We start from the raw sequence: 144,179 nt of genomic DNA on the forward strand, positions 1-144,179 counted from the left end.
AATCCACAACAATTTGTCCAGATACTCCTGGATGAAAACAAAACTATCTGGTGATTTGTAGCTATCTCAATCCCAGATCTTGCTACAGCCTCTGTGTGTGTTTGTGTTTTCTGGATATTCTCTATGGACTTTAAGGTTTTGAATGCATTTTAGCAGGACCCTTTTTGTTTTCTGCTGGCAAACGCTAATTGGTTCCACCTGGACTCAAATCCTCCACACATTCGAGTTTTCTAGGAAGAAAGCTTCAGAAACCTGAGAAAACATGATATTTCTTTCTGTAAACATGACATTGGATACATTTGCCGAACAGGAAGATTGTGCTTTCCTCCAAAACCATTATCACGGTGATTTTTGGTTAAATTTTACCCGAAATCCACAACAATTTGTCCAGATACTCCTGGATGAAAACCAAACTATCTGGTGATTTGTAGCTATCTCAATCCCAGATCTTGCTACAGCCTCTGTGTGTGTTTGTGTTCTCTGGATATTCTCTATGGACTTTAAGGTTTTGAATGCATTTTAGCAGGACCCTTTTTGTTTTCTGCTGGCAAACGCTAATTGGTTCCACCTGGACTCAAATACTCCACACATTCGAGTTTTCTAGGAAGAAACCTTCAGAAACCTGAGAAAACATGATATTTCTTTGTGTAAACATGACATTGGATGCATTTCCCGAACAGGAAGATTGTGCTTTTCTCCAAAACCACTTTCACGGTGATTTTTGGTTAAATTTCACCCGAAATCCACAACAATTTGTCCAGATACTCCTGGATGAAAACAAAACTATCTGGTGATTTGTAGCTATCTCAATCCCACATCTTGCTACAGCCTCTGTGTGTGTTTGTGTTTTCTGGATATTCTCTATGGACTTTAAGTTTTTGAGTGCATTTTAGCAGGACCCTTTTTGTTTTCTGCTGGCAAACGCTAATTGGTTCCACCTGGACTCAAATCCTCCACACATTCGAGTTTTCTAGGAAGAAAGCTTCAGAAACCTGAGAAAACATGATATTTCTTTGTGTAAACATGACATTGGATACATTTGCCGAACAAGAAGATTGTGCTTTCCTCCAAAACCATTATCACGGTGATTTTTGCTTAAATTTCACCCGAAATCCACAACAATTTGTCCCGATACTCCTGGATGAAAACAAAACTATCTGGTGATTTGTAGCTATCTCAATCCCAGACCTTGCTACAGCCTCTGTGTGTGTTTGTGTTTTCTGGATATTCTCTATGGACTTTAAGGTTTTGAATGCATTTTAGCAGGACCCTTTTTGTTTTCTGCTGGCAAACGCTAATTGGTTCCACCTGGACTCAAATCCTCCACACATTCGAGTTTTCTAGGAAGAAAGCTTCAGAAACCTGAGAAAACATGATATTTCTTTGTGTAAACATGACATTGGATACATTTGCCGAACAGGAAGATTGTGCTTTTCTCCAAAACCACTTTCACGGTGATTTTTGGTTAAATTTCACCCGAAATCCACAACAATTTGTCCAGATACTCCTGGATGAAAACAAAACTATCTGGTGATTTGTAGCTATCTCAATCCCAGATCTTCCTACAGCCTCTGTGTGTGTTTGTGTTTTCTGGATATTCTCTATGGACTTTAAGGTTTTGAATGCATTTTAGCAGGACCCTTTTTGTTTTCTGCTGGCAAACGCTAATTGGTTCCACCTGGACTCAAATCCTACACACATGCGAGTTTTCTAGGAAGAAAGCTTCAGAAACCTGAGAAAACATGATATTTCTTTCTGTAAACATGACATTGGATGCATTTCCCGAACAGGAAGATTGTGCTTTTCTCCAAAACCACTTTCACGGTGATTTTTGGTTAAATTTCACCCGAAATCCACAACAATTTGTCCCGATACTCCTGGATGAAAACCAAACTATCTGGTGATTTGTAGCTATCTCAATCCCAGATCTTGCTACAGCCTCTGTGTGTGTTTGTGTTTTCTGGATATTCTCTATGGACTTTAAGGTTTTGAGTGCATTTTAGCAGGACCCTTTTTGTTTTCTGCTGGCAAACGCTAATTGGTTCCACCTGGACTCAAATCCTCCACACATTCGAGTTTTCTAGGAAGAAAGCTTCAGAAACCTGAGAAAACATGATATTTCTTTGTGTAAACATGACATTGGATACATTTGCCGAACAGGAAGATTGTGCTTTTCTCCAAAACCACTTTCACGGTGATTTTTGCTTAAATTTCACCCGAAATCCACAACAATTTGTCCAGATACTCCTGGATGAAAACAAAACTATCTGGTGATTTGTAGCTATCTCAATCACAGATCTTGCTACAGCCTCTGTGTGTGTTTGTGTTTTCTGGATATTCTCTATGGACATTAAGGTTTTGAATGCATTTTAGCAGGACCCTTTTTGTTTTCTGCTGGCAAACGCTAATTGGTTCCACCTGGACTCAAATCCTCCACACATGCGAGTTTTCTAGGAAGAAAGCTTCAGAAACCTGAGAAAACATGATATTTCTTTCTGTAAACATGACATTGGATGCATTTCCCGAACAGGAAGATTATGCTTTTCTCCAAAACCACTTTCACGGTGATTTCTGGTTAAATTTCACCCGAAATCCACAACAATTTGTCCAGATACTCCTGGATGAAAACAAAACTATCTGGTGATTTGTAAGTATCTCAATCCCAGATCTTGCTACAGCCTCTGTGTGTGTTTGTGTTCTCTGGATATTCTCTATGGACTTTAAGGTTTTGAATGCATTTTAGCAGGACCCTTTTTGTTTTCTGCTGGCAAACGCTAATTGGTTCCACCTGGACTCAAATCCTCCACACATGCGAGTTTTCTAGGAAGAAAGCTTCAGAAACCTGAGAAAACATGATATTTCTTTCTGTAAACATGACATTGGATACATTTGCCGAACAGGAAGATTGTGCTTTTCTCCAAAACCACTTTCACGGTGATTTTTGGTTAAATTTCACCCGAAATCCACAACAATTTGTCCAGATACTCCTGGATGAAAACCAAACTATCTGGTGATTTGTAGCTATCTCAATCCCAGATCTTGCTACAGCCTCTGTGTGTGTTTGTGTTCTCTGGATATTCTCTATGGACTTTAAGGTTTTGAATGCATTTTAGCAGGACCCTTTTTGTTTTCTGCTGGCAAACGCTAATTGGTTCCACCTGGACTCAAATCCTCCACACATGCGAGTTTTCTAGGAAGAAAGCTTCAGAAACCTGAGAAAACATGATATTTCTTTCTGTAAACATGACATTGGATACATTTGCCGAACAGGAAGATTGTGCTTTTCTCCAAAACCTCTTTCACGGTGATTTTTGGTTAAATTTCACCCGAAATCCACAACAATTTGTCCAGATACTCCTGGATGAAAACAAAACTATCTGGTGATTTTTAAGTATCTCAATCCCAAATCTTGCTACAGCCTCTGTGTGTGTTTGTGTTTTCTGGATATTCTCTATGGACTTTAAGGTTTTGAATGCATTTTAGCAGGACCCTTTTTGTTTTCTGCTGGCAAACTCTAATTGGTTCCACCTGGAGTCAAATACTCCACACATTCGAGTTTTCTAGGAAGAAAGCTTCAGAAACCTGAGAAAACATGATATTTCTTTCTGTAAACATGACATTGGATACATTTGCCGAACAGGAAGATTGTGATTTCCTCCAAAACCATTATCACGGTGATTTTTGGTTAAATTTCACCCGAAATCCACAACAATTTGTCCCGATACTCCTGGATGAAAACAAAACTATCTGGTGATTTGTAGCTATCTCAATCCCAGATCTTCCTACAGCCTCTGTGTGTGTTTGTGTTTTCTGGATATTCTCTATGGACTTTAAGGTTTTGAATGCATTTTAGCAGGACCCTTTTTGTTTTCTGCTGGCAAACGCTAATTGGTTCCACCTGGAGTCAAATCCTCCACACATTCGAGTTTTCTAGGAAGAAAGCTTCAGAAACCTGAGAAAACATGATATTTCTTTGTGTAAACATGACATTGGATACATTTGCCGAACAGGAAGATTGTGCTTTCCTCCAAAACCATTATCACGGTGATTTTTGGTTAAATTTCACCCGAAATCCACAACAATTTGTCCAGATACTCCTATGAAAACCAAACTATCTGGTGATTTGTAGCTATCTCAATCACAGATCTTGCTACAGCCTCTGTGTGTGTTTGTGTTCTCTGAATATTCTCTATGGACTTTAAGGTTTTGAATGCATTTTAGCAGGACCCTTTTTGTTTTCTGCTGGCAAACGCTAATTGGTTCCACCTGGACTCAAATCCTCCACACATTCGAGTTTTCTAGGAAGAAAGCTTCAGAAACCTGAGAAAACATGATATTTCTTTCTGTAAACATGACATTGGATGCATTTCCCGAACAGGAAGATTATGCTTTTCTCCAAAACCACTTTCACGGTGATTTTTGGTTAAATTTCACCCGAAATCCACAACAATTTGTCCAGATACTCCTGGATGAAAACCATACTATCTGGTGATTTTTAAGTATCTCAATCCCAGATCTTGCTACAGCCTCTGTGTGTGTATGTGTTTTCTGGATATTCTCTATGGACTTTAAGGTTTTGAATGCATTTTAGCAGGACCCTTTTTGTTTTCTCCTGGCAAACGCTAATTGGTTCCACCTGGAGTCAAATACTCCACACATTCGAGTTTTCTAGGAAGAAAGCTTCAGAAACCTGAGAAAACATGATATTTCTTTCTGTAAACATGACATTGGATACATTTGCCGAACAGGAAGATTGTGCTTTCCTCCAAAACCATTATCACGGTGATTTTTGGTTAAATTTCACCCGAAATCCACAACAATTTGTCCCGATACTCCTGGATGAAAACAAAACTATCTGGTGATTTGTAGCTATCTCAATCCCAGATCTTGCTACAGCCTCTGTGTGTGTTTGTGTTCTCTGGATATTCTCTATGGACTTTAAGGTTTTGAATGCATTTTAGCAGGACCCTTTTTGTTTTCTGCTGGCAAACGCTAATTGGTTCCACCTGGAGTCAAATCCTCCACACATTCGAGTTTTCTAGGAAGAAAGCTTCAGAAACCTGAGAAAACATGATATTTCTTTGTGTAAACATGACATTGGATACATTTGCCGAACAGGAAGATTGTGCTTTTCTCCAAAACCACTTTCACGGTGATTTTTGGTTAAATTTCACCCGAAATCCACAACAATTTGTCCCGATACTCCTGGATGAAAACCAAACTATCTGGTGATTTGTAGCTATCTCAATCCCAGATCTTGCTACAGCCTCTCTGTGTGTTTGTGTTTTCTGGATATTCTCTATGGACTTTAAGGTTTTGAATGCATTTTAGCAGGACCCTTTTTGTTTTCTGCTGGCAAACGCTAATTGGTTCCACCTGGACTCAAATCCTCCACACATTCGAGTTTTCTAGGAAGAAAGCTTCAGAAACCTGAGAAAACATGATATTTCTTTCTGTAAACATGACATTGGATACATTTGCCGAACAGGAAGATTGTGCTTTTCTCCAAAACCACTTTCACGGTGATTTTTGGTTAAATTTCACCCGAAATCCACAACAATTTGTCCAGATACTCCTGGATGAAAACAAAACTATCTGGTGATTTGTAGCTATCTCAATCCCAGATCTTGCTACAACCTCTGTGTGTGTTTGTGTTTTCTGGATATTCTCTATGGACTTTAAGGTTTTGAATGCATTTTAGCAGGACCCTTTTTGTTTTCTGCTGGCAAACGCTAATTGGTTACACCTGGACTCAAATCCTCCACACATTCGAGTTTTCTAGGAAGAAAGCTTCAGAAACCTGAGAAAACATGATATTTCTTTCTGTAAACATGACATTGGATACATTTGCCGAACAGGAAGATTGTGCTTTTCTCCAAAACCACTTTCACGGTGATTTTTGGTTAAATTTCACCCGAAATCCACAACAATTTGTCCAGATACTCCTGGATGAAAACAAAACTATCTGGTGATTTGTAAGTATCTCAATCCCAAATCTTGCTACAGCCTCTGTGTGTGTTTGTGTTTTCTGGATATTCTCTATGGACTTTAAGGTTTTGAATGCATTTTAGCAGGACCCTTTTTGTTTTCTGCTGGCAAACGCTAATTGGTTCCACCTGGACTCAAATACTCCACACATTCGAGTTTTCTAGGAAGAAAGCTTCAGAAACCTGAGAAAACATGATATTTCTTTCTGTAAACATGACATTGGATGCATTTCCCGAACAGGAAGATTGTGCTTTTCTCCAAAACCACTTTCACGGTGATTTCTGGTTAAATTTCACCCGAAATCCACAACAATTTGTCCAGATCCTCCTGGATGAAAACCAAACTATCTGGTGATTTGTAGCTATCTCAATCCCAGATCTTGCTACAGCCTCTGTGTGTGTTTGTGTTTTCTGGATATTCTCTATGGACTTTAAGGTTTTGAATGCATTTTAGCAGGACCCTTTTTGTTTTCTGCTGGCAAACGCTAATTGGTTCCACCTGGACTCAAATCCTCCACACATTCGAGTTTTCTAGGAAGAAAGCTTCAGAAACCTGAGAAAACATGATATTTCTTTCTGTAAACATGACATTGGATGCATTTCCCGAACAGGAAGATTGTGCTTTTCTCCAAAACCACTTTCACGGTGATTTTTGGTTAAATTTCACCCGAAATCCACAACAATTTGTCCAGATACTCCTGGATGAAAACAAAACTATCTGGTGATTTGTCGCTATCTCAATCCCAGATCTTGCTACAGCCTCTGTGTGTGTTTGTGTTCTCTGGATATTCTCTATGGACTTTAAGGTTTTGAATGCATTTTAGCAGGACCCTTTTTGTTTTCTGCTGGCAAACGCTAATTGGTTCCACCTGGACTCAAATCCTCCACACATGCGAGTTTTCTAGGAAGAAAGCTTCAGAAACCTGTGAAAACATGATATTTCTTTGTGTAAACATGACATTGCATGCATTTGCCGAACAGGAAGATTGTGCTTTTCTCCAAAACCACTTTCAGGGTGATTTTTGCTTAAATTTCACCCGAAATCCACAACAATTTGTCCAGATACTCCTGGATGAAAACCAAACTATCTGGTGATTTGTAGCTATCTCAATCCCAGATCTTGCTACAGCCTCTGTGTGTGTTTGTGTTTTCTGGATATTCTCTATGGACTTTAAGGTTTTGAATGCATTTTAGCAGGACCCTTTTTGTTTTCTGCTGGCAAACGCTAATTGGTTCCACCTGGACTCAAATCCTCCACACATGCGAGTTTTCTAGGAAGAAAGCTTCAGAAACCTGAGAAAACATGATATTTCTTTCTGTAAACATGACATTGGATGCATTTCCCGAACAGGAAGATTATGCTTTTCTCCAAAACCACTTTCCCGGTGATTTTTGGTTAAATTTCACCCGAAATCCACAACAATTTGTCCAGATACTCCTGGATGAAAACAAAACTATCTGGTGATTTTTAAGTATCTCAATCCCAAATCTTGCTACAGCCTCTGTGTGTGTTTGTGTTTTCTGGATATTCTCTATGGACTTTAAGGTTTTGAATGCATTTTAGCAGGACCCTTTTTGTTTTCTGCTGGCAAACGCTAATTGGTTCCACCTGGAGTCAAATACTCCACACATTCGAGTTTTCTAGGAAGAAAGCTTCAGAAACCTGAGAAAACATGATATTTCTTTCTGTAAACATAACATTGGATACATTTGCCGAACAGGAAGATTGTGATTTCCTCCAAAACCATTATCACGGTGATTTTTGGTTAAATTTCACCCTAAATCCACAACAATTTGTCCCGATACTCCTGGATGAAAACAAAACTATCTGGTGATTTGTAGCTATCTCAATCCCAGATCTTCCTACAGCCTCTGTGTGTGTTTGTGTTTTCTGGATATTCTCTATGGACTTTAAGGTTTTGAATGCATTTTAGCAGGACCCTTTTTGTTTTCTGCTGGCAAACGCTAATTGGTTCCACCTGGAGTCAAATCCTCCACACATTCGAGTTTTCTAGGAAGAAAGCTTCAGAAACCTGAGAAAACATGATATTTCTTTCTGTAAACATGACATTGGATACATTTGCCGAACAGGAAGATTGTGCTTTTCTCCAAAACCACTTTCACGGTGATTTTTGCTTAAATTTCACCCGAAATCCACAACAATTTGTCCAGATACTCCTGGATGAAAACCAAACTATCTGGTGATTTGTAGCTATCTCAATCACAGATCTTGCTACAGCCTCTGTGTGTGTTTGTGTTCTCTGAATATTCTCTATGGACTTTAAGGTTTTGAATGCATTTTAGCAGGACCCTTTTTGTTTTCTGCTGGCAAACGCTAATTGGTTCCACCTGGACTCAAATCCTCCACACATTCGAGTTTTCTAGGAAGAAAGCTTCAGAAACCTGAGAAAACATGATATTTCTTTCTGTAAACATGACATTGGATGCATTTCCCGAACAGGAAGTTTATGCTTTTCTCCAAAACCACTTTCACGGTGATTTTTGGTTAAATTTCACCCGAAATCCACAACAATTTGTCCAGATACTCCTGGATGAAAACCATACTATCTGGTGATTTTTAAGTATCTCAATCCCAGATCTTGCTACAGCCTCTGTGTGTGTTTGTGTTTTCTGGATATTCTCTATGGACTTTAAGGTTTTGAATGCATTTTAGCAGGACCCTTTTTGTTTTCTGCTGGCAAACGCTAATTGGTTCCACCTGGAGTCAAATCCTCCACACATTCGAGTTTTCTAGGAAGAAAGCTTCAGAAACCTGAGAAAACATGATATTTCTTTCTGTAAACATGACATTGGATACATTTGCCGAACAGGAAGATTGTGCTTTCCTCCAAAACCATTATGACGGTGATTTTTGGTTAAATTTCACCCGAAATCCACAACAATTTGTCCAGATACTCCTGGATGAAAACAAAACTATCTGGTGATTTGTAGCTATCTCAATCCCAGATCTTGCTACAGCCTCTGTGTGTGTTTGTGTTTTCTGGATATTCTCTATGGACTTTAAGGTTTTGAATGCATTTTAGCAGGACCCTTTTTGTTTTCTGCTGGCAAACGCTAATTGGTTCCACCTGGAGTCAAATCCTCCACACATGCGAGTTTTCTAGGAAGAAAGCTTCAGAAACCTGAGAAAACATGATATTTCTTTGTGTAAACATGACATTGGATACATTTGCCGAACAGGAAGATTGTGCTTTTCTCCAAAACCACTTTCACGGTGATTTTTGGTTAAATTTCACCCGAAATCCACAACAATTTGTCCAGATACTCCTGGATGAATACCAAACTATCTGGTGATTTGTAGCTATCTCAATCCCAGATCTTGCTACAGCCTCTGTGTGTGTTTGTGTTTTCTGGATATTCTCTATGGACTTTAAGGTTTTGAATGCATTTTAGCAGGACCCTTTTTGTTTTCTGCTGGCAAACGCTAATTGGTTCCACCTGGACTCAAATCCTCCACACATGCGAGTTTTCTAGGAAGAAAGCTTCAGAAACCTGAGAAAACATGATATTTCTTTCTGTAAACATGACATTGGATACATTTGCCGAACAGGAAGATTGTGCTTTTCTCCAAAACCACTTTCACGGTGATTTTTGGTTAAATTTCACCCGAAATCCACAACAATTTGTCCAGATACTCCTGGATGAAAACAAAACTATCTGGTGATTTGTAGCTATCTCAATCCCAGATCTTGCTACAACCTCTGTGTGTGTTTGTGTTTTCTGGATATTCTCTATGGACTTTAAGGTTTTGAATGCATTTTAGCAGGACCCTTTTTGTTTTCTGCTGGCAAACGCTAATTGGTTCCACCTGGACTCAAATCCTCCACACATTCGAGTTTTCTAGGAAGAAAGCTTCAGAAACCTGAGAAAACATGATATTTCTTTCTGTAAACATGACATTGGATACATTTGCCGAACAGGAAGATTGTGCTTTTCTCCAAAACCACTTTCACGGTGATTTTTGGTTAAATTTCACCCGAAATCCACAACAATTTGTCCAGATACTCCTGGATGAAAACAAAACTATCTGGTGATTTGTAAGTATCTCAATCCCAAATCTTGCTACAGCCTCTGTGTGTGTTTGTGTTTTCTGGATATTCTCTATGGACTTTAAGGTTTTGAATGCATTTTAGCAGGACCCTTTTTGTTTTCTGCTGGCAAACGCTAATTGGTTCCACCTGGAGTCAAATCCTCCACACATTCGAGTTTTCTAGGAAGAAAGCTTCAGAAACCTGAGAAAACATGATATTTCTTTCTGTAAACATGACATTGGATGCATTTCCCGAACAGGAAGATTGTGCTTTTCTCCAAAACCACTTTCACGGTGATTTCTGGTTAAATTTCACCCGAAATCCACAACAATTTGTCCAGATCCTCCTGGATGAAAACCAAACTATCTGGTGATTTGTAGCTATCTCAATCCCAGATCTTGCTACAGCCTCTGTGTGTGTTTGTGTTTTCTGGATATTCTCTATGGACATTAAGGTTTTGAATGCATTTTAGCAGGACCCTTTTTGTTTTCTGCTGGCAAACGCTAATTGGTTCCACCTGGACTCAAATCCTCCACACATTCGAGTTTTCTAGGAAGAAAGCTTCAGAAACCTGAGAAAACATGATATTTCTTTGTGTAAACATGACATTGGATACATTTGCCGAACAGGAAGATTGTGCTTTCCTCCAAAACCTTTATCACGGTGATTTTTGGTTAAATTTCACCCGAAATCCACAACAATTTGTCCAGATACTCCTGGATGAATACCAAACTATCTGGTGATTTGTAGCTATCTCAATCCCAGATCTTCCTACAGCCTCTGTGTGTGTTTGTGTTTTCTGGATATTCTCTATGGACTTTAAGGTTTTGAATGCATTTTAGCAGGACCCTTTTTGTTTTCTGCTGGCAAACGCTAATTGGTTCCACCTGGACTCAAATCCTCCACACATTCGAGTTTTCTAGGAAGAAAGCTTCAGAAACCTGAGAAAACATGATATTTCTTTCTGTAAACATGACATTGGATACATTTGCCGAACAGGAAGATTGTGCTTTTCTCCAAAACCACTTTCACGGTGATTTTTGCTTAAATTTCACCCGAAATCCACAACAATTTGTCCAGATCCTCCTGGATGAAAACCAAACTATCTGGTGATTTGTAGCTATCTCAATCCCAGATCTTGCTACAGCCTCTGTGTGTGTTTGTGTTTTCTGGATATTCTCTATGGACTTTAAGGTTTTGAATGCATTTTAGCAGGACCCTTTTTGTTTTCTGCTGGCAAACGCTAATTGGTTCCACCTGGAGTCAAATCCTCCACACATTCGAGTTTTCTAGGAAGAAAGCTTCAGAAACCTGAGAAAACATGATATTTCTTTCTGTAAACATGACATTGGATACATTTGCCGAACAGGAAGATTGTGCTTTTCTCCAAAACCACTTTCACGGTGATTTTTGCTTAAATTTCACCCGAAATCCACAACAATTTGTCCAGATCCTCCTGGATGAAAACCAAACTATCTGGTGATTTGTCGCTATCTCAATCCCAGATCTTGCTACAGCCTCTGTGTGTGTTTGTGTTTTCTGGATATTCTCTATGGACATTAAGGTTTTGAATGCATTTTAGCAGGACCCTTTTTGTTTTCTGCTGGCAAACGCTAATTGGTTCCACCTGGAGTCAAATCCTCCACACATGCGAGTTTTCTAGGAAGAAAGCTTCAGAAACCTGAGAAAACATGATATTTCTTTCTGTAAACATGACATTGGATGCATTTCCCGAACAGGAAGATTGTGCTTTTCTCCAAAACCACTTTCACGGTGATTTTTGGTTAAATTTCACCCGAAATCCACAACAATTTGTCCAGATACTCCTGGATGAAAACAAAACTATCTGGTGATTTGTAGCTATCTCAATCCCAGATCTTGCTACAGCCTCTGTGTGTGTTTGTGTTTTCTGGATATTCTCTATGGACATTAAGGTTTTGAATGCATTTTAGCAGGACCCTTTTTGTTTTCTGCTGGCAAACGCTAATTGGTTCCACCTGGACTCAAATCCTCCACACATTCGAGTTTTCTAGAAAGAAAGCTTCAGAAACCTGAGAAAACATGATATTTCTTTCTGTAAACATGACATTGGATACATTTGCCGAACAGGAAGATTGTGCTTTCCTCCAAAACCTTTATCACGGTGATTTTTGGTTAAATTTCACCCGAAATCCACAACAATTTGTCCAGATACTCCTGGATGAATACCAAACTATCTGGTGATTTGTAGCTATCTCAATCCCAGATCTTCCTACAGCCTCTGTGTGTGTTTGTGTTTTCTGGATATTCTCTATGGACTTTAAGGTTTTGAATGCATTTTAGCAGGACCCTTTTTGTTTTCTGCTGGCAAACGCTAATTGGTTCCACCTGGACTCAAATCCTCCACACATTCGAGTTTTCTAGGAAGAAAGCTTCAGAAACCTGAGAAAACATGATATTTCTTTCTGTAAACATGACATTGGATACATTTGCCGAACAGGAAGATTGTGCTTTTCTCCAAAACCACTTTCACGGTGATTTTTGGTTAAATTTCACCCGAAATCCACAACAATTTGTCCAGATCCTCCTGGATGAAAACCAAACTATCTGGTGATTTGTAGCTATCTCAATCCCAGATCTTGCTACAGCCTCTGTGTGTGTTTGTGTTTTCTGGATATTCTCTATGGACTTTAAGGTTTTGAATGCATTTTAGCAGGACCCTTTTTGTTTTCTGCTGGCAAACGCTAATTGGTTCCACCTGGACTCAAATCCTCCACACATTCGAGTTTTCTAGGAAGAAAGCTTCAGAAACCTGAGAAAACATGATATTTCTTTCTGTAAACATGACATTGGATACATTTGCCGAACAGGAAGATTGTGCTTTTCTCCAAAACCACTTTCACGGTGATTTTTGCTTAAATTTCACCCGAAATCCACAACAATTTGTCCAGATACTCCTGGATGAAAACCAAACTATCTGGTGATTTGTCGCTATCTCAATCCCAGATCTTGCTACAGCCTCTGTGTGTGTTTGTGTTTTCTGGATATTCTCTATGGACTTTAAGGTTTTGAATGCATTTTAGCAGGACCCTTTTTGTTTTCTGCTGGCAAACGCTAATTGGTTCCACCTGGAGTCAAATCCTCCACACATGCGAGTTTTCTAGGAAGAAAGCTTCAGAAACCTGAGAAAACATGATATTTCATTCTGTAAACATGACATTGGATGCATTTCCCGAACAGGAAGATTGTGCTTTTCTCCAAAACCACTTTCACGGTGATTTTTGGTTAAATTTCACCCGAAATCCACAACAATTTGTCCAGATACTCCTGGATGAAAACAAAACTATCTGGTGATTTGTAGCTATCTCAATCCCAGATCTTGCTACAGCTTCTGTGTGTTTTTGTGTTTTCTGGATATTCTCTATGGACTTTAAGGTTTTGAATGCATTTTAGCAGGACCCTTTTTGTTTTCTGCTGGCAAACGCTAATTGGTTCCACCTGGACTCAAATCCTCCACACATTCGAGTTTTCTAGGAAGAAAGCTTCAGAAACCTGAGAAAACATGATATTTCTTTGTGTAAACATGACATTGGATACATTTGCCGAACAGGAAGATTGTGCTTTCCTCCAAAACCATTATCACGGTGATTTTTGGTTAAATTTCACCCGAAATCCACAACAATTTGTCCCGATACTCCTGGATGAAAACCAAACTATCTGGTGATTTGTAGCTATCTCAATCCCAGATCTTGCTACAGCCTCTGTGTGTGTTTGTGTTCTCTGGATATTCTCTATGGACTTTAAGGTTTTGAATGCATTTTAGCAGGACCCTTTTTGTTTTCTGCTGGCAAACGCTAATTGGTTCCACCTGGATTCAAATCCTCCACACATTCGAGCTTTCTAGGAAGAAAGCTTCAGAAACCTGAGAAAACATGATATTTCTTTCTGTAAACATGACATTGGATACATTTGCCGAACAGGAAGATTGTGCTTTTCTCCAAAACCTCTTTCACGGTGATTTTTGGTTAAATTTCACCCGAAATCCACAACAATTTGTCCAGATACTCCTGGATGAAAACCAAACTACCTGGTGATTTGTAGCTATCTCAATCACAGATCTTGCTACAGCCTCTGTGTGTGTTTGTGTTTTCTGGATATTCTCTATGGACTTTAAGGTTTTGAATGCATTTTAGCAGGACCCTTTTTGTTTTCTGCTGGCAAACGCTAATTGGTTCCACCTGGAGTCAAATCCTCCACACATGCGAGTTTTCTAGGAAGAAAGCTTCAGAAACCTGAGAAAACATGATATTTCTTTCTGTAAACATGACATTGGATGCATTTCCCTAACAGGAAGATTGTGCTTTTCTCCAAAACCACTTTCACGGTGATTTTTGGTTAAATTTCACCCGAAATCCACAATTTGTCCAGATACTCCTGGATGAAAACCAAACTATCTGGTGATTTGTAGCTATCTCAATCCCAGATCTTGCTACAGCTTCTGTGTGTGTTTGTGTTTTCTGGATATTCTCTATGGACTTTAAGGTTTTGAATGCATTTTAGCAGGACCCTTTTTGTTTTCTGCTGGCAAACGCTAATTCGTTCCACCTGGAGTCAAATCCTCCACACATTCGAGTTTTCTAGGAAGAAAGCTTCAGAAACCTGAGAAAACATGATATTTCTTTCTGTAAACATGACATTGGATGCATTTCCCGAACAGGAAGATTATGCTTTTCTCCAAAACCACTTTCACGGTGATTTTTGGTTAAATTTCACCCGAAATCCACAACAATTTGTCCAGATACTCCTGGATGAAAACCAAACTATCTGGTGATTTGTAGCTATCTCAATCCCAGATCTTGCTACAGCCTCTCTGTGTGTTTGTGTTTTCTGGATATTCTCTATGGACTTTAAGGTTTTGAATGCATTTTAGCAGGACCCTTTTTGTTTTCTGCTGGCAAACGCTAATTGGTTCCACCTGGAGTCAAATCCTCCACACATGCGAGTTTTCTAGGAAGAAAGCTTCAGAAACCTGAGAAAACATGATATTTCTTTCTGTAAACATGACATTGGATGCATTTGCCGAACAGGAAGATTGTGCTTTTCTCCAAAACCACTTTCACGGTGATTTTTGGTTAAATTTCACCCGAAATCCACAACAATTTGTCCAGATACTCCTGGATGAAAACAAAACTATCTGGTGATTTGTAGCTATCTCAATCCTAGATCTTGCTACAGCCTCTGTGTGTTTTCTGGATATTCTCTATGGACTTTAAGGTTTTGAATGCATTTTAGCAGGACCCTTTTTGTTTTCTGCTGGCAAACGCTAATTGGTTCCACCTGGAGTCAAATCCTCCACACATGCGAGTTTTCTAGAAAGAAAGCTTCAGAAACCTGAGAAAACATGATATTTCTTTCTGTAAACATGACATTGGATACATTTGCCGAACAGGAAGATTGTGCTTTCCTCCAAAACCTTTATCACGGTGATTTTTGGTTAAATTTCACCCGAAATCCACAACAATTTGTCCAGATACTCCTGGATGAATACCAAACTATCTGGTGATTTGTAGCTATCTCAATCCCAGATCTTCCTACAGCCTCTGTGTGTGTTTGTGTTTTCTGGATATTCTCTATGGACTTTAAGGTTTTGAATGCATTTTAGCAGGACCCTTTTTGTTTTCTGCTGGCAAAAGCTAATTGGTTCCACCTGGACTCAAATCCTCCACACATTCGAGTTTTCTAGGAAGAAAGCTTCAGAAACCTGAGAAAACATGATATTTCTTTCTGTAAACATGACATTGGATGCATTTCCCGAACAGGAAGATTGTGCTTTTCTCCAAAACCACTTTCACGGTGATTTTTGGTTAAATTTCACCCGAAATCCACAACAATTTGTCCAGATACTCCTGGATGAAAACCAAACTATCTGGTGATTTGTCGCTATCTCAATCCCAGATCTTGCTACAGCCTCTGTGTGTGTTTGTGTTTTCTGGATATTCTCTATGGACATTAAGGTTTTGAATGCATTTTAGCAGGACCCTTTTTGTTTTCTGCTGGCAAACGCTAATTGGTTCCACCTGGAGTCAAATCCTCCACACATGCGAGTTTTCTAGGAAGAAAGCTTCAGAAACCTGAGAAAACATGATATTTCTTTCTGTAAACATGACATTGGATGCATTTCCCGAACAGGAAGATTGTGCTTTTCTCCAAAACCACTTTCACGGTGATTTTTGGTTAAATTTCACCCGAAATCCACAACAATTTGTCCAGATACTCCTGGATGAAAACAAAACTATCTGGTGATTTGTAGCTATCTCAATCCCAGATCTTCCTACAGCTTCTGTGTGTTTTTGTGTTTTCTGGATATTCTCTATGGACTTTAAGGTTTTGAATGCATTTTAGCAGGACCCTTTTTGTTTTCTGCTGGCAAACGCTAATTGGTTCCACCTGGACTCAAATCCTCCACACATTCGAGTTTTCTAGGAAGAAAGCTTCAGAAACCTGAGAAAACATGATATTTCTTTGTGTAAACATGACATTGGATACATTTGCCGAACAGGAAGATTGTGCTTTCCTCCAAAACCATTATCACGGTGATTTTTGGTTAAATTTCACCCGAAATCCACAACAATTTGTCCCGATACTCCTGGATGAAAACCAAACTATCTGGTGATTTGTAGCTATCTCAATCACAGATCTTGCTACAGCCTCTGTGTGTGTTTGTGTTCTCTGGATATTCTCTATGGACTTTAAGGTTTTGAATGCATTTTAGCAGGACCCTGTTTTCTGCTGGCAAACGCTAATTGGTTCCACCTGGATTCAAATCCTCCACACATTCGAGCTTTCTAGGAAGAAAGCTTCAGAAACCTGAGAAAACATGATATTTCTTTCTGTAAACATGACATTGGATACATTTGCCGAACAGGAAGATTGTGCTTTTCTCCAAAATCTCTTTCACGGTGATTTTTGGTTAAATTTCACCCGAAATCCACAACAATTTGTCCAGATACTCCTGGATGAAAACCAAACTACCTGGTGATTTGTAGCTATCTCAATCACAGATCTTGCTACAGCCTCTGTGTGTGTTTGTGTTTTCTGGATATTCTCTATGGACTTTAAGGTTTTGAATGCATTTTAGCAGGACCCTTTTTGTTTTCTGCTGGCAAACGCTAATTGGTTCCACCTGGAGTCAAATCCTCCACACATGCGAGTTTTCTAGGAAGAAAGCTTCAGAAACCTGAGAAAACATGATATTTCTTTCTGTAAACATGACATTGGATACATTTGCCGAACAGGAAGATTGTGCTTTTCTCCAAAACCTCTTTCACGGTGATTTTTGGTTAAATTTCACCCGAAATCCACAACAATTTGTCCAGATACTCCTGGATGAAAACCAAACTACCTGGTGATTTGTAGCTATCTCAATCACAGATCTTGCTACAGCCTCTGTGTGTGTTTGTGTTTTCTGGATATTCTCTATGGACTTTAAGGTTTTGAATGCATTTTAGCAGGACCCTTTTTGTTTTCTGCTGGCAAACGCTAATTGGTTCCACCTGGAGTCAAATCCTCCACACATGCGAGTTTTCTAGGAAGAAAGCTTCAGAAACCTGAGAAAACATGATATTTCTTTCTGTAAACATGACATTGGATGCATTTCCCTAACAGGAAGATTGTGCTTTTCTCCAAAACCACTTTCACGGTGATTTTTGGTTAAATTTCACCCGAAATCCACAATTTGTCCAGATACTCCTGGATGAAAACCAAACTATCTGGTGATTTGTAGCTATCTCAATCCCGGATCTTGCTACAGCTTCTGTGTGTGTTTGTGTTTTCTGGATATTCTCTATGGACTTTAAGGTTTTGAATGCATTTTAGCAGGACCCTTTTTGTTTTCTGCTGGCAAACGCTAATTGGTTCCACCTGGACTCAAATCCTCCACACATTCGAGTTTTCTAGGAAGAAAGCTTCAGAAACCTGAGAAAACATGATATTTCTTTCTGTAAACATGACATTGGATGCATTTCCCGAACAGGAAGATTATGCTTTTCTCCAAAACCACTTTCACGGTGATTTTTGGTTAAATTTCACCCGAAATCCACAACAATTTGTCCAGATACTCCTGGATGAAAACCATACTATCTGGTGATTTTTAAGTATCTCAATCCCAGATCTTGCTACAGCCTCTGTGTGTGTTTGTGTTTTCTGGATATTCTCTATGGACTTTAAGGTTTTGAATGCATTTTAGCAGGACCCTTTTTGTTTTCTGCTGGCAAACGCTAATTGGTTCCACCTGGACTCAAATCCTCCACACATTCGAGTTTTCTAGGAAGAAAGCTTCAGAAACCTGAGAAAACATGATATTTCTTTGTGTAAACATGACATTGGATACATTTGCCGAACAGGAAGATTGTGCTTTCCTCCAAAACCATTATCACGGTGATTTTTGGTTAAATTTCACCCGAAATCCACAACAATTTGTCCCGATACTCCTGGATGAAAACCAAACTATCTGGTGATTTGTAGCTATCTCAATCACAGATCTTGCTACAGCCTCTGTGTGTGTTTGTGTTCTCTGGATATTCTCTATGGACTTTAAGGTTTTGAATGCATTTTAGCAGGACCCTGTTTTCTGCTGGCAAACGCTAATTGGTTCCACCTGGACTCAAATCCTCCACACATTCGAGCTTTCTAGGAAGAAAGCTTCAGAAACCTGAGAAAACATGATATTTCTTTCTGTAAACATGACATTGGATACATTTGCCGAACAGGAAGATTGTGCTTTTCTCCAAAACCTCTTTCACGGTGATTTTTGGTTAAATTTCACCCGAAATCCACAACAATTTGTCCAGATACTCCTGGATGAAAACCAAACTACCTGGTGATTTGTAGCTATCTCAATCACAGATCTTGCTACAGCCTCTGTGTGTGTTTGTGTTTTCTGGATATTCTCTATGGACTTTAAGGTTTTGAATGCATTTTAGCAGGACCCTTTTTGTTTTCTGCTGGCAAACGCTAATTGGTTCCACCTGGAGTCAAATCCTCCACACATGCGAGTTTTCTAGGAAGAAAGCTTCAGAAACCTGAGAAAACATGATATTTCTTTCTGTAAACATGACATTGGATGCATTTCCCTAACAGGAAGATTGTGCTTTTCTCCAAAACCACTTTCACGGTGATTTTTGGTTAAATTTCACCCGAAATCCACAATTTGTCCAGATACTCCTGGATGAAAACCAAACTATCTGGTGATTTGTAGCTATCTCAATCCCGGATCTTGCTACAGCTTCTGTGTGTGTTTGTGTTTTCTGGATATTCTCTATGGACTTTAAGGTTTTGAATGCATTTTAGCAGGACCCTTTTTGTTTTCTGCTGGCAAACGCTAATTGGTTCCACCTGGACTCAAATCCTCCACACATTCGAGTTTTCTAGGAAGAAAGCTTCAGAAACCTGAGAAAACATGATATTTCTTTCTGTAAACATGACATTGGATACATTTCCCGAACAGGAAGATTATGCTTTTCTCCAAAACCACTTTCACGGTGATTTTTGCTTAAATTTCACCCGAAATCCACAACAATTTGTCCAGATACTCCTGGATGAAAACCATACTATCTGGTGATTTTTAAGTATCTCAATCCCAGATCTTGCTACAGCCTCTGTGTGTGTTTGTGTTTTCTGGATATTCTCTATGGACTTTAAGGTTTTGAATGCATTTTAGCAGGACCCTTTTTGTTTTCTGCTGGCAAACGCTAATTGGTTCCACCTGGACTCAAATCCTCCACACATTCGAGTTTTCTAGGAAGAAAGCTTCAGAAACCTGAGAAAACATGATATTTCTTTGTGTAAACATGACATTGGATACATTTGCCGAACAGGAAGATTGTGCTTTCCTCCAAAACCATTATCACGGTGATTTTTGGTTAAATTTCACCCGAAATCCACAACAATTTGTCCCGATACTCCTGGATGAAAACCAAACTATCTGGTGATTTGTAGCTATCTCAATCACAGATCTTGCTACAGCCTCTGTGTGTGTTTGTGTTCTCTGGATATTCTCTATGGACTTTAAGGTTTTGAATGCATTTTAGCAGGACCCTGTTTTCTGCTGGCAAACGCTAATTGGTTCCACCTGGACTCAAATCCTCCACACATTCGAGCTTTCTAGGAAGAAAGCTTCAGAAACCTGAGAAAACATGATATTTCTTTCTGTAAACATGACATTGGATACATTTGCCGAACAGGAAGATTGTGCTTTTCTCCAAAACCTCTTTCACGGTGATTTTTGGTTAAATTTCACCCGAAATCCACAACAATTTGTCCAGATACTCCTGGATGAAAACCAAACTACCTGGTGATTTGTAGCTATCTCAATCACAGATCTTGCTGCAGCCTCTGTGTGTGTTTGTGTTTTCTGGATATTCTCTATGGACTTTAAGGTTTTGAATGCATTTTAGCAGGACCCTTTTTGTTTTCTGCTGGCAAACGCTAATTGGTTCCACCTGGAGTCAAATCCTCCACACATGCGAGTTTTCTAGGAAGAAAGCTTCAGAAACCTGAGAAAACATGATATTTCTTTCTGTAAACATGACATTGGATGCATTTCCCTAACAGGAAGATTGTGCTTTTCTCCAAAACCACTTTCACGGTGATTTTTGGTTAAATTTCACCCGAAATCCACAATTTGTCCAGATACTCCTGGATGAAAACCAAACTATCTGGTGATTTGTAGCTATCTCAATCCCAGATCTTGCTACAGCTTCTGTGTGTGTTTGTGTTTTCTGGATATTCTATATGGACTTTAAGGTTTTGAATGCATTTTAGCAGGACCCTTTTTGTTTTCTGCTGGCAAACGCTAATTGGTTCCACCTGGAGTCAAATACTCCACACATTCGAGTTTTCTAGGAAGAAAGCTTCAGAAACCTGAGAAAACATGATATTTCTTTCTGTAAACATGACATTGGATACATTTGCCGAACAGGAAGATTGTGCTTTCCTCCAAAACCATTATCACGGTGATTTTTGGTTAAATTTCACCCGAAATCCACAACAATTTGTCCAGATACTCCTGGATGAAAACAAAACTATCTGGTGATTTGTAGCTATCTCAATCCCAGATCTTCCTACAGCCTCTGTGTGTGTTTGTGTTCTCTGGATATTCTCTATGGACTTTAAGGTTTTGAATGCATTTTAGCAGGACCCTTTTTGTTTTCTGCTGGCAAACGCTAATTGGTTCCACCTGGACTCAAATCCTCCACACATTCGAGTTTTCTAGGAAGAAAGCTTCAGAAACCTGAGAAAACATGATGTTTCTTTGTGTAAACATGACATTGGATACATTTGCCGAACAGGAAGATTGTGCTTTTCTCCAAAACCACTTTCACGGTGATTTTTGGTTAAATTTCACCCGAAATCCACAACAATTTGTCCAGATACTCCTGGATGAAAACCAAACTATCTGGTGATTTGTAGCTATCTCAATCCCAGATCTTGCTACAGCCTCTCTGTGTGTTTGTGTTTTCTGGATATTCTCTATGGACTTTAAGGTTTTGAATGCATTTTAGCAGGACCCTTTTTGTTTTCTGCTGGCAAACGCTAATTGGTTCCACCTGGAGTCAAATCCTCCACACATGCGAGTTTTCTAGGAAGAAAGCTTCAGAAACCTGAGAAAACATGATATTTCTTTCTGTAAACATGACATTGGATGCATTTGCCGAACAGGAAGATTGTGCTTTTCTCCAAAACCACTTTCACGGTGATTTTTGGTTAAATTTCACCCGAAATCCACAACAATTTGTCCAGATACTCCTGGATGAAAACAAAACTATCTGGTGATTTGTAGCTATCTCAATCCTAGATCTTGCTACAGCCTCTGTGTGTGTTTGTGTTTTCTGGATATTCTCTATGGACTTTAAGGTTTTGAATGCATTTTAGCAGGACCCTTTTTGTTTTCTGCTGGCAAACGCTAATTGGTTCCACCTGGACTCAAATACTCCACACATTCGAGTTTTCTAGGAAGAAAGCTTCAGAAACCTGAGAAAACATGATATTTCTTTGTGTAAACATGACATTGGATACATTTGCCGAACAGGAAGATTGTGCTTTCCTCCAAAACCATTATCACGGTGATTTTTGGTTAAATTTCACCCGAAATCCACAACAATTTGTCCCGATACTCCTGGATGAAAACCAAACTATCTGGTGATTTGTAGCTATCTCAATCACAGATCTTGCTACAGCCTCTGTGTGTGTTTGTGTTCTCTGGATATTCTCTATGGACTTTAAGGTTTTGAATGCATTTTAGCAGGACCCTGTTTTCTGCTGGCAAACGCTAATTGGTTCCACCTGGACTCAAATCCTCCACACATTCGAGCTTTCTAGGAAGAAAGCTTCAGAAACCTGAGAAAACATGATATTTCTTTCTGTAAACATGACATTGGATACATTTGCCGAACAGGAAGATTGTGCTTTTCTCCAAAACCTCTTTCACGGTGATTTTTGGTTAAATTTCACCCGAAATCCACAACAATTTGTCCAGATACTCCTGGATGAAAACCAAACTACCTGGTGATTTGTAGCTATCTCAATCACAGATCTTGCTACAGCCTCTGTGTGTGTTTGTGTTTTCTGGATATTCTCTATGGACTTTAAGGTTTTGAATGCATTTTAGCAGGACCCTTTTTGTTTTCTGCTGGCAAACGCTAATTGGTTCCACCTGGAGTCAAATCCTCCACACATTCGAGTTTTCTAGGAAGAAAGCTTCAGAAACCTGAGAAAACATGATATTTCTTTCTGTAAACATGACATTGGATGCATTTCCCTAACAGGAAGATTGTGCTTTTCTCCAAAACCACTTTCACGGTGATTTTTGGTTAAATTTCACCCGAAATCCACAATTTGTCCAGATACTCCTGGATGAAAACCAAACTATCTGGTGATTTGTAGCTATCTCAATCCCAGATCTTGCTACAGCTTCTGTGTGTGTTTGTGTTTTCTGGATATTCTCTATGGACTTTAAGGTTTTGAATGCATTTTAGCAGGACCCTTTTTGTTTTCTGCTGGCAAACGCTAATTGGTTCCACCTGGACTCAAATCCTCCACACATTCGAGTTTTCTAGGAAGAAAGCTTCAGAAACCTGAGAAAACATGATATTTCTTTCTGTAAACATGACATTGGATGCATTTCCCGAACAGGAAGATTATGCTTTTCTCCAAAACCACTTTCACGGTGATTTTTGGTTAAATTTCACCCGAAATCCACAACAATTTGTCCAGATACTCCTGGATGAAAACCATACTATCTGGTGATTTTTAAGTATCTCAATCCCAGATCTTGCTACAGCCTCTCTGTGTGTTTGTGTTTTCTGGATATTCTCTATGGACTTTAAGGTTTTGAATGCATTTTAGCAGGACCCTTTTTGTTTTCTGCTGGCAAACGCTAATTGGTTCCACCTGGAGTCAAATACTCCACACATTCGAGTTTTCTAGGAAGAAAGCTTCAGAAACCTGAGAAAACATGATATTTCTTTCTGTAAACATGACATTGGATACATTTGCCGAACAGGAAGATTGTGCTTTCCTCCAAAACCATTATCACGGTGATTTTTGGTTAAATTTCACCCGAAATCCACAACAATTTGTCCCGATACTCCTGGATGAAAACAAAACTATCTGGTGATTTGTAGCTATCTCAATCCCAGATCTTGCTACAGCCTCTGTGTGTGTTTGTGTTCTCTGGATATTCTCTATGGACTTTAAGGTTTTGAATGCATTTTAGCAGGACCCTTTTTGTTTTCTGCTGGCAAACGCTAATTGGTTCCACCTGGAGTCAAATCCTCCACACATTCGAGTTTTCTAGGAAGAAAGCTTCAGAAACCTGAGAAAACATGATATTTCTTTGTGTAAACATGACATTGGATACATTTGCCGAACAGGAAGATTGTGCTTTTCTCCAAAACCACTTTCACGGTGATTTTTGGTTAAATTTCACCCGAAATCCACAACAATTTGTCCAGATACTCCTGGATGAAAACCAAACTATCTGGTGATTTGTAGCTATCTCAATCCCAGATCTTGCTACAGCCTCTGTGTGTGTTTGTGTTTTCTGGATATTCTCTATGGACTTTAAGGTTTTGAATGCATTTTAGCAGGACCCTTTTTGTTTTCTGCTGGCAAACGCTAATTGGTTCCACCTGGAGTCAAATCCTCCACACATGCGAGTTTTCTAGGAAGAAAGCTTCAGAAACCTGAGAAAACATGATATTTCTTTCTGTAAACATGACATTGGATGCATTTGCCGAACAGGAAGATTGTGCTTTTCTCCAAAACCACTTTCACGGTGATTTTTGGTTAAATTTCACCCGAAATCCACAACAATTTGTCCAGATACTCCTGGATGAAAACAAAACTATCTGGTGATTTGTAGCTATCTCAATCCTAGATCTTGCTACAGCCTCTGTGTGTGTTTGTGTTTTCTGGATATTCTCTATGGACTTTAAGGTTTTGAATGCATTTTAGCAGGACCCTTTTTGTTTTCTGCTGGCAAACGCTAATTGGTTCCACCTGGACTCAAATACTCCACACATTCGAGTTTTCTAGGAAGAAAGCTTCAGAAACCTGAGAAAACATGATATTTCTTTGTGTAAACATGACATTGGATACATTTGCCGAACAGGAAGATTGTGCTTTCCTCCAAAACCATTATCACGGTGATTTTTGGTTAAATTTCACCCGAAATCCACAACAATTTGTCCCGATACTCCTGGATGAAAACCAAACTATCTGGTGATTTGTAGCTATCTCAATCACAGATCTTGCTACAGCCTCTGTGTGTGTTTGTGTTCTCTGGATATTCTCTATGGACTTTAAGGTTTTGAATGCATTTTAGCAGGACCCTGTTTTCTGCTGGCAAACGCTAATTGGTTCCACCTGGACTCAAATCCTCCACACATTCGAGCTTTCTAGGAAGAAAGCTTCAGAAACCTGAGAAAACATGATATTTCTTTCTGTAAACATGACATTGGATACATTTGCCGAACAGGAAGATTGTGCTTTTCTCCAAAACCTCTTTCACGGTGATTTTTGGTTAAATTTCACCCGAAATCCACAACAATTTGTCCAGATACTCCTGGATGAAAACCAAACTACCTGGTGATTTGTAGCTATCTCAATCACAGATCTTGCTACAGCCTCTGTGTGTGTTTGTGTTTTCTGGATATTCTCTATGGACTTTAAGGTTTTGAATGCATTTTAGCAGGACCCTTTTTGTTTTCTGCTGGCAAACGCTAATTGGTTCCACCTGGAGTCAAATCCTCCACACATTCGAGTTTTCTAGGAAGAAAGCTTCAGAAACCTGAGAAAACATGATATTTCTTTCTGTAAACATGACATTGGATGCATTTCCCTAACAGGAAGATTGTGCTTTTCTCCAAAACCACTTTCACGGTGATTTTTGGTTAAATTTCACCCGAAATCCACAATTTGTCCAGATACTCCTGGATGAAAACCAAACTATCTGGTGATTTGTAGCTATCTCAATCCCAGATCTTGCTACAGCTTCTGTGTGTGTTTGTGTTTTCTGGATATTCTCTATGGACTTTAAGGTTTTGAATGCATTTTAGCAGGACCCTTTTTGTTTTCTGCTGGCAAACGCTAATTGGTTCCACCTGGACTCAAATCCTCCACACATTCGAGTTTTCTAGGAAGAAAGCTTCAGAAACCTGAGAAAACATGATATTTCTTTCTGTAAACATGACATTGGATGCATTTCCCGAACAGGAAGATTATGCTTTTCTCCAAAACCACTTTCACGGTGATTTTTGGTTAAATTTCACCCGAAATCCACAACAATTTGTCCAGATACTCCTGGATGAAAACCATACTATCTGGTGATTTTTAAGTATCTCAATCCCAGATCTTGCTACAGCCTCTGTGTGTGTTTGTGTTTTCTGGATATTCTCTATGGACTTTAAGGTTTCGAATGCATTTTAGCAGGACCCTTTTTGTTTTCTGCTGGCAAACGCTAATTGGTTCCACCTGGAGTCAAATACTCCACACATTCGAGTTTTCTAGGAAGAAAGCTTCAGAAACCTGAGAAAACATGATATTTCTTTCTGTAAACATGACATTGGATACATTTGCCGAACAGGAAGATTGTGCTTTCCTCCAAAACCATTATCACGGTGATTTTTGGTTAAATTTCACCCGAAATCCACAACAATTTGTCCCGATACTCCTGGATGAAAACAAAACTATCTGGTGATTTGTAGCTATCTCAATCCCAGATCTTGCTACAGCCTCTGTGTGTGTTTGTGTTCTCTGGATATTCTCTATGGACTTTAAGGTTTTGAATGCATTTTAGCAGGACCCTTTTTGTTTTCTGCTGGCAAACGCTAATTGGTTCCACCTGGAGTCAAATCCTCCACACATTCGAGTTTTCTAGGAAGAAAGCTTCAGAAACCTGAGAAAACATGATATTTCTTTCTGTAAACATGACATTGGATACATTTGCCGAACAGGAAGATTGTGCTTTTCTCCAAAACCACTTTCACGGTGATTTTTGGTTAAATTTCACCCGAAATCCACAACAATTTGTCCAGATACTCCTGGATGAAAACCAAACTATCTGGTGATTTGTAGCTATCTCAATCCCAGATCTTGCTACAGCCTCTCTGTGTGTTTGTGTTTTCTGGATATTCTCTATGGACTTTAAGGTTTTGAATGCATTTTAGCAGGACCCTTTTTGTTTTCTGCTGGCAAACGCTAATTGGTTCCACCTGGAGTCAAATCCTCCACACATGCGAGTTTTCTAGGAAGAAAGCTTCAGAAACCTGAGAAAACATGATATTTCTTTCTGTAAACATGACATTGGATGCATTTGCCGAACAGGAAGATTGTGCTTTTCTCCAAAACCACTTTCACGGTGATTTTTGGTTAAATTTCACCCGAAATCCACAACAATTTGTCCAGATACTCCTGGATGAAAACAAAACTATCTGGTGATTTGTAGCTATCTCAATCCTAGATCTTGCTACAGCCTCTGTGTGTGTTTGTGTTTTCTGGATATTCTCTATGGACTTTAAGGTTTTGAATGCATTTTAGCAGGACCCTTTTTGTTTTCTGCTGGCAAACGCTAATTGGTTCCACCTGGACTCAAATCCTCCACACATTCGAGTTTTCTAGAAAGAAAGCTTCAGAAACCTGAGAAAACATGATATTTCTTTCTGTAAACATGACATTGGATACATTTGCCGAACAGGAAGATTGTGCTTTCCTCCAAAACCTTTATCACGGTGATTTTTGGTTAAATTTCACCCGAAATCCACAACAATTTGTCCAGATACTCCTGGATGAATACCAAACTATCTGGTGATTTGTAGCTATCTCAATCCCAGATCTTCCTACAGCCTCTGTGTGTGTTTGTGTTTTCTGGATATTCTCTATGGACTTTAAGGTTTTGAATGCATTTTAGCAGGACCCTTTTTGTTTTCTGCTGGCAAACGCTAATTGGTTCCACCTGGACTCAAATCCTCCACACATTCGAGTTTTCTAGGAAGAAAGCTTCAGAAACCTGAGAAAACATGATATTTCTTTCTGTAAACATGACATTGGATACATTTGCCGAACAGGAAGATTGTGCTTTTCTCCAAAACCACTTTCACGGTGATTTTTGCTTAAATTTCACCCGAAATCCATAACAATTTGTCCAGATCCTCCTGGATGAAAACCAAACTATCTGGTGATTTGTAGCTATCTCAATCCCAGATCTTGCTACAGCCTCTGTGTGTGTTTGTGTTTTCTGGATATTCTCTATGGACTTTAAGGTTTTGAATGCATTTTAGCAGGACCCTTTTTGTTTTCTGCTGGCAAACGCTAATTGGTTCCACCTGGACTCAAATCCTCCACACATTCGAGTTTTCTAGGAAGAAAGCTTCAGAAACCTGAGAAAACATGATATTTCTTTCTGTAAACATGACATTGGATGCATTTCCCGAACAGGAAGATTGTGCTTTTCTCCAAAACCACTTTCACGGTGATTTTTGCTTAAATTTCACCCGAAATCCACAACAATTTGTCCAGATCCTCCTGGATGAAAACCAAACTATCTGGTGATTTGTAGCTATCTCAATCCCAGATCTTGCTACAGCCTCTGTGTGTGTTTGTGTTTTCTGGATATTCTCTATGGACTTTAAGGTTTTGAATGCATTTTAGCAGGACCCTTTTTGTTTTCTGCTGGCAAACGCTAATTGGTTCCACCTGGACTCAAATCCTCCACACATTCGAGTTTTCTAGGAAGAAAGCTTCAGAAACCTGAGAAAACATGATATTTCTTTGTGTAAACATGACATTGGATACATTTGCCGAACAGGAAGATTGTGCTTTCCTCCAAAACCATTATCACGGTGATTTTTGGTTAAATTTCACCCGAAATCCACAACAATTTGTCCCGATACTCCTGGATGAAAACCAAACTATCTGGTGATTTGTGGCTATCTCAATCACAGATCTTGCTACAGCCTCTGTGTGTGTTTGTGTTCTCTGGATATTCTCTATGGACTTTAAGGTTTTGAATGCATTTTAGCAGGACCCTGTTTTCTGCTGGCAAACGCTAATTGGTTCCACCTGGACTCAAATCCTCCACACATTCGAGCTTTCTAGGAAGAAAGCTTCAGAAACCTGAGAAAACATGATATTTCTTTCTGTAAACATGACATTGGATACATTTGCCGAACAGGAAGATTGTGCTTTTCTCCAAAACCACTTTCACGGTGATTTCTGGTTAAATTTCACCCGAAATCCACAACAATTTGTCCAGATACTCCTGGATGAAAACCAAACTACCTGGTGATTTGTAGCTATCTCAATCACAGATCTTGCTACAGCCTCTGTGTGTGTTTGTGTTTTCTGGATATTCTCTATGGACTTTAAGGTTTTGAATGCATTTTAGCAGGACCCTTTTTGTTTTCTGCTGGCAAACGCTAATTGGTTCCACCTGGAGTCAAATCCTCCACGCATGCGAGTTTTCTAGGAAGAAAGCTTCAGAAACCTGAGAAAACATGATATTTCTTTCTGTAAACATGACATTGGATGCATTTCCCTAACAGGAAGATTGTGCTTTTCTCCAAAACCACTTTCACGGTGATTTTTGGTTAAATTTCATCCGAAATCCACAATTTGTCCAGATACTCCTGGATGAAAACCAAACTATCTGGTGATTTGTAGCTATCTCAATCCCAGATCTTGCTACAGCTTCTGTGTGTGTTTGTGTTTTCTGGATATTCTCTATGGACTTTAAGGTTTTGAATGCATTTTAGCAGGACCCTTTTTGTTTTCTGCTGGCAAACGCTAATTGGTTCCACCTGGACTCAAATCCTCCACACATTCGAGTTTTCTAGGAAGAAAGCTTCAGAAACCTGAGAAAACATGATATTTCTTTCTGTAAACATGACATTGGATGCATTTCCCGAACAGGAAGATTATGCTTTTCTCCAAAACCACTTTCACGGTGATTTTTGGTTAAATTTCACCCGAAATCCACAACAATTTGTCCAGATACTCCTGGATGAAAACCATACTATCTGGTGATTTTTAAGTATCTCAATCCCAGATCTTGCTACAGCCTCTGTGTGTGTTTGTGTTTTCTGGATATTCTCTATGGACTTTAAGGTTTTGAATGCATTTTAGCAGGACCCTTTTTGTTTTCTGCTGGCAAACGCTAATTGGTTCCACCTGGAGTCAAATACTCCACACATTCGAGTTTTCTAGGAAGAAAGCTTCAGAAACCTGAGAAAACATGATATTTCTTTCTGTAAACATGACATTGGATACATTTGCCGAACAGGAAGATTGTGCTTTCCTCCAAAACCATTATGACGGTGATTTTTGGTTAAATTTCACCCGAAATCCACAACAATTTGTCCCGATACTCCTGGATGAAAACAAAACTATCTGGTGATTTGTAGCTATCTCAATCCCAGATCTTGCTACAGCCTCTGTGTGTGTTTGTGTTCTCTGGATATTCTCTATGGACTTTAAGGTTTTGAATGCATTTTAGCAGGACCCTTTTTGTTTTCTGCTGGCAAACGCTAATTGGTTCCACCTGGAGTCAAATCCTCCACACATTCGAGTTTTCTAGGAAGAAAGCTTCAGAAACCTGAGAAAACATGATATTTCTTTCTGTAAACATGACATTGGATACATTTGCCGAACAGGAAGATTGTGCTTTTCTCCAAAACCTCTTTCACGGTGATTTTTGGTTAAATTTCACCCGAAATCCACAACAATTTGTCCAGATACTCCTGGATGAAAACCAAACTATCTGGTGATTTGTAGCTATCTCAATCCCAGATCTTGCTACAGCCTCTCTGTGTGTTTGTGTTTTCTGGATATTCTCTATGGACTTTAAGGTTTTGAATGCATTTTAGCAGGACCCTTTTTGTTTTCTGCTGGCAAACGCTAATTGGTTCCACCTGGACTCAAATCCTCCACACATTCGAGTTTTCTAGGAAGAAAGCTTCAGAAACCTGAGAAAACATGATATTTCTTTCTGTAAACATGACATTGGATACATTTGCCGAACAGGAAGATTGTGCTTTTCTCCAAAACCACTTTCACGGTGATTTTTGGTTAAATTTCACCCGAAATCCACAACAATTTGTCCAGATACTCCTGGATGAAAACAAAACTATCTGGTGATTTGTAGCTATCTCAATCCCAGATCTTGCTACAACCTCTGTGTGTGTTTGTGTTTTCTGGATATTCTCTATGGACTTTAAGGTTTTGAATGCATTTTAGCAGGACCCTTTTTGTTTTCTGCTGGCAAACGCTAATTGGTTCCACCTGGACTCAAATCCTCCACACATTCGAGTTTTCTAGGAAGAAAGCTTCAGAAACCTGAGAAAACATGATATTTCTTTCTGTAAACATGACATTGGATACATTTGCCGAACAGGAAGATTGTGCTTTTCTCCAAAACCACTTTCACGGTGATTTTTGGTTAAATTTCACCCGAAATCCACAACAATTTGTCCAGATCCTCCTGGATGAAAACCAAACTATCTGGTGATTTGTAGCTATCTCAATCCCAGATCTTGCTACAGCCTCTGTGTGTGTTTGTGTTTTCTGGATATTCTCTATGGACTTTAAGGTTTTGAATGCATTTTAGCAGGACCCTTTTTGTTTTCTGCTGGCAAACGCTAATTGGTTCCACCTGGACTCAAATCCTCCACACATTCGAGTTTTCTAGGAAGAAAGCTTCAGAAACCTGAGAAAACATGGTATTTCTTTCTGTAAACATGACATTGGATACATTTGCCGAACAGGAAGATTGTGCTTTTCTCCAAAACCACTTTCACGGTGATTTTTGGTTAAATTTCACCCGAAATCCACAACAATTTGTCCAGATACTCCTGGATGAAAACCAAACTATCTGGTGATTTGTCGCTATCTCAATCCCAGATCTTGCTACAGCCTCTGTGTGTGTTTGTGTTTTCTGGATATTCTCTATGGACATTAAGGTTTTGAATGCATTTTAGCAGGACCCTTTTTGTTTTCTGCTGGCAAACGCTAATTGGTTCCACCTGGAGTCAAATCCTCCACACATGCGAGTTTTCTAGGAAGAAAGCTTCAGAAACCTGAGAAAACATGATATTTCTTTCTGTAAACATGACATTGGATGCATTTCCCGAACAGGAAGATTGTGCTTTTCTCCAAAACCACTTTCACGGTGATTTTTGGTTAAATTTCACCCGAAATCCACAACAATTTGTCCAGATACTCCTGGATGAAAACAAAACTATCTGGTGATTTGTAGCTATCTCAATCCCAGATCTTGCTACAGCTTCTGTGTGTGTTTGTGTTTTCTGGATATTCTCTATGGACTTTAAGGTTTTGAATGCATTTTAGCAGGACCCTTTTTGTTTTCTGCTGGCAAACGCTAATTGGTTCCACCTGGACTCAAATCCTCCACACATTCGAGTTTTCTAGGAAGAAAGCTTCAGAAACCTGAGAAAACATGATATTTCTTTCTGTAAACATGACATTGGATGCATTTCCCGAACAGGAAGATTGTGCTTTCCTCCAAAACCATTATCACGGTGATTTTTGGTTAAATTTCACCCGAAATCCACAATTTGTCCAGATACTCCTGGATGAAAACCAAACTATCTGGTGATTTGTAGCTATCTCAATCCCAGATCTTGCTACAGCTTCTGTGTGTGTTTGTGTTTTCTGGATATTCTCTATGGACTTTAAGGTTTTGAATGCATTTTAGCAGGACCCTTTTTGTTTTCTGCTGGCAAACGCTAATTGGTTCCACCTGGACTCAAATCCTCCACACATTCGAGTTTTCTAGGAAGAAAGCTTCAGAAACCTGAGAAAACATGATATTTCTTTCTGTAAACATGACATTGGATGCATTTCCCGAACAGGAAGATTATGCTTTTCTCCAAAACCACTTTCACGGTGATTTTTGTTTAAATTTCACCCGAAATCCACAACAATTTGTCCAGATACTCCTGGATGAAAACCATACTATCTGGTGATTTTTAAGTATCTCAATCCCAGATCTTGCTACAGCCTCTGTGTGTGTTTGTGTTTTCTGGATATTCTCTATGGACTTTAAGGTTTTGAATGCATTTTAGCAGGACTCTTTTTGTTTTCTGCTGGCAAACGCTAATTGGTTCCACCTGGAGTCAAATACTCCACACATTCGAGTTTTCTAGGAAGAAAGCTTCAGAAACCTGAGAAAACATGATATTTCTTTCTGTAAACATGACATTGGATACATTTGCCGAACAGGAAGATTGTGCTTTCCTCCAAAACCATTATGACGGTGATTTTTGGTTAAATTTCACCCGAAATCCACAACAATTTGTCCCGATACTCCTGGATGAAAACAAAACTATCTGGTGATTTGTAGCTATCTCAATCCCAGATCTTGCTACAGCCTCTGTGTGTGTTTGTGTTCTCTGGATATTCTCTATGGACTTTAAGGTTTTGAATGCATTTTAGCAGGACCCTTTTTGTTTTCTGCTGGCAAACGCTAATTGGTTCCACCTGGAGTCAAATACTCCACACATTCGAGTTTTCTAGGAAGAAAGCTTCAGAAACCTGAGAAAACATGATATTTCTTTCTGTAAACATGACATTGGATACATTTGCCGAACAGGAAGATTGTGCTTTTCTCCAAAACCACTTTCACGGTGATTTTTGCTTAAATTTCACCCGAAATCCACAACAATTTGTCCAGATCCTCCTGGATGAAAACCAAACTATCTGGTGATTTGTAGCTATCTCAATCCCAGATCTTGCTACAGCCTCTGTGTGTGTTTGTGTTTTCTGGATATTCTCTATGGACTTTAAGGTTTTGAATGCATTTTAGCAGGACCCTTTTTGTTTTCTGCTGGCAAACGCTAATTGGTTCCACCTGGACTCAAATCCTCCACACATTCGAGTTTTCTAGGAAGAAAGCTTCAGAAACCTGAGAAAACATGATATTTCTTTCTGTAAACATGACATTGGATACATTTGCCGAACAGGAAGATTGTGCTTTTCTCCAAAACCACTTTCACGGTGATTTTTGCTTAAATTTCACCCGAAATCCACAACAATTTGTCCAGATACTCCTGGATGAAAACCAAACTATCTGGTGATTTGTCGCTATCTCAATCCCAGATCTTGCTACAGCCTCTGTGTGTGTTTGTGTTTTCTGGATATTCTCTATGGACATTAAGGTTTTGAATGCATTTTAGCAGGACCCTTTTTGTTTTCTGCTGGCAAACGCTAATTGGTTCCACCTGGAGTCAAATCCTCCACACATTCGAGTTTTCTAGGAAGAAAGCTTCAGAAACCTGAGAAAACATGATATTTCTTTCTGTAAACATGACATTGGATGCATTTCCCGAACAGGAAGATTGTGCTTTTCTCCAAAACCACTTTCACGGTGATTTTTGCTTAAATTTCACCCGAAATCCACAACAATTTGTCCAGATACTCCTGGATGAAAACAAAACTATCTGGTGATTTGTAGCTATCTCAATCCCAGATCTTGCTACAGCTTCTGTGTGTGTTTGTGTTTTCTGGATATTCTCTATGGACTTTAAGGTTTTGAATGCATTTTAGCAGGACCCTTTTTGTTTTCTGCTGGCAAACGCTAATTGGTTCCACCTGGACTCAAATCCTCCACACATTCGAGTTTTCTAGGAAGAAAGCTTCAGAAACCTGAGAAAACATGATATTTCTTTGTGTAAACATGACATTGGATACATTTGCCGAACAGGAAGATTGTGCTTTCCTCCAAAACCATTATCACGGTGATTTTTGGTTAAATTTCACCCGAAATCCACAACAATTTGTCCCGATACTCCTGGATGAAAACCAAACTATCTGGTGATTTGTAGCTATCTCAATCACAGATCTTGCTACAGCCTCTGTGTGTGTTTGTGTTCTCTGGATATTCTCTATGGACTTTAAGGTTTTGAATGCATTTTAGCAGGACCCTGTTTTCTGCTGGCAAACGCTAATTGGTTCCACCTGGACTCAAATCCTCCACACATTCGAGTTTTCTAGGAAGAAAGCTTCAGAAACCTGAGAAAACATGATATTTCTTTCTGTAAACATGACATTGGATACATTTGCCGAACAGGAAGATTGTGCTTTTCTCCAAAAACTCTTTCACGGTGATTTTTGGTTAAATTTCACCCGAAATCCACAACAATTTGTCCAGATACTCCTGGATGAAAACCAAACTACCTGGTGATTTGTAGCTATCTCAATCACAGATCTTGCTACAGCCTCTGTGTGTGTTTGTGTTTTCTGGATATTCTCTATGGACTTTAAGGTTTTGAATGCATTTTAGCAGGACCCTTTTTGTTTTCTGCTGGCAAACGCTAATTGGTTCCACCTGGAGTCAAATCCTCCACACATGCGAGTTTTCTAGGAAGAAAGCTTCAGAAACCTGAGAAAACATGATATTTCTTTCTGTAAACATGACATTGGATGCATTTCCCTAACAGGAAGATTGTGCTTTTCTCCAAAACCACTTTCACGGTGATTTTTGGTTAAATTTCACCCGAAATCCACAATTTGTCCAGATACTCCTGGATGAAAACCAAACTATCTGGTGATTTGTAGCTATCTCAATCCCAGATCTTGCTACAGCTTCTGTGTGTGTTTGTGTTTTCTGGATATTCTCTATGGACTTTAAGGTTTTGAATGCATTTTAGCAGGACCCTTTTTGTTTTCTGCTGGCAAACGCTAATTGGTTCCACCTGGAGTCAAATCCTCCACACTTTCGAGTTTTCTAGGAAGAAAGCTTCAGAAACCTGAGAAAACATGATATTTCTTTGTGTAAACATGACATTGGATACATTTGCCGAACAGGAAGATTGTGCTTTTCTCCAAAACCACTTTCACGGTGATTTTTGGTTAAATTTCACCCGAAATCCACAACAATTTGTCCAGATACTCCTGGATGAAAACCAAACTATCTGGTGATTTGTAGCTATCTCAATCCCAGATCTTGCTACAGCCTCTGTGTGTGTTTGTGTTTTCTGGATATTCTCTATGGACTTTAAGGTTTTGAATGCATTTTAGCAGGACCCTTTTTGTTTTCTGCTGGCAAACGCTAATTGGTTCCACCTGGAGCCAAATCCTCCACACATTCGAGTTTTCTAGGAAGAAAGCTTCAGAAACCTGAGAAAACATGATATTTCTTTCTGTAAACATGACATTGGATACATTTGCCGAACAGGAAGATTGTGCTTTTCTCCAAAACCACTTTCACGGTGATTTTTGCTTAAATTTCACCCGAAATCCACAACAATTTGTCCAGATACTCCTGGATGAAAGCAAAACTATCTGGTGATTTGTAGCTATCTCAATCCCAGATCTTGCTACAGCCTCTGTGTGTGTTTGTGTTTTCTGGATATTCTCTATGGACTTTAAGGTTTTGAATGCATTTTAGCAGGACCCTTTTTGTTTTCTGCTGGCAAACGCTAATTGGTTCCACCTGGACTCAAATCCTCCACACATTCGAGTTTTCTAGGAAGAAAGCTTCAGAAACCTGAGAAAACATGATATTTCTTTCTGTAAACATGACATTGGATACATTTGCCGAACAGGAAGATTGTGCTTTTCTCCAAAACCACTTTCACGGTGATTTTTGGTTAAATTTCACCCGAAATCCACAACAATTTGTCCAGATACTCCTGGATGAAAACAAAACTATCTGGTGATTTGTAGCTATCTCAATCCCAGATCTTGCTACAGCCTCTGTGTGTGTTTGTGTTTTCTGGATATTCTCTATGGACTTTAAGGTTTTGAATGCATTTTAGCAGGACCCTTTTTGTTTTCTGATGGCAAACGCTAATTGGTTCCACCTGGACTCAAATCCTCCACACATTCGAGTTTTCTAGGAAGAAAGCTTCAGAAACCTGAGAAAACATGATATTTCTTTGTGTAAACATGACATTGGATACATTTGCCGAACAGGAAGATTGTGCTTTTCTCCATAACCACTTTCACGGTGATTTCTGGTTAAATTTCACCCGAAATCCACAACAATTTGTCCAGATACTCCTGGATGAAAACCAAACTATCTGGTGATTTGTAGCTATCTCAATCCCAGATCTTGCTACAGCCTCTGTGTGTGTTTGTGTTTTCTGGATATTCTCTATGGACTTTAAGGTTTTGAATGCATTTTAGCAGGACCCTTTTTGTTTTCTGCTGGCAAACGCTAATTGGTTCCACCTGGACTCAAATCCTCCACACATGCGAGTTTTCTAGGAAGAAAGCTTCAGAAACCTGAGAAAACATGATATTTCTTTCTGTAAACATGACATTGGATGCATTTCCCGAACAGGAAGATTGTGCTTTTCTCCAAAACCACTTTCACGGTGATTTCTGGTTAAATTTCACCCGAAATCCACAACAATTTGTCCAGATACTCCTGGATGAAAACAAAACTATCTGGTGATTTGTAGCTATCTCAATCCCAGATCTTGCTACAGCCTCTGTGTGTGTTTGTGTTTTCTGGATATTCTCTATGGACTTTAAGGTTTTGAATGCATTTTAGCAGGACCCTTTTTGTTTTCTGCTGGCAAACGCTAATTGGTTCCACCTGGACTCAAATACTCCACACATTCGAGTTTTCTAGGAAGAAAGCTTCAGAAACCTGAGAAAACATGATATTTCTTTGTGTAAACATGACATTGGATACATTTGCCGAACAGGAAGATTGTGCTTTCCTCCAAAACCATTATCACGGTGATTTTTGGTTAAATTTCACCCGAAATCCACAACAATTTGTCCAGATACTCCTGGATGAAAACCAAACTATCTGGTGATTTGTAGCTATCTCAATCCCAGATCTTGCTACAGCCTCTGTGTGTGTTTGTGTTCTCTGGATATTCTCTATGGACTTTAAGGTTTTGAATGCATTTTAGCAGGACCCTTTTTGTTTTCTGCTGGCAAACGCTAATTGGTTCCACCTGGACTCAAATCCTCCACACATTCGAGTTTTCTAGGAAGAAAGCTTCAGAAACCTGAGAAAACATGATATTTCTTTCTGTAAACATGACATTGGATACATTTGCCGAACAGGAAGATTGTGCTTTTCTCCAAAACCACTTTCACGGTGATTTTTGGTTAAATTTCACCCGAAATCCACAACAATTTGTCCAGATACTCCTGGATGAAAACCAAACTGGTGATTTGTAGCTATCTCAATCCCAGATCTTGGTAGAGCCTCTGTGTGTGTTTGTGTTTTCTGGATATTCTCTATGGACTTTAAGGTTTTGAATGCATTTTAGCAGGACCCTTTTTGTTTTCTGCTGGTAAACGCTAATTGGTTCCACCTGGACTCAAATCCTCCACACATTCGAGTTTTCTAGGAAGAAAGCTTCAGAAACCTGAGAAAACATGATATTTCTTTCTGTAAACATGACATTGGATGCATTTCCCGAACAGGAAGATTATGCTTTTCTCCAAAACCACTTTCACGGTGATTTTTGGTTAAATTTCACCCGAAATCCACAACAATTTGTCCCGATACTCCTGGATGAAAACCAAACTATCTGGTGATTTGTAGCTATCTCAATCACAGATCTTGCTACAGCCTCTGTGTGTGTTTGTGTTCTCTGGATATTCTCTATGGACTTTAAGGTTTTGAATGCATTTTAGCAGGACCCTTTTTGTTTTCTGCTGGCAAACGCTAATTGGTTCCACCTGGACTCAAATCCTCCACACATTCGAGTTTTCTAGGAAGAAAGCTTCAGAAACCTGAGAAAACATGATATTTCTTTCTGTAAACATGACATTGGATACATTTGCCGAACAGGAAGATTGTGCTTTTCTCCAAAACCACTTTCACGGTGATTTTTGGTTAAATTTCACCCGAAATCCACAACAATTTGTCCAGATCCTCCTGGATGAAAACCAAACTGGTGATTTGTAGCTATCTCAATCCCAGATCTTGCTACAGCCTCTGTGTGTGTTTGTGTTTTCTGGATATTCTCTATGGACTTTAAGGTTTTGAATGCATTTTAGCAGGACCCTTTTTGTTTTCTGCTGGCAAACGCTAATTGGTTCCACCTGGACTCAAATCCTCCACACATGCGAGTTTTCTAGGAAGAAAGCTTCAGAAACCTGAGAAAACATGATATTTCTTTCTGTAAACATGACATTGGATACATTTGCCAAACAGGAAGATTGTGCTTTTCTCCAAAACCACTTTCACGGTGATTTTTGGTTAAATTTCACCCGAAATCCACAACAATTTGTCCAGATACTCCTGGATGAAAACCAAACTATCTGGTGATTTGTAGCTATCTCAATCCCAGATCTTGCTACAGCCTCTGTGTGTGTTTGTGTTTTCTGGATATTCTCTATGGACATTAAGGTTTTGAATGCATTTTAGCAGGACCCTTTTTGTTTTCTGCTGGCAAACGCTAATTGGTTCCACCTGGACTCAAATCCTCCACACATGCGAGTTTTCTAGGAAGAAAGCTTCAGAAACCTGAGAAAACATGATATTTCTTTCTGTAAACATGACATTGGATGCATTTCCCGAACAGGAAGATTGTGCTTTTCTCCAAAACCACTTTCACGGTGATTTTTGGTTAAATTTCACACGAAATCCACAACAATTTGTCCAGATACTCCTGGATGAAAACCAAACTATCTGGTGATTTGTAGCTATCTCAATCACAGATCTTGCTACAGCCTCTGTGTGTGTTTGTGTTCTCTGGATATTCTCTATGGACTTTAAGGTTTTGAATGCATTTTAGCAGGACCCTTTTTGTTTTCTGCTGGCAAACGCTAATTGGTTCCACCTGGACTCAAATCCTCCACACATTCGAGTTTTCTAGGAAGAAAGCTTCAGAAACCTGAGAAAACATGATATTTCTTTCTGTAAACATGACATTGGATACATTTGCCGAACAGGAAGATTGTGCTTTTCTCCAAAACCACTTTCACGGTGATTTTTGGTTAAATTTCACCCGAAATCCACAACAATTTGTCCAGATCCTCCTGGATGAAAACCAAACTGGTGATTTGTAGCTATCTCAATCCCAGATCTTGCTACAGCCTCTGTGTGTGTTTGTGTTTTCTGGATATTCTCTATGGACTTTAAGGTTTTGAATGCATTTTAGCAGGACCCTTTTTGTTTTCTGCTGGCAAACGCTAATTGGTTCCACCTGGACTCAAATCCTCCACACATTCGAGTTTTCTAGGAAGAAAGCTTCAGAAACCTGAGAAAACATGATATTTCTTTCTGTAAACATGACATTGGATACATTTGCCAAACAGGAAGATTGTGCTTTTCTCCAAAACCACTTTCACGGTGATTTTTGGTTAAATTTCACCCGAAATCCACAACAATTTGTCCAGATACTCCTGGATGAAAACCAAACTATCTGGTGATTTGTAGCTATCTCAATCCCAGATCTTGCTACAGCCTCTGTGTGTGTTTGTGTTTTCTGGATATTCTCTATGGACATTAAGGTTTTGAATGCATTTTAGCAGGACCCTTTTTGTTTTCTGCTGGCAAACGCTAATTGGTTCCACCTGGACTCAAATCCTCCACACATGCGAGTTTTCTAGGAAGAAAGCTTCAGAAACCTGAGAAAACATGATATTTCTTTCTGTAAACATGACATTGGATGCATTTCCCGAACAGGAAGATTGTGCTTTTCTCCAAAACCACTTTCACGGTGATTTTTGGTTAAATTTCACCCGAAATCCACAACAATTTGTCCAGATACTCCTGGATGAAAACCAAACTATCTGGTGATTTGTAGCTATCTCAATCCCAGATCTTCCTACAGCCTCTGTGTGTGTTTGTGTTTTCTGGATATTCTCTATGGACTTTAAGGTTTTGAATGCATTTTAGCAGGACCCTTTTTGATTTCTGCTGGCAAACGCTAATTGGTTCCACCTGGAGTCAAATACTCCACACATTCGAGTTTTCTAGGAAGAAAGCTTCAGAAACCTGAGAAAACATGATATTTCTTTGTGTAAACATGACATTGGATACATTTGCCGAACAGGAAGATTGTGCTTTCCTCCAAAACCATTATCACGGTGATTTTTGGTTAAATTTCACCCGAAATCCACAACAATTTGTCCAGATACTCCTGGATGAAAACCAAACTATCTGGTGATTTGTAGCTATCTCAATCACAGATCTTGCTACAGCCTCTGTGTGTGTTTGTGTTTTCTGGATATTCTCTATGGACTTTAAGGTTTTGAATGCATTTTAGCAGGACCCTTTTTGTTTTCTGCTGGCAAACGCTAATTGGTTCCACCTGGACTCAAATCCTCCACACATTCGAGTTTTCTAGGAAGAAAGCTTCAGAAACCTGAGAAAACATGATATTTCTTTCTGTAAACATGACATTGGATACATTTGCCGAACAGGAAGATTGTGCTTTTCTCCAAAACCACTTTCACGGTGATTTTTGGTTAAATTTCACCCGAAATCCACAACAATTTGTCCCGATACTCCTGGATGAAAACCAAACTATCTGGTGATTTGTAGCTATCTCAATCACAGATCTTGCTACAGCCTCTGTGTGTGTTTGTGTTCTCTGGATATTCTCTATGGACTTTAAGGTTTTGAATGCATTTTAGCAGGACCCTTTTTGTTTTCTGCTGGCAAACGCTAATTGGTTCCACCTGGACTCAAATCCTCCACACATTCGAGTTTTCTAGGAAGAAAGCTTCAGAAACCTGAGAAAACATGATATTTCTTTGTGTAAACATGACATTGGATACATTTGCCGAACAGGAAGATTGTGCTTTTCTCCAAAACCACTTTCACGGTGATTTTTGGTTAAATTTCACCCGAAATCCACAACAATTTGTCCAGATCCTCCTGGATGAAAACCAAACTGGTGATTTGTAGCTATCTCAATCCCAGATCTTGCTACAGCCTCTGTGTGTGTTTGTGTTTTCTGGATATTCTCTATGGACTTTAAGGTTTTGAATGCATTTTAGCAGGACCCTTTTTGTTTTCTGCTGGCAAACGCTAATTGGTTCCACCTGGACTCAAATCCTCCACACATTCGAGTTTTCTAGGAAGAAAGCTTCAGAAACCTGAGAAAACATGATATTTCTTTCTGTAAACATGACATTGGATACATTTGCCAAACAGGAAGATTGTGCTTTTCTCCAAAACCACTTTCACGGTGATTTTTGGTTAAATTTCACCCGAAATCCACAACAATTTGTCCAGATACTCCTGGATGAAAACCAAACTATCTGGTGATTTGTAGCTATCTCAATCCCAGATCTTGCTACAGCCTCTGTGTGTGTTTGTGTTTTCTGGATATTCTCTATGGACATTAAGGTTTTGAATGCATTTTAGCAGGACCCTTTTTGTTTTCTGCTGGCAAACGCTAATTGGTTCCACCTGGACTCAAATCCTCCACACATGCTAGTTTTCTAGGAAGAAAGCTTCAGAAACCTGAGAAAACATGATATTTCTTTCTGTAAACATGACATTGGATGCATTTCCCGAACAGGAAGATTGTGCTTTTCTCCAAAACCACTTTCACGGTGATTTTTGGTTAAATTTCACCCGAAATCCACAACAATTTGTCCAGATACTCCTGGATGAAAACCAAACTATCTGGTGATTTGTAGCTATCTCAATCCCAGATCTTGCTACAGCCTCTCTGTGTGTTTGTGTTCTCTGGATATTCTCTATGGACTTTAAGGTTTTGAATGCATTTTAGCAGGACCCTTTTTGTTTTCTGCTGGCAAACGCTAATTGGTTCCACCTGGACTCAAATCCTCCACACATTCGAGTTTTCTAGGAAGAAAGCTTCAGAAACCTGAGAAAACATGATATTTCTTTCTGTAAACATGACATTGGATACATTTGCCGAACAGGAAGATTGTGCTTTTCTCCAAAACCACTTTCACGGTGATTTTTGGTTAAATTTCACCCGAAATCCACAACAATTTGTCCAGATACTCCTGGATGAAAACCAAACTATCTGGTGATTTGTAGCTATCTCAATCCCAGATCTTGCTACAGCCTCTGTGTGTGTTTGTGTTCTCTGGATATTCTCTATGGACTTTAAGGTTTTGAATGCATTTTAGCAGGACCCTTTTTGTTTTCTGCTGGCAAACGCTAATTGGTTCCACCTGGACTCAAATCCTCCACACATTCGAGTTTTCTAGGAAGAAAGCTTCAGAAACCTGAGAAAACATGATATTTCTTTCTGTAAACATGACATTGGATACATTTGCCGAACAGGAAGATTGTGCTTTTCTCCAAAACCACTTTCACAGTGATTTTTGGTTAAATTTCACCCGAAATCCACAACAATTTGTCCAGATCCTCCTGGATGAAAACCAAACTGGTGATTTGTAGCTATCTCAATCCCAGATCTTGCTACAGCCTCTGTGTGTGTTTGTGTTTTCTGGATATTCTCTATGGACTTTAAGGTTTTGAATGCATTTTAGCAGGACCCTTTTTGTTTTCTGCTGGCAAACGCTAATTGGTTCCACCTGGACTCAAATCCTCCACACATTCGAGTTTTCTAGGAAGAAAGCTTCAGAAACCTGAGAAAACATGATATTTCTTTCTGTAAACATGACATTGGATACATTTGCCAAACAGGAAGATTGTGCTTTTCTCCAAAACCACTTTCCCGGTGATTTTTGGTTAAATTTCACCCGAAATCCACAACAATTTGTCCAGATACTCCTGGATGAAAACCAAACTATCTGGTGATTTGTAGCTATCTCAATCCCAGATCTTGCTACAGCCTCTGTGTGTGTTTGTGTTTTCTGGATATTCTCTATGGACATTAAGGTTTTGAATGCATTTTAGCAGGACCCTTTTTGTTTTCTGCTGGCAAACGCTAATTGGTTCCACCTGGACTCAAATCCTCCACACATGCGAGTTTTCTAGGAAGAAAGCTTCAGAAACCTGAGAAAACATGATATTTCTTTCTGTAAACATGACATTGGATGCATTTCCCGAACAGGAAGATTGTGCTTTTCTCCAAAACCACTTTCACGGTGATTTTTGCTTAAATTTCACCCGAAATCCACAACAATTTGTCCAGATACTCCTGGATGAAAACCAAACTATCTGGTGATTTGTAGCTATCTCAATCCCAGATCTTGCTACAGCCTCTGTGTGTGTTTGTGTTCTCTGGATATTCTCTATGGACTTTAAGGTTTTGAATGCATTTTAGCAGGACCCTTTTTGTTTTCTGCTGGCAAACGCTAATTGGTTCCACCTGGACTCAAATCCTCCACACATTCGAGTTTTCTAGGAAGAAAGCTTCAGAAACCTGAGAAAACATGATATTTCTTTCTGTAAACATGACATTGGATACATTTGCCGAACAGGAAGATTGTGCTTTTCTCCAAAACCACTTTCACGGTGATTTTTGGTTAAATTTCACCCGAAATCCACAACAATTTGTCCAGATACTCCTGGATGAAAACCAAACTATCTGGTGATTTGTAGCTATCTCAATCCCAGATCTTGCTACAGCCTCTGTGTGTGTTTGTGTTTTCTGGATATTCTCTATGGACATTAAGGTTTTGAATGCATTTTAGCAGGACCCTTTTTGTTTTCTGCTGGCAAACGCTAATTGGTTCCACCTGGAGCCAAATCCTCCACACATGCGAGTTTTCTAGGAAGAAAGCTTCAGAAACCTGAGAAAACATGATATTTCTTTCTGTAAACATGACATTGGATACATTTGCCGAACAGGAAGATTGTGCTTTTCTCCAAAACCACTTTCACGGTGATTTCTGGTTAAATTTCACCCGAAATCCACAACAATTTGTCCAGATACTCCTGGATGAAAACCAAACTATCTGGTGATTTGTAGCTATCTCAATCCCAGATCTTGCTACAGCCTCTGTGTGTGTTTGTGTTTTCTGGATATTCTCTATGGACTTTAAGGTTTTGAATGCATTTTAGCAGGACCCTTTTTGTTTTCTGCTGGCAAACGCTAATTGGTTCCACCTGGACTCAAATCCTCCACACATTCGAGTTTTCTAGGAAGAAAGCTTCAGAAACCTGAGAAAACATGATATTTCTTTCTGTAAACATGACATTGGATACATTTGCCGAACAGGAAGATTGTGCTTTTCTCCAAAACCACTTTCCCGGTGATTTTTGGTTAAATTTCACCCGAAATCCACAACAATTTGTCCAGATACTCCTGGATGAAAACCAAACTATCTGGTGATTTGTAGCTATCTCAATCCCAGATCTTGCTACAGCCTCTGTGTGTGTTTGTGTTTTCTGGATATTCTCTATGGACTTTAAGGTTTTGAATGCATTTTAGCAGGACCCTTTTTGTTTTCTGCTGGCAAACGCTAATTGGTTCCACCTGGACTCAAATCCTCCACACATGCGAGTTTTCTAGGAAGAAAGCTTCAGAAACCTGAGAAAACATGATATTTCTTTCTGTAAACATGACATTGGATGCATTTGCCGAACAGGAAGATTGTGCTTTTCTCCAAAACCACTTTCACGGTGATTTTTGGTTAAATTTCACCCGAAATCCACAACAATTTGTCCAGATACTCCTGGATGAAAACCAAACTATCTGGTGATTTGTAGCTATCTCAATCCCAGATCTTGCTACAGCCTCTGTGTGTGTTTGTGTTTTCTGGATATTCTCTATGGACTTTAAGGTTTTGAATGCATTTTAGCAGGACCCTTTTTGTTTTCTGCTGGCAAACGCTAATTGGTTCCACCTGGACTCAAATCCTCCACACATTCGAGTTTTCTAGGAAGAAAGCTTCAGAAACCTGAGAAAACATGATATTTCTTTCTGTAAACATGACATTGGATGCATTTCCCGAACAGGAAGATTGTGCTTTTCTCCAAAACCACTTTCACGGTGATTTTTGGTTAAATTTCACCCGAAATCCACAACAATTTGTCCAGATACTCCTGGATGAAAACAAAACTATCTGGTGATTTGTAGCTATCTCAATCCCAGATCTTGCTACAGCCTCTGTGTGTGTTTGTGTTCTCTGGATATTCTCTATGGACTTTAAGGTTTTGAATGCATTTTAGCAGGACCCTTTTTGTTTTCTGCTGGCAAACGCTAATTGGTTCCACCTGGATTCAAATACTCCACACATTCGAGTTTTCTAGGAAGAAAGCTTCAGAAACCTGAGAAAACATGATATTTCTTTCTGTAAACATGACATTGGATGCATTTCCCGAACAGGAAGATTGTGCTTTTCTCCAAAACCACTTTCACGGTGATTTCTGGTTAAATTTCACCCGAAATCCACAACAATTTGTCCAGATACTCCTGGATGAAAACCAAACTATCTGGTGATTTGTAGCTATCTCAATCCCAGATCTTGCTACAGCCTCTGTGTGTGTTTGTGTTTTCTGGATATTCTCTATGGACTTTAAGGTTTTGAATGCATTTTAGCAGGACCCTTTTTGTTTTCTGCTGGCAAACGCTAATTGGTTCCACCTGGAGCCAAATCCTCCACACATGCGAGTTTTCTAGGAAGAAAGCTTCAGAAACCTGAGAAAACATGATATTTCTTTCTGTAAACATGACATTGGATACATTTGCCGAACAGGAAGATTGTGCTTTTCTCCAAAACCACTTTCACGGTGATTTTTGGTTAAATTTCACCCGAAATCCACAACAATTTGTCCAGATACTCCTGGATGAAAACCAAACTATCTGGTGATTTGTAGCTATCTCAATCCCAGATCTTGCTACAGCCTCTGTGTGTGTTTGTGTTTTCTGGATATTCTCTATGGACTTTAAGGTTTTGAATGCATTTTAGCAGGACCCTTTTTGTTTTCTGCTGGCAAACGCTAATTGGTTCCACCTGGAGCCAAATCCTCCACACATGCGAGTTTTCTAGGAAGAAAGCTTCAGAAACCTGAGAAAACATGATATTTCTTTCTGTAAACATGACATTGGATGCATTTCCCGAACAGGAAGATTGTGCTTTTCTCCAAAACCACTTTCACGGTGATTTTTGGTTAAATTTCACCCGAAATCCACAACAATTTGTCCAGATACTCCTGGATGAAAACCAAACTATCTGGTGATTTGTAGCTATCTCAATCCCAGATCTTCCTACAGCCTCTGTGTGTGTTTGTGTTTTCTGGATATTCTCTATGGACTTTAAGGTTTTGAATGCATTTTAGCAGGACCCTTTTTGTTTTCTGCTGGCAAACGCTAATTGGTTCCACCTGGAGTCAAATCCTCCACACATGCGAGTTTTCTAGGAAGAAAGCTTCAGAAACCTGAGAAAACATGATATTTCTTTCTGTAAACATGACATTGGATGCATTTCCCGAACAGGAAGATTGTGCTTTTCTCCAAAACCATTATCACGGTGATTTTTGGTTAAATTTCACCCGAAATCCACAACAATTTGTCCAGATACTCCTGGATGAAAACCAAACTATCTGGTGATTTGTAGCTATCTCAATCCCAGATCTTGCTACAGCCTCTGTGTGTGTTTGTGTTTTCTGGATATTCTCTATGGACTTTAAGGTTTTGAATGCATTTTAGCAGGACCCTTTTTGTTTTCTGCGGGCAAACGCTAATTGGTTCCACCTGGAGTCAAATCCTCCACACATGCGAGTTTTCTAGGAAGAAAGCTTCAGAAACCTGAGAAAACATGATATTTCTTTCTGTAAACATGACATTGGATGCATTTCCCGAACAGGAAGATTGTGCTTTTCTCCAAAACCACTTTCACGGTGATTTTTGGTTAAATTTCACCCGAAATCCACAACAATTTGTCCAGATACTCCTGGATGAAAACCAAACTATCTGGTGATTTGTAGCTATCTCAATCCCAGATCTTCCTACAGCCTCTGTGTGTGTTTGTGTTTTCTGGATATTCTCTATGGACTTTAAGGTTTTGAATGCATTTTAGCAGGACCCTTTTTGTTTTCTGCTGGCAAACGCTAATTGGTTCCACCTGGAGTCAAATCCTCCACACATGCGAGTTTTCTAGGAAGAAAGCTTCAGAAACCTGAGAAAACATGATATTTCTTTCTGTAAACATGACATTGGATGCATTTCCCGAACAGGAAGATTGTGCTTTTCTCCAAAACCACTTTCACGGTGATTTTTGGTTAAATTTCACCCGAAATCCACAACAATTTGTCCAGATACTCCTGGATGAAAACAAAATTATCTGGTGATTTGTAAGTATCTCAATCCCAAATCTTGCTACAGCCTCTGTGTGTGTTTGTGTTTTCTGGATATTCTCTATGGAATTTAAGGTTTTGAATGCATTTTAGCAGGACCCTTTTTGTTTTCTGCTGGCAAACACTAATTGGTTCCACCTGGAGTCAAATACTCCACACATTCGAGTTTTCTAGGAAGAAAGCTTCAGAAACCTGAGAAAACATGGTATTTCTTTCTGTAAACATGACATTGGATACATTTGCCGAACAGGAAGATTGTGCTTTCCTCCAAAACCATTATCACGGTGATTTTTGGTTAAATTTCACCCGAAATCCACAACAATTTGTCCAGATACTCCTGGATGAAAACCAAACTATCTGGTGATTTGTAGCTATCTCAATCCCAGATCTTGCTACAGCCTCTGTGTGTGTTTGTGTTTTCTGGATATTCTCTATGGACTTTAAGGTTTTGAATGCATTTTAGCAGGACCCTTTTTGTTTTCTGCTGGCAAACACTAATTGGTTCCACCTGGACTCAAATCCTCCACACATTCGAGTTTTCTAGGAAGAAAGCTTCAGAAACCTGAGAAAACATGATATTTCTTTCTGTAAACATGACATTGGATACATTTGCCGAACAGGAAGATTGTGCTTTTCTCCAAAACCACTTTCACGGTGATTTTTGGTTAAATTTCACCCAAAATCCACAACAATTTGTCCAGATACTCCTGGATGAAAACCAAACTATCTGGTGATTTGTAGCTATCTCAATCCCAGATCTTGCTACAGCCTCTGTGTGTGTTTGTGTTTTCTGGATATTCTCTATGGACATTAAGGTTTTGAATGCATTTTAGCAGGACCCTTTTTGTTTTCTGCTGGCAAACGCTAATTGGTTCCACCAGGAGCCAAATCCTCCACACATGCGAGTTTTCTAGGAAGAAAGCTTCAGAAACCTGAGAAAACATGATATTTCTTTCTGTAAACATGACATTGGATACATTTGCCGAACAGGAAGATTGTGCTTTTCTCCAAAACCACTTTCACGGTGATTTCTGGTTAAATTTCACCAGAAATCCACAACAATTTGTCCAGATACTCCTGGATGAAAACCAAACTATCTGGTGATTTGTAGCTATCTCAATCCCAGATCTTGCTACAGCCTCTGTGTGTGTTTGTGTTTTCTGGATATTCTCTATGGACTTTAAGGTTTTGAATGCATTTTAGCAGGACCCTTTTTGTTTTCTGCTGGCAAACGCTAATTGGTTCCACCTGGACTCAAATCCTCCACACATGCGAGTTTTCTAGGAAGAAAGCTTCAGAAACCTGAGAAAACATGATATTTCTTTCTGTAAACATGACATTGGATACATTTGCCGAACAGGAAGATTGTGCTTTTCTCCAAAACCACTTTCACGGTGATTTTTGGTTAAATTTCACCCGAAATCCACAACAATTTGTCCAGATACTCCTGGATGAAAACAAAACTATCTGGTGATTTGTAGCTATCTCAATCCCAGATCTTGCTACAGCCTCTGTGTGTGTTTGTGTTCTCTGGATATTCTCTATGGACTTTAAGGTTTTGAATGCATTTTAGCAGGACCCTTTTTGTTTTCTGCTGGCAAACGCTAATTGGTTCCACCTGGACTCAAATCCTCCACACATGCGAGTTTTCTAGGAAGAAAGCTTCAGAAACCTGAGAAAACATGATATTTCTTTCTGTAAACATGACATTGGATGCATTTCCCGAACAGGAAGATTGTGCTTTTCTCCAAAACCACTTTCACGGTGATTTTTGGTTAAATTTCACCCGAAATCCACAACAATTTGTCCAGATACTCCTGGATGAAAACCAAACTATCTGGTGATTTGTAGCTATCTCAATCCCAGATCTTGCTACAGCCTCTGTGTGTGTTTGTGTTTTCTGGATATTCTCTATGGACTTTAAGGTTTTGAATGCATTTTAGCAGGACCCTTTTTGTTTTCTGCTGGCAAACGCTAATTGGTTCCACCTGGACTCAAATCCTCCACACATGCGAGTTTTCTAGGAAGAAAGCTTCAGAAACCTGAGAAAACATGATATTTCTTTCTGTAAACATGACATTGGATGCATTTCCCGAACAGGAAGATTGTGCTTTTCTCCAAAACCACTTTCACGGTGATTTTTGGTTAAATTTCACCCGAAATCCACAACAATTTGTCCAGATACTCCTGGATGAAAACCAAACTATCTGGTGATTTGTAAGTATCTCAATCCCAAATCTTGCTACAGCCTCTGTGTGTGTTTGTGTTTTCTGGATATTCTCTATGGAATTTAAGGTTTTGAATGCATTTTAGCAGGACCCTTTTTGTTTTCTGCTGGCAAACACTAATTGGTTACACCTGGAGTCAAATACTCCACACATTCGAGTTTTCTAGGAAGAAAGCTTCAGAAACCTGAGAAAACATGGTATTTCTTTCTGTAAACATGACATTGGATACATTTGCCGAACAGGAAGATTGTGCTTTCCTCCAAAACCATTATCACGGTGATTTTTGGTTAAATTTCACCCGAAATCCACAACAATTTGTCCAGATACTCCTGGAAGAAAACCAAACTATCTGGTGATTTGTAGCTATCTCAATCCCAGATCTTGCTACAGCCTCTGTGTGTGTTTGTGTTTTCTGGATATTCTCTATGGACTTTAAGGTTTTGAATGCATTTTAGCAGGACCCTTTTTGTTTTCTGCTGGCAAACGCTAATTGGTTCCACCTGGACTCAAATTCTCCACACATGCGAGTTTTCTAGGAAGAAAGCTTCAGAAACCTGAGAAAACATGATATTTCTTTCTGTAAACATGACATTGGATGCATTTCCCGAACAGGAAGATTGTGCTTTTCTCCAAAACTACTTTCACGGTGATTTTTGGTTAAATTTCACCCGAAATCCACAACAATTTGTCCAGATACTCCTGGATGAAAACAAAACTATCTGGTGATTTGTAAGTATCTCAATCCCAAATCTTGCTACAGCCTCTGTGTGTGTTTGTGTTTTCTGGATATTCTCTATGGACTTTAAGGTTTTGAATGCATTTTAGCAGGACCCTTTTTGTTTTCTGCTGGCAAACGCTAATTGGTTCCACCTGGACTCAAATCCTCCACACATGCGAGTTTTCTAGGAAGAAAGCTTCAGAAACCTGAGAAAACATGATATTTCTTTCTGTAAACATGACATTGGATACATTTGCCGAACAGGAAGATTGTGCTTTCCTCCAAAACCATTATCACGGTGATTTTTGGTTAAATTTCACCCGAAATCCACAACAATTTGTCCAGATACTCCTGGATGAAAACCAAACTATCTGGTGATTTGTAGCTATCTCAATCCCAGATCTTGCTACAACCTCTGTGTGTGTTTGTGTTTTCTGGATATTCTCTATGGACTTTAAGGTTTTGAATGCATTTTAGCAGGACCCTTTTTGTTTTCTGCTGGCAAACGCTAATTGGTTCCACCTGGACTCAAATCCTCCACACATGCGAGTTTTCTAGGAAGAAAGCTTCAGAAACCTGAGAAAACATGATATTTCTTTCTGTAAACATGACATTGGATGCATTTCCCGAACAGGAAGATTGTGCTTTTCTCCAAAACCACTTTCACGGTGATTTTTGGTTAAATTTCACCCGAAATCCACAACAATTTGTCCAGATACTCCTGGATGAAAACAAAACTATCTGGTGATTTGTAAGTATCTCAATCCCAAATCTTGCTACAGCCTCTGTGTGTGTTTGTGTTTTCTGGATATTCTCTATGGACTTTAAGGTTTTGAATGCATTTTAGCAGGACCCTTTTTGTTTTCTGCTGGCAAACGCTAATTGGTTCCACCTGGATTCAAATACTCCACACATTCGAGTTTTCTAGGAAGAAAGCTTCAGAAACCTGAGAAAACATGATATTTCTTTCTGTAAACATGACATTGGATACATTTACCGAACAGGAAGATTGTGCTTTCCTCCAAAACCATTATCACGGTGATTTTTGGTTAAATTTCACCCGAAATCCACAACAATTTGTCCCGATACTCCTGGATGAAAACCAAACTATCTGGTGATTTGTAGCTATCTCAATCCCAGATCTTGCTACAGCCTCTGTGTGTGTTTGTGTTTTCTGGATATTCTCTATGGACTTTAAGGTTTTGAATGCATTTTAGCAGGACCCTTTTTGTTTTCTGCTGGCAAACGCTAATTGGTTCCACCTGGACTCAAATCCTCCACACATTCGAGTTTTCTAGGAAGAAAGCTTCAGAAACCTGAGAAAACATGATATTTCTTTCTGTAAACATGACATTGGATACATTTCCCGAACTGGAAGATTGTGCTTTTCTCCAAAACCACTTTCACGGTGATTTTTGGTTAAATTTCACCCGAAATCCACAACAATTTGTCCAGATACTCCTGGATGAAAACAAAACTATCTGGTGATTTGTAAGTATCTCAATCCCAAATCTTGCTACAGCCTCTGTGTGTGTTTGTGTTTTCTGGATATTCTCTATGGACTTTAAGGTTTTGAATGCATTTTAGCAGGACCCTTTTTGTTTTCTGCTGGCAAACGCTAATTGGTTCCACCTGGACTCAAATATTCCACACATTCGAGTTTTCTAGGAAGAAAGCTTCAGAAACCTGAGAAAACATGATATTTCTTTCTGTAAAAATGACATTGGATACATTTGCCGAACAGGAAGATTGTGCTTTCCTCCAAAACCATTATCACAGTGATTTTTGGTTAAATTTTACCCGAAATCCACAACAATTTGTCCCGATACTCCTGGATGAAAACAAAACTATCTGGTGATTTGTAGCTATCTCAATCCCAGATCTTGCTACAGCCTCTGTGTGTGTTTGTGTTTTCTGGATATTCTCTATGGACTTTCAGGTTTTGAATGCATTTTAGCAGGACCCTTTTTGTTTTCTGCTGGCAAACGCTAATTGGTTCCACCTGGACTCAAATCCTCCACACATTCGAGTTTTCTAGGAAGAAAGCTTCAGAAACCTGAGAAAACATGATATTTCTTTGTGTAAACATGACATTGGATACATTTGCCGAACAGGAAGATTGTGCTTTTCTCCAAAACCACTTGCACGGTGATTTTTGCTTAAATTTCACCCGAAATCCACAACAATTTGTCCAGATACTCCTGGATGAAAACCAAACTATCTTGTGATTTGTAGCTATCTCAATCCCAGATCTTGCTACAACCTGTGTGTGTTTGTGTTTTCTGGATATTCTCTATGGACTTTAAGGTTTTGAATGCATTTTAGCAGGACCCTTTTTGTTTTCTGCTGGCAAACGCTAATTGGTTCCACCTGGAGTCACATCCTCCACACATTCGAGTTTTCTAGGAAGAAAGCTTCAGAAACCTGAGAAAACATGATATTTCTTTCTGTAAACATGACATTGGATACATTTGCCGAACAGGAAGATTGTGCTTTTCTCCAAAACCACTTTCACGGTGATTTTTGGTTAAATTTCACCCGAAATCCACAACAATTTGTCCAGATACTCCTGGATGAAAACCAAACTATCTGGTGATTTGTAGCTATCTCAATCCCAGATCTTGCTACAGCCTCTCTGTGTGTTTGTGTTTTCTGGATATTCTCTATGGACTTTAAGGTTTTGAATGCATTTTAGCAGGACCCTTTTTGTTTTCTGCTGGCAAACGCTAATTGGTTCCACCTGGACTCAAATCCTCCACACATTCGAGTTTTCTAGGAAGAAAGCTTCAGAAACCTGAGAAAACATGATATTTCTTTCTGTAAACATGACATTGGATACATTTGCCGAACAGGAAGATTGTGCTTTTCTCCAAAACCACTTTCACGGTGATTTTTGGTTAAATTTCACCCGAAATCCACAACAATTTGTCCAGATACTCCTGGATGAAAACCAAACTATCTGGTGATTTGTAGCTATCTCAATCCCAGATCTTGCTACAGCCTCTGTGTGTGTTTGTGTTTTCTGGATATTCTCTATGGACTTTAAGGTTTTGAATGCATTTTAGCAGGACCCTTTTTGTTTTCTGCTGGCAAACGCTAATTGGTTCCACCTGGAGTCACATCCTCCACACATTCGAGTTTTCTAGGAAGAAAGCTTCAGAAACCTGAGAAAACATGATATTTCTTTCTGTAAACATGACATTGGATACATTTCCCGAACAGGAAGATTGTGCTTTTCTCCAAAACCACTTTCACGGTGATTTTTGGTCAAATTTCACCCGAAATCCACAACAATTTGTCCAGATACTCCTGGATGAAAACCAAACTATCTGGTGATTTGTAGCTATCTCAATCCCAGATCTTGCTACAGCCTCTCTGTGTGTTTGTGTTTTCTGGATATTCTCTATGGACTTTAAGGTTTTGAATGCATTTTAGCAGGACCCTTTTTGTTTTCTGCTGGCAAACGCTAATTGGTTCCACCTGGACTCAAATCCTCCACACATTCGAGTTTTCTAGGAAGAAAGCTTCAGAAACCTGAGAAAACATGATATTTCTTTCTGTAAACATGACATTGGATACATTTGCCGAACAGGAAGATTGTGCTTTTCTCCAAAACCACTTTCACGGTGATTTTTGCTTAAATTTCACCCGAAATCCACAACAATTTGTCCAGATACTCCTGGATGAAAACCAAACTATCTGGTGATTTGTAGCTATCTCAATCCCAGATCTTGCTACAGCCTCTGTGTGTGTTTGTGTTTTCTGGATATTCTCTATGGACTTTAAGGTTTTGAATGCATTTTAGCAGGACCCTTTTTGTTTTCTGCTGGCAAACGCTAATTGGTTCCACCTGGAGTCAAATCCTCCACACATGCGAGTTTTCTAGGAAGAAAGCTTCAGAAACCTGAGAAAACATGATATTTCTTTCTGTAAACATGACATTGGATGCATTTCCCGAACAGGAAGATTGTGCTTTTCTCCAAAACCACTTTCACGGTGATTTTTGGTTAAATTTCACCCGAAATCCACAACAATTTGTCCAGATACTCCTGGATGAAAACAAAACTATCTGGTGATTTGTAAGTATCTCAATCCCAAATCGTGCTACAGCCTCTGTGTGTGTTTGTGTTTTCTGGATATTCTCTATGGAATTTAAGGTTTTGAATGCATTTTAGCAGGACCCTTTTTGTTTTCTGCTGGCAAACACTAATTGGTTCCACCTGGAGTCAAATACTCCACACATTCGAGTTTTCTAGGAAGAAAGCTTCAGAAACCTGAGAAAACATGGTATTTCTTTCTGTAAACATGACATTGGATACATTTGCCGAACAGGAAGACTGTGCTTTCCTCCAAAACCATTATCACGGTGATTTTTGGTTAAATTTCACCCGAAATCCACAACAATTTGTCCAGATACTCCTGGATGAAAACCAAACTATCTGGTGATTTGTAGCTATCTCAATCCCAGATCTTGCTACAGCCTCTGTGTGTGTTTGTGTTTTCTGGATATTCTCTATGGACTTTAAGGTTTTGAATGCATTTTAGCAGGACCCTTTTTGTTTTCTGCTGGCAAACGCTAATTGGTTCCACCTGGACTCAAATCCTCCACACATTCGAGTTTTCTAGGAAGAAAGCTTCAGAAACCTGAGAAAACATGATATTTCTTTCTGTAAACATGAGATTGGATACATTTTCCGAACAGGAAGATTGTGCTTTTCTCCAAAACCACTTTCACGGTGATTTTTGGTTAAATTTCACCCAAAATCCACAACAATTTGTCCAGATCCTCCTGGATGAAAACCAAACTATCTGGTGATTTGTAGCTATCTCAATCCCAGATCTTGCTACAGCCTCTGTGTGTGTTTGTGTTTTCTGGATATTCTCTATGGACATTAAGGTTTTGAATGCATTTTAGCAGGACCCTTTTTGTTTTCTGCTGGCAAACGCTAATTGGTTCCACCAGGAGCCAAATCCTCCACACATGCGAGTTTTCTAGGAAGAAAGCTTCAGAAACCTGAGAAAACATGATATTTCTTTCTGTAAACATGACATTGGATACATTTGCCGAACAGGAAGATTGTGCTTTTCTCCAAAACCACTTTCACGGTGATTTCTGGTTAAATTTCACCCGAAATCCACAACAATTTGTCCAGATACTCCTGGATGAAAACAAAACTATCTGGTGATTTGTAGCTATCTCAATCACAGATCTTGCTACAGCCTCTGTGTGTGTTTGTGTTTTCTGGATATTCTCTATGGACTTTAAGGTTTTGAATGCATTTTAGCAGGACCCTTTTTGTTTTCTGCTGGCAAACGCTAATTGGTTCCACCTGGACTCAAATCCTCCACACATTCGAGTTTTCTAGGAAGAAAGCTTCAGAAACCTGAGAAAACATGATATTTCTTTCTGTAAACATGACATTGGATACATTTGCCGAACAGGAAGATTGTGCTTTTCTCCAAAACCACTTTCACGGTGATTTTTGGTTAAATTTCACCCGAAATCCACAACAATTTGTCCAGATACTCCTGGATGAAAACCAAACTATCTGGTGATTTGTAGCTATCTCAATCCCAGATCTTGCTACAGCCTCTGTGTGTGTTTGTGTTTTCTGGATATTCTCTATGGACTTTAAGGTTTTGAATGCATTTTAGCAGGACCCTTTTTGTTTTCTGCTGGCAAACGCTAATTGGTTCCACCTGGACTCAAATCCTCCACACATGCGAGTTTTCTAGGAAGAAAGCTTCAGAAACCTGAGAAAACATGATATTTCTTTCTGTAAACATGACATTGGATGCATTTCCCGAACAGGAAGATTGTGCTTTTCTCCAAAACCACTTTCACGGTGATTTTTGGTTAAATTTCACCCGAAATCCACAACAATTTGTCCAGATACTCCTGGATGAAAACCAAACTATCTGGTGATTTGTAGCTATCTCAATCCCAGATCTTGCTACAGCCTCTGTGTGTGTTTGTGTTTTCTGGATATTCTCTATGGACTTTAAGGTTTTGAATGCATTTTAGCAGGACCCTTTTTGTTTTCTGCTGGCAAACGCTAATTGGTTCCACCTGGAGTCAAATCCTCCACACATGCGAGTTTTCTAGGAAGAAAGCTTCAGAAACCTGAGAAAACATGATATTTCTTTCTGTAAACATGACATTGGATGCATTTCCCGAACAGGAAGATTGTGCTTTTCTCCAAAACCACTTTCACGGTGATTTTTGGTTAAATTTCACCCGAAATCCACAACAATTTGTCCAGATACTCCTGGATGAAAACAAAACTATCTGGTGATTTGTAAGTATCTCAATCCCAAATCTTGCTACAGCCTCTGTGTGTGTTTGTGTTTTCTGGATATTCTCTATGGAATTTAAGGTTTTGAATGCATTTTAGCAGGACCCTTTTTGTTTTCTGCTGGCAAACACTAATTGGTTACACCTGGAGTCAAATACTCCACACATTCGAGTTTTCTAGGAAGAAAGCTTCAGAAACCTGAGAAAACATGGTATTTCTTTCTGTAAACATGACATTGGATACATTTGCCGAACAGGAAGATTGTGCTTTCCTCCAAAACCATTATCACGGTGATTTTTGGTTAAATTTCACCCGAAATCCACAACAATTTGTCCAGATACTCCTGGAAGAAAACCAAACTATCTGGTGATTTGTAGCTATCTCAATCCCAGATCTTGCTACAGCCTCTGTGTGTGTTTGTGTTTTCTGGATATTCTCTATGGACTTTAAGGTTTTGAATGCATTTTAGCAGGACCCTATTTGTTTTCTGCTGGCAAACGCTAATTGGTTCCACCTGGACTCAAATCCTCCACACATGCGAGTTTTCTAGGAAGAAAGCTTCAGAAACCTGAGAAAACATGATATTTCTTTCTGTAAACATGACATTGGATGCATTTCCCGAACAGGAAGATTGTGCTTTTCTCCAAAACCACTTTCACGGTGATTTTTGGTTAAATTTCACCCGAAATCCACAACAATTTGTCCAGATACTCCTGGATGAAAACAAAACTATCTGGTGATTTGTAAGTATCTCAATCCCAAATCTTGCTACAGCCTCTGTGTGTGTTTGTGTTTTCTGGATATTCTCTATGGACTTTAAGGTTTTGAATGCATTTTAGCAGGACCCTTTTTGTTTTCTGCTGGCAAACGCTAATTGGTTCCACCTGGACTCAAATCCTCCACACATGCGAGTTTTCTAGGAAGAAAGCTTCAGAAACCTGAGAAAACATGATATTTCTTTCTGTAAACATGACATTGGATACATTTGCCGAACAGGAAGATTGTGCTTTCCTCCAAAACCATTATCACGGTGATTTTTGGTTAAATTTCACCCGAAATCCACAACAATTTGTCCAGATACTCCTGGATGAAAACAAAACTCTCTGGTGATTTGTAGCTATCTCAATCCCAGATCTTGCTACAGCCTCTGTGTGTGTTTGTGTTCTCTGGATATTGTCTATGGACTTTAAGGTTTTGAATGCATTTTAGCAGGACCCTTTTTGTTTTCTGCTGGCAAACGCTAATTGGTTCCACCTGGACTCAAATCCTCCACACATTCGAGTTTTCTAGGAAGAAAGCTTCAGAAACCTGAGAAAACATGATATTTCTTTGTGTAAACATGACATTGGATACATTTGCCGAACAGGAAGATTGTGCTTTTCTCCAAAACCACTTGCACGGTGATTTTTGCTTAAATTTCACCCGAAATCCACAACAATTTGTCCAGATACTCCTGGATGAAAACCAAACTATGTGGTGATTTGTAGCTATCTCAATCCCGGATCTTGCTACAACCTGTGTGAGTTTGTGTTTTCTGGATATTCTCTATGGACTTTAAGGTTTTGAATGCATTTTAGCAGGACCCTTTTTGTTTTCTGCTGGCAAACGCTAATTGGTTCCACCTGGAGTCACATCCTCCACACATGCGAGTTTTCTAGGAAGAAAGCTTCAGAAACCTGAGAAAACATGATATTTCTTTCTGTAAACATGACATTGGATATATTTGCCGAACAGGAAGATTGTGCTTTTCTCCAAAACCACTTTCACGGTGATTTTTGGTTAAATGTCACCCGAAATCCACAACAATTTGTCCAGATACTCCTGGATGAAAACAAAACTATCTGGTGATTTGTAAGTATCTCAATCCCAAATCTTGCTACAGCCTCTGTGTGTGTTTGTGTTTTCTGGATATTCTCTATGGAATTTAAGGTTTTGAATGCATTTTAGCAGGACCCTTTTTGTTTTCTGCTGGCAAACGCTAATTGGTTCCACCTGGAGTCAAATCCTCCACATATGCGAGTTTTCTAGGAAGAAAGCTTCAGAAACCTGAGAAAACATGATATTTCTTTCTGTAAACATGACATTGGATGCATTTCCCGAACAGGAAGATTGTGCTTTTCTCCAAAACCACTTTCACGGTGATTTTTGGTTAAATTTCACCCGAAATCCACAACAATTTGTCCAGATACTCCTGGATGAAAACAAAACTATCTGGTGTTTTGTAGCTATCTCAATCCCAAATCTTGCTACAGCCTCTGTGTGTGTTTGTGTTTTCTGGATATTCTCTATGGACTTTAAGGTTTTGAATGCATTTTAGCAGGACCCTTTTTGTTTTCTGCTGGCAAACGCTAATTGGTTCCACCTGGAGTCAAATCCTCCACATATGCGAGTTTTCTAGGAAGAAAGCTTCAGAAACCTGAGAAAACATGATATTTCTTTCTGTAAACATGACATTGGATGCATTTGCCGAACAGGAAGATTGTGCTTTTCTCCAAAACCACTTTCACGGTGATTTTTGGTTAAATTTCACCCGAAATCCACAACAATTTGTCCAGATACTCCTGGATGAAAACAAAACTATCTGGTGATTTGTAAGTATCTCAATCCCAAATCTTGCTACAGCCTCTGTGTGTGTTTGTGTTTTCTGGATATTCTCTATGGACTTTAAGGTTTTGAATGCATTTTAGCAGGACCCTTTTTGTTTTCTGCTGGCAAACGCTAATTGGTTCCACCTGGAGTCAAATCCTCCACACATTCGAGTTTTCTAGGAAGAAAGCTTCAGAAACCTGAGAAAACATGATATTTCTTTCTGTAAACATGACATTGGATACATTTGCCGAACAGGAAGATTGTGCTTTTCTCCAAAACCATTATCACGGTGATTTTTGGTTAAATGTCACCCGAAATCCACAACAATTTGTCCAGATACTCCTGGATGAAAACCAAACTATCTGGTGATTTGTAGCTATCTCAATCCCAGATCTTGCTACAGCCTCTGTGTGTGTTTGTGTTTTCTGGATATTCTCTATGGACTTTAAGGTTTTGAATGCATTTTAGCAGGACCCTTTTTGTTTTCTGCTGGCAAACGCTAATTGGTTCCACCTGGATTCAAATCCTCCACACATTCGAGTTTTCTAGGAAGAAAGCTTCAGAAACCTGAGAAAACATGATATTTCTTTCTGTAAACATGACATTGGATACATTTGCCGAACAGGAAGATTGTGCTTTTCTCCAAAACCACTTTCACGGTGATTTTTGGTTAAATTTCACCCGAAATCCACAACAATTTGTCCAGATACTCCTGGATGAAAACCAAACTATCTGGTGATTTGTAGCTATCTCAATCCCAGATCTTGCTACAGCCTCTGTGTGTGTTTGTGTTTTCTGGATATTCTCTATGGACTTTAAGGTTTTGAATGCATTTTAGCAGGACCCTTTTTGTTTTCTGCTGGCAAACGCTAATTGGTTCCACCTGGACTCAAATCCTCCACACATGCGAGTTTTCTAGGAAGAAAGCTTCAGAAACCTGAGAAAACATGATATTTCTTTCTGTAAACATGACATTGGATACATTTGCCGAACAGGAAGATTGTGCTTTTCTCCAAAACCACTTTCACGGTGATTTTTGGTTAAATTTCACCCGAAATCCACAACAATTTGTCCAGATACTCCTGGATGAAAACCAAACTATCTGGTGATTTGTAGCTATCTCAATCCCAGATCTTGCTACAGCCTCTGTGTGTGTTTGTGTTTTCTGGATATTCTCTATGGACTTTAAGGTTTTGAATGCATTTTAGCAGGACCCTTTTTGTTTTCTGCTGGCAAACGCTAATTGGTTCCACCTGGAGTCAAATCCTCCACACATGCGAGTTTTCTAGGAAGAAAGCTTCAGAAACCTGAGAAAACATGATATTTCTTTCTGTAAACATGACATTGGATACATTTGCCGAACAGGAAGATTGTGCTTTCCTCCAAAACCATTATCACGGTGATTTTTGGTTAAATGTCACCCGAAATCCACAACAATTTGTCCAGATACTCCTGGATGAAAACAAAACTATCTGGTGATTTGTAGCTATCTCAATCCCAGATCTTGCTACAGCCTCTGTGTGTGTTTGTGTTTTCTGGATATTCTCTATGGACTTTAAGGTTTTGAATGCATTTTAGCAGGACCCTTTTTGTTTTCTGCTGGCAAACGCTAATTGGTTCCACCTGGACTCAAATCCTCCACACATGCGAGTTTTCTAGGAAGAAAGCTTCAGAAACCTGAGAAAACATGATATTTCTTTCTGTAAACATGACATTGGATGCATTTCCCGAACAGGAAGATTGTGCTTTTCTCCAAAACCACTTTCACGGTGATTTTTGCTTAAATTTCACCCGAAATCCACAACAATTTGTCCAGATACTCCTGGATGAAAACAAAACTATCTGGTGATTTGTAGCTATCTCAATCCCAGATCTTGCTACAGCCTCTGTGTGTGTTTGTGTTTTCTGGATATTCTCTATGGACTTTAAGGTTTTGAATGCATTTTAGCAGGACCCTTTTTGTTTTCTGCTGGCAAACGCTAATTGGTTCCACCTGGAGTCAAATACTCCACACATTCGAGTTTTCTAGGAAGAAAGCTTCAGAAACCTGAGAAAACATGATATTTCTTTCTGTAAACATGACATTGGATACATTTGCCGAACAGGAAGATTGTGCTTTTCTCCAAAACCACTTTCACGGTGATTTTTGCTTAAATTTCACCCGAAATCCACAACAATTTGTCCAGATACTCCTGGATGAAAACCAAACTATCTGGTGATTTGTAGCTATCTCAATCCCAGATCTTGCTACAGCCTCTGTGTGTGTTTGTGTTCTCTGGATATTCTCTATGGACTTTAAGGTTTTGAATGCATTTTAGAAGGACCCTTTTTGTTTTCTGCTGGCAAACGCTAATTGGTTCCACCTGGACTCAAATCCTCCACACATTCGAGTTTTCTAGGAAGAAAGGTTCAGTAACCTGAGAAAACATAATATTTCTTTCTGTAAACATGACATTGGATGCATTTCCCGAACAGGAAGATTGTGCTTTTCTCCAAAACCACTTTCACGGTGATTTTTGGTTAAATTTCACCCGAAATCCACAACAATTTGTCCAGATACTCCTGGATGAAAACAAAACTATCTGGTGATTTGTAAGTATCTCAATCCCAAATCTTGCTACAGCCTCTGTGTGTGTTTGTGTTTTCTGGATATTCTCTATGGACTTTAAGGTTTTGAATGCATTTTAGCAGGACCCTTTTTGTTTTCTGCTGGCAAACGCTAATTGGTTCCACCTGGAGTCAAATCCTCCACACATTCGAGTTTTCTAGGAAGAAAGCTTCAGAAACCTGAGAAAACATGATATTTCTTTCTGTAAACATGACATTGGATACATTTGCCGAACAGGAAGATTGTGCTTTCCTCCAAAACCATTATCACGGTGATTTTTGGTTAAATGTCACCCGAAATCCACAACAATTTGTCCAGATACTCCTGGATGAAAACAAAACTATCTGGTGATTTGTAGCTATCTCAATCCCAGATCTTGCTACAGCCTCTGTGTGTGTTTGTGTTTTCTGGATATTCTCTATGGACTTTTAGGTTTTGAATGCATTTTAGCAGGACCCTTTTTGTTTTCTGCTGGCAAACGCTAATTGGTTCCACCTGGAGTCAAATCCTCCACACATGCGAGTTTTCTAGGAAGAAAGCTTCAGAAACCTGAGAAAACATGATATTTCTTTGTGTAAACATGACATTGGATACATTTGCCGAACAGGAAGATTGTGCTTTTCTCCAAAACCACTTTCACGGTGATTTTTGGTTAAATTTCACCCGAAATCCACAACAATTTGTCCAGATACTCCTGGATGAAAACAAAACTATCTGGTGATTTGTAAGTATCTCAATCCCAGATCTTGCTACAACCTCTGTGTGTGTTTGTGTTTTCTGGATATTCTCTATGGACTTTAAGGTTTTGAATGCATTTTAGCAGGACCCTTTTTGTTTTCTGCTGGCAAACGCTAATTGGTTCCACCTGGAGTCAAATCCTCCACACATGCGAGTTTTCTAGGAAGAAAGCTTCAGAAACCTGAGAAAACATGATATTTCTTTCTGTAAACATGACATTGGATGCATTTGCAGAACAGGAAGATTGTGCTTTCCTCCAAAACCACTTTCACGGTGATTTTTGGTTAAATTTCACCCGAAATCCACAACAATTTGTCCAGATACTCCTGGATGAAAACCAAACTATCTGGTGATTTGTAGCTATCTCAATCCCAGATCTTGCTACAGCCTCTGTGTGTGTTTGTGTTTTCTGGATATTCTCTATGGACTTTAAGGTTTTGAATGCATTTTAGCAGGACCCTTTTTGTTTTCTGCTGGCAAACGCTAATTGGTTCCACCTGGAGTCAAATCCTCCACACATTCGAGTTTTCTAGGAAGAAAGCTTCAGAAACCTGAGAAAACATGATATTTCTTTCTGTAAACATGACATTGGATACATTTGCCGAACAGGAAGATTGTGCTTTTCTCCAAAACCACTTTCACGGTGATTTTTGCTTAAATTTCACCCGAAATCCACAACAATTTGTCCAGATACTCCTGGATGAAAACCAAACTATCTGGTGATTTGTCGCTATCTCAATCCCAGATCTTGCTACAGCCTCTGTGTGTGTTTGTGTTTTCTGGATATTCTCTATGGACTTTAAGGTTTTGAATGCATTTTAGCAGGACCCTTTTTGTTTTCTGCTGGCAAACGCTAATTGGTTCCACCTGGAGTCAAATCCTCCACACATGCGAGTTTTCTAGGAAGAAAGCTTCAGAAACCTGAGAAAACATGATATTTCTTTGTGTAAACATGACATTGGATACATTTGCCGAACAGGAAGATTGTGCTTTTCTCCAAAACCACTTTCACGGTGATTTTTGGTTAAATTTCACCCGAAATCCACAACAATTTGTCCAGATACTCCTGGATGAAAACCAAACTATCTGGTGATTTGTAGCTATCTCAATCCCAGATCTTGCTACAGCCTCTGTGTGTGTTTGTGTTTTCTGGATATTCTCTATGGACTTTAAGGTTTTGAATGCATTTTAGCAGGACCCTTTTTGTTTTCTGCTGGCAAACGCTAATTGGTTCCACCTGGACTCAAATCCTCCACACATTCGAGTTTTCTAGGAAGAAAGCTTCAGAAACCTGAGAAAACATGATATTTCTTTCTGTAAACATGACATTGGATACATTTGCCGAACAGGAAGATTGTGCTTTTCTCCAAAACCACTTTCACGGTGATTTTTGGTTAAATTTCACCCGAAATCCACAACAATTTGTCCAGATACTCCTGGATGAAAACAAAACTATCTGGTGATTTGTAGCTATCTCAATCCCAGATCTTTCTACAGCCTCTGTGTGTGTTTGTTTTCTCTGGATATTCTCTATGGACTTTAAGGTTTTGAATGCATTTTAGCAGGACCCTTTTTGTTTTCTGCTGGCAAACGATAAATGGTTCCACCTGGAGTCAAATACTCCACACATTCGAGTTTTCTAGGAAGAAAGCTTCAGAAACCTGAGAAAACATGATATTTCTTTCTGTAAACATGACATTGGATACATTTGCCGAACAGGAAGATTGTGCTTTTCTCCAAAACCACTTTCACGGTGATTTTTGCTTAAATTTCACCCGAAATCCACAACAATTTGTCCAGATACTCCTGGATGAAAACCAAACTATCTGGTGATTTGTAGCTATCTCAATCCCAGATCTTGCTACAGCCTCTGTGTGTGTTTGTGTTTTCTGGATATTCTCTATGGACATTAAGGTTTTGAATGCATTTTAGCAGGACCCTTTTTGTTTTCTGCTGGCAAACGCTAATTGGTTCCACCTGGAGTCAAATCCTCCACACATTCGAGTTTTCTAGGAAGAAAGCTTCAGAAACCTGAGAAAACATGATATTTCTTTGTGTAAACATGACATTGGATACATTTGCCGAACAGGAAGATTGTGCTTTTCTCCAAAACCACTTTCACGGTGATTTTTGGTTAAATTTCACCCGAAATCCACAACAATTTGTCCAGATACTCCTGGATGAAAACCAAACTATCTGGTGATTTGTAGCTATCTCAATCCCAGATCTTGCTACAGCCTCTGTGTGTGTTTGTGTTTTCTGGATATTCTCTATGGACTTTAAGGTTTTGAATGCATTTTAGCAGGACCCTTTTTGTTTTCTGCTGGCAAACGCTAATTGGTTCCACCTGGAGTCAAATACTCCACACATGCGAGTTTTCTAGGAAGAAAGCTTCAGAAACCTGAGAAAACATGATATTTCTTTCTGTAAACATGACATTGGATACATTTGCAGAACAGGAAGATTGTGCTTTCCTCCAAAACCACTTTCACGGTGATTTTTGCTTAAATTTCACCCGAAATCCACAACAATTTGTCCAGATACTCCTGGATGAAAACAAAACTATCTGGTGATTTGTAGCTATCTCAATCCCAGATCTTGCTACAGCCTCTGTGTGTGTTTGTGTTTTCTGGATATTCTCTATGGACTTTAAGGTTTTGAATGCATTTTAGCAGGACCCTTTTTGTTTTCTGCTGGCAAACGCTAATTGGTTCCACCTGGAGTCAAATCCTCCACACATTCGAGTTTTCTAGGAAGAAAGCTTCAGAAACCTGAGAAAACATGATATTTCTTTCTGTAAACATGACATTGGATACATTTGCCGAACAGGAAGATTGTGCTTTCCTCCAAAACCACTTTCACGGTGATTTTTGGTTAAATTTCACCCGAAATCCACAACAATTTGTCCAGATACTCCTGGATGAAAACCAAACTATCTGGTGATTTGTAGCTATCTCAATCCCAGATCTTGCTACAGCCTCTGTGTGTGTTTGTGTTTTCTGGATATTCTCTATGGACTTTAAGGTTTTGAATGCATTTTAGCAGGACCCTTTTTGTTTTCTGCTGGCAAACGCTAATTGGTTCCACCTGGAGTCAAATACTCCACACATTCGAGTTTTCTAGGAAGAAAGCTTCAGAAACCTGAGAAAACATGATATTTCTTTGTGTAAACATGACATTGGATACATTTGCCGAACAGGAAGATTGTGCTTTTCTCCAAAACCATTATCACGGTGATTTTTGGTTAAATTTCACCCGAAATCCACAACAATTTGTCCAGATACTCCTGGATGAAAACCAAATTATCTGGTGATTTGTAGCTATCTCAATCCCAGATCTTGCTACAGCCTCTGTGTGTGTTTGTGTTTTCTGGATATTCTCTATGGACTTTAAGGTTTTGAATGCATTTTAGCAGGACCCTTTTTGTTTTCTGCTGGCAAACGCTAATTGGTTCCACCTGGAGTCAAATACTAAACACATTCGAGTTTTCTAGGAAGAAAGCTTCAGAAACCTGAGAAAACATGATATTTCTTTCTGTAAACATGACATTGGATGCATTTCCCGAACAGGAAGATTGTGCTTTTCTCCAAAACCACTTTCACGGTGATTTTTGGTTAAATTTCACCCGAAATCCACAACAATTTGTCCAGATACTCCTGGATGAAAACAAAACTATCTGGTGATTTGTAAGTATCTCAATCCCAAATCTTGCTACAGCCTCTGTGTGTGTTTGTGTTTTCTGGATATTCTCTATGAACTTTAAGGTTTTGAATGCATTTTAGCAGGACCCTTTTTGTTTTCTGCTGGCAAACGCTAATTGGTTCCACCTGGAGTCAAATACTCCACACATGCGAGTTTTCTAGGAAGAAAGCTACAGAAACCTGTGAAAACATGATATTTCTTTCTGTAAACATGACATTGGATACATTTGCCGAACAGGAAGATTGTGCTTTCCTCCAAAACCATTATCACGGTGATTTTTGGTTAAATTTCACCCGAAATCCACAACAATTTGTCCAGATACTCCTGGATGAAAACCAAACTATCTGGTGATTTGTAGCTATCTCAATCCCAGATCTTGCTACAGCCTCTGTGTGTGTTTGTGTTTTCTGGATATTCTCTATGGACTTTAAGGTTTTGAATGCATTTTAGCAGGACCCTTTTTGTTTTCTGCTGGCAAACGCTAATTGGTTCCACCTGGACTCAAATCCTCCACACATTCGAGTTTTCTAGGAAGAAAGCTTCAGAAACCTGAGAAAACATGATATTTCTTTCTGTAAACATGACATTGGATACATTTGCCGAACAGGAAGATTGTGCTTTTCTCCAAAACCACTTTCACGGTGATTTTTGGTTAAATTTCACCCGAAATCCACAACAATTTGTCCAGATACTCCTGGATGAAAACCAAACTATCTGGTGATTTGTAGCTATCTCAATCCCAGATCTTGCTACAACCTCTGTGTGTGTTTGTGTTTTCTGGATATTCTCTATGGACTTTAAGGTTTTGAATGCATTTTAGCAGGACCCTTTTTGTTTTCTACTGGCAAACGCTAATTGGTTCCACCTGGAGTCAAATCCTCCACACATGCGAGTTTTCTAGGAAGAAAGCTTCAGAAACCTGAGAAAACATGATATTTCTTTCTGTAAACATGACATTGGATGCATTTGCCGAACAGGAAGATTGTGCTTTTCTCCAAAACCACTTTCACGGTGATTTTTGGTTAAATTTCACCCGAAATCCACAACAATTTGTCCAGATACTCCTGGATGAAAACCAAACTATCTGGTGATTTGTAAGTATCTCAATCCCAAATCTTGCTACAGCCTCTGTGTGTGTTTGTGTTTTCTGGATATTCTCTATGGACTTTAAGGTTTTGAATGCATTTTAGCAGGACCCTTTTTGTTTTCTGCTGGCAAACGCTAATTGGTTCCACCTGGACTCAAATCCTCCACACATGCGAGTTTTCTAGGAAGAAAGCTTCAGAAACCTGAGAAAACATGATATTTCTTTCTGTAAACATGACATTGGATACATTTGCCGAACAGGAAGATTGTGCTTTCCTCCAAAACCATTATCACGGTGATTTTTGGTTAAATTTCACCCGAAATCCACAACAATTTGTCCAGATACTCCTGGATGAAAACCAAACTATCTGGTGATTTGTAGCTATCTCAATCCCAGATCTTGCTACAGCCTCTGTGTGTGTTTGTGTTTTCTGGATATTCTCTATGAACTTTAAGGTTTTGAATGCATTTTAGCAGGACCCTTTTTGTTTTCTGCTGGCAAACGCTAATTGGTTCCACCTGGACTCAAATCCTCCACACATTCGAGTTTTCTAGGAAGAAAGCTTCAGAAACCTGAGAAAACATGATATTTCTTTCTGTAAACATGACATTGGATACATTTGCCGAACAGGAAGATTGTGCTTCTCTCCAAAACCACTTTCACGGTGATTTTTGCTTAAATTTCACCCGAAATCCACAACAATTTGTCCAGATACTCCTGGATGAAAACAAAACTATCTGGTGATTTGTAGCTATCTCAATCCCAGATCTTGCTACAACCTCTGTGTGTGTTTGTGTTTTCTGGATATTCTCTATGGACTTTAAGGTTTTGAATGCATTTTAGCAGGACCCTTTTTGTTTTCTGCTGGCAAACGCTAATTGGTTCCACCTGGACTCAAATCCTCCACACATGCGAGTTTTCTAGGAAGAAAGCTTCAGAAACTTGAGAAAACATGATATTTCTTTGTGTAAACATGACATTGGATACATTTGCCGAAAAGGAAGATTGTGCTTTTCTCCAAAACCACTTTCACGGTGATTTTTGCTTAAATTTCACCCGAAATCCACAACAATTTGTCCAGATACTCCTGGATGAAAACCAAACTATCTGGTGATTTGTCGCTATCTCAATCCCAGATCTTGCTACAGCCTCTGTGTGTGTTTGTGTTTTCTGGATATTCTCTATGGACTTTAAGGTTTTCAATGCATTTTAGCAGGACCCTTTTTGTTTTCTGCTGGCAAACGCTAATTGGTTCCACCTGGAGTCAAATACTCCACACATGCGAGTTTTCTAGGAAGAAAGCTTCAGAAACCTGAGAAAACATGATATTTCTTTCTGTAAACATGACATTGGATACATTTGCCGAACAGGAAGATTGTGCTTTTCTCCAAAACCACTTTCACGGTGATTTTTGGTCAAATTTCACCCGAAATCCACAACAATTTGTCCAGATACTCCTGGATGAAAACCAAACTATCTGGTGATTTGTAGCTATCTCAATCCCAGATCTTGCTACAGCCTCTGTGTGTGTTTGTGTTTTCTGGATATTCTCTATGGACTTTAAGGTTTTGAATGCATTTTAGCAGGACCCTTTTTGTTTTCTGCTGGCAAACGCTAATTGGTTCCACCTGGAGTCAAATCCTCCACACATGCGAGTTTTCTAGGAAGAAAGCTTCAGAAACCTGAGAAAACATGATATTTCTTTGTGTAAACATGACATTGGATACATTTGCCGAACAGGAAGATTGTGCTTTTCTCCAAAACCACTTTCACGGTGATTTTTGGTTAAATTTCACCTGAAATCCACAACAATTTGTCCAAATACTCCTGGATGAAAACAAAACTATCTGGTGATTTGTAAGTATCTCAATCCCAAATCTTGCTACAGCCTCTCTGTGTGTTTGTGTTTTCTGGATATTCTCTATGGACTTTAAGGTTTTGAATGCATTTTAGCAGGACCCTTTTTGTTTTCTGCTGGCAAACGCTAATTGGTTCCACCTGGAGTCAAATACTCCACACATGCGAGTTTTCTAGGAAGAAAGCTTCAGAAACCTGAGAAAACATGATATTTCTTTCTGTAAACATGACATTCGATACATTTACTGAACAGGAAGATTGTGCTTTTCTCCAAAACCACTTTCACGGTGATATTTGGTTAAATTTCACCCGAAATCCACAACAATTTGTCCAGATACTCCTGGATGAAAACAAAACTATCTGGTGATTTGTAAGTATCTCAATCCCAAATCTTGCTACAGCCTCTGTGTGTGTTTGTGTTTTCTGGATATTCTCTATGGACTTTAAGGTTTTGAATGCATTTTAGCAGGACCCTTTTTGTTTTCTGCTGGCAAACGCTAATTGGTTCCACCTGGACTCAAATCCTCCACACATTCGAGTTTTCTAGGAAGAAAGCTTCAGAAACCTGAGAAAACATGATATTTCTTTCTGTAAACATGACATTGGATACATTTGCCGAACAGGAAGATTGTGCTTTTCTCCAAAACCACTTTCACGGTGATTTTTGGTTAAATTTCACCCGAAATCCACAACAATTTGTCCAGATACTCCTGGATGAAAACCAAACTATCTGGTGATTTGTAGCTATCTCAATCCCAGATCTTGCTACAACCTCTGTGTGTGTTTGTGTTTTCTGGATATTCTCTATGGACTTTAAGGTTTTGAATGCATTTTAGCAGGACCCTTTTTGTTTTCTACTGGCAAACGCTAATTGGTTCCACCTGGAGTCAAATCCTCCACACATGCGAGTTTTCTAGGAAGAAAGCTTCAGAAACCTGAGAAAACATGATATTTCTTTCTGTAAACATGACATTGGATGCATTTGCCGAACAGGAAGATTGTGCTTTTCTCCAAAACCACTTTCACGGTGATTTTTGGTTAAATTTCACCCGAAATCCACAACAATTTGTCCAGATACTCCTGGATGAAAACCAAACTATCTGGTGATTTGTAAGTATCTCAATCCCAAATCTTGCTACAGCCTCTGTGTGTGTTTGTGTTTTCTGGATATTCTCTATGGACTTTAAGGTTTTGAATGCATTTTAGCAGGACCCTTTTTGTTTTCTGCTGGCAAACGCTAATTGGTTCCACCTGGACTCAAATCCTCCACACATGCGAGTTTTCTAGGAAGAAAGCTTCAGAAACCTGAGAAAACATGATATTTCTTTCTGTAAACATGACATTGGATACATTTGCCGAACAGGAAGATTGTGCTTTCCTCCAAAACCATTATCACGGTGATTTTTGGTTAAATTTCACCCAAAATCCACAACAATTTGTCCAGATACTCCTGGATGAAAACCAAACTATCTGGTGATTTGTAGCTATCTCAATCCCAGATCTTGCTACAGCCTCTGTGTGTGTTTGTGTTTTCTGGATATTCTCTATGAACTTTAAGGTTTTGAATGCATTTTAGCAGGACCCTTTTTGTTTTCTGCTGGCAAACGCTAATTGGTTCCACCTGGACTCAAATCCTCCACACATTCGAGTTTTCTAGGAAGAAAGCTTCAGAAACCTGAGAAAACATGATATTTCTTTCTGTAAACATGACATTGGATACATTTGCCGAACAGGAAGATTGTGCTTCTCTCCAAAACCACTTTCACGGTGATTTTTGCTTAAATTTCACCCGAAATCCACAACAATTTGTCCAGATACTCCTGGATGAAAACAAAACTATCTGGTGATTTGTAGCTATCTCAATCCCAGATCTTGCTACAACCTCTGTGTGTGTTTGTGTTTTCTGGATATTCTCTATGGACTTTAAGGTTTTGAATGCATTTTAGCAGGACCCTTTTTGTTTTCTGCTGGCAAACGCTAATTGGTTCCACCTGGAGTCAAATCCTCCACACATGCGAGTTTTCTAGGAAGAAAACTTCAGAAACCTGAGAAAACATGATATTTCTTTCTGTAAACATGACATTGGATGCATTTCCCGAACAGGAAGATTGTGCTTTTCTCCAAAACCACTTTCACGGTGATTTTTGGTTAAATTTCACCCGAAATCCACAACAATTTGTCCAGATACTCCTGGATGAAAACAAAACTATCTGGTGATTTGTAAGTATCTCAATCCCAGATCTTGCTACAGCCTCTGTGTGTGTTTGTGTTTTCTGGATATTCTCTATGGACTTTAAGGTTTTGAATGCATTTTAGCAGGACCCTTTTTGTTTTCTGCTGGCAAACGCTAATTGGTTCCACCTGGAGTCAAATACTCCACACATGCGAGTTTTCTAGGAAGAAAGCTTCAGAAACCTGAGAAAACATGATATTTCTTTGTGTAAACATGACATTGGATACATTTGCCGAACAGGAAGATTGTGCTTTTCTCCAAAACCACTTTCACGGTGATTTTTGGTCAAATTTCACCCGAAATCCACAACAATTTGTCCAGATACTCCTGGATGAAAACCAAACTATCTGGTGATTTGTAGCTATCTCAATCCCAGATCTTGCTACAGCCTCTGTGTGTGTTTGTGTTTTCTGGATATTCTCTATGGACTTTAAGGTTTTGAATGCATTTTAGCAGGACCCTTTTTGTTTTCTGCTGGCAAACGCTAATTGGTTCCACCTGGAGTCAAATCCTCCACACATGCGAGTTTTCTAGGAAGAAAGCTTCAGAAACCTGAGAAAACATGATATTTCTTTCTGTAAACATGACATTGGATGCATTTGCCGAACAGGAAGATTGTGCTTTTCTCCAAAACCACTTTCACGGTGATTGTTTGTTAAAATTTCACTTCAAAACTACAACAATTTGTCCAGATACTCCTGGATGAAAACAAAACTATCTGGTGATTTGTAGCTATCTCAATCCCAGATCTTGCTACAGCCTCTGTGTGTGTTTGTGTTTTCTGGATATTCTCTATGGACTTTAAGGTTTTGAATGCATTTTAGCAGGACCCTTTTTGTTTTCTGCTGGCAAACGCTAATTGGTTCCACCTGGACTCAAATCCTCCACACATTCGAGTTTTCTAGGAAGAAAGCTTCAGAAACCTGAGAAAACATGATATTTCTTTCTGTAAACATGACATTGGATACATTTGCCGAACAGGAAGATTGTGCTTTTCTCCAAAACCACTTTCACGGTGATTTTTGCTTAAATTTCACCTGAAATCCACAACAATTTGTCCAGATCCTCCTGGATGAAAACCAAACTATCTGGTGATTTGTAGCTATCTCAATCCCAGATCTTGCTACAGCCTCTGTGTGTGTTTGTGTTTTCTGGATATTCTCTGTGGACTTTAAGGTTTTGAATGCATTTTAGCAGGACCCTTTTTGTTTTCTGCTGGCAAACGCTAATTGGTTCCACCTGGAGTCAAATCCTCCACACATGCGAGTTTTCTAGGAAGAAAGCTTCAGAAACCTGAGAAAACATGATATTTCTTTCTGTAAACATGACATTGGATGCATTTCCCGAACAGGAAGATTGTGCTTTTCTCCAAAACCACTTTCACGGTGATTTTTGGTTAAATTTCACCCGAAATCCACAAGAATTTGTCCAGATACTCCAGGATGAAAACCAAACTATCTGGTGATTTGTAGCTATCTCAATCCCAGATCTTGCTACAGCCTCTGTGGGTGTTTGTGTTTTCTGGATATTCTCTATGGACTTTAAGGTTTTGAATGCATTTTAGCAGGACCCTTTTTGTTTTCTGCTGGCAAACGCTAATTGGTTCCACCTGGAGTCAAATCCTCCACACATGCGAGTTTTCTAGGAAGAAAGCTTCAGAAACCTGAGAAAACATGATATTTCTTTCTGTAAACATGACATTGGATGCATTTCCCGAACAGGAAGATTGTGCTTTTCTCCAAAACCACTTTCACGGTGATTTTTGGTTAAATTTCACCCGAAATCCACAACAATTTGTCCAGATACTCCTGGATGAAAACAAAACTATCTGGTGATTTGTAAGTATCTCAATCCCAAATCTTGCTACAGCCTCTGTGTGTGTTTGTGTTTTCTGGATATTCTCTATGGACTTTAAGGTTTTGAATGCATTTTAGCAGGACCCTTTTTGTTTTCTGCTGGCAAACGCTAATTGGTTACACCTGGACTCAAATCCTCCACACATTCGAGTTTTCTAGGAAGAAAGCTTCAGAAACCTGAGAAAACATGATATTTCTTTCTGTAAACATGACATTGGATACATTTGCCGAACAGGAAGATTGTGCTTTTCTCCAAAACCACTTTCACGGTGATTTTTGGTTAAATTTCACCCGAAATCCACAACAATTTGTCCAGATACTCCTGGATGAAAACCAAACTATCTGGTGATTTGTAGCTATCTCAATCCCAGATCTTGCTACAGCCTCTGTGTGTGTTTGTGTTTTCTGGATATTCTCTATGGACTTTAAGGTTTTCAATGCATTTTAGCAGGACCCTTTTTGTTTTCTGCTGGCAAACGCTAATTGGTTCCACCTGGACTCAAATCCTCCACACATTCGAGTTTTCTAGGAAGAAAGCTTCAGAAACCTGAGAAAACATGATATTTCTTTCTGTAAACATGACATTGGATACATTTGCTGAACAGAAAGATTGTGTTTTTCTCCAAAACCACTTTCACGGTCATTTTTGCTTAAATTTCACTTCAAAACAACAACAATTGGTCCAGATACTCCTGGATGAAAACAAAACTATCTGGTGATTTGTAGCTAGCTCAATCCCAGATCTTGCTACAGCCTCTGTGTGTGTTTGTGTTTTCTGGATATTCTCTATTGACTTTAAGGTTTTGAATGCATTTTAGCAGGACCCTTTTTGTTTTCTGCTGGCAAACGCTAATTGGTTCCACCTGGAGTCAAATACTCCACACATGCGAGTTTTCTAGGAAGAAAGCTTCAGAAACCTGAGAAAACATGATATTTCTTTCTGTAAACATGACATTGGATGCATTTGCCGAACAGGAAGATTGTGCTTTTCTCCAAAACCACTTTCACGGTGATTGTTTGTTAAAATTTCACTTCAAAACTACAACAATTTGTCCAGATACTCCTGGATGAAAACAAAACTATCTGGTGATTTGTAAGTATCTCAATCCCAAATCTTGCTACAGCCTCTGTGTGTGTTTGTGTTTTCTGGATATTCTCTATGGACTTTAAGGTTTTGAATGCATTTTAGCAGGACCCTTTTTGTTTTCTGCTGGCAAACGCTAATTGGTTCCACCTGGAGTCAAATCCTCCACACATGCGAGTTTTCTAGGAAGAAAGCTTCAGAAACCTGAGAAAACATGATATTTCTTTCTGTAAACATGACATTGGATACATTTGCCGAACAGGAAGATTGTGCTTTCCTCCAAAACCATTATCACGGTGATTTTTGGTTAAATTTCACCCGAAATCCACAACAATTTGTCCAGATACTCCTGGATGAAAACCAAACTATCTGGTGATTTGTAGCTATCTCAATCCCAGATCTTGCTACAGCCTCTGTGTGTGTTTGTGTTTTCTGGATATTCTCTATGGACTTTAAGGTTTTGAATGCATTTTAGCAGGACCCTTTTTGTTTTCTGCTGGCAAACGCTAATTGGTTCCACCTGGACTCAAATCCTCCACACATTCGAGTTTTCTAGGAAGAAAGCTTCAGAAACCTGAGAAAACATGATATTTCTTTCTGTAAACATGACATTGGATACATTTGCCGAACAGGAAGATTGTGCTTTTCTCCAAAACCACTTTCACGGTGATTTTTGCTTAAATTTCACCCGAAATCCACAACAATTTGTCCAGATACTCCTGGATGAAAACCAAACTATCTGGTGATTTGTAGCTATCTCAATCCCAGATCTTGCTACAGCCTCTGTGTGTGTTTGTGTTTTCTGGATATTCTCTATGGACTTTAAGGTTTTGAATGCATTTTAGCAGGACCCTTTTTGTTTTCTGCTGGCAAACGCTAATTGGTTCCACCTGGAGTCAAATACTCCACACATGCGAGTTTTCTAGGAAGAAAGCTTCAGAAACCTGAGAAAACATGATATTTCTTTCTGTAAACATGACATTGGATGCATTTGCAGAACAGGAAGATTGTGCTTTCCTCCAAAACCACTTTCACGTTGATTTTTGGTTAAATTTCACCCGAAATCCACAACAATTTGTCCAGATACTCCTGGATGAAAACCAAACTATCTGGTGATTTGTAGCTATCTCAATCCCAGATCTTGCTACAGCCTCTGTGTGTGTTTGTGTTTTCTGGATATTCTCTATGGACATTAAGGTTTTGAATGCATTTTAGCAGGACCCTTTTTGTTTTCTGCTGGCAAACGCTAATTGGTTCCACCTGGAGTCAAATCCTCCACACATTCGAGTTTTCTAGGAAGAAAGCTTCAGAAACCTGAGAAAACATGATATTTCTTTGTGTAAACATGACATTGGATACATTTCCCGAACAGGAAGATTGTGCTTTTCTCCAAAACCACTTTCACGGTGATTTTTGGTTAAATTTCACCCGAAATCCACAACAATTTGTCCAGATACTCCTGGATGAAAACCAAACTATCTGGTGATTTGTAGCTATCTCAATCCCAGATCTTGCTACAGCCTCTGTGTGTGTTTGTGTTTTCTGGATATTCTCTATGGACTTTAAGGTTTTGAATGCATTTTAGCAGGACCCTTTTTGTTTTCTGCTGGCAAACGCTAATTGGTTCCACCTGGAGTCAAATACTAAACACATTCGAGTTTTCTAGGAAGAAAGCTTCAGAAACCTGAGAAAACATGATATTTCTTTCTGTAAACATGACATTGGATGCATTTCCCGAACAGGAAGATTGTGCTTTTCTCCAAAACCACTTTCACGGTGATTTTTGGTTAAATTTCACCCGAAATCCACAACAATTTGTCCAGATACTCCTGGATGAAAACAAAACTATCTGGTGATTTGTAAGTATCTCAATCCCAAATCTTGCTACAGCCTCTGTGTGTGTTTGTGTTTTCTGGATATTCTCTATGGACTTTAAGGTTTTGAATGCATTTTAGCAGGACCCTTTTTGTTTTCTGCTGGCAAACGCTAATTGGTTCCACCTGGAGTCAAATACTCCACACATGCGAGTTTTCTAGGAAGAAAGCTTCAGAAACCTGAGAAAACATGATATTTCTTTCTGTAAACATGACATTGGATACATTTGCCGAACAGGAAGATTGTGCTTTCCTCCAAAACCATTATCACGGTGATTTTTGGTTAAATTTCACCCGAAATCCACAACAATTTGTCCAGATACTCCTGGATGAAAACCAAACTATCTGGTGATTTGTAGCTATCTCAATCCCAGATCTTGCTACAGCCTCTGTGTGTGTTTGTGTTTTCTGGATATTCTCTATGGACTTTAAGGTTTTGAATGCATTTTAGCAGGACCCTTTTTGTTTTCTGCTGGCAAACGCTAATTGGTTCCACCTGGACTCAAATCCTCCACACATTCGAGTTTTCTAGGAAGAAAGCTTCAGAAACCTGAGAAAACATGATATTTCTTTGTGTAAACATGACATTGGATGCATTTGCCGAACAGGAAGATTGTGCTTTTCTCCAAAACCACTTTCACGGTGATTTTTGGTTAAATTTCACCCGAAATCCACAACAATTTGTCCAGATACTCCTGGATGAAAACAAAACTATCTGGTGATTTGTAAGTATCTCAATCCCAAATCTTGCTACAGCCTCTGTGTGTGTTTGTGTTGTCTGGATATTCTCTATGGACTTTAAGGTTTTGAATGCATTTTAGCAGGACCCTTTTTGTTTTCTGCTGGCAAACGCTAATTGGTTCCACCTGGAGTCAAATCCTCCACACATGCGAGTTTCCTAGGAAGAAAGCTTCAGAAACCTGAGAAAACATGATATTTCTTTCTGTAAACATGACATTGGATACATTTCCCGAACAGGAAGATTGTGCTTTTCTCCAAAACCACTTTCACGGTGATTTTTGGTTAAATTTCACCCGAAATCCACAACAATTTGTCCAGATACTCCTGGATGAAAACCAAACTATCTGGTGATTTGTAAGTATCTCAATCCCAAATCTTGCTACAGCCTCTGTGTGTGTTTGTGTTTTCTGGATATTCTCTATGGACTTTAAGGTTTTGAATGCATTTTAGCAGGACCCTTTTTGTTTTCTGCTGGCAAACGCTAATTGGTTCCACCTGGAGTCAAATATTCCACACATTCGAGTTTTCTAGGAAGAAAGCTTCAGAAACCTGAGAAAACATGATATTTCTTTCTGTAAACATGACATTGGATACATTTGCCGAACAGGAAGATTGTGCTTTCCTCCAAAACCATTATCACGGTGATTTTTGCTTAAATTTCACCCGAAATCCACAACAATTTGTCCAGATACTCCTGGATGAAAACAAAACTATCTGGTGATTTGTAGCTATCTCAATCCCAGATCTTGCTACAGCCTCTGTGTGTGTTTGTGTTCTCTGGATATTCTCTATGGACTTTAAGGTTTTGAATGCATTTTAGCAGGACCCTTTTTGTTTTCTGCTGGCAAACGCTAATTGGTTCCACCTGGACTCAAATCCTCCACACATTCGAGTTTTCTAGGAAGAAAGCTTCAGAAACCTGAGAAAACATGATATTTCTTTGTGTAAACATGACATTGGATACATTTGCCGAACAGGAAGATTGTGCTTTTCTCCAAAACCACTTGCACGGTGATTTTTGGTTAAATTTCACCCGAAATCCACAACAATTTGTCCAGATACTCCTGGATGAAAACCAAACTATCTGGTGATTTGTAGCTATCTCAATCCCAGATCTTGCTACAGCCTCTGTGTGTGTTTGTGTTCTCTGGATATTCTCTATGGACTTTAAGGTTTTGAATGCATTTTAGCAGGACCCTTTTTGTTTTCTGCTGGCAAACGCTAATTGTTTCCACCTGGACTCAAATCCTCCACACATACGAGTTTTCTAGGAAGAAAGCTTCAGAAACCTGAGAAAACATGATATTTCTTTGTGTAAACATGACATTGGATACATTTGCCGAACAGGAAGATTGTGCTTTTCTCCAAAACCACTTTCACGGTGATTTTTGGTTAAATTTCACCCGAAATCCACAACAATTTGTCCAGATACTCCTGGATGAAAACAAAACTATCTGGTGATTTGTAGCTATCTCAATCCCAGATCTTGCTACAGCCTCTGTGTGTGTTTGTGTTTTCTGGATATTCTCTATGGACTTTAAGGTTTTGAATGCATTTTAGCAGGACCCTTTTTGTTTTCTGCTGGCAAACGCTAATTGGTTCCACCTGGACTCAAATCCTCCACACATTCGAGTTTTCTAGGAAGAAAGCTTCAGAAACCTGAGAAAACATGATATTTCTTTGTGTAAACATGACATTGGATACATTTGCCGAACAGGAAGATTATGCTTTTCTCCAAAACCACTTTCACGGTGATTTTTGCTTAAATTTCACCTGAAATCCACAACAATTTGTCCAGATACTCCTGGATGAAAACCAAACTATCTGGTGATTTGTAGCTATCTCAATCCCAGATCTTGCTACAGCCTCTGTGTGTGTTTGTGTTCTCTGGATATTCTCTATGGACTTTAAGGTTTTGAATGCATTTTAGCAGGACCCTTTTTGTTTTCTGCTGGCAAACGCTAATTGTTTCCACCTGGACTCAAATCCTCCACACATTCGAGTTTTCTAGGAAGAAAGCTTCAGAAACCTGAGAAAACATGATATTTCTTTCTGTAAACATGACATTGGATACATTTGCCGAACAGGAAGATTGTGCTTTTCTCCAAAACCACTTTCACGGTGATTTTTGGTTAAATTTCACCCGAAATCCACAACAATTTGTCCAGATACTCCTGGATGAAAACAAAACTATCTGGTGATTTGTAAGTATCTCAATCCCAAATCTTGCTACAGCCTCTGTGTGTGTTTGTGTTGTCTGGATATTCTCTATGGACTTTAAGGTTTTGAATGCATTTTAGCAGGACCCTTTTTGTTTTCTGCTGGCAAACGCTAATTGGTTCCACCTGGAGTCAAATACTCCACACATGCGAGTTTTCTAGGAAGAAAGCTTCAGAAACCTGAGAAAACATGATATTTCTTTCTGTAAACATGACATTCGATACATTTACCGAACAGGAAGATTGTGCTTTTCTCTAAAACAATTATCACGGTGATTTTTGGTTAAATTTCACCCGAAATCCACAACAATTTGTCCAGATACTCCTGGATGAAAACAAAACTATCTGGTGATTTGTAGCTATCTCAATCCCAGATCTTGCTACAGCCTCTGTGTGTGTTTGTGTTTTCTGGATATTCTCTATGGACTTTAAGGTTTTGAATGCATTTTAGCAGGACCCTTTTTGTTTTCTGCTGGCAAACGCTAATTGGTTCCACCTGGACTCAAATCCTCCACACATTCGAGTTTTCTAGGAAGAAAGCTTCAGAAACCTGAGAAAACATGATATTTCTTTCTGTAAACATGACATTGGATACATTTGCCGAACAGGAAGATTGTGCTTTTCTCCAAAACCACTTTCACGGTGATTTTTGGTTAAATTTCACCCGAAATCCACAACAATTTGTCCAGATACTCCTGGATGAAAACCAAACTATCTGGTGATTTGTAAGTATCTCAATCCCAAATCTTGCTACAGCCTCTGTGTGTGTTTGTGTTTTCTGGATATTCTCTATGGACTTTAAGGTTTTGAATGCATTTTAGCAGGACCCTTTTTGTTTTCTGCTGGCAAACGCTAATTGGTTCCACCTGGAGTCAAATCCTCCACACATGCGAGTTTCCTAGGAAGAAAGCTTCAGAAACCTGAGAAAACATGATATTTCTTTCTGTAAACATGACATTGGATACATTTGCCGAACAGGAAGATTGTGCTTTTCTCTAAAACCATTATCACGGTGATTTTTGGTTAAATTTCACCCGAAATCCACAACAATTTGTCCAGATACTCCTGGATGAAAACAAAACTATCTGGTGATTTGTAGCTATCTCAATCCCAGATCTTGCTACAGCCTCTGTGTGTGTTTGTGTTTTCTGGATATTCTCTATGGACTTTAAGGTTTTGAATGCATTTTAGCAGGACCCTTTTTGTTTTCTGCTGGCAAACGCTAATTGGTTCCACCTGGACTCAAATCCTCCACACATTCGAGTTTTCTAGGAAGAAAGCTTCAGAAACCTGAGAAAACATGATATTTCTTTGTGTAAACATGACATTGGATACATTTGCCGAACAGGAAGATTATGCTTTTCTCCAAAACCACTTTCACGGTGATTTTTGCTTAAATTTCACCCGAAATCCACAACAATTTGTCCAGATACTCCTGGATGAAAACCAAACTATCTGGTGATTTGTAGCTATCTCAATCCCAGATCTTGCTACAGCCTCTGTGTGTGTTTGTGTTCTCTGGATATTCTCTATGGACTTTAAGGTTTTGAATGCATTTTAGCAGGACCCTTTTTGTTTTCTGCTGGCAAACGCTAATTGTTTCCACCTGGACTCAAATCCTCCACACATTCGAGTTTTCTAGGAAGAAAGCTTCAGAAACCTGAGAAAACATGATATTTCTTTGTGTAAACATGACATTGGATACATTTGCCGAACAGGAAGATTGTGCTTTTCTCCAAAACCACTTTCACGGTGATTTTTGGTTAAATTTCACCCGAAATCCACAACAATTTGTCCAGATACTCCTGGATGAAAACAAAACTATCTGGTGATTTGTAAGTATCTCAATCCCAAATCTTGCTACAGCCTCTGTGTGTGTTTGTGTTTTCTGGATATTCTCTATGGACTTTAAGGTTTTGAATGCATTTTAGCAGGACCCTTTTTGTTTTCTGCTGGCAAACGCTAATTGGTTCCACCTGGAGTCAAATACTCCACACATGCGAGTTTTCTAGGAAGAAAGCTTCAGAAACCTGAGAAAACATGATATTTCTTTCTGTAAACATGACATTCGATACATTTACCGAACAGGAAGATTGTGCTTTTCTCTAAAACAATTATCACGGTGATTTTTGGTTAAATTTCACCCGAAATCCACAACAATTTGTCCAGATACTCCTGGATGAAAACAAAACTATCTGGTGATTTGTAGCTATCTCAATCCCAGATCTTGCTACAGCCTCTGTGTGTGTTTGTGTTTTCTGGATATTCTCTATGGACTTTAAGGTTTTGAATGCATTTTAGCAGGACCCTTTTTGTTTTCTGCTGGCAAACGCTAATTGGTTCCACCTGGACTCAAATCCTCCACACATTCGAGTTTTCTAGGAAGAAAGCTTCAGAAACCTGAGAAAACATGATATTTCTTTCTGTAAACATGACATTGGATACATTTGCCGAACAGGAAGATTGTGCTTTTCTCCAAAACCACTTTCACGGTGATTTTTGGTTAAATTTCACCCGAAATCCACAACAATTTGTCCAGATACTCCTGGATGAAAACAAAACTATCTGGTGATTTGTAAGTATCTCAATCCCAAATCTTGCTACAGCCTCTGTGTGTGTTTGTGTTTTCTGGATATTCTCTATGGACTTTAAGGTTTTGAATGCATTTTAGCAGGACCCTTTTTGTTTTCTGCTGGCAAACGCTAATTGGTTCCACCTGGAGTCAAATACTCCACACATGCGAGTTTTCTAGGAAGAAAGCTTCAGAAACCTGAGAAAACATGATATTTCTTTCTGTAAACATGACATTGGATACATTTGCCGAACAGGAAGATTGTGCTTTTCTCCAAAACCACTTTCACGGTGATTTTTGGTTAAATTTCACCCGAAATCCACAACAATTTGTCCAGATACTCCTGGATGAAAACCAAACTATCTGGTGATTTGTAACTATCTCAATCCCAGATCTTGCTACAACCTGTGTGTGTTTGTGTTTTCTGGATATTCTCTATGGACTTTAAGGTTTTGAATGCATTTTAGCAGGACCCTTTTTGTTTTCTGCTGGCAAACGCTAATTGGTTCCACCTGGAGTCAAATACTCCACACATGCGAGTTTTCTAGGAAGAAAGCTTCAGAAACCTGAGAAAACATGATATTTCTTTCTGTAAACATGACATTCGATACATTTACCGAACAGGAAGATTGTGCTTTTCTCTAAAACCATTATCACGGTGATTTTTGGTTAAATTTCACCCGAAATCCACAACAATTTGTCCAGATACTCCTGGATGAAAACAAAACTATCTGGTGATTTGTAGCTATCTCAATCCCAGATCTTGCTACAGCCTCTGTGTGTGTTTGTGTTCTCTGGATATTCTCTATGGACTTTAAGGTTTTGAATGCATTTTAGCAGGACCCTTTTTGTTTTCTGCTGGCAAACGCTAATTGTTTCCACCTGGACTCAAATCCTCCACACATTCGAGTTTTCTAGGAAGAAAGCTTCAGAAACCTGAGAAAACATGATATTTCTTTGTGTAAACATGACATTGGATACATTTGCCGAACAGGAAGATTGTGCTTTTCTCCAAAACCACTTTCACGGTGATTTTTGGTTAAATTTCACCCGAAATCCACAACAATTTGTCCAGATACTCCTGGATGAAAACAAAACTATCTGGTGATTTGTAAGTATCTCAATCCCAAATCTTGCTACAGCCTCTGTGTGTGTTTGTGTTTTCTGGATATTCTCTATGGACTTTAAGGTTTTGAATGCATTTTAGCAGGACCCTTTTTGTTTTCTGCTGGCAAACGCTAATTGGTTCCACCTGGAGTCAAATCCTCCACACATGCGAGTTTTCTAGGAAGAAAGCTTCAGAAACCTGAGAAAACATGATATTTCTTTCTGTAAACATGACATTCGATACATTTACCGAACAGGAAGATTGTGCTTTTCTCTAAAACCATTATCACGGTGATTTTTGGTTAAATTTCACCCGAAATCCACAACAATTTGTCCAGATACTCCTGGATGAAAACCAAACTATCTGGTGATTTGTAGCTATCTCAATCCCAGATCTTGCTACAGCCTCTGTGTGTGTTTGTGTTTTCTGGATATTCTCTATGGACTTTAAGGTTTTGAATGCATTTTAGCAGGACCCTTTTTGTTTTCTGCTGGCAAACGCTAATTGGTTCCACCTGGACTCAAATCCTCCACACATTCGAGTTTTCTAGGAAGAAAGCTTCAGAAACCTGAGAAAACATGATATTTCTTTGTGTAAACATGACATTGGATACATTTGCCGAACAGGAAGATTGTGCTTTTCTCCAAAACCACTTTCACGGTGATTTTTGCTTAAATTTCACCCGAAATCCACAACAATTTGTCCAGATACTCCTGGATGAAAACCAAACTATCTGGTGATTTGTAGCTATCTCAATCCCAGATCTTGCTACAGCCTCTGTGTGTGTTTGTGTTTTCTGGATATTCTCTATGGACTTTAAGGTTTTGAATGCATTTTAGCAGGACCCTTTTTGTTTTCTGCTGGCAAAAGCTAAATTGTTCCACCTGGAGTCACATCCTCCACACATGCGAGTTTTCTAGGAAGAAAGCTTCAGAAACCTGAGAAAACATGATATTTCTTTCTGTAAACATGACATTGGATACATTTGCCGAACAGGAAGATTGTGCTTTTCTCCAAAACCACTTTCACGGTGATTTTTGGTTAAATTTCACCCGAAATCCACAACAATTTGTCCCGATACTCCTGGATGAAAACAAAACTATCTGGTGATTTGTAAGTATCTCAATCCCAAATCTTGCTACAGCCTCTGTGTGTGTTTGTGTTTTCTGGATATTCTCTATGGACTTTCAGGTTTTGAATGCATTTTAGCAGGACCCTTTTTGTTTTCTGCTGGCAAACGCTAATTGTTTCCACCTGGAGTCAAATATTCCACACATTCCAGTTTTCTAGGAAGAAAGCTTCAGAAACCTGAGAAAACATGATATTTCTTTCTGTAAACATGACATTCGATACATTTGCCGAACAGGAAGATTGTGCTTTCCTCCAAAACCATTATCACGGTGATTTTTGGTTAAATTTCACCCGAAATCCACAACAATTTGTCCAGATACTCCTGGATGAAAACCAAACTATCTGGTGATTTGTAGCTATCTCAATCCCAGATCTTGCTACAGCCTCTGTGTGTGTTTGTGTTTTCTGGATATTCTCTATGGACTTTAAGTTTTTGAATGCATTTTAGCAGGACCCTTTTTGTTTTCTGCTGGCAAACGCTAATTGTTTCCACCTGGACTCAAATCCTCCACACATTCGAGTTTTCTAGGAAGAAAGCTTCAGAAACCTGAGAAAACATGATATTTCTTTCTGTAAACATGACATTGGATACATTTGCCGAACAGGAAGATTGTGCTTTTCTCCAAAACCACTTTCACGGTGATTTTTGGTTAAATTTCACCCGAAATCCACAACAATTTGTCCAGATACTCCTGGATGAAAACAAAACTATCTGGTGATTTGTAAGTATCTCAATCCCAAATCTTGCTACAGCCTCTGTGTGTGTTTGTGTTTTCTGGATATTCTCTATGGACTTTAAGGTTTTGAATGCATTTTAGCAGGACCCTTTTTGTTTTCTGCTGGCAAACGCTATTTGGTTCCACCTGGAGTCAAATACTCCACACATGCGAGTTTTCTAGGAAGAAAGCTTCAGGAACCTGAGAAAACATGATATTTCTTTCTGTAAACATGACATTCGATACATTTACCGAACAGGAAGATTGTGCTTTTCTCTAAAACCATTATCACGGTGATTTTTGGTTAAATTTCACCCGAAATCCACAACAATTTGTCCAGATACTCCTGGATGAAAACAAAACTATCTGGTGATTTGTAGCTATCTCAATCCCAGATCTTGCTACAGCCTCTGTGTGTGTTTGTGTTTTCTGGATATTCTCTATGGACTTTAAGGTTTTGAATGCATTTTAGGAGGACCCTTTTTGTTTTCTGCTGGCAAACGCTAATTGTTTCCACCTGGACTCAAATCCTCCACACATTCGAGTTTTCTAGGAAGAAAGCTTCAGAAACCTGAGAAAACATGATATTTCTTTGTGTAAACATGACATTGGATACATTTGCCGAACAGGAAGATTGTGCTTTTCTCCAAAACCACTTTCACGGTGATTTTTGGTTAAATTTCACCCGAAATCCACAACAATTTGTCCAGATACTCCTGGATGAAAACAAAACTATCTGGTGATTTGTAAGTATCTCAATCCCAAATCTTGCTACAGCCTCTGTGTGTGTTTGTGTTTTCTGGATATTCTCTATGGACTTTAAGGTTTTGAATGCATTTTAGCAGGACCCTTTTTGTTTTCTGCTGGCAAACGCTAATTGGTTCCACCTGGAGTCAAATCCTCCACACATGCGAGTTTTCTAGGAAGAAAGCTTCAGAAACCTGAGAAAACATGATATTTCTTTCTGTAAACATGACATTCGATACATTTACCGAACAGGAAGATTGTGCTTTTCTCTAAAACCATTATCACGGTGATTTTTGGTTAAATTTCACCCGAAATCCACAACAATTTGTCCAGATACTCCTGGATGAAAACCAAACTATCTGGTGATTTGTAGCTATCTCAATCCCAGATCTTGCTACAGCCTCTGTGTGTGTTTGTGTTTTCTGGATATTCTCTATGGACTTTAAGGTTTTGAATGCATTTTAGCAGGACCCTTTTTGTTTTCTGCTGGCAAACGCTAATTGTTTCCACCTGGACTCAAATCCTCCACACATTCGAGTTTTCTAGGAAGAAAGCTTCAGAAACCTGAGAAAACATGATATTTCTTTGTGTAAACATGACATTGGATACATTTGCCGAACAGGAAGATTGTGCTTTTCTCCAAAACCACTTTCACGGTGATTTTTGGTTAAATTTCACCCGAAATCCACAACAATTTGTCCAGATACTCCTGGATGAAAACAAAACTATCTGGTGATTTGTAGCTATCTCAATCCCAGATCTTGCTACAGCCTCTGTGTGTGTTTGTGTTCTCTGGATATTCTCTATGGACTTTAAGGTTTTGAATGCATTTTAGCAGGACCCTTTTTGTTTTCTGCTGGCAAACGCTAATTGTTTCCACCTGGACTCAAATCCTCCACACATTCGAGTTTTCTAGGAAGAAAGCTTCAGAAACCTGAGAAAACATGATATTTCTTTCTGTAAACATGACATTGGATACATTTGCCGAACCGGAAGATTGTGCTTTTCTCCAAAACCACTTTCACGGTGATTTTTGGTTAAATTTCACCCGAAATCCACAACAATTTGTCCAGATACTCCTGGATGAAAACAAAACTATCTGGTGATTTGTAAGTATCTCAATCCCAAATCTTGCTACAGCCTCTGTGTGTGTTTGTGTTTTCTGGATATTCTCTATGGACTTTAAGGTTTTGAATGCATTTTAGCAGGACCCTTTTTGTTTTCTGCTGGCAAACGCTAATTGGTTCCACATGGAGTCAAATCCTCCACACATGCGAGTTTTCTAGGAAGAAAGCTTCAGAAACCTGAGAAAACATGATATTTCTTTCTGTAAACATGACATTCGATACATTTACCGAACAGGAAGATTGTGCTTTTCTCTAAAACCATTATCACGGTGATTTTTGGTTAAATGTCACCCGAAATCCACAACAATTTGTCCAGATACTCCTGGATGAAAACAAAACTATCTGGTGATTTGTAGCTATCTCAATCCCAGATCTTGCTACAGCCTCTGTGTGTGTTTGTGTTTTCTGGATATTCTCTATGGACTTTAAGGTTTTGAATGCATTTTAGCAGGACCCTTTTTGTTTTCTGCTGGCAAACGCTAATTGGTTCCACCTGGACTCAAATCCTCCACAAATTCGAGTTTTCTAGGAAGAAAGCTTCAGAAACCTGAGAAAACATGATATTTCTTTGTGTAAACATGACATTGGATACATTTGCCAAACAGGAAGATTGTGCTTTTCTCCAAAACCACTTTCACGGTGATTTTTGCTTAAATTTCACCCGAAATCCACAACAATTTGTCCAGATACTCCTGGATGAAAACCAAACTATCTGGTGATTTGTAGCTATCTCAATCCCAGATCTTGCTACAGCCTCTGTGTGTGTTTGTGTTTTCTGGATATTCTCTATGGACATTAAGGTTTTGAATGCATTTTAGCAGGACCCTTTTTGTTTTCTGCTGGCAAAAGCTAAATTGTTCCACCTGGAGTCACATCCTCCACACATGCGAGTTTTCTAGGAAGAAAGCTTCAGAAACCTGAGAAAACATGATATTTCTTTCTGTAAACATGACATTGGATACATTTGCCGAACAGGAAGATTGTGCTTTTCTCCAAAACCACTTTCACGGTGATTTTTGGTTAAATTTCACCCGAAATCCACAACAATTTGTCCCGATACTCCTGGATGAAAACAAAACTATCTGGTGATTTGTAAGTATCTCAATCCCAAATCTTGCTACAGCCTCTGTGTGTGTTTGTGTTTTCTGGATATTCTCTATGGACTTTCAGGTTTTGAATGCATTTTAGCAGGACCCTTTTTGTTTTCTGCTGGCAAACGCTAATTGGTTCCACCTGGAGTCAAATATTCCACACATTCGAGTTTTCTAGGAAGAAAGCTTCAGAAACCTGAGAAAACATGATATTTCTTTCTGTAAACATGACATTCGATACATTTGCCGAACAGGAAGATTGTGCTTTTCTCCAAAACCATTATCACGGTGATTTTTGGTTAAATTTCACCCGAAATCCACAACAATTTGTCCAGATACTCCTGGATGAAAACCAAACTATCTGGTGATTTGTAGCTATCTCAATCCCAGATCTTGCTACAGCCTCTGTGTGTGTTTGTGTTTTCTGGATATTCTCTATGGACTTTAAGGTTTTGAATGCATTTTAGCAGGACCCTTTTTGTTTTCTGCTGGCAAACGCTAATTGGTTACACCTGGACTCAAATCCTCCACACATTCGAGTTTTCTAGGAAGAAAGCTTCAGAAACCTGAGAAAACATGATATTTCTTTCTGTAAACATGACATTGGATACATTTGCCGAACAGGAAGATTGTGCTTTTCTCCAAAACCACTTTCACGGTGATTTTTGGTTAAATTTCACCCGAAATCCACAACAATTTGTCCAGATACTCCTGGATGAAAACAAAACTATCTGGTGATTTGTAAGTATCTCAATCCCAAATCTTGCTACAGCCTCTGTGTGTGTTTGTGTTTTCTGGATATTCTCTATGGACTTTAAGGTTTTGAATGCATTTTAGCAGGACCCTTTTTGTTTTCTGCTGGCAAACGCTATTTGGTTCCACCTGGAGTCAAATACTCCACACATGCGAGTTTTCTAGGAAGAAAGCTTCAGAAACCTGAGAAAACATGATATTTCTTTCTGTAAACATGACATTCGATACATTTACCGAACAGGAAGATTGTGCTTTTCTCTAAAACCATTATCACGGTGATTTTTGGTTAAATTTCACCCGAAATCCACAACAATTTGTCCAGATACTCCTGGATGAAAACCAAACTATCTGGTGATTTGTAGCTATCTCAATCCCAGATCTTGCTACAGCCTCTGTGTGTGTTTGTGGTTTCTGGATATTCTCTATGGACTTTAAGGTTTTGAATGCATTTTAGCAGGACCCTTTTTGTTTTCTGCTGGCAAACGCTAATTGTTTCCACCTGGACTCAAATCCTCCACACATTCGAGTTTTCTAGGAAGAAAGCTTCAGAAACCTGAGAAAACATGATATTTCTTTGTGTAAACATGACATTGGATACATTTGCCGAACAGGAAGATTGTGCTTTTCTCCAAAACCACTTTCACGGTGATTTTTGCTTAAATTTCACCCGAAATCCACAACAATTTGTCCAGATACTCCTGGATGAAAACCAAACTATCTGGTGATTTGTAGCTATCTCAATCCCAGATCTTGCTACAGCCTCTGTGTGTGTTTGTGTTCTCTGGATATTCTCTATGGACTTTAAGGTTTTGAATGCATTTTAGCAGGACCCTTTTTGTTTTCTGCTGGCAAACGCTAATTGTTTCCACCTGGACTCAAATCCTCCACACATTCGAGTTTTCTAGGAAGAAAGCTTCAGAAACCTGAGAAAACATGATATTTCTTTCTGTAAACATGACATTGGATACATTTGCCGAACAGGAAGATTGTGCTTTTCTCCAAAACCACTTTCACGGTGATTTTTGGTTAAATTTCACCCGAAATCCACAACAATTTGTCCAGATACTCCTGGATGAAAACAAAACTATCTGGTGATTTGTAAGTATCTCAATCCCAAATCTTGCTACAGCCTCTGTGTGTGTTTGTGTTTTCTGGATATTCTCTATGGACTTTAAGGTTTTGAATGCATTTTAGCAGGACCCTTTTTGTTTTCTGCTGGCAAACGCTAATTGGTTCCACATGGAGTCAAATCCTCCACACATGCGAGTTTTCTAGGAAGAAAGCTTCAGAAACCTGAGAAAACATGATATTTCTTTCTGTAAACATGACATTCGATACATTTACCGAACAGGAAGATTGTGCTTTTCTATAAAACCATTATCACGGTGATTTTTGGTTAAATGTCACCCGAAATCCACAACAATTTGTCCAGATACTCCTGGATGAAAACAAAACTATCTGGTGATTTGTAGCTATCTCAATCCCAGATCTTGCTACAGCCTCTGTGTGTGTTTGTGTTTTCTGGATATTCTCTATGGACTTTAAGGTTTTGAATGCATTTTAGCAGGACCCTTTTTGTTTTCTGCTGGCAAGCGCTAATTGGTTCCACCTGGACTCAAATCCTCCACACATTCGAGTTTTCTAGGAAGAAAGCTTCAGAAACCTGAGAAAACATGATATTTCTTTGTGTAAACATGACATTGGATACATTTGCCGAACAGGAAGATTGTGCTTTTCTCCAAAACCACTTTCACGGTGATTTTTGGTTAAATTTCACCCGAAATCCACAACAATTTGTCCAGATACTCCTGGATGAAAACCAAACTATCTGGTGATTTGTAGCTATCTCAATCCCAGATCTTGCTACAGCCTCTGTGTGTGTTTGTGTTCTCTGGATATTCTCTATGGACTTTAAGGTTTTGAATGCATTTTAGCAGGACCCTTTTTGTTTTCTGCTGGCAAACGCTAATTGTTTCCACCTGGACTCAAATCCTCCACACATTCGAGTTTTCTAGGAAGAAAGCTTCAGAAACCTGAGAAAACATGATATTTCTTTCTGTAAACATGACATTGGATACATTTGCCGAACAGGAAGATTGTGCTTTTCTCCAAAACCACTTTCACGGTGATTTTTGGTTAAATTTCACCCGAAATCCACAACAATTTGTCCAGATACTCCTGGATGAAAACAAAACTATCTGGTGATTTGTAAGTATCTCAATCCCAAATCTTGCTACAGCCTCTGTGTGTGTTTGTGTTTTCTGGATATTCTCTATGGACTTTCAGGTTTTGAATGCATTTTAGCAGGACCCTTTTTGTTTTCTGCTGGCAAACGCTAATTGTTTCCACCTGGAGTCAAATCCTCCACACATGCGAGTTTTCTAGGAAGAAAGCTTCAGAAACCTGAGAAAACATGATATTTCTTTCTGTAAACATGACATTCGATACATTTACCGAACAGGAAGATTGTGCTTTTCTCTAAAACCATTATCACGGTGATTTTTGGTTAAATGTCACCCGAAATCCACAACAATTTGTCCAGATACTCCTGGATGAAAACAAAACTATCTGGTGATTTGTAGCTATCTCAATCCCAGATCTTGCTACAGCCTCTGTGTGTGTTTGTGTTTTCTGGATATTCTCTATGGACTTTAAGGTTTTGAATGCATTTTAGCAGGACCCTTTTTGTTTTCTGCTGGCAAACGCTAATTGGTTCCACCTGGACTCAAATCCTCCACACATTCGAGTTTTCTAGGAAGAAAGCTTCAGAAACCTGAGAAAACATGATATTTCTTTGTGTAAACATGACATTGGATACATTTGCCAAACAGGAAGATTGTGCTTTTCTCCAAAACCAATTTCACGGTGATTTTTGCTTAAATTTCACCCGAAATCCACAACAATTTGTCCAGATACTCCTGGATGAAAACAAAACTATCTGGTGATTTGTAGCTATCTCAATCCCAGATCTTGCTACAGCCTCTGTGTGTGTTTGTGTTTTCTGGATATTCTCTATGGACATTAAGGTTTTGAATGCATTTTAGCAGGACCCTTTTTGTTTTCTGCTGGCAAAAGCTAAATTGTTCCACCTGGAGTCACATCCTCCACACATGCGAGTTTTCTAGGAAGAAAGCTTCAGAAACCTGAGAAAACATGATATTTCTTTCTGTAAACATGACATTGGATACATTTGCCGAACAGGAAGATTGTGCTTTTCTCCAAAACCACTTTCACGGTGATTTTTGGTTAAATTTCACCCGAAATCCACAACAATTTGTCCCGATACTCCTGGATGAAAACAAAACTATCTGGTGATTTGTAAGTATCTCAATCCCAAATCTTGCTACAGCCTCTGTGTGTGTTTGTGTTTTCTGGATATTCTCTATGGACTTTCAGGTTTTGAATGCATTTTAGCAGGACCCTTTTTGTTTTCTGCTGGCAAACGCTAATTGGTTCCACCTGGAGTCAAATATTCCACACATTCGAGTTTTCTAGGAAGAAAGCTTCAGAAACCTGAGAAAACATGATATTTCTTTCTGTAAACATGACACTCGATACAATTCCCGAACAGGAAGATTGTGCTTTTCTCCAAAACCATTATCACGGTGATTTTTGGTTAAATTTCACCCGAAATCCACAACAATTTGTCCAGATACTCCTGGATGAAAACCAAACTATCTGGTGATTTGTAGCTATCTCAATCCCAGATCTTGCTACAGCCTCTGTGTGTGTTTGTGTTTTCTGGATATTCTCTATGGACTTTAAGGTTTTGAATGCATTTTAGCAGGACCCTTTTTGTTTTCTGCTGGCAAACGCTAATTGGTTCCACATGGAGTCAAATCCTCCACACATGCGAGTTTTCTAGGAAGAAAGCTTCAGAAACCTGAGAAAACATGATATTTCTTTCTGTAAACATGACATTCGATACATTTACCGAACAGGAAGATTGTGCTTTTCTCTAAAACCATTATCACGGTGATTTTTGGTTAAATGTCACCCGAAATCCACAACAATTTGTCCAGATACTCCTGGATGAAAACAAAACTATCTGGTGATTTGTAGCTATCTCAATCCCAGATCTTGCTACAGCCTCTGTGTGTGTTTGTGTTTTCTGGATATTCTCTATGGACTTTAAGGTTTTGAATGCATTTTAGCAGGACCCTTTTTGTTTTCTGCTGGCAAACGCTAATTGGTTCCACCTGGACTCAAATCCTCCACAAATTCGAGTTTTCTAGGAAGAAAGCTTCAGAAACCTGAGAAAACATGATATTTCTTTGTGTAAACATGACATTGGATACATTTGCCAAACAGGAAGATTGTGCTTTTCTCCAAAACCACTTTCACGGTGATTTTTGCTTAAATTTCACCCGAAATCCACAACAATTTGTCCAGATACTCCTGGATGAAAACCAAACTATCTGGTGATTTGTAGCTATCTCAATCCCAGATCTTGCTACAGCCTCTGTGTGTGTTTGTGTTTTCTGGATATTCTCTATGGACATTAAGGTTTTGAATGCATTTTAGCAGGACCCTTTTTGTTTTCTGCTGGCAAAAGCTAAATTGTTCCACCTGGAGTCACATCCTCCACACATGCGAGTTTTCTAGGAAGAAAGCTTCAGAAACCTGAGAAAACATGATATTTCTTTCTGTAAACATGACATTGGATACATTTGCCGAACAGGAAGATTGTGCTTTTCTCCAAAACCACTTTCACGGTGATTTTTGGTTAAATTTCACCCGAAATCCACAACAATTTGTCCCGATACTCCTGGATGAAAACAAAACTATCTGGTGATTTGTAAGTATCTCAATCCCAAATCTTGCTACAGCCTCTGTGTGTGTTTGTGTTTTCTGGATATTCTCTATGGACTTTCAGGTTTTGAATGCATTTTAGCAGGACCCTTTTTGTTTTCTGCTGGCAAACGCTAATTGGTTCCACCTGGAGTCAAATATTCCACACATTCGAGTTTTCTAGGAAGAAAGCTTCAGAAACCTGAGAAAACATGATATTTCTTTCTGTAAACATGACATTCGATACATTTGCCGAACAGGAAGATTGTGCTTTTCTCCAAAACCATTATCACGGTGATTTTTGGTTAAATTTCACCCGAAATCCACAACAATTTGTCCAGATACTCCTGGATGAAAACCAAACTATCTGGTGATTTGTAGCTATCTCAATCCCAGATCTTGCTACAGCCTCTGTGTGTGTTTGTGTTTTCTGGATATTCTCTATGGACTTTAAGGTTTTGAATGCATTTTAGCAGGACCCTTTTTGTTTTCTGCTGGCAAACGCTAATTGGTTACACCTGGACTCAAATCCTCCACACATTCGAGTTTTCTAGGAAGAAAGCTTCAGAAACCTGAGAAAACATGATATTTCTTTCTGTAAACATGACATTGGATACATTTGCCGAACAGGAAGATTGTGCTTTTCTCCAAAACCACTTTCACGGTGATTTTTGGTTAAATTTCACCCGAAATCCACAACAATTTGTCCAGATACTCCTGGATGAAAACAAAACTATCTGGTGATTTGTAAGTATCTCAATCCCAAATCTTGCTACAGCCTCTGTGTGTGTTTGTGTTTTCTGGATATTCTCTATGGACTTTAAGGTTTTGAATGCATTTTAGCAGGACCCTTTTTGTTTTCTGCTGGCAAACGCTATTTGGTTCCACCTGGAGTCAAATACTCCACACATGCGAGTTTTCTAGGAAGAAAGCTTCAGAAACCTGAGAAAACATGATATTTCTTTCTGTAAACATGACATTCGATACATTTACCGAACAGGAAGATTGTGCTTTTCTCTAAAACCATTATCACGGTGATTTTTGGTTAAATTTCACCCGAAATCCACAACAATTTGTCCAGATACTCCTGGATGAAAACCAAACTATCTGGTGATTTGTAGCTATCTCAATCCCAGATCTTGCTACAGCCTCTGTGTGTGTTTGTGGTTTCTGGATATTCTCTATGGACTTTAAGGTTTTGAATGCATTTTAGCAGGACCCTTTTTGTTTTCTGCTGGCAAACGCTAATTGTTTCCACCTGGACTCAAATCCTCCACACATTCGAGTTTTCTAGGAAGAAAGCTTCAGAAACCTGAGAAAACATGATATTTCTTTGTGTAAACATGACATTGGATACATTTGCCGAACAGGAAGATTGTGCTTTTCTCCAAAACCACTTTCACGGTGATTTTTGCTTAAATTTCACCCGAAATCCACAACAATTTGTCCAGATACTCCTGGATGAAAACCAAACTATCTGGTGATTTGTAGCTATCTCAATCCCAGATCTTGCTACAGCCTCTGTGTGTGTTTGTGTTCTCTGGATATTCTCTATGGACTTTAAGGTTTTGAATGCATTTTAGCAGGACCCTTTTTGTTTTCTGCTGGCAAACGCTAATTGTTTCCACCTGGACTCAAATCCTCCACACATTCGAGTTTTCTAGGAAGAAAGCTTCAGAAACCTGAGAAAACATGATATTTCTTTCTGTAAACATGACATTGGATACATTTGCCGAACAGGAAGATTGTGCTTTTCTCCAAAACCACTTTCACGGTGATTTTTGGTTAAATTTCACCCGAAATCCACAACAATTTGTCCAGATACTCCTGGATGAAAACAAAACTATCTGGTGATTTGTAAGTATCTCAATCCCAAATCTTGCTACAGCCTCTGTGTGTGTTTGTGTTTTCTGGATATTCTCTATGGACTTTAAGGTTTTGAATGCATTTTAGCAGGACCCTTTTTGTTTTCTGCTGGCAAACGCTAATTGGTTCCACATGGAGTCAAATCCTCCACACATGCGAGTTTTCTAGGAAGAAAGCTTCAGAAACCTGAGAAAACATGATATTTCTTTCTGTAAACATGACATTCGATACATTTACCGAACAGGAAGATTGTGCTTTTCTATAAAACCATTATCACGGTGATTTTTGGTTAAATGTCACCCGAAATCCACAACAATTTGTCCAGATACTCCTGGATGAAAACAAAACTATCTGGTGATTTGTAGCTATCTCAATCCCAGATCTTGCTACAGCCTCTGTGTGTGTTTGTGTTTTCTGGATATTCTCTATGGACTTTAAGGTTTTGAATGCATTTTAGCAGGACCCTTTTTGTTTTCTGCTGGCAAGCGCTAATTGGTTCCACCTGGACTCAAATCCTCCACACATTCGAGTTTTCTAGGAAGAAAGCTTCAGAAACCTGAGAAAACATGATATTTCTTTGTGTAAACATGACATTGGATACATTTGCCGAACAGGAAGATTGTGCTTTTCTCCAAAACCACTTTCACGGTGATTTTTGGTTAAATTTCACCCGAAATCCACAACAATTTGTCCAGATACTCCTGGATGAAAACCAAACTATCTGGTGATTTGTAGCTATCTCAATCCCAGATCTTGCTACAGCCTCTGTGTGTGTTTGTGTTCTCTGGATATTCTCTATGGACTTTAAGGTTTTGAATGCATTTTAGCAGGACCCTTTTTGTTTTCTGCTGGCAAACGCTAATTGTTTCCACCTGGACTCAAATCCTCCACACATTCGAGTTTTCTAGGAAGAAAGCTTCAGAAACCTGAGAAAACATGATATTTCTTTCTGTAAACATGACATTGGATACATTTGCCGAACAGGAAGATTGTGCTTTTCTCCAAAACCACTTTCACGGTGATTTTTGGTTAAATTTCACCCGAAATCCACAACAATTTGTCCAGATACTCCTGGATGAAAACAAAACTATCTGGTGATTTGTAAGTATCTCAATCCCAGATCTTGCTACAGCCTCTGTGTGTGTTTGTGTTTTCTGGATATTCTCTATGGACATTAAGGTTTTGAATGCATTTTAGCAGGACCCTTTTTGTTTTCTGCTGGCAAACGCTAATTGGTTCCACCTGGAGTCAAATCCTCCACACATGCGAGTTTTCTAGGAAGAAAGCTTCAGAAACCTGAGAAAACATGATATTTCTTTCTGTAAACATGACATTCGATACATTTACCGAACAGGAAGATTGTGCTTTTCTCTAAAACCATTATCACGGTGATTTTTGGTTAAATGTCACCCGAAATCCACAACAATTTGTCCAGATACTCCTGGATGAAAACAAAACTATCTGGTGATTTGTAGCTATCTCAATCCCAGATCTTGCTACAGCCTCTGTGTGTGTTTGTGTTTTCTGGATATTCTCTATGGACTTTAAGGTTTTGAATGCATTTTAGCAGGACCCTTTTTGTTTTCTGCTGGCAAACGCTAATTGGTTCCACCTGGACTCAAATCCTCCACACATTCGAGTTTTCTAGGAAGAAAGCTTCAGAAACCTGAGAAAACATGATATTTCTTTGTGTAAACATGACATTGGATACATTTGCCAAACAGGAAGATTGTGCTTTTCTCCAAAACCAATTTCACGGTGATTTTTGCTTAAATTTCACCCGAAATCCACAACAATTTGTCCAGATACTCCTGGATGAAAACAAAACTATCTGGTGATTTGTAGCTATCTCAATCCCAGATCTTGCTACAGCCTCTGTGTGTGTTTGTGTTTTCTGGATATTCTCTATGGACATTAAGGTTTTGAATGCATTTTAGCAGGACCCTTTTTGTTTTCTGCTGGCAAAAGCTAAATTGTTCCACCTGGAGTCACATCCTCCACACATGCGAGTTTTCTAGGAAGAAAGCTTCAGAAACCTGAGAAAACATGATATTTCTTTCTGTAAACATGACATTGGATACATTTGCCGAACAGGAAGATTGTGCTTTTCTCCAAAACCACTTTCACGGTGATTTTTGGTTAAATTTCACCCGAAATCCACAACAATTTGTCCCGATACTCCTGGATGAAAACAAAACTATCTGGTGATTTGTAAGTATCTCAATCCCAAATCTTGCTACAGCCTCTGTGTGTGTTTGTGTTTTCTGGATATTCTCTATGGACTTTCAGGTTTTGAATGCATTTTAGCAGGACCCTTTTTGTTTTCTGCTGGCAAACGCTAATTGGTTCCACCTGGAGTCAAATATTCCACACATTCGAGTTTTCTAGGAAGAAAGCTTCAGAAACCTGAGAAAACATGATATTTCTTTCTGTAAACATGACACTCGATACAATTCCCGAACAGGAAGATTGTGCTTTTCTCCAAAACCATTATCACGGTGATTTTTGGTTAAATTTCACCCGAAATCCACAACAATTTGTCCAGATACTCCTGGATGAAAACCAAACTATCTGGTGATTTGTAGCTATCTCAATCCCAGATCTTGCTACAGCCTCTGTGTGTGTTTGTGTTTTCTGGATATTCTCTATGGACTTTAAGGTTTTGAATGCATTTTAGCAGGACCCTTTTTGTTTTCTGCTGGCAAACGCTAATTGTTTCCACCTGGACTCAAATCCTCCACACATTCGAGTTTTCTAGGAAGAAAGCTTCAGAAACCTGAGAAAACATGATATTTCTTTCTGTAAACATGACATTGGATACATTTGCCGAACAGGAAGATTGTGCTTTTCTCCAAAACCACTTTCACGGTGATTTTTGGTTAAATTTCACCCGAAATCCACAACAATTTGTCCAGATACTCCTGGATGAAAACAAAACTATCTGGTGATTTGTAAGTATCTCAATCCCAAATCTTGCTACAGCCTCTCTGTGTGTTTGTGTTTTCTGGATATTCTCTATGGACTTTAAGGTTTTGAATGCATTTTAGCAGGACCCTTTTTGTTTTCTGCTGGCAAACGCTATTTGGTTCCACCTGGAGTCAAATACTCCACACATGCGAGTTTTCTAGGAAGAAAGCTTCAGAAACCTGAGAAAACATGATATTTCTTTCTGTAAACATGACATTCGATACATTTACCGAACAGGAAGATTGTGCTTTTCTCTAAAACCATTATCACGGTGATTTTTGGTTAAATGTCACCCGAAATCCACAACAATTTGTCCAGATACTCCTGGATGAAAACAAAACTATCTGGTGATTTGTAGCTATCTCAATCCCAGATCTTGCTACAGCCTCTGTGTGTGTTTGTGTTTTCTGGATATTCTCTATGGACTTTAAGGTTTTGAATGCATTTTAGCAGGACCCTTTTTGTTTTCTGCTGGCAAACGCTAATTGTTTCCACCTGGACTCAAATCCTCCACACATTCGAGTTTTCTAGGAAGAAAGCTTCAGAAACCTGAGAAAACATGATATTTCTTTCTGTAAACATGACATTGGATACATTTGCCGAACAGGAAGATTGTGCTTTTCTCCAAAACCACTTTCACGGTGATTTTTGGTTAAATTTCACCCGAAATCCACAACAATTTGTCCAGATACTCCTGGATGAAAACAAAACTATCTGGTGATTTGTAAGTATCTCAATCCCAAATCTTGCTACAGCCTCTGTGTGTGTTTGTGTTTTCTGGATATTCTCTATGGACTTTAAGGTTTTGAATGCATTTTAGCAGGACCCTTTTTGTTTTCTGCTGGCAAACGCTAATTGGTTCCACCTGGAGTCAAATACTCCACACATGCGAGTTTTCTAGGAAGAAAGCTTCAGAAACCTGAGAAAACATGATATTTCTTTCTGTAAACATGACATTCGATACATTTACCGAACAGGAAGATTGTGTTTTTCTCTAAAACCATTATCACGGTGATTTTTGGTTAAATTTCACCTGAAATCCACAACAATTTGTCCAGATACTCCTGGATGAAAACAAAACTATGTGGTGATTTGTAGCTATCTCAATCCCAGATCTTGCTACAGCCTCTGTGTGTGTTTGTGTTTTCTGGATAGTCTCTATGGACTTTAAGGTTTTGAATGCATTTTAGCAGGACCCTTTTTGTTTTCTGCTGGCAAACGCTAATTGTTTCCACCTGGACTCAAATCCTCCACACATGCGAGTTTTCTAGGAAGAAAGCTTCAGAAACCTGAGAAAACATGATATTTCTTTCTGTAAACATGACATTGGATACATTTGCCGAACAGGAAGATTGTGCTTTTCTCCAAAACCACTTTCACGGTGATTTTTGGTTAAATTTCACCCGAAATCCACAACAATTTGTCCAGATACTCCTGGATGAAAACAAAACTATCTGGTGATTTGTAAGTATCTCAATCCCAAATCTTGCTACAGCCTCTGTGTGTGTTTGTGTTTTCTGGATATTCTCTATGGACTTTAAGGTTTTGAATGCATTTTAGCAGGACCCTTTTTGTTTTCTGCTGGCAAACGCTAATTGGTTCCACATGGAGTCAAATCCTCCACACATGCGAGTTTTCTAGGAAGAAAGCTTCAGAAACCTGAGAAAACATGATATTTCTTTCTGTAAACATGACATTCGATACATTTACCGAACAGGAAGATTGTGCTTTTCTCTAAAACCATTATCACGGTGATTTTTGGTTAAATGTCACCCGAAATCCACAACAATTTGTCCAGATACTCCTGGATGAAAACAAAACTATCTGGTGATTTGTGGCTATCTCAATCCCAGATCTTGCTACAGCCTCTGTGTGTGTTTGTGTTTTCTGGATATTCTCTATGGACTTTAAGGTTTTGAATGCATTTTAGCAGGACCCTTTTTGTTTTCTGCTGGCAAACGCTAATTGGTTCCACCTGGACTCAAATCCTCCACACATTCGAGTTTTCTAGGAAGAAAGCTTCAGAAACCTGAGAAAACATGATATTTCTTTGTGTAAACATGACATTGGATACATTTGCCAAACAGGAAGATTGTGCTTTTCTCCAAAACCACTTTCACGGTGATTTTTGCTTAAATTTCACCCGAAATCCACAACAATTTGTCCAGATACTCCTGGATGAAAACCAAACTATCTGGTGATTTGTAGCTATCTCAATCCCAGATCTTGCTACAGCCTCTGTGTGTGTTTGTGTTTTCTGGATATTCTCTATGGACATTAAGGTTTTGAATGCATTTTAGCAGGACCCTTTTTGTTTTCTGCTGGCAAAAGCTAAATTGTTCCACCTGGAGTCACATCCTCCACACATGCGAGTTTTCTAGGAAGAAAGCTTCAGAAACCTGAGAAAACATGATATTTCTTTCTGTAAACATGACATTGGATACATTTGCCGAACAGGAAGATTGTGCTTTTCTCCAAAACCACTTTCACGGTGATTTTTGGTTAAATTTCACCCGAAATCCACAACAATTTGTCCCGATACTCCTGGATGAAAACAAAACTATCTGGTGATTTGTAAGTATCTCAATCCCAAATCTTGCTACAGCCTCTGTGTGTGTTTGTGTTTTCTGGATATTCTCTATGGACTTTCAGGTTTTGAATGCATTTTAGCAGGACCCTTTTTGTTTTCTGCTGGCAAACGCTAATTGGTTCCACCTGGAGTCAAATATTCCACACATTCGAGTTTTCTAGGAAGAAAGCTTCAGAAACCTGAGAAAACATGATATTTCTTTCTGTAAACATGACATTCGATACATTTGCCGAACAGGAAGATTGTGCTTTCCTCCAAAACCATTATCACGTTGATTTTTGGTTAAATTTCACCCGAAATCCACAACAATTTGTCCAGATACTCCTGGATGAAAACCAAACTATCTGGTGATTTGTAGCTATCTCAATCCCAGATCTTGCTACAGCCTCTGTGTGTGTTTGTGTTTTCTGGATATTCTCTATGGACTTTAAGGTTTTGAATGCATTTTAGCAGGACCCTTTTTGTTTTCTGCTGGCAAACGCTAATTGTTTCCACCTGGACTCAAATCCTCCACACATTCGAGTTTTCTAGGAAGAAAGCTTCAGAAACCTGAGAAAACATGATATTTCTTTCTGTAAACATGACATTGGATACATTTGCCGAACAGGAAGATTGTGCTTTTCTCCAAAACCACTTTCACGGTGATTTTTGGTTAAATTTCACCCGAAATCCACAACAATTTGTCCAGATACTCCTGGATGAAAACAAAACTATCTGGTGATTTTAAAGTATCTCAATCCCAAATCTTGCTACAGCCTCTGTGTGTGTTTGTGTTTTCTGGATATTCTCTATGGACTTTAAGGTTTTGAATGCATTTTAGCAGGACCCTTTTTGTTTTCTGCTGGCAAACGCTAATTGGTTCCACCTGGAGTCAAATCCTCCACACATGCGAGTTTTCTAGGAAGAAAGCTTCAGAAACCTGAGAAAACATGATATTTCTTTCTGTAAACATGACATTCGATACATTTACCGAACAGGAAGATTGTGCTTTTCTCTAAAACCATTATCACGGTGATTTTTGGTTAAATGTCACCCGAAATCCACAACAATTTGTCCCGATACTCCTGGATGAAAACAAAACTATCTGGTGATTTGTAGCTATCTCAATCCCAGATCTTGCTACAGCCTCTGTGTGTGTTTGTGTTTTCTGGATATTCTCTATGGACTTTAAGGTTTTGAATGCATTTTAGCAGGACCCTTTTTGTTTTCTGCTGGCAAACGCTAATTGGTTCCACCTGGACTCAAATCCTCCACACATTCGAGTTTTCTAGGAAGAAAGCTTCAGAAACCTGAGAAAACATGATATTTCTTTGTGTAAACATGACATTGGATACATTTGCCAAACAGGAAGATTGTGCTTTTCTCCAAAACCAGTTTCACGGTGATTTTTGCTTAAATTTCACCCGAAATCCACAACAATTTGTCCAGATACTCCTGGATGAAAACAAAACTATCTGGTGATTTGTAGCTATCTCAATCCCAGATCTTGCTACAGCCTCTGTGTGTGTTTGTGTTTTCTGGAAATTCTCTATGGACATTAAGGTTTTGAATGCATTTTAACAGGACCCTTTTTGTTTTCTGCTGGCAAACGCTAATTGGTTCCACCTGGAGTCACATCCTCCACACATGCGAGTTTTCTAGGAAGAAAGCTTCAGAAACCTGAGAAAACATGATATTTCTTTCTGTAAACATGACATTCGATACATTTACCGAACAGGAAGATTGTGCTTTTCTCTAAAACCATTATCACGGTGATTTTTGGTTAAATTTCACCCGAAATCCACAACAATTTGTCCAGATACTCCTGGATGAAAACAAAACTATCTGGTGATTTGTAGCTATCTCAATCCCAGATCTTGCTACAGCCTCTGTGTGTGTTTGTGTTCTCTGGATATTCTCTATGGACTTTAAGGTTTTGAATGCATTTTAGCAGGACCCTTTTTGTTTTCTGCTGGCAAACGCTAATTGTTTCCACCTGGACTCAAATCCTCCACACATTCGAGTTTTCTAGGAAGAAAGCTTCAGAAACCTGAGAAAACATGATATTTCTTTCTGTAAACATGACATTGGATACATTTGCCGAACAGGAAGATTGTGCTTTTCTCCAAAACCACTTCAAGGTGATTTTTGGTTAAATTTCACCCGAAATCCACAACAATTTGTCCAGATACTCCTGGATGAAAACAAAACTATCTGGTGATTTGTAAGTATCTCAATCCCAAATCTTGCTACAGCCTCTGTGTGTGTTTGTGTTTTCTGGATATTCTCTATGGACTTTAAGGTTTTGAATGCATTTTAGCAGGACCCTTTTTGTTTTCTGCTGGCAAACGCTAATTGGTTCCACCTGGAGTCAAATACTCCACACATGCGAGTTTTCTAGGAAGAAAGCTTCAGAAACCTGAGAAAACATGATATTTCTTTCTGTAAACATGACATTCGATACATTTACCGAACAGGAAGATTGTGCTTTTCTCTAAAACCATTATCACGGTGATTTTTGGTTAAATTTCACCCGAAATCCACAACAATTTGTCCAGATACTCCTGGATGAAAACAAAACTATCTGGTGATTTGTAGCTATCTCAATCCCAGATCTTGCTACAGCCTCTGTGTGTGTTTGTGGTTTCTGGATATTCTCTATGGACTTTAAGGTTTTGAATGCATTTTAGCAGGACCCTTTTTGTTTTCTGCTGGCAAACGCTAATTGTTTCCACCTGGACTCAAATCCTCCACACATTCGAGTTTTCTAGGAAGAAAGCTTCAGAAACCTGAGAAAACATGATATTTCTTTCTGTAAACATGACATTGGATACATTTGCCGAACAGGAAGATTGTGCTTTTCTCCAAAACCACTTTCACGGTGATTTTTGGTTAAATTTCACCCGAAATCCACAACAATTTGTCCAGATACTCCTGTATGAAAACAAAACTATCTGGTGATTTGTAAGTATCTCAATCCCAAATCTTGCTACAGCCTCTGTGTGTGTTTGTGTTTTCTGGATATTCTCTATGGACTTTAAGGTTTTGAATGCATTTTAGCAGGACCCTTTTTGTTTTCTGCTGGCAAACGCTAATTGGTTCCACCTGGAGTCAAATCCTCCACACATGCGAGTTTTCTAGGAAGAAAGCTTCAGAAACCTGAGAAAACATGATATTTCTTTCTGTAAACATGACATTCGATACATTTACCGAACAGGAAGATTGTGCTTTTCTCTAAAACCATTATCACGGTGATTTTTGGTTAAATTTCACCCGAAATCCACAACAATTTGTCCAGATACTCCTGGATGAAAACCAAACTATCTGGTGATTTGTAGCTATCTCAATCCCAGATCTTGCTACAGCCTCTGTGTGTGTTTGTGTTCTCTGGATATTCTCTATGGACTTTAAGGTTTTGAATGCATTTTAGCAGGACCCTTTTTGTTTTCTGCTGGCAAACGCTAATTGTTTCCACCTGGACTCAAATCCTCCACACATTCGAGTTTTCTAGGAAGAAAGCTTCAGAAACCTGAGAAAACATGATATTTCTTTCTGTAAACATGACATTGGATACATTTGCCGAACAGGAAGATTGTGCTTTTCTCCAAAACCACTTTCACGGTGATTTTTGGTTAAATTTCACCCGAAATCCACAACAATTTGTCCAGATACTCCTGGATGAAAACAAAACTATCTGGTGATTTGTAAGTATCTCAATCCCAAATCTTGCTACAGCCTCTGTGTGTGTTTGTGTTTTCTGGATATTCTCTATGGACTTTAAGGTTTTGAATGCATTTTAGCAGGACCCTTTTTGTTTTCTGCTGGCAAACGCTAATTGGTTCCACCTGGAGTCAAATCCTCCACACATGCGAGTTTTCTAGGAAGAAAGCTTCAGAAACCTGAGAAAACATGATATTTCTTTCTGTAAACATGACATTCGATACATTTACCGAACAGGAAGATTGTGCTTTTCTCTAAAACCATTATCACGGTGATTTTTGGTTAAATGTCACCCGAAATCCACAACAATTTGTCCCGATACTCCTGGATGAAAACAAAACTATCTGGTGATTTGTAGCTATCTCAATCCCAGATCTTGCTACAGCCTCTGTGTGTGTTTGTGTTTTCTGGATATTCTCTATGGACTTTAAGGTTTTGAATGCATTTTAGCAGGACCCTTTTTGTTTTCTGCTGGCAAACGCTAATTGGTTCCACCTGGACTCAAATCCTCCACACATTCGAGTTTTCTAGGAAGAAAGCTTCAGAAACCTGAGAAAACATGATATTTCTTTGTGTAAACATGACATTGGATACATTTGCCAAACAGGAAGATTGTGCTTTTCTCCAAAACCAGTTTCACGGTGATTTTTGCTTAAATTTCACCCGAAATCCACAACAATTTGTCCAGATACTCCTGGATGAAAACAAAACTATCTGGTGATTTGTAGCTATCTCAATCCCAGATCTTGCTACAGCCTCTGTGTGTGTTTGTGTTTTCTGGAAATTCTCTATGGACATTAAGGTTTTGAATGCATTTTAACAGGACCCTTTTTGTTTTCTGCTGGCAAACGCTAATTGGTTCCACCTGGAGTCACATCCTCCACACATGCGAGTTTTCTAGGAAGAAAGCTTCAGAAACCTGAGAAAACATGATATTTCTTTCTGTAAACATGACATTCGATACATTTACCGAACAGGAAGATTGTGCTTTTCTCTAAAACCATTATCACGGTGATTTTTGGTTAAATTTCACCCGAAATCCACAACAATTTGTCCAGATACTCCTGGATGAAAACAAAACTATCTGGTGATTTGTAGCTATCTCAATCCCAGATCTTGCTACAGCCTCTGTGTGTGTTTGTGTTCTCTGGATATTCTCTATGGACTTTAAGGTTTTGAATGCATTTTAGCAGGACCCTTTTTGTTTTCTGCTGGCAAACGCTAATTGTTTCCACCTGGACTCAAATCCTCCACACATTCGAGTTTTCTAGGAAGAAAGCTTCAGAAACCTGAGAAAACATGATATTTCTTTCTGTAAACATGACATTGGATACATTTGCCGAACAGGAAGATTGTGCTTTTCTCCAAAACCACTTCAAGGTGATTTTTGGTTAAATTTCACCCGAAATCCACAACAATTTGTCCAGATACTCCTGGATGAAAACAAAACTATCTGGTGATTTGTAAGTATCTCAATCCCAAATCTTGCTACAGCCTCTGTGTGTGTTTGTGTTTTCTGGATATTCTCTATGGACTTTAAGGTTTTGAATGCATTTTAGCAGGACCCTTTTTGTTTTCTGCTGGCAAACGCTAATTGGTTCCACCTGGAGTCAAATACTCCACACATGCGAGTTTTCTAGGAAGAAAGCTTCAGAAACCTGAGAAAACATGATATTTCTTTCTGTAAACATGACATTCGATACATTTACCGAACAGGAAGATTGTGCTTTTCTCTAAAACCATTATCACGGTGATTTTTGGTTAAATTTCACCCGAAATCCACAACAATTTGTCCAGATACTCCTGGATGAAAACAAAACTATCTGGTGATTTGTAGCTATCTCAATCCCAGATCTTGCTACAGCCTCTGTGTGTGTTTGTGGTTTCTGGATATTCTCTATGGACTTTAAGGTTTTGAATGCATTTTAGCAGGACCCTTTTTGTTTTCTGCTGGCAAACGCTAATTGGTTCCACCTGGAGTCAAATCCTCCACACATGCGAGTTTTCTAGGAAGAAAGCTTCAGAAACCTGAGAAAACATGATATTTCTTTCTGTAAACATGACATTCGATACATTTACCGAACAGGAAGATTGTGCTTTTCTCTAAAACCATTATCACGGTGATTTTTGGTTAAATTTCACCCGAAATCCACAACAATTTGTCCAGATACTCCTGGATGAAAACCAAACTATCTGGTGATTTGTAGCTATCTCAATCCCAGATCTTGCTACAGCCTCTGTGTGTGTTTGTGTTCTCTGGATATTCTCTATGGACTTTAAGGTTTTGAATGCATTTTAGCAGGACCCTTTTTGTTTTCTGCTGGCAAACGCTAATTGTTTCCACCTGGACTCAAATCCTCCACACATTCGAGTTTTCTAGGAAGAAAGCTTCAGAAACCTGAGAAAACATGATATTTCTTTCTGTAAACATGACATTGGATACATTTGCCGAACAGGAAGATTGTGCTTTTCTCCAAAACCACTTTCACGGTGATTTTTGGTTAAATTTCACCCGAAATCCACAACAATTTGTCCAGATACTCCTGGATGAAAACAAAACTATCTGGTGATTTGTAAGTATCTCAATCCCAAATCTTGCTACAGCCTCTGTGTGTGTTTGTGTTTTCTGGATATTCTCTATGGACTTTAAGGTTTTGAATGCATTTTAGCAGGACCCTTTTTGTTTTCTGCTGGCAAACGCTAATTGGTTCCACATGGAGTCAAATCCTCCACACATGCGAGTTTTCTAGGAAGAAAGCTTCAGAAACCTGAGAAAACATGATATTTCTTTCTGTAAACATGACATTCGATACATTTACCGAACAGGAAGATTGTGCTTTTCTCTAAAACCATTATCACGGTGATTTTTGGTTAAATGTCACCAGAAATCCACAACAATTTGTCCAGATACTCCTGGATGAAAACAAAACTATCTGGTGATTTGTAGCTATCTCAATCCCAGATCTTGCTACAGCCTCTGTGTGTGTTTGTGTTTTCTGGATATTCTCTATGGACTTTAAGGTTTTGAATGCATTTTAGCAGGACCCTTTTTGTTTTCTGCTGGCAAACGCTAATTGTTTCCACCTGGACTCAAATCCTCCACACATTCGAGTTTTCTAGGAAGAAAGCTTCAGAAACCTGAGAAAACATGATATTTCTTTGTGTAAACATGACATTGGATACATTTGCCGAACAGGAAGATTGTGCTTTTCTCCAAAACCACTTTCACGGTGATTTTTGCTTAAATTTCACCCGAAATCCACAACAATTTGTCCAGATACTCCTGGATGAAAACAAAACTATCTGGTGATTTGTAGCTATCTCAATCCCAGATCTTGCTACAGCCTCTGTGTGTGTTTGTGTTTTCTGGATATTCTCTATGGACATTAAGGTTTTGAATGCATTTTAGCAGGACCCTTTTTGTTTTCTGCTGGCAAAAGCTAAATTGTTCCACCTGGAGTCACATCCTCCACACATGCGAGTTTTCTAGGAAGAAAGCTTCAGAAACCTGAGAAAACATGATATTTCTTTCTGTAAACATGACATTGGATACATTTGCCGAACAGGAAGATTGTGCTTTTCTCCAAAACCACTTTCACGGTGATTTTTGGTTAAATTTCACCCGAAATCCACAACAATTTGTCCAGATACTCCTGGATGAAAACCAAACTATCTGGTGATTTGTAGCTATCTCAATCCCAGATCTTGCTACAGCCTCTGTGTGTGTTTGTGTTTTCTGGATATTCTCTATGGACTTTAAGGTTTTGAATGCATTTTAGCAGGACCCTTTTTGTTTTCTGCTGGCAAACGCTAATTGTTTCCACCTGGACTCAAATCCTCCACACATTCGAGTTTTCTAGGAAGAAAGCTTCAGAAACCTGAGAAAACATGATATTTCTTTGTGTAAACATGACATTGGATACATTTGCCGAACAGGAAGATTGTGCTTTTCTCCAAAACCACTTTCACGGTGATTTTTGGTTAAATTTCACCCGAAATCCACAACAATTTGTCCAGATACTCCTGGATGAAAACCAAACTATCTGGTGATTTGTAGCTATCTCAATCCCAGATCTTGCTACAGCCTCTGTGTGTGTTTGTGTTCTCTGGATATTCTCTATGGACTTTAAGGTTTTGAATGCATTTTAGCAGGACCCTTTTTGTTTTCTGCTGGCAAACGCTAATTGTTTCCACCTGGACTCAAATCCTCCACACATTCGAGTTTTCTAGGAAGAAAGCTTCAGAAACCTGAGAAAACATGATATTTCTTTGTGTAAACATGACATTGGATACATTTGCCGAACAGGAAGATTGTGCTTTTCTCCAAAACCACTTTCACGGTGATTTTTGGTTAAATTTCACCCGAAATCCACAACAATTTGTCCAGATACTCCTGGATGAAAACAAAATTATCTGGTGATTTGTAAGTATCTCAATCCCAAATCTTGCTACAGCCTCTGTGTGTGTTTGTGTTTTCTGGATATTCTCTATGGACTTTAAGGTTTTGAATGCATTTTAGCAGGACCCTTTTTGTTTTCTGCTGGCAAACGCTAATTGGTTCCACATGGAGTCAAATCCTCCACACATGAGAGTTTTCTAGGAAGAAAGCTTCAGAAACCTGAGAAAACATGATATTTCTTTCTGTAAACATGACATTCGATACATTTACCGAACAGGAAGATTGTGCTTTTCTCTAAAACCATTATCACGGTGATTTTTGGTTAAATGTCACCCGAAATCCACAACAATTTGTCCAGATACTCCTGGATGAAAACAAAACTATCTGGTGATTTGTAGCTATCTCAATCCCAGATCTTGCTACAGCCTCTGTGTGTGTTTGTGTTTTCTGGATATTCTCTATGGACTTTAAGGTTTTGAATGCATTTTAGCAGGACCCTTTTTGTTTTCTGCTGGCAAACGCTAATTGGTTCCACCTGGAGTCAAATCCTCCACACATTCGAGTTTTCTAGGAAGAAAGCTTCAGAAACCTGAGAAAACATGATATTTCTTTCTGTAAACATGACATTGGATACATTTGCCGAACAGGAAGATTGTGCTTTTCTCCAAAACCACTTTCACGGTGATTTTTGCTTAAATTTCACCCGAAATCCACAACAATTTGTCCAGATACTCCTGGATGAAAACCAAACTATCTGGTGATTTGTAGCTATCTCAATCCCAGATCTTGCTACAGCCTCTGTGTGTGTTTGTGTTTTCTGGATATTCTCTATGGACTTTAAGGTTTTGAATGCATTTTAGCAGGACCCTTTTTGTTTTCTGCTGGCAAACGCTAATTGTTTCCACCTGGACTCAAATCCTCCACACATTCGAGTTTTCTAGGAAGAAAGCTTCAGAAACCTGAGAAAACATGATATTTCTTTGTGTAAACATGACATTGGATACATTTGCCGAACAGGAAGATTGTGCTTTTCTCCAAAACCACTTTCACGGTGATTTTTGGTTAAATTTCACCCGAAATCCACAACAATTTGTCCAGATACTCCTGGATGAAAACCAAACTATCTGGTGATTTGTAGCTATCTCAATCCCAGATCTTGCTACAGCCTCTGTGTGTGTTTGTGTTCTCTGGATATTCTCTATGGACTTTAAGGTTTTGAATGCATTTTAGCAGGACCCTTTTTGTTTTCTGCTGGCAAACGCTAATTGTTTCCACCTGGACTCAAATCCTCCACACATTCGAGTTTTCTAGGAAGAAAGCTTCAGAAACCTGAGAAAACATGATATTTCTTTGTGTAAACATGACATTGGATACATTTGCCGAACAGGAAGATTGTGCTTTTCTCCAAAACCACTTTCACGGTGATTTTTGGTTAAATTTCACCCGAAATCCACAACAATTTGTCCAGATACTCCTGGATGAAAACAAAATTATCTGGTGATTTGTAAGTATCTCAATCCCAAATCTTGCTACAGCCTCTATGTGTGTTTGTGTTTTCTGGATATTCTCTATGGACTTTAAGGTTTTGAATGCATTTTAGCAGGACCCTTTTTGTTTTCTGCTGGCAAACGCTAATTGGTTCCACATGGAGTCAAATCCTCCACACATGAGAGTTTTCTAGGAAGAAAGCTTCAGAAACCTGAGAAAACATGATATTTCTTTCTGTAAACATGACATTCGATACATTTACCGAAAAGGAAGATTGTGCTTTTCTCTAAAACCATTATCACGGTGATTTTTGGTTAAATGTCACCCGAAATCCACAACAATTTGTCCAGATACTCCTGGATGAAAACAAAACTATCTGGTGATTTGTAGCTATCTCAATCCCAGATCTTGCTACAGCCTCTGTGTGTGTTTGTGTTTTCTGGATATTCTCTATGGACTTTAAGGTTTTGAATGCATTTTAGCAGGACCCTTTTTGTTTTCTGCTGGCAAACGCTAATTGGTTCCACCTGGAGTCAAATCCTCCACACATTCGAGTTTTCTAGGAAGAAAGCTTCAGAAACCTGAGAAAACATGTTATTTCTTTGTGTAAACATGACATTGGATACATTTGCCAAACAGGAAGATTGTGCTTTTCTCCAAAACCACTTTCACGGTGATTTTTGCTTAAATTTCACCCGAAATCCACAACAATTTGTCCAGATACTCCTGGATGAAAACAAAACTATCTGGTGATTTGTAGCTATCTCAATCCCAGATCTTGCTACAGCCTCTGTGTGTGTTTGTGTTTTCTGGATATTCTCTATGGACATTAAGGTTTTGAATGCATTTTAGCAGGACCCTTTTTGTTTTCTGCTGGCAAAAGCTAAATTGTTCCACCTGGAGTCACATCCTCCACACATGCGAGTTTTCTAGGAAGAAAGCTTCAGAAACCTGAGAAAACATGATATTTCTTTCTGTAAACATGACATTGGATACATTTGCCGAACAGGAAGATTGTGCTTTTCTCCAAAACCACTTTCACGGTGATTTTTGGTTAAATTTCACCCGAAATCCACAACAATTTGTCCCGATACTCCTGGATGAAAACAAAACTATCTGGTGATTTGTAAGTATCTCAATCCCAAATCTTGCTACAGCCTCTGTGTGTGTTTGTGTTTTCTGGATATTCTCTATGGACTTTAAGGTTTTGAATGCATTTTAGCAGGACCCTTTTTGTTTTCTGCTGGCAAACGCTAATTGGTTCCACCTGGAGTCAAATACTCCACACATGCGAGTTTTCTAGGAAGAAAGCTTCAGAAACCTGAGAAAACATGATATTTCTTTCTGTAAACATGACATTCGATACATTTACCGAACAGGAAGATTGTGTTTTTCTCTAAAACCATTATCACGGTGATTTTTGGTTAAATTTCACCTGAAATCCTCAACAATTTGTCCAGATACTCCTGGATGAAAACAAAACTATGTGGTGATTTGTAGCTATCTCAATCCCAGATCTTGCTACAGCCTCTGTGTGTGTTTGTGTTTTCTGGATATTCTCTATGGACTTTAAGGTTTTGAATGCATTTTAGCAGGACCCTTTTTGTTTTCTGCTGGCAAACGCTAATTGTTTCCACCTGGACTCAAATCCTCCACACATTCGAGTTTGCTAGGAAGAAAGCTTCAGAAACCTGAGAAAACATGATATTTCTTTGTGTAAACATGACATTGGATACATTTGCCGAACAGGAAGATTGTGCTTTTCTCCAAAACCACTTTCACGGTGATTTTTGGTTAAATTTCACCCGAAATCCACAACAATTTGTCCAGATACTCCTGGATGAAAACAAAACTATCTGGTGATTTGTAAGTATCTCAATCCCAAATCTTGCTACAGCCTCTGTGTGTGTTTGTGTTTTCTGGATATTCTCTATGGACTTTAAGGTTTTGAATGCATTTTAGCAGGACCCTTTTTGTTTTCTGCTGGCAAACGCTAATTGGTTCCACCTGGAGTCAAATCCTCCACACATGCGAGTTTTCTAGGAAGAAAGCTTCAGAAACCTGAGAAAACATGATATTTCTTTCTGTAAACATGACATTCGATACATTTACCGAACAGGAAGATTGTGCTTTTCTCTAAAACCATTATCACGGTGATTTTTGGTTAAATGTCACCCGAAATCCACAACAATTTGTCCCGATACTCCTGGATGAAAACAAAACTATCTGGTGATTTGTAGCTATCTCAATCCCAGATCTTGCTACAGCCTCTGTGTGTGTTTGTGTTTTCTGGATATTCTCTATGGACTTTAAGGTTTTGAATGCATTTTAGCAGGACCCTTTTTGTTTTCTGCTGGCAAACGCTAATTGTTTCCACCTGGACTCAAATCCTCCACACATTCGAGTTTTCTAGGAAGAAAGCTTCAGAAACCTGAGAAAACATGATATTTCTTTGTGTAAACATGACATTGGATACATTTGCCGAACAGGAAGATTGTGCTTTTCTCCAAAACCACTTTCACGGTGATTTTTGGTTAAATTTCACCCGAAATCCACAACAATTTGTCCAGATACTCCTGGATGAAAACAAAACTATCTGGTGATTTGTAAGTATCTCAATCCCAAATCTTGCTACAGCCTCTGTGTGTGTTTGTGTTTTCTGGATATTCTCTATGGACTTTAAGGTTTTGAATGCATTTTAGCAGGACCCTTTTTGTTTTCTGCTGGCAAACGCTAATTGGTTCCACCTGGAGTCAAATCCTCCACACATGCGAGTTTTCTAGGAAGAAAGCTTCAGAAACCTGAGAAAACATGATATTTCTTTCTGTAAACATGACATTCGATACATTTACCGAACAGGAAGATTGTGCTTTTCTCTAAAACCATTATCACGGTGATTTTTGGTTAAATTTCACCCGAAATCCACAACAATTTGTCCAGATACTCCTGGATGAAAACCAAACTATCTGGTGATTTGTAGCTATCTCAATCCCAGATCTTGCTACAGCCTCTGTGTGTGTTTGTGTTTTCTGGATATTCTCTATGGACTTTAAGGTTTTGAATGCATTTTAGCAGGACCCTTTTTGTTTTCTGCTGGCAAACGCTAATTGTTTCCACCTGGACTCAAATCCTCCACACATTCGAGTTTTCTAGGAAGAAAGCTTCAGAAACCTGAGAAAACATGATATTTCTTTGTGTAAACATGACATTGGATACATTTGCCGAACAGGAAGATTGTGCTTTTCTCCAAAACCACTTTCACGGTGATTTTTGGTTAAATTTCACCCGAAATCCACAACAATTTGTCCAGATACTCCTGGATGAAAACCAAACTATCTGGTGATTTGTAGCTATCTCAATCCCAGATCTTGCTACAGCCTCTGTGTGTGTTTGTGTTCTCTGGATATTCTCTATGGACTTTAAGGTTTTGAATGCATTTTAGCAGGACCCTTTTTGTTTTCTGCTGGCAAACGCTAATTGTTTCCACCTGGACTCAAATCCTCCACACATTCGAGTTTTCTAGGAAGAAAGCTTCAGAAACCTGAGAAAACATGATATTTCTTTCTGTAAACATGACATTGGATACATTTGCCGAACAGGAAGATTGTGCTTTTCTCCAAAACCACTTTCACGGTGATTTTTGGTTAAATTTCACCCGAAATCCACAACAATTTGTCCAGATACTCCTGGATGAAAACAAAACTATCTGGTGATTTGTAAGTATCTCAATCCCAAATCTTGCTACAGCCTCTGTGTGTGTTTGTGTTTTCTGGATATTCTCTATGGACTTTAAGGTTTTGAATGCATTTTAGCAGGACTCTTTTTGTTTTCTGCTGGCAAACGCTAATTGGTTCCACATGGAGTCAAATACTCCACACATGCGAGTTTTCTAGGAAGAAAGCTTCAGAAACCTGAGAAAACATGATATTTCTTTCTGTAAACATGACATTCGATACATTTACCGAACAGGAAGATTGTGCTTTTCTCTAAAACCATTATCACGGTGATTTTTGGTTAAATGTCACCCGAAATCCACAACAATTTGTCCAGATACTCCTGGATGAAAACAAAACTATCTGGTGATTTGTAGCTATCTCAATCCCAGATCTTGCTACAGCCTCTGTGTGTGTTTGTGTTTTCTGGATATTCTCTATGGACTTTAAGGTTTTGAATGCATTTTAGCAGGACCCTTTTTGTTTTCTGCTGGCAAACGCTAATTGGTTCCACCTGGACTCAAATCCTCCACACATTCGAGTTTTCTAGGAAGAAAGCTTCAGAAACCTGAGAAAACATGATATTTCTTTGTGTAAACATGACATTGGATACATTTGCCAAACAGGAAGATTGTGCTTTTCTCCAAAACCACTTTCACGGTGATTTTTGGTTAAATTTCACCCGAAATCCACAACAATTTGTCCAGATACTCCTGGATGAAAACAAAACTATCTGGTGATTTGTAGCTATCTCAATCCCAGATCTTGCTACAGCCTCTGTGTGTGTTTGTGTTTTCTGGATATTCTCTATGGACATTAAGGTTTTGAATGCATTTTAGCAGGACCCTTTTTGTTTTCTGCTGGCAAAAGCTAAATTGTTCCACCTGGAGTCACATCCTCCACACATGCGAGTTTTCTAGGAAGAAAGCTTCAGAAACCTGAGAAAACATGATATTTCTTTCTGTAAACATGACATTGGATACATTTGCCGAACAGGAAGATTTTGCTTTTCTCCAAAACCACTTTCACGGTGATTTTTGGTTAAATTTCACCCGAAATCCACAACAATTTGTCCCGATACTCCTGGATGAAAACAAAACTATCTGGTGATTTGTAAGTATCTCAATCCCAAATCTTGCTACAGCCTCTGTGTGTGTTTGTGTTTTCTGGATATTCTCTATGGACTTTCAGGTTTTGAATGCATTTTAGCAGGACCCTTTTTGTTTTCTGCTGGCAAACGCTAATTGGTTCCACCTGGGGTCAAATATTCCACACATTCGAGTTTTCTAGGAAGAAAGCTTCAGAAACCTGAGAAAACATGATATTTCTTTCTGTAAACATGACATTCGATACATTTGCCGAACAGGAAGATTGTGCTTTCCTCCAAAACCATTATCACGGTGATTTTTGGTTAAATTTCACCCGAAATCCACAACAATTTGTCCAGATACTCCTGGATGAAAACCAAACTATCTGGTGATTTGTAGCTATCTCAATCCCAGATCTTGCTACAGCCTCTGTGTGTGTTTGTGTTTTCTGGATATTCTCTATGGACTTTAAGGTTTTGAATGCATTTTAGCAGGACCCTTTTTGTTTTCTGCTGGCAAACGCTAATTGTTTCCACCTGGACTCAAATCCTCCACACATTCGAGTTTTCTAGGAAGAAAGCTTCAGAAACCTGAGAAAACATGATATTTCTTTCTGTAAACATGACATTGGATACATTTGCCGAACAGGAAGATTGTGCTTTTCTCCAAAACCACTTTCACGGTGATTTTTGGTTAAATTTCACCCGAAATCCACAACAATTTGTCCAGATACTCCTGGATGAAAACAAAACTATCTGGTGATTTGTAAGTATCTCAATCCCAAATCTTGCTACAGCCTCTGTGTGTGTTTGTGTTTTCTGGATATTCTCTATGGACTTTAAGGTTTTGAATGCATTTTAGCAGGACCCTTTTTGTTTTCTGCTGGCAAACGCTATTTGGTTCCACCTGGAGTCAAATACTACACACATGCGAGTTTTCTAGGAAGAAAGCTTCAGAAACCTGAGAAAACATGATATTTCTTTCTGTAAACATGACATTCGATACATTTACCGAACAGGAAGATTGTGCTTTTCTCTAAAACCATTATCACGGTGATTTTTGGTTAAATTTCACCCGAAATCCACAACAATTTGTCCAGATCCTCCTGGATGAAAACAAAACTATCTGGTGATTTGTAGCTATCTCAATCCCAGATCTTGCTACAGCCTCTGTGTGTGTTTGTTTTTTCTGGATATTCTCTATGGACTTTAAGGTTTTGAATGCATTTTAGCAGGACCCTTTTTGTTTTCTGCTGGCAAACGCTAATTGTTTCCACCTGGACTCAAATCCTCCACACATTCGAGTTTTCTAGGAAGAAAGCTTCAGAAACCTGAGAAAACATGATATTTCTTTGTGTAAACATGACATTGGATACATTTGCCGAACAGGAAGATTGTGCTTTTCTCCAAAACCACTTTCACGGTGATTTTTGGTTAAATTTCACCCGAAATCCACAACAATTTGTCCAGATACTCCTGGATGAAAACAAAACTATCTGGTGATTTGTAAGTATCTCAATCCCAAATCTTGCTACAGCCTCTTTGTGTGTTTGTGTTTTCTGGATATTCTCTATGGACTTTAAGGTTTTGAATGCATTTTAGCAGGACCCTTTTTGTTTTCTGCTGGCAAACGCTAATTGGTTCCACCTGGAGTCAAATACTCCACACATGCGAGTTTTCTAGGAAGAAAGCTTCAGAAACCTGAGAAAACATGATATTTCTTTCTGTAAACATGACATTCGATACATTTACCGAACAGGAAGATTGTGTTTTTCTCTAAAACCATTATCACGGTGATTTTTGGTTAAATTTCACCTGAAATCCACAACAATTTGTCCAGATACTCCTGGATGAAAACAAAACTATGTGGTGATTTGTAGCTATCTCAATCCCAGATCTTGCTACAGCCTCTGTGTGTGTTTGTGTTTTCTGGATATTCTCTATGGACTTTAAGGTTTTGAATGCATTTTAGCAGGACCCTTTTTGTTTTCTGCGTGCAAACGCTAATTGGTTCCACCTGGAGTCAAATACTCCACACATTCGAGTTTTCTAGGAAGAAAGCTTCAGAAACCTGAGAAAACATGATATTTCTTTCTGTAAACATGACATTGGATACATTTGCCGAACAGGAAGATTGTGCTTTCCTCCAAAACCATTATCACGGTGATTTTTGGTTAAATTTCACCCGAAATCACAACAATTTGTCCAGATACTCCTGTTGAAAACCAAACTATCTGGTGATTTGTAGCTATCTCAATCCCAGATCTTGCTACAGCCTCTGTGTGTGTTTGTGTTTTCTGGATATTCTCTATGGACTTTAAGGTTTTGAATGCATTTTAGCAGGACCCTTTTTGTTTTCTGCTGGCAAACGCTAATTGGTTCCACCTGGAGTCAAATCCTCCACACATTCGAGTTTTCTAGGAAGAAAGCTTCAGAAACCTGAGAAAACATGATATTTCTTTCTGTAAACATGACATTGGATACATTTGCCGAACAGGAAGATTGTGCTTTTCTCCAAAACCACTTTCACGGTGATTTTTGGTTAAATTTCACCCGAAATCCACAACAATTTGTCCAGATACTCCTGGATGAAAACCAAACTATCTGGTGATTTGTAGCTATCTCAATCCCAGATCTTGCTACAGCCTCTGTGTGTGTTTGTGTTTTCTGGATATTCTCTATGGACTTTAAGGTTTTGAATGCATTTTAGCAGGACCCTTTTTGTTTTCTGCTGGCAAACGCTAATTGGTTCCACCTGGACTCAAATCCTCCACACATGCGAGTTTTCTAGGAAGAAAGCTTCAGAAACCTGAGAAAACATGATATTTCTTTGTGTAAACATGACATTGGATACATTTGCCGAACAGGAAGATTGTGCTTTTCTCCAAAACCACTTTCACGGTGATTTTTGGTTAAATTTCACCCGAAATCCACAACAATTTGTCCCGATACTCCTGGATGAAAACAAAACTATCTGGTGATTTGTAGCTATCTCAATCCCAGATCTTTCTACAGCCTCTGTGTGTGTTTGTGTTCTCTGGATATTCTCTATGGACTTTAAGGTTTTGAATGCATTTTAGCAGGACCCTTTTTGTTTTCTGCTGGCAAACGCTAATTGGTTCCACCTGGAGTCAAATCCTCCACACATTCGAGTTTTCTAGGAAGAAAGCTTCAGAAACCTGAGAAAACATGATATTTCTTTCTGTAAACATGACATTGGATACATTTGCCGAACAGGAAGATTGTGCTTTCCTCCAAAACCATTATCACGGTGATTTTTGGTTAAATTTCACCCGAAATCCACAACAATTTGTCCAGATACTCCTGGATGAAAACCAAACTATCTGGTGATTTGTAGCTATCTCAATCCCAGATCTTGCTACAGCCTCTGTGTGTGTTTGTGTTTTCTGGATATTCTCTATGGACTTTAAGGTTTTGAATGCATTTTAGCAGGACCCTTTTTGTTTTCTGCTGGCAAACGCTAATTGGTTCCACCTGGAGTCAAATCCTCCACACATTCGAGTTTTCTAGGAAGAAAGCTTCAGAAACCTGAGAAAACATGATATTTCTTTCTGTAAACATGACATTGGATACATTTGCCGAACAGGAAGATTGTGCTTTTCTCCAAAACCACTTTCACGGTGATTTTTGGTTAAATTTCACCCGAAATCCACAACAATTTGTCCAGATACTCCTGGATGAAAACCAAACTATCTGGTGATTTGTAGCTATCTCAATCCCAGATCTTGCTACAGCCTCTGTGTGTGTTTGTGTTTTCTGGATATTCTCTATGGACTTTAAGGTTTTGAATGCATTTTAGCAGGACCCTTTTTGTTTTCTGCTGGCAAACGCTAATTGGTTCCACCTGGACTCAAATCCTCCACACATGCGAGTTTTCTAGGAAGAAAGCTTCAGAAACCTGAGAAAACATGATATTTCTTTGTGTAAACATGACATTGGATACATTTGCCGAACAGGAAGATTGTGCTTTTCTCCAAAACCACTTTCACGGTGATTTTTGGTTAAATTTCACCCGAAATCCACAACAATTTGTCCAGATACTCCTGGATGAAAACAAAACTATCTGGTGATTTGTAGCTATCTCAATCCCAGATCTTTCTACAGCCTCTGTGTGTGTTTGTGTTCTCTGGATATTCTCTATGGACTTTAAGGTTTTGAATGCATTTTAGCAGGACCCTTTTTGTTTTCTGCTGGCAAACGCTAATTGGTTCCACCTGGAGTCAAATCCTCCACACATTCGAGTTTTCTAGGAAGAAAGCTTCAGAAACCTGAGAAAACATGATATTTCTTTCTGTAAACATGACATTGGATACATTTGCCGAACAGGAAGATTGTGCTTTCCTCCAAAACCATTATCACGGTGATTTTTGGTTAAATTTCACCCGAAATCCACAACAATTTGTCCAGATACTCCTGGATGAAAACCAAACTATCTGGTGATTTGTAGCTATCTCAATCCCAGATCTTGCTACAGCCTCTGTGTGTGTTTGTGTTTTCTGGATATTCTCTATGGACTTTAAGGTTTTGAATGCATTTTAGCAGGACCCTTTTTGTTTTCTGCTGGCAAACGCTAATTGGTTCCACCTGGACTCAAATCCTCCACACATGCGAGTTTTCTAGGAAGAAAGCTTCAGAAACCTGAGAAAACATGATATTTCTTTCTGTAAACATGACATTGGATACATTTGCCGAACAGGAAGATTGTGCTTTTCTCCAAAACCACTTTCACGGTGATTTTTGCTTAAATTTCACCCGAAATCCACAACAATTTGTCCAGATACTCCTGGATGAAAACCAAACTATCTGGTGATTTGTAGCTATCTCAATCCCAGATCTTGCTACAGCCTCTGTGTGTGTTTGTGTTTTCTGGATATTCTCTATGGACTTTAAGGTTTTGAATGCATTTTAGCAGGACCCTTTTTGTTTTCTGCTGGCAAACGCTAATTGGTTCCACCTGGAGTCAAATCCTCCACACATTCGAGTTTTCTAGGAAGAAAGCTTCAGAAACCTGAGAAAACATGATATTTCTTTCTGTAAACATGACATTGGATACATTTGCCGAACAGGAAGATTGTGCTTTTCTCCAAAACCACTTTCACGGTGATTTTTGCTTAAATTTCACCCGAAATCCACAACAATTTGTCCAGATACTCCTGGATGAAAACCAAACTATCTGGTGATTTGTAGCTATCTCAATCCCAGATCTTGCTACAGCCTCTGTGTGCGTTTGTGTTCTCTGGATATTCTCTATGGACTTTCAGGTTTTGAATGCATTTTAGCAGGACCCTTTTTGTTTTCTGCTGGCAAACGCTAATTGGTTCCACCTGGAGTCAAATACTCCACACATTCGAGTTTTCTAGGAAGAAAGCTTCAGAAACCTGAGAAAACATGATATTTCTTTCTGTAAACATGACATTGGATACATTTGCCGAACAGGAAGATTGTGCTTTTCTCCAAAACCACTTTCACGGTGATTTTTGGTTAAATTTCACCCGAAATCCACAACAATTTGTCCAGATACTCCTGGATGAAAACAAAACTATCTGGTGATTTGTAGCTATCTCAATCCCAGATCTTGCTACAGCCTCTGTGTGTGTTTGTGTTCTCTGGATATTCTCTATGGACTTTAAGGTTTTGAATGCATTTTAGAAGGACCCTTTTTGTTTTCTGCTGGCAAACGCTAATTGGTTCCACCTGGAGCCAAATCCTCCACACATGCGAGTTTTCTAGGAAGAAAGCTTCAGAAACCTGAGAAAACATGATATTTCTTTGTGTAAACATGACATTGGATACATTTGCCGAACAGGAAGATTGTGCTTTTCTCCAAAACCACTTTCACGGTGATTTCTGGTTAAATTTCACCCGAAATCCACAACAATTTGTCCAGATACTCCTGGATGAAAACCAAACTATCTGGTGATTTGTAGCTATCTCAATCCCAGATCTTGCTACAGCCTCTCTGTGTGTTTGTGTTTTCTGGATATTCTCTATGGACTTTAAGGTTTTGAATGCATTTTAGCAGGACCCTTTTTGTTTTCTGCTGGCAAACGCTAATTGGTTCCACCTGGACTCAAATCCTCCACACATTCGAGTTTTCTAGGAAGAAAGCTTCAGAAACCTGAGAAAACATGATATTTCTTTCTGTAAACATGACATTGGATACATTTGCTGAACAGGAAGATTGTGCTTTTCTCCAAAACCACTTTCACGGTGATTTTTGGTTAAATTTCACCCGAAATCCACAACAATTTGTCCAGATACTCCTGGATGAAAACCAAACTATCTGGTGATTTGTAGCTATCTCAATCCCAGATCTTGCTACAGCCTCTGTGTGTGTTTGTGTTTTCTGGATATTCTCTATGGACTTTAAGGTTTTGAATGCATTTTAGCAGGACCCTTTTTGTTTTCTGCTGGCAAACGCTAATTGGTTCCACCTGGACTCAAATCCTCCACACATGCGAGTTTTCTAGGAAGAAAGCTTCAGAAACCTGAGAAAACATGATATTTCTTTGTGTAAACATGACATTGGATACATTTGCCGAACAGGAAGATTGTGCTTTTCTCCAAAACCACTTTCACGGTGATTTTTGGTTAAATTTCACCCGAAATCCACAACAATTTGTCCAGATACTCCTGGATGAAAACCAAACTATCTGGTGATTTGTAGCTATCTCAATCCAAGATCTTGCTACAGCCTCTGTGTGTGTTTGTGTTTTCTGGATATTCTCTATGGACTTTAAGGTTTTGAATGCATTTTAGCAGGACCTTTTTTGTTTTCTGCTGGCAAACGCTAATTGGTTCCACCTGGACTCAAATCCTCCACACATGCGAGTTTTCTAGGAAGAAAGCTTCAGAAACCTGAGAAAACATGATATTTCTTTCTGTAAACATGACATTGGATGCATTTCCCGAACAGGAAGATTGTGCTTTTCTCCAAAACCACTTTCACGGTGATTTTTGGTTAAATTTCACCCGAAATCCACAACAATTTGTCCAGATACTCCTGGATGAAAACCAAACTATCTGGTGATTTGTAGCTATCTCAATCCCAGATCTTGCTACAGCCTCTCTGTGTGTTTGTGTTTTCTGGATATTCTCTATGGACTTTAAGGTTTTGAATGCATTTTAGCAGGACCCTTTTTGTTTTCTGCTGGCAAACGCTAATTGGTTCCACCTGGACTCAAATACTCCACACATTCGAGTTTTCTAGGAAGAAAGCTTCAGAAACCTGAGAAAACATGATATTTCTTTCTGTAAACATGACATTCGATACATTTACCGAACAGGAAGATTGTGCTTTTCTCTAAAACCATTATCACGGTGATTTTTGGTTAAATTTCACACGAAATCCACAACAATTTGTCCAGATACTCCTGGATGAAAACAAAACTATCTGGTGATTTGTAAGTATCTCAATCCCAGATCTTGCTACAGCCTCTGTGTGTGTTTGTGTTTTTTGGATATTCTCTATGGACTTTAAGATTTTGCATGCATTTTAGCAGGACCCTTTTTGTTTTCTGCTGGCAAAAGCTAAATTGTTCCACCTGGAGTCAAATACTCCACACATTCGAGTTTTCTAGGAAGAAAGCTTCAGAAACCTGAGAAAACATGATATTTCTTTCTGTAAACATGACATTGGATACATTTGCCGAACAGGAAGATTGTGCTTTTCTCCAAAACCACTTTCACGGTGATTTTTGGTTAAATTTCACCCGAAATCCACAACAATTTGTCCAGATACTCCTGGATGAAAACAAAACTATGTGGTGATTTGTAGCTATCTCAATCCCAGATCTTGCTACAGCCTCTGTGTGTGTTTGTGTTTTCTGGATATTCTCTATGGACTTTAAGGTTTTGAATGCATTTTAGCAGGACCCTTTTTGTTTTCTGCTGGCAAACGCTAATTGGTTCCACCTGGAGTCAAATACTCCACACATTCGAGTTTTCTAGGAAGAAAGCTTCAGAAACCTGAGAAAACATGATATTTCTTTCTGTAAACATGACATTGGATACATTTGCCGAACAGGAAGATTGTGCTTTTCTCCAAAACCACTTTCACGGTGATTTTTGGTTAAATTTCACCCGAAATCCACAACAATTTGTCCAGATACTCCTGGATGAAAACAAAACTATCTGGTGATTTGTAGCTATCTCAATCCCAGATCTTGCTACAGCCTCTGTGTGTGTTTGTGTTTTCTGGATATTCTCTATGGACTATAAGGTTTTGAATGCATTTTAGAAGGACCCTTTTTGTTTTCTGCTGGCAAACGCTAATTGGTTCCACCTGGAGCCAAATCCTCCACACATGCGAGTTTTCTAGGAAGAAAGCTTCAGAAACCTGAGAAAACATGATATTTCTTTCTGTAAACATGACATTGGATACATTTGCCGAACAGGAAGATTGTGCTTTTCTCCAAAACCACTTTCACGGTGATTTCTGGTTAAATTTCACCCGAAATCCACAACAATTTGTCCAGATACTCCTGGATGAAAACCAAACTATCTGGTGATTTGTAGCTATCTCAATCCCAGATCTTGCTACAGCCTCTGTGTGTGTTTGTGTTTTCTGGATATTCTCTATGGACTTTAAGGTTTTGAATGCATTTTAGCAGGACCCTTTTTGTTTTCTGCTGGCAAACGCTAATTGGTTCCACCTGGAGTCAAATCCTCCACACATTCGAGTTTTCTAGGAAGAAAGCTTCAGAAACCTGAGAAAACATGATATTTCTTTCTGTAAACATGACATTGGATACATTTGCTGAACAGGAAGATTGTGCATTTCTCCAAAACCACTTTCACGGTGATTTTTGGTTAAATTTCACCCGAAATCCACAACAATTTGTCCAGATACTCCTGGATGAAAACCAAACTATCTGGTGATTTGTAGCTATCTCAATCCCAGATCTTTCTACAGCCTCTGTGTGTGTTTGTGTTTTCTGGATATTCTCTATGGACTTTAAGGTTTTGAATGCATTTTAGCAGGACCCTTTTTGTTTTCTGCTGGCAAACGCTAATTGGTTCCACCTGGAGTCAAATCCTCCACACATTCGAGTTTTCTAGGAAGAAAGCTTCAGAAACCTGAGAAAACATGATATTTCTTTCTGTAAACATGACATTGGATGCATTTCCCGAACAGGAAGATTGTGCTTTTCTCCAAAACCACTTTCACGGTGATTTTTGCTTAAATTTCACCCGAAATCCACAACAATTTGTCCAGATACTCCTGGATGAAAACCAAACTATCTGGTGATTTGTAGCTAGCTCAATCCCAGATCTTCCTACAGCCTCTGTGTGTGTTTGTGTTTTCTGGATATTCTCTATGGACTTTAAGGTTTTGAATGCATTTTAGCAGGACCCTTTTTGTTTTCTGCTGGCAAACGCTAATTGGTTCCACCTGGAGTCAAATACTCCACACATTCGAGTTTTCTAGGAAGAAAGCTTCAGAAACCTGAGAAAACATGATATTTCTTTCTGTAAACATGACATTGGATACATTTGCCGAACAGGAAGATTGTGCTTTTCTCCAAAACCACTTTCACGGTGATTTTTGCTTAAATTTCACCCGAAATCCACAACAATTTGTCCCGATACTCCTGGATGAAAACAAAACTATCTGGTGATTTGTAGCTATCTCAATCCCAGATCTTGCTACAGCCTCTGTGTGTGTTTGTGTTCTCTGGATATTCTCTATGGACTTTAAGGTTTTGAATGCATTTTAGCAGGACCCTTTTTGTTTTCTGCTGGCAAACGCTAATTGGTTCCACCTGGAGTCAAATCCTCCACACATGCGAGTTTTCTAGGAAGAAAGCTTCAGAAACCTGAGAAAACATGATATTTCTTTCTGTAAACATGACATTGGATGCATTTGCAGAACAGGAAGATTGTGCTTTCCTCCAAAACCACTTTCACGGTGATTTTTGGTTAAATTTCACCCGAAATCCACAACAATTTGTCCAGATACTCCTGGATGAAAACCAAACTATCTGGTGATTTGTAGCTATCTCAATCCCAGATCTTGCTACAGCCTCTGTGTGTGTTTGTGTTTTCTGGATATTCTCTATGGACTTTAAGGTTTTGAATGCATTTTAGCAGGACCCTTTTTGTTTTCTGCTGGCAAACGCTAATTGGTTCCACCTGGACTCAAATCCTCCACACATTCGAGTTTTCAAGGAAGAAAGCTTCAGAAACCTGAGAAAACATGATATTTCTTTCTGTGAACATGACATTGGATACATTTGCCGAACAGGAAGATTGTGCTTTTCTCCAAAACCACTTTCACGGTGATTTTTGGTTAAATTTCACCCGAAATCCACAACAATTTGTCCAGATACTCCTGGATGAAAACAAAACTATCTGGTGATTTGTAGCTATCTCAATCCCAGATCTTGCTACAGCCTCTGTGTGTGTTTGTGTTTTCTGGATATTCTCTATGGACTTTAAGGTTTTGAATGCATTTTAGCAGGACCCTTTTTGTTTTCTGCTGGCAAACGCTAATTGGTTCCACCTGGACTCAAATCCTCCACACATTCGAGTTTTCAAGGAAGAAAGCTTCAGAAACCTGAGAAAACATGATATTTCTTTCTGTGAACATGACATTGGATACATTTGCCGAACAGGAAGATTGTGCTTTTCTCCAAAACCACTTTCACGGTGATTTTTGGTTAAATTTCACCCGAAATCCACAACAATTTGTCCAGATACTCCTGGATGAAAACAAAACTATCTGGTGATTTGTAGCTATCTCAATCCCAGATCTTGCTACAGCCTCTGTGTGTGTTTGTGTTTTCTGGATATTCTCTATGGACTTTCAGGTTTTGAATGCATTTTAGCAGGACCCTTTTTGTTTTCTGCTGGCAAACGCTAATTGGTTCCACCTGGAGTCAAATACTCCACACATTCGAGTTTTCTAGGAAGAAAGCTTCAGAAACCTGAGAAAACATGATATTTCTTTCTGTAAACATGACATTGGATACATTTGCCGAACAGGAAGATTGTGCTTTTCTCCAAAACCACTTTCACGGTGATTTTTGGTTAAATTTCACCCGAAATCCACAACAATTTGTCCAGATACTCCTGGATGAAAACAAAACTATCTGGTGATTTGTAGCTATCTCAATCCCAGATCTTGCTACAGCCTCTGTGTGTGTTTGTGTTCTCTGGATATTCTCTATGGACTTTAAGGTTTTGAATGCATTTTAGAAGGACCCTTTTTGTTTTCTGCTGGCAAACGCTAATTGGTTCCACCTGGAGCCAAATCCTCCACACATGCGAGTTTTCTAGGAAGAAAGCTTCAGAAACCTGAGAAAACATGATATTTCTTTGTGTAAACATGACATTGGATACATTTGCCGAACAGGAAGATTGTGCTTTTCTCCAAAACCACTTTCACGGTGATTTCTGGTTAAATTTCACCCGAAATCCAAAACAATTTGTCCAGATACTCCTGGATGAAAACCAAACTATCTGGTGATTTGTAGCTATCTCAATCCCAGATCTTGCTACAGCCTCTGTGTGTGTTTGTGTTTTCTGGATATTCTCTATGGACTTTAAGGTTTTGAATGCATTTTAGCAGGACCCTTTTTGTTTTCTGCTGGCAAACGCTAATTGGTTCCACCTGGACTCAAATCCTCCACACATTCGAGTTTTCTAGGAAGAAAGCTTCAGAAACCTGAGAAAACATGATATTTCTTTCTGTAAACATGACATTGGATACATTTGCTGAACAGGAAGATTGTGCTTTTCTCCAAAACCACTTTCACGGTGATTTTTGGTTAAATTTCACCCGAAATCCACAACAATTTGTCCAGATACTCCTGGATGAAAACCAAACTATCTGGTGATTTGTAGCTATCTCAATCCCAGATCTTGCTACAGCCTCTGTGTGTGTTTGTGTTTTCTGGATATTCTCTATGGACTTTAAGGTTTTGAATGCATTTTAGCAGGACCCTTTTTGTTTTCTGCTGGCAAACGCTAATTGGTTCCACCTGGACTCAAATCCTCCACACATGCGAGTTTTCTAGGAAGAAAGCTTCAGAAACCTGAGAAAACATGATATTTCTTTGTGTAAACATGACATTGGATACATTTGCCGAACAGGAAGATTGTGCTTTTCTCCAAAACCACTTTCACGGTGATTTTTGGTTAAATTTCACCCGAAATCCACAACAATTTGTCCAGATACTCCTGGATGAAAACCAAACTATCTGGTGATTTGTAGCTATCTCAATCCCAGATCTTGCTACAGCCTCTCTGTGTGTTTGTGTTTTCTGGATATTCTCTATGGACTTTAAGGTTTTGAATGCATTTTAGCAGGACCCTTTTTGTTTTCTGCTGGCAAACGCTAATTGGTTCCACCTGGACTCAAATACTCCACACATTCGAGTTTTCTAGGAAGAAAGCTTCAGAAACCTGAGAAAACATGATATTTCTTTCTGTAAACATGACATTCGATACATTTACCGAACAGGAAGATTGTGCTTTTCTCTAAAACCATTATCACGGTGATTTTTGGTTAAATTTCACCCGAAATCCACAACAATTTGTCCAGATACTCCTGGATGAAAACAAAACTATCTGGTGATTTGTAGCTATCTCAATCCCAGATCTTGCTACAGCCTCTGTGTGTGTTTGTGTTTTTTGGATATTCTCTATGGACTTTAAGATTTTGCATGCATTTTAGCAGGACCCTTTTTGTTTTCTGCTGGCAAAAGCTAAATTGTTCCACCTGGAGTCAAATACTCCACACATTCGAGTTTTCTAGGAAGAAAGCTTCAGAAACCTGAGAAAACATGATATTTCTTTCTGTAAACATGACATTGGATACATTTGCCGAACAGGAAGATTGTGCTTTTCTCCAAAACCACTTTCACGGTGATTTTTGGTTAAATTTCACCCGAAATCCACAACAATTTGTCCAGATACTCCTGGATGAAAACAAAACTATCTGGTGATTTGTAGCTATCTCAATCCCAGATCTTGCTACAGCCTCTGTGTGTGTTTGTGTTTTCTGGATATTCTCTATGGACTTTAAGGTTTTGAATGCATTTTAGCAGGACCCTTTTTGTTTTCTGCTGGCAAACGCTAATTGGTTCCACCTGGACTCAAATCCTCCACCCATTCGAGTTTTCTAGGAATAAAGCTTCAGAAACCTGAGAAAACATGATATTTCTTTCTGTAAACATGACATTGGATACATTTGCCGAACAGGAAGATTGTGCTTTTCTCCAAAACCACTTTCACGGTGATTTTTGGTTAAATTTCACCCGAAATCCACAACAATTTGTCCAGATACTCCTGGATGAAAACAAAACTATCTGGTGATTTGTAGCTATCTCAATCCCAGATCTTGCTACAGCCTCTGTGTGTGTTTGTGTTTTCTGGATATTCTCTATGGACTATAAGGTTTTGAATGCATTTTAGAAGGACCCTTTTTGTTTTCTGCTGGCAAACGCTAATTGGTTCCACCTGGAGCCAAATCCTCCACACATGCGAGTTTTCTAGGAAGAAAGCTTCAGAAACCTGAGAAAACATGATATTTCTTTCTGTAAACATGACATTGGATACATTTGCCGAACAGGAAGATTGTGCTTTTCTCCAAAACCACTTTCACGGTGATTTCTGGTTAAATTTCACCCGAAATCCACAACAATTTGTCCAGATACTCCTGGATGAAAACCAAACTATCTGGTGATTTGTAGCTATCTCAATCCCAGATCTTGCTACAGCCTCTGTGTGTGTTTGTGTTTTCTGGATATTCTCTATGGACTTTAAGGTTTTGAATGCATTTTAGCAGGACCCTTTTTGTTTTCTGCTGGCAAACGCTAATTGGTTCCACCTGGAGTCAAATCCTCCACACATTCGAGTTCTCTAGGAAGAAAGCTTCAGAAACCTGAGAAAACATGATATTTCTTTCTGTAAACATGACATTGGATACATTTGCTGAACAGGAAGATTGTGCTTTTCTCCAAAACCACTTTCACGGTGATTTTTGGTTAAATTTCACCCGAAATCCACAACAATTTGTCCAGATACTCCTGGATGAAAACCAAACTATCTGGTGATTTGTAGCTATCTCAATCCCAGATCTTTCTACAGCCTCTGTGTGTGTTTGTGTTTTCTGGATATTCTCTATGGACTTTAAGGTTTTGAATGCATTTTAGCAGGACCCTTTTTGTTTTCTGCTGGCAAACGCTAATTGGTTCCACCTGGAGTCAAATCCTCCACACATGCGAGTTTTCTAGGAAGAAAGCTTCAGAAACCTGAGAAAACATGATATTTCTTTGTGTAAACATGACATTGGATACATTTGCCGAACAGGAAGATTGTGCTTTTCTCCAAAACCACTTTCACGGTGATTTTTGGTTAAATTTCACCCGAAATCCACAACAATTTGTCCAGATACTCCTGGATGAAAACCAAACTATCTGGTGATTTGTAGCTATCTCAATCCCAGATCTTGCTACAGCCTCTGTGTGTGTTTGTGTTTTCTGGATATTCTCTATGGACTTTAAGGTTTTGAATGCATTTTAGCAGGACCCTTTTTGTTTTCTGCTGGCAAACGCTAATTGGTTCCACCTGGAGTCAAATCCTCCACACATTCGAGTTTTCTAGGAAGAAAGCTTCAGAAACCTGAGAAAACATGATATTTCTTTCTGTAAACATGACATTGGATGCATTTCCCGAACAGGAAGATTGTGCTTTTCTCCAAAACCACTTTCACGGTGATTTTTGGTTAAATTTCACCCGAAATCCACAACAATTTGTCCAGATACTCCTGGATGAAAACCAAACTATCTGGTGATTTGTAGCTATCTCAATCCCAGATCTTCCTACAGCCTCTGTGTGTGTTTGTGTTTTCTGGATATTCTCTATGGACTTTAAGGTTTTGAATGCATTTTAGCAGGACCCTTTTTGTTTTCTGCTGGCAAACGCTAATTGGTTCCACCTGGAGTCAAATACTCCACACATTCGAGTTTTCTAGGAAGAAAGCTTCAGAAACCTGAGAAAACATGATATTTCTTTCTGTAAACATGACATTGGATACATTTGCCGAACAGGAAGATTGTGCTTTTCTCCAAAACCACTTTCACGGTGATTTTTGCTTAAATTTCACCCGAAATCCACAACAATTTGTCCCGATACTCCTGGATGAAAACAAAACTATCTGGTGATTTGTAGCTATCTCAATCCCAGATCTTGCTACAGCCTCTGTGTGTGTTTGTGTTCTCTGGATATTCTCTATGGACTTTAAGGTTTTGAATGCATTTTAGCAGGACCCTTTTTGTTTTCTGCTGGCAAACGCTAATTGGTTCCACCTGGAGTCAAATCCTCCACACATGCGAGTTTTCTAGGAAGAAAGCTTCAGAAACCTGAGAAAACATGATATTTCTTTCTGTAAACATGACATTGGATGCATTTGCAGAACAGGAAGATTGTGCTTTCCTCCAAAACCACTTTCACGGTGATTTTTGGTTAAATTTCACCCGAAATCCACAACAATTTGTCCAGATACTCCTGGATGAAAACCAAACTATCTGGTGATTTGTAGCTATCTCAATCCCAGATCTTGCTACAGCCTCTGTGTGTGTTTGTGTTTTCTGGATATTCTCTATGGACTTTAAGGTTTTGAATGCATTTTAGCAGGACCCTTTTTGTTTTCTGCTGGCAAACGCTAATTGGTTCCACCTGGACTCAAATCCTCCACACATTCGAGTTTTCAAGGAAGAAAGCTTCAGAAACCTGAGAAAACATGATATTTCTTTCTGTAAACATGACATTGGATACATTTGCCGAACAGGAAGATTGTGCTTTTCTCCAAAACCACTTTCACGGTGATTTTTGGTTAAATTTCACCCGAAATCCACAACAATTTGTCCAGATACTCCTGGATGAAAACAAAACTATCTGGTGATTTGTAGCTATCTCAATCCCAGATCTTTCTACAGCCTCTGTGTGTGTTTGTTTTCTCTGGATATTCTCTATGGACTTTAAGTTTTTGAATGCATTTTAGCAGGACCCTTTTTGTTTTCTGCTGGCAAACGCTAAATGGTTCCACCTGGAGTCAAATCCTCCACACATGCGAGTTTTCTAGGAAGAAAGCTTCAGAAACCTGAGAAAACATGATATTTCTTTCTGTAAACATGACATTGGATGCATTTGCAGAACAGGAAGATTGTGCTTTCCTCCAAAACCACTTTCACGGTGATTTTTGGTTAAATTTCACCCGAAATCCACAACAATTTGTCCAGATACTCCTGGATGAAAACCAAACTATCTGGTGATTTGTCGCTATCTCAATCCCAGATCTTGCTACAGCCTCTGTGTGTGTTTGTGTTTTCTGGATATTCTCTATGGACTTTAAGGTTTTGAATGCATTTTAGCAGGACCCTTTTTGTTTTCTGCTGGCAAACGCTAATTGGTTCCACCTGGACTCAAATCCTCCACACATTCGAGTTTTCTAGGAAGAAAGCTTCAGAAACCTGAGAAAACATGATATTTCTTTCTGTAAACATGACATTGGATACATTTGCCGAACAGGAAGATTGTGCTTTTCTCCAAAACCACTTTCACGGTGATTTGTGGTTAAATTTCACCCGAAATCCACAACAATTTGTCCAGATACTCCTGGATGAAAACCAAACTATCTGGTGATTTGTAGCTATCTCAATCCCAGATCTTGCTACAGCCTCTGTGTGTGTTTGTGTTTTCTGGATATTCTCTATGGACATTAAGGTTTTGAATGCATTTTAGCAGGACCCTTTTTGTTTTCTGCTGGCAAAAGCTAAATGGTTCCACCTGGAGTCACATCCTCCACACATGCGAGTTTTCTAGGAAGAAAGCTTCAGAAACCTGAGAAAACATGATATTTCTTTCTGTAAACATGACATTCGATACATTTGCCGAACAGGAAGATTGTGCTTTTCTCCAAAACCACTTTCACGGTGATTTTTGGTTAAATTTCACCCGAAATCCACAACAATTTGTCCAGATACTCCTGGATGAAAACCAAACTATCTGGTGATTTGTAGCTATCTCAATCCCAGATCTTGCTACAGCCTCTGTGTGTGTTTGTGTTTTCTGGATATTCTCTATGGACTTTAAGGTTTTGAATGCATTTTAGCAGGACCCTTTTTGTTTTCTGCTGGCAAACGCTAATTGGTTCCACCTGGAGTCAAATACTCCACACAAGCGAGTTTTCTAGGAAGAAAGCTTCAGAAACCTGAGAAAACATGATATTTCTTTCTGTAAACATGACATTGGATACATTTGCCGAACAGGAAGATTGTGCTTTCCTCCAAAACCATTATCACGGTGATTTTTGGTTAAATTTCACCCGAAATCCACAACAATTTGTCCAGATACTCCTGGATGAAAACCAAACTATCTGGTGATTTGTCGCTATCTCAATCCCAGATCTTGCTACAGCCTCTGTGTGTGTTTGTGTTTTCTGGATATTCTCTATGGACTTTAAGGTTTTGAATGCATTTTAGCAGGACCCTTTTTGTTTTCTGCTGGCAAACGCTAATTGGTTCCACCTGGAGTCAAATCCTCCACACATGCGAGTTTTCTAGGAAGAAAGCTTCAGAAACCTGAGAAAACATGATATTTCTTTCTGTAAACATGACATTGGATACATTTGCCGAACAGGACGATTGTGCTTTTCTCTAAAACCATTATCTCGGTGTTTTTTGGTTAAATTTCACCCGAAATCCACAACAATTTGTCCAGATACTCCTGGATGAAAACAAAACTATCTGGTGATTTGTAGCTATCTCAATCCCAGATCTTGCTACAGCCTCTGTGTGTGTTTGTTTTCTCTGGATATTCTCTATGGACTTTAAGTTTTTGAATGCATTTTAGCAGGACCCTTTTTGTTTTCTGCTGGCAAAAGCTAAATGGTTCCACCTGGAGTCAAATACTCCACACATTCGAGTTTTCTAGGAAGAAAGCTTCAGAAATCTGAGAAAACATGATATTTCTTTCTGTGAACATGACATTGGATACGTTTGCCGAACAGGAAGATTGTGCTTTTCTCCAAAACCACTTTCACGGTGATTTTTGCTTAAATTTCACCCGAAATCCACAACAATTTGTCCAGATACTCCTGGATGAAAACCAAATTATCTGGTGATTTGTAGCTATCTCAATCCCAGATCTTCCTACAGCCTCTGTGTGTGTTTGTGTTTTCTGGATATTCTCTATGGACTTTAAGGTTTTGAATGCATTTTAGCAGGACCCTTTTTGTTTTCTGCTGGCAAACGCTAATTGGTTCCACCTGGACTCAAATCCTCCACACATTCGAGTTTTCTAGGAAGAAAGCTTCAGAAACCTGAGAAAACATGATATTTCTTTGTGTAAACATGACATTGGATACATTTGCCGAACAGGAAGATTGTGCTTTTCTCCAAAACCACTTTCACGGTGATTTTTGGTTAAATTTCACCCGAAATCCACAACAATTTGTCCAGATACTCCTGGATGAAAACCAAACTATCTGGTGATTTGTAGCTATCTCAATCCCAGATCTTGCTACAGCCTCTGTGTGTGTTTGTGTTTTCTGGATATTCTCTATGGACTTTAAGGTTTTGAATGCATTTTAGCAGGACCCTTTTTGTTTTCTGCTGGCAAACGCTAATTGGTTCCACCTGGAGTCAAATCCTCCACACATGCGAGTTTTCTAGGAAGAAAGCTTCAGAAACCTGAGAAAACATGATATTTCTTTCTGTAAACATGACATTGGATGCATTTCCCGAACAGGAAGATTGTGCTTTTCTCCAAAACCACTTTCACGGTGATTTTTGGTTAAATTTCACCCGAAATCCACAACAATTTGTCCAGATACTCCTGGATGAAAACCAAACTATCTGGTGATTTGTAGCTATCTCAATCCCAGATCTTGCTACAGCCTCTGTGTGTGTTTGTGTTTTCTGGATATTCTCTATGGACTTTAAGGTTTTGAATGCATTTTAGCAGGACCCTTTTTGTTTTCTGCTGGCAAACGCTAATTGGTTCCACCTGGAGTCAAATACTCCACACATTCGAGTTTTCTAGGAAGAAAGCTTCAGAAACCTGAGAAAACATGATATTTCTTTCTGTAAACATGACATTGGATGCATTTCCCGAACAGGAAGATTGTGCTTTTCTCCAAAACCACTTTCACGGTGATTTTTGGTTAAATTTCACCCGAAATCCACAACAATTTGTCCAGATACTCCTGGATGAAAACAAAACTATCTGGTGATTTGTAGCTATCTCAATCCCAGATCTTGCTACAGCCTCTGTGTGTGTTTGTTTTCTCTGGATATTCTCTATGGACTTTAAGTTTTTGAATGCATTTTAGCAGGACCCTTTTTGTTTTCTGCTGGCAAAAGCTAAATGGTTCCACCTGGAGTCAAATACTCCACACATTCGAGTTTTCTAGGAAGAAAGCTTCAGAAACCTGAGAAAACATGATATTTCTTTCTGTGAACATGACATTGGATACATTTGCCGAACAGGAAGATTGTGCTTTTCTCCAAAACCACTTTCACGGTGATTTTTGCTTAAATTTCACCCGAAATCCACAACAATTTGTCCAGATACTCCTGGATGAAAACCAAACTATCTGGTGATTTGTAGCTATCTCAATCCCAGATCTTCCTACAGCCTCTGTGTGTGTTTGTGTTTTCTGGATATTCTCTATGGACTTTAAGGTTTTGAATGCATTTTAGCAGGACCCTTTTTGTTTTCTGCTGGCAAACGCTAATTGGTTCCACCTGGACTCAAATCCTCCACACATTCGAGTTTTCTAGGAAGAAAGCTTCAGAAACCTGAGAAAACATGATATTTCTTTGTGTAAACATGACATTGGATACATTTGCCGAACAGGAAGATTGTGCTTTTCTCCAAAACCACTTTCACGGTGATTTTTGGTTAAATTTCACCCGAAATCCACAACAATTTGTCCAGATACTCCTGGATGAAAACCAAACTATCTGGTGATTTGTAAGTATCTCAATCCCAAATCTTGCTACAGCCTCTGTGTGTGTTTGTGTTTTCTGGATATTCTCTATGGACATTAAGGTTTTGAATGCATTTTAGCAGGACCCTTTTTGTTTTCTGCTGGCAAACGCTAATTGGTTCCACCTGGAGTCAAATCCTCCACACATGCGAGTTTTCTAGGAAGAAAGCTTCAGAAACCTGAGAAAACATGATATTTCTTTCTGTAAACATGACATTGGATGCATTTCCCGAACAGGAAGATTGTGCTTTTCTCCAAAACCACTTTCACGGTGATTTTTGGTTAAATTTCACCCGAAATCCACAACAATTTGTCCAGATACTCCTGGATGAAAACCAAACTATCTGGTGATTTGTAGCTATCTCAATCCCAGATCTTGCTACAGCCTCTGTGTGTGTTTGTGTTTTCTGGATATTCTCTATGGACTTTAAGGTTTTGAATGCATTTTAGCAAGACCCTTTTTGTTTTCTGCTGGCAAACGCTAATTGGTTCCACCTGGAGTCAAATCCTCCACACATGCGAGTTTTCTAGGAAGAAAGCTTCAGAAACCTGAGAAAACATGCTATTTCTTTCTGTAAACATGACATTGGATGCATTTCCCGAACAGGAAGATTGTGCTTTTCTCCAAAACCACTTTCACGGTGATTTTTGGTTAAATTTCACCCGAAATCCACAACAATTTGTCCAGATACTCCTGGATGAAAACAAAACTATCTGGTGATTTGTAGCTATCTCAATCCCAGATCTTGCTACAGCCTCTGTGTGTGTTTGTGTTTTCTGGATATTCTCTATGGACTTTAAGGTTTTGAATGCATTTTAGCAGGACCCTTTTTGTTTTCTGCTGGCAAACGCTAATTGGTTCCACCTGGAGTCAAATACTCCACACATGCGAGTTTTCTAGGAAGAAAGCTTCAGAAACCTGAGAAAACATGATATTTCTTTCTGTAAACATGACATTGGATGCATTTCCCGAACAGGAAGATTGTGCTTTTCTCCAAAACCACTTTCACGGTGATTTTTGGTTAAATTTCACCCGAAATCCACAACAATTTGTCCAGATACTCCTGGATGAAAACAAAACTATCTGGTGATTTGTAGCTATCTCAATCCCAGATCTTGCTACAGCCTCTGTGTGTGTTTGTGTTTTCTGGATATTCTCTATGGACTTTAAGGTTTTGAATGCATTTTAGCAGGACCCTTTTTGTTTTCTGCTGGCAAACGCTAATTGGTTCCACCTGGAGTCAAATACTCCACACATGCGAGTTTTCTAGGAAGAAAGCTTCAGAAACCTGAGAAAACATGATATTTCTTTCTGTAAACATGACATTCGATACATTTACCGAACAGGAAGACTGTGCTTTTCTCTAAAACCATTATCACGGTGATTTTTGGTTAAATTTCACCCGAAATCCACAACAATTTGTCCAGATACTCCTGGATGAAAACAAAACTATCTGGTGATTTGTAGCTATCTCAATCCCAGATCTGGCTACAGCCTCTGTGTGTGTTTGTGTTTTCTGGATATTCTCTATGGACTTTAAGGTTTTGAATGCATTTTAGCAGGACCCTTTTTGTTTTCTGCTGGCAAACGCTAATTGGTTCCACCTGGAGTCAAATCCTCCACACATGCGAGTTTTCTAGGAAGAAAGCTTCAGAAACCTGAGAAAACATGATATTTCTTTCTGTAAACATGACATTGGATACATTTGCCGAACAGGAAGATTGTGCTTTTCTCCAAAACCACTTTCACGGTGATTTTTGCTTAAATTTCACCCGAAATCCACAACAATTTGTCCAGATACTCCTGGATGAAAACAAAACTATCTGGTGATTTGTAGCTATCTCAATCCCAGATCTTGCTACAGCCTCTGTGTGTGTTTGTTTTCTCTGGATATTCTCTATGGACTTTAAGTTTTTGAATGCATTTTAGCAGGACCCTTTTTGTTTTCTGCTGGCAAAAGCTAAGTGGTTCCACCTGGAGTCAAATACTCCACACATTCGAGTTTTCTAGGAAGAAAGCTTCAGAAACCTGAGAAAACATGATATTTCTTTCTGTAAACATGACATTGGATGCATTTCCCGAACAGGAAGATTGTGCTTTTCTCCAAAACCACTTTCACGGTGATTTTTGGTTAAATTTCACCCGAAATCCACAACAATTTGTCCAGATACTCCTGGATGAAAACAAAACTATCTGGTGATTTGTAGCTATCTCAATCCCAGATCTTGCTACAGCCTCTGTGTGTGTTTGTTTTCTCTGGATATTCTCTATGGACTTTAAGTTTTTGAATGCATTTTAGCAGGACCCTTTTTGTTTTCTGCTGGCAAAAGCTAAATGGTTCCACCTGGAGTCAAATACTCCACACATTCGAGTTTTCTAGGAAGAAAGCTTCAGAAACCTGAGAAAACATGATATTTCTTTCTGTGAACATGACATTGGATACATTTGCCGAACAGGAAGATTGTGCTTTTCTCCAAAACCACTTTCACGGTGATTTTTGCTTAAATTTCACCCGAAATCCACAACAATTTGTCCAGATACTCCTGGATGAAAACCAAACTATCTGGTGATTTGTAGCTATCTCAATCCCAGATCTTCCTACAGCCTCTGTGTGTGTTTGTGTTTTCTGGATATTCTCTATGGACTTTAAGGTTTTGAATGCATTTTAGCAGGACCCTTTTTGTTTTCTGCTGGCAAACGCTAATTGGTTCCACCTGGACTCAAATCCTCCACACATTCGAGTTTTCTAGGAAGAAAGCTTCAGAAACCTGAGAAAACATGATATTTCTTTGTGTAAACATGACATTGGATACATTTGCCGAACAGGAAGATTGTGCTTTTCTCCAAAACCACTTTCACGGTGATTTTTGGTTAAATTTCACCCGAAATCCACAACAATTTGTCCAGATACTCCTGGATGAAAACCAAACTATCTGGTGATTTGTAAGTATCTCAATCCCAAATCTTGCTACAGCCTCTGTGTGTGTTTGTGTTTTCTGGATATTCTCTATGGACATTAAGGTTTTGAATGCATTTTAGCAGGACCCTTTTTGTTTTCTGCTGGCAAACGCTAATTGGTTGCTTCCTGGAGTCAAATCCTCCACACATGCGAGTTTTCTAGGAAGAAAGCTTCAGAAACCTGAGAAAACATGATATTTCTTTCTGTAAACATGACATTGGATGCATTTCCCGAACAGGAAGATTGTGCTTTTCTCCAAAACCACTTTCACGGTGATTTTTGGTTAAATTTCACCCGAAATCCACAACAATTTGTCCAGATACTCCTGGATGAAAACCAAACTATCTGGTGATTTGTAAGTATCTCAATCCCAAATCTTGCTACAGCCTCTGTGTGTGTTTGTGTTTTCTGGATATTCTCTATGGACATTAAGGTTTTGAATGCATTTTAGCAGGACCCTTTTTGTTTTCTGCTGGCAAACGCTAATTGGTTCCACCTGGAGTCAAATCCTCCACACATGCGAGTTTTCTAGGAAGAAAGCTTCAGAAACCTGAGAAAACATGATATTTCTTTCTGTAAACATGACATTCGATACATTTACCGAACAGGAAGACTGTGCTTTTCTCTAAAACCATTATCACGGTGATTTTTGGTTAAATTTCACCCGAAATCCACAACAATTTGTCCAGATACTCCTGGATGAAAACAAAACTATCTGGTGATTTGTAGCTATCTCAATCCCAGATCTTGCTACAGCCTCTGTGTGTGTTTGTGTTTTCTGGATATTCTCTATGGACTTTAAGGTTTTGAATGCATTTTAGCAGGACCCTTTTTGTTTTCTGCTGGCAAACGCTAATTGTTTCCACCTGGACTCAAATCCTCCACACATTCGAGTTTTCTAGGAAGAAAGCTTCAGAAACCTGAGAAAACATGATATTTCTTTCTGTAAACATGACATTGGATACATTTGCCGAACAGGAAGATTGTGCTTTTCTCCAAAACCACTTTCACGGTGATTTTTGCTTAAATTTCACCCGAAATCCACAACAATTTGTCCAGATACTCCTGGATGAAAACCAAACTATCTGGTGATTTGTAGCTATCTCAATCCCAGATCTTGCTACAGCCTCTGTGTGTGTTTGTGTTTTCTGGATATTCTCTATGGACATTAAGGTTTTGAATGCATTTTAGCAGGACCCTTTTTGTTTTCTGCTGGCAAAAGCTAAATTGTTCCACCTGGAGTCACATCCTCCACACATGCGAGTTTTCTAGGAAGAAAGCTTCAGAAACCTGAGAAAACATGATATTTCTTTCTGTAAACATGACATTGGATACATTTGCCGAACAGGAAGATTGTGCTTTTCTCCAAAACCACTTTCACGGTGATTTTTGGTTAAATTTCACCCGAAATCCACAACAATTTGTCCAGATACTCCTGGATGAAAACAAAACTATCTGGTGATTTGTAGCTATCTCAATCCCAGATCTTGCTACAACCTCTGTGTGTGTTTGTGTTTTCTGGATATTCTCTATGGACTTTAAGGTTTTGAATGCATTTTAGCAGGACCCTTTTTGTTTTCTGCTGGCAAACGCTAATTGGTTCCACCTGGAGTCAAATCCTCCACACATTCGAGTTTTCTAGGAAGAAAGCTTCAGAAACCTGAGAAAACATGATATTTCTTTCTGTAAACATGACATTGGATGCATTTCCCGAACAGGAAGATTGTGCTTTTCTCCAAAACCACTTTCACGGTGATTTTTGGTTAAATTTCACCCGAAATCCACAACAATTTGTCCAGATACTCCTGGATGAAAACAAAACTATCTGGTGATTTGTAGCTATCTCAATCCCAGATCTTGCTACAGCCTCTGTGTGTGTTTGTGTTCTCTGGATATTCTCTATGGACTTTAAGGTTTTGAATGCATTTTAGCAGGACCCTTTTTGTTTTCTGCTGGCAAACGCTAATTGGTTCCACCTGGAGTCAAATCCTCCACACATGCGAGTTTTCTAGGAAGAAAGCTTCAGAAACCTGAGAAAACATGATATTTCTTTCTGTAAACATGACATTGGATACATTTGCCGAACAGGAAGATTGTGCTTTTCTCCAAAACCACTTTCACGGTGATTTTTGCTTAAATTTCACCCGAAATCCACAACAATTTGTCCAGATACTCCTGGATGAAAACCAAACTATCTGGTGATTTGTAGCTATCTCAATCCCAGATCTTGCTACAGCCTCTGTGTGTGTTTGTGTTTTCTGGATATTCTCTATGGACTTTAAGGTTTTGAATGCATTTTAGCAGGACCCTTTTTGTTTTCTGCTGGCAAACGCTAATTGGTTCCACCTGGAGTCAAATACTCCACACATGCGAGTTTTCTAGGAAGAAAGCTTCAGAAACCTGAGAAAACATGATATTTCTTTCTGTAAACATGACATTGGATGCATTTGCAGAACAGGAAGATTGTGCTTTTCTCCAAAACCACTTTCACGGTGATTTTTGGTTAAATTTCACCCGAAATCCACAACAATTTGTCCAGATACTCCTGGATGAAAACAAAACTATCTGGTGATTTGTAGCTATCTCAATCCCAGATCTTGCTACAGCCTCTGTGTGTGTTTCTGTTTTCTGGATATTCTCTATGGACATTAAGGTTTTGAATGCATTTTAGCAGGACCCTTTTTGTTTTCTGCTGGCAAACGCTAATTGGTTCCACCTGGAGTCAAATCCTCCACACATGCGAGTTTTCTAGGAAGAAAGCTTCAGAAACCTGAGAAAACATGATATTTCTTTCTGTAAACATGACATTGGATGCATTTCCCGAACAGGAAGATTGTGCTTTTCTCCAAAACCACTTTCACGGTGATTTTTGGTTAAATTTCACCCGAAATCCACAACAATTTGTCCAGATACTCCTGGATGAAAACCAAACTATCTGGTGATTTGTAGCTATCTCAATCCCAGATCTTCCTACAGCCTCTGTGTGTGTTTGTGTTTTCTGGATATTCTCTATGGACTTTAAGGTTTTGAATGCATTTTAGCAGGACCCTTTTTGTTTTCTGCTGGCAAACGCTAATTGGTTCCACCTGGAGTCAAATCCTCCACACATGCGAGTTTTCTAGGAAGAAAGCTTCAGAAACCTGAGAAAACATGATATTTCTTTCTGTAAACATGACATTGGATGCATTTCCCGAACAGGAAGATTGTGCTTTTCTCCAAAACCACTTTCACGGTGATTTTTGGTTAAATTTCACCCGAAATCCCCAACAATTTGTCCAGATACTCCTGGATGAAAACAAAACTATCTGGTGATTTGTAGCTATCTCAATCCCAGATCTTGCTACAGCCTCTGTGTGTGTTTGTGTTTTCTGGATATTCTCTATGGACTTTCAGGTTTTGAATGCATTTTAGCAGGACCCTTTTTGTTTTCTGCTGGCAAACGCTAATTGGTTCCACCTGGACTCAAATCCTCCACACATGCGAGTTTTCTAGGAAGAAAGCTTCAGAAACCTGAGAAAACATGATATTTCTTTCTGTAAACATGACATTGGATGCATTTCCCGAACAGGAAGATTGTGCTTTTCTCCAAAACCACTTTCCCGGTGATTTTTGGTTAAATTTCACCCGAAATCCACAACAATTTGTCCAGATACTCCTGGATGAAAACAAAACTATCTAGTGATTTGTAGCTATCTCAATCCCAGGTCTTCCTACAGCCTCTGTGTGTGTTTGTGTTTTCTGGATATTCTCTATGGACTTTAAGGTTTTGAATGCATTTTAGCAGGACCCTTTTTGTTTTCTGCTGGCAAACGCTAATTGGTTCCACCTGGAGTCAAATCCTCCACACATGCGAGTTTTCTAGGAAGAAAGCTTCAGAAACCTGAGAAAACATGATATTTCTTTCTGTAAACATGACATTGGATACATTTGCCAAACAGGAAGATTGTGCTTTTCTCCAAAACCACTTTCACGGTGATTTTTGGTTAAATTTCACCCGAAATCCACAACAATTTGTCCAGATACTCCTGGATGAAAACCAAACTATCTGGTGATTTGTAGCTATCTCAATCCCAGATCTTGCTACAGCCTCTGTGTGCGTTTGTGTTCTCTGGATATTCTCTATGGACTTTCAGGTTTTGAATGCATTTTAGCAGGACCCTTTTTGTTTTCTGCTGGCAAACGCTAATTGGTTCCACCTGGAGTCAAATACTCCACACATGCGAGTTTTCTAGGAAGAAAGCTTCAGAAACCTGAGAAAACATGATATTTCTTTCTGTAAACATGACATTGGATGCATTTCCCGAACAGGAAGATTGTGCTTTTCTCCAAAACCACTTTCACGGTGATTTTTGGTTAAATTTCACCCGAAATCCACAACAATTTGTCCAGATACTCCTGGATGAAAACAAAACTATCTGGTGATTTGTAGCTATCTCAATCCCAGATCTTGCTACAGCCTCTGTGTGTGTTTGTGTTCTCTGGATATTCTCTATGGACTTTAAGGTTTTGAATGCATTTTAGCAGGACCCTTTTTGTTTTCTGCTGGCAAAAGCTAAATTGTTCCACCTGGAGTCACATCCTCCACACATGCGAGTTTTCTAGGAAGAAAGCTTCAGAAACCTGAGAAAACATGATATTTCTTTCTGTAAACATGACATTGGATACATTTGCCGAACAGGAAGATTGTGCTTTTCTCCAAAACCACTTTCACGGTGATTTTTGGTTAAATTTCACCCGAAATCCACAACAATTTGTCCAGATACTCCTGGATGAAAACAAAACTATCTGGTGATTTGTAGCTATCTCAATCCCAGATCTTGCTACAACCTCTGTGTGTGTTTGTGTTTTCTGGATATTCTCTATGGACTTTAAGGTTTTGAATGCATTTTAGCAGGACCCTTTTTGTTTTCTGCTGGCAAACGCTAATTGGTTCCACCTGGAGTCAAATCCTCCACACATTCGAGTTTTCTAGGAAGAAAGCTTCAGAAACCTGAGAAAACATGATATTTCTTTCTGTAAACATGACATTGGATGCATTTCCCGAACAGGAAGATTGTGCTTTTCTCCAAAACCACTTTCACGGTGATTTTTGGTTAAATTTCACCCGAAATCCACAACAATTTGTCCAGATACTCCTGGATGAAAACAAAACTATCTGGTGATTTGTAGCTATCTCAATCCCAGATCTTGCTACAGCCTCTGTGTGTGTTTGTGTTCTCTGGATATTCTCTATGGACTTTAAGGTTTTGAATGCATTTTAGCAGGACCCTTTTTGTTTTCTGCTGGCAAACGCTAATTGGTTCCACCTGGAGTCAAATCCTCCACACATGCGAGTTTTCTAGGAAGAAAGCTTCAGAAACCTGAGAAAACATGATATTTCTTTCTGTAAACATGACATTGGATACATTTGCCGAACAGGAAGATTGTGCTTTTCTCCAAAACCACTTTCACGGTGATTTTTGCTTAAATTTCACCCGAAATCCACAACAATTTGTCCAGATACTCCTGGATGAAAACCAAACTATCTGGTGATTTGTAGCTATCTCAATCCCAGATCTTGCTACAGCCTCTGTGTGTGTTTGTGTTTTCTGGATATTCTCTATGGACTTTAAGGTTTTGAATGCATTTTAGCAGGACCCTTTTTGTTTTCTGCTGGCAAACGCTAATTGGTTCCACCTGGAGTCAAATACTCCACACATGCGAGTTTTCTAGGAAGAAAGCTTCAGAAACCTGAGAAAACATGATATTTCTTTCTGTAAACATGACATTGGATGCATTTGCAGAACAGGAAGATTGTGCTTTTCTCCAAAACCACTTTC

This window comes from Oryctolagus cuniculus, unplaced genomic scaffold (genome assembly GCF_964237555.1).
Source record: "Oryctolagus cuniculus unplaced genomic scaffold, mOryCun1.1 SCAFFOLD_40, whole genome shotgun sequence".
Classification (NCBI taxonomy): domain Eukaryota; kingdom Metazoa; phylum Chordata; class Mammalia; order Lagomorpha; family Leporidae; genus Oryctolagus; species Oryctolagus cuniculus.